Genomic DNA, 130122 nt, shown 5'->3' on the forward strand with positions numbered 1-130122 from the left:
GTAAATCCAATAATAGCTTTACAATAGATCTGTGACGGATGATCTTTGAACACCCCTAGACTTATTGGACTCAACTGCCACATTATTAAAGCTTATTAGTAACATAACTTTTTTGGCATTAAATGTCACAATACATTTATAGCCTCGTACAATAAACCTGTAGTAAACACATGAATTTACATAGAAGAACAAAACTTCACATTATAAAGAAACATTGTGAAACGAGATATCTTATTTAAAATTGTATTTTTGCTTAACAATGCTAGAATGTATGGTAAACAATACTATAGACTATACGGTAAATGATGTTTAAGTGCACGGCAAACAATACTATAGATTGTACGGTAAACAGAACAATGCTAGCGATTGCACGGAAAACAATGTTGGACAGTGTACGACGCTAGAGATTGTACGGTAAACAATACTAGACATTCTAGAGAATATACGATATGGCGTTGATTTTGTAACCCATCTGACTGTTATAATTAAATATCTAAAAGTTTAAGACACTCTTGGGAGTGGTGGTTGGGGATTGAGGTGGATCGTAGAGGGGACTATAAGGTTATCTTTATGCAGTTCAGGGCACTATTTTGACATATTGTCTCGATAACCAGATAATATTTTCACGAAAACTTTCTCGAACTTTCACGAAAGTTTATTCAAGCTTTCGCGAAAAGTATTGTTTTTTCTCGAAAGTTCGTAATACTTTCATAAAAACTTTATGATTATCGTATGCAGAAATATGCCACCACAGTTTGATGGTTTAAATTTGGATAATTTGATCATAATTTCGATACCCAGTGTGATCCCTTGTCTTTGTGTGTATTGATTGTGACACAAAAGGTTGAATGCAGTAATCAAATTGATGAAATAATTGTGCAAATTTTGTCATTTCAAGCATAAGTTGTATAATACTTTTGTTTGTGAATGGCATTGAGGCTAAAAACACAGTATATAATAAGGCACTTTTTGAACAGAAACTAAAAATTGATGAATAAGTTTTTCGTATTCAAATATGAACGAACAATAATATCTTTCGCTTTGATCTGGTATAATCTATATTTGGCTGCAATTATCAGATCAATCAAGGAGACCAATAAACTAGCTGAATTGTTAAAAACTTGCTGAAAAGTCATTTCATTGTGATGTCAATTTTCAAGGTGAGTACTGAAGAGTTTTCCCTTGTTTTATATACGGTCTGTGATACGGTACAAGGAACATTTTTTCTAAAATTTAGCTTATATTGCGAATCTGAATTTATTTTATTAGAGATAAAACATTTTCTTATGTCATACAATATCCAAGTATTGCCTTGAGATAAGTTCTTCCCGCAAAGTTCAATTATAAATGGGGTTCAATATTTATCAACGGTTTGATAGGTAGGACTACTTTCCCGGGTAACCACATAGAAATTAAAAAAGTTTCGGAAAATCTTAAACAACATGCTTCCAAATGATCAAATCAAGACTTAAGTAATATACTCGATCTTAAATGTTATACATTTGTACTCAACAGTTTTTACTCAGAATTTAACTATTAGTATGACCGACAATTTTTTAAGGAATAGTATATCCTAAACGATGATGTGCTCTTGAATAAATTCATAGTTTGATGTTCCGATGCGATGGAATTATATCACGAAGGACAAAGAATGATTTTTTAAAAAGCAAAAACACTGCTTGAGATAAAGTTTTCGATTCTTACACGATATCAAGCGTTGTCATCTACGTCCTTGGTTGATGTTAGTAAATTTTAACTGTGATATATTTATAATGTGATATGTATATAGATGTACCGGTTAGATAAGTGCTATATTAGTAATGCATTAAATTGTTTATTGCAATCTTACAAGATTAAATGCTGTACAAGTATGTTTTAACGAGAGGCTGGTATTAATCAGCTTATTACAGATCTGGGGCCGTATTCATAAAGCATCTTAAGTATAAGTTTTGACTTAAGTTGAAGATTTTACTTAAGTTTGTGGTGATTTCAGCTTAAGTCTAAGTAAAAAACTTAAGTCCTATTCATAATACAGCTTAAACTTAAGATACGTAAGAAATGACTTACGTCAGAAAACAAAATGGCGTCGTGAGTACGATTAAAGTGTTGTTTTTCAGATATGCACTTTAAACATAATTGTGCATGTTGTACCTGTCTGAAATTAATGTTGTTTTTTTAAAATGTTTTCGTCCACAATAAAAGCCAAGAATTACTTATTAAGTTGTTTTATGAATAACAAATATACTAAAGTAAAATAAATTCTTTATAGTAATTAATACTTAAGTAAATAATCAATTTCTTATACTTAAGATGCTTTATGAATACGGCCCCTGATCTGTTATAATACTTGATCTTTTAAAATCGTTTTTTACCAGATACACATTAGCACTTGGTGTTTTGGCTTTTTAGTTTTTATGCCCCCGAAGGGAGGCATATTAGTTTTCAACTGTCCGTTCGTCACAACGTTAACTTTTTGCATGAAGGCACTTTACTCGCGAACCACTGCACCCAGGACCTTCAAACTTCACGTGCTGATAGTACTTATTAAGTACACGACCCCTACTGACTTTGGGGTCACCAGGTCAAAGGTCAAGGCGCAGCGGGGGCATTTGTCACCATTAGTGACAGCTCTTGTTTTTATTGTAATTGTTTCGTTTTATGGCAGCTTTTAGGCCAGTGAAAACCCCAGATTACTGCCAGCTTCTCGGTTTTTACACATTGTATTTATTTATGTATCTTATTTATAGCTTAAGGTAGTTCTGTATGTTCGGATCAATTTTTGTTCTACAATGTAGAATTTTATTAAACCCTGATTTCTCAAAACCTCAGAATATATTTAGAAAATTCAGGAAATAAAAAATAGGGTCGTGTGCTTGATTTTTTGCTGGACTGATTTGAAAAATTAGGACCTCACGCAAGTTTTCAAAATGGAAGTCTATGGGAAAAACGCAATTTTCATAACATTTTCGCGAATAGAATTTTTTCTACAATGTAGATTTCAATGAAACGTCTCACAATCGTAAATAAACATATGGTCTATAATAGATATCTACCCATGATTAAAGTGATCCACACATTTCAAGCTGAATTATTTAACGTGTCACATGTTTTAATACTATATTGTAATTTGAGAAGGACAGTAATGTTGTCACTGCAATAAATTTACTCACGAATTGACGTTAATTCTTCAAATGATTTTCACTTCCGTACGTATCCAGGCTCCAGGCTTTATTCTACGTTTTCCGGATAAATGACGTTACGCCATCACTTCAGGTTTATAAAACGTGCAGAACTACCTTAAGGTATTGGACCCGTAATAGAGTATCTCCTTTTTGAAGAGTATTCAATTCCTACCATAATCCTACTTTGACTGCAATTTTTCGGGGGGGGGGGGGGGGGGGGGCGTAGGTTCAAACCCCACTGGGACCAAAATTTTTTTCTCCATGTTTTCCTTTTTTCTTAGTAAGTTTTTACTTCTTCCAAGACTAATTATGGATGGTTTGTACAAAAGTGTAAAATTTTCATTTTACAAGTGATTTTTTGCTGTTCAATGTAAATTTACCTCTGAATCAGGAGGGGTAGAGTTAGACATCTTTAAAAATACTGAGGTACGTGCGGTAAAAGTTCTCTATTTTGCCTTCATTCTTTAGAAAGTTGTTTAAAATTTGCAACACAGTATGAAACATGGTCAGCTTTAAGAATATACCAAGCAAATGCCATTTTTAAAACATTACTATTAGGGGTCCAATACCTTAATAGAATAGTTTATGTGATATGTACAGAAATTATATTACATGTAGCCTCCTATAATTCTTTTAACATTAATAGAATGGTCTCGCATTAGATTTTATGTAATTGTACACAGTAGTTATATGATGTATGCTAGAATGAGATAAAACTAATACCTGACGCAAACCATCGGATATTTGCCAGTTTTGTGTAGTTGTCTTTTCCAGTGCGCCGTTATGACGTAACAGTTATGACGTACTAACAGTAATTTTGTTGCATAATAACACACAGTTTCAGACTTTTCTGTCTCACAAGAAAATAATTCGGGTCGTGTTAGACTATTTGTTGGATTTCACAACTATACACACTATTTTCACACAATTGAGAACTGTAGGATGTGTCACAGCCAGCATGTAGCAACTTTTGTTGGTCAATAATAAAATAGAATAGAATAAAATGACTTTTGTCGTCTGCTAGCAATAATATTAAGATTCCCTGTTCACTCCCTTGAAGTGAAAGCAAACAAGATATTAGTGTATTACACTGACCTGTCTAGCAATACAGTTAATATGTAGTATAAACACGTGGAAGAGTCCTATATCCCTGTTGCTGAAATGGTAAAATCATTATAATTATTCTAAAAGAATATATCTATATTTAATATTACATTCAAACTTCGCTCGAACTCGGATAATTCGTACCTTACCATTCGACAGGACCCGGCAAAACATTTATATAATGTATATTTTTCGATGGCTTGAACTACAGATAACTGGAACAAATTTTGCTTGCCCCCCGTTGAGTTCGAGCGAACGAAGTTCGACTCTATATCTGAACATGTAAAAGTAATAATTGCAAACTCGTTTTTTAGGTTGAAACCGCGAAGCGGTTGAGACCTATAACTACCGTATTTCAGAGCTTGTATTTGATTGATACACCATTTATAGTATATGTGCTGTGCTAAATGTTGTTTGATATGTACTTTTTTTAATAAACAAGTTATCATAAAGTTGTTGCGTGTTGTCATGTACATTAAAATAGATTAATAAGAATGTTTTTAATGCATCCTTATTGATACCTGTTAATAGGAATTAACGTTAAATGGGCGGACCACAAATACTATTAAATATACCTTTGTATCTAGTGGATGGAGTTTTATATACAAGTGAAATATGTATTTCAAATAAAAAGTATGCATGATACTGTTAGCATAACACAAGAAGTAATAAACGTTAATTTCATTTTATATGGTAGTATCATGGTTTTTATTTGGCAAGTGGATTCTTGAAAACATCACTCAAGTTCGAAGAAGGTAGACGCCATAATAGGCATTAACAGTCCTGAAAAGAAAAGAAAGAAAAGTCGATTTGCAATGGATGTTGCCAAAATTAAGATAAAGCTCCATAGAACAAACAGTGTTGCTAGGAGACTTACTGTTTGTTAACAAAATCTCAGACAGAATGCATGAAAACTGTAAAATCTGAAAGCTTAAATGTTGCTCACACGCAATTAAGACCAAAAACAGCTGATTCAAGCTGTTTGATAGCGCCCTCTTTTATGTAGTATAAAGCTTTTTATTGTATAAAACTGGCTGCATAACGGTGTTTTACAAATAAGTATTTCCAAAACTTCTCTAACTCACTCACAAATTTAATGTTCAAAAATGACAATGCTTTCTAATTTTAAAACATGTTGACATACAATGTACGTCATGAGACAAACCATCGGTCCGTTATAATTTAAGGTACCATGAATTAATCATTAAACAATCCATAGAATAATTAAGCTGGATTGCCCTTTATATGGTCTTATTCTCCTGAAAACACTCAAGTAAACCCTGTGAAATTTTTGCTTTTGATGTTATGTTGTTGATATGATTGGTCCATGATAGGGTTTTTTTTATTGGTTACCCCTAGATATTTGACAGAATAAGTCGGTCTTAATTAGATGTCATGCGGAGTATAGGTAAAGATTACTGGATTTCTTTTGCGATTGATTCTGAGGACTTCACACTTGTGTGGACTGAATCATCCATGAACCAATCAGACACCAAGGTTTCAATGCTTAATCGATATTCCTGTAGAGCTTGGGTATCACTGTTTGATTTATTCGTAATATAGACTATCGTATCACCTGCGAACAGCCTCACTTTTCCCAACACTGTCAAGCAGATCATGTAGGAAAGAAAAAGGCAAGGTCCAAGAACCGAGCCTAAGGGGCACCAGAGCGGACGGGGAGTTTGTCTGAATTGTAACCTTCAACTACAACCTGCAGGGTGCGACACTAAAGGAAGGACTTGACCCAAAAAGTGACATGGGTTGACACCTAATCTTTGTAACTTATGGGCTAGTTTATTTTGATCTAACTTACCGAAAGCTTTGCTGAAATCCATGACTATGATATATGTTTTTTGACTTAGTTCTAAGTTGCCATGGACTTCTTGGGAGAAACTTATTAGCTGGGTTTCGCAGCTGTGCTTTGTTATGGACTGAGGATATTAAACTTATCAAAGAAGGACATAATGTTGGAGACCAGAATATGTTCCACTAGCTTTGAGGCGATACATGTGAGAAAAATGGGGCGTTAATTGCATGGTTTGACCTTTTTCATATGCAAGAGCAATGACTGCATACTCCCAGTCATTGGGGACAATGCCAGTATTAAGGGAGATTTAGAATATGTGAGTAAGGACAGGGGCTATTTCTAAGTGCAATCCTTTTCATAACCTAGGTTACAGTTCATCTGGGCCTGAGGCTTTGCTAGGATTTAGATTTTAAGGAGCTTTTCCACCCCGTCCTGGGATATGTTGACCTTGGGCATGACTGGTAGATTTACAGGAGTCAGAAACTGTTTTCAGGATTGGGCAAGGCTAAGGGGCTGATGCCGAGAGATAACTGACTCAAATTGCTAATTGAGTATATTGGCTTTAGCTTTGGGATCTACAAATGTTTGACCTTCACTAATCAGAGGAGCAACACCACAATTTTCTGCCCTTTTTTATTTAATTAATGAGTAAAATTTCTTGTTTTGGCCTGGTTTGGAGTCAGCAGTAAAGATTATGGTACATGTATCTAAATTCTGCTACTAGCTATTCCTAATGTCTTTCTGCATTTTTTCCTTTAATTGTTTATACTCTTTGACAAGGTTTCGGGAGTAGCAGTGGGAGTGGGAATTTGACCTTTTTATTTTGGAGAATAATCGGCCCTTTTTCCTAATTTGCCTAATGGTGGCAGGTGCACATAACCCATGGGGGATCACGACGGACTTTAGTGCATCTAGTTGGGATGTGGATAGAGCTAAGACGGTGTAATTCATCCTTAAATGAGAACCAAGCAGTATTGGGATCTGTATGGTTTGCTGCAAGAAAGTGCTTTGAAAACGTTTCAGAGTCTTTGTTGAGACCATTCCAGTTTTTTTTCTGGTAGCATTTCATTTCTCTGACCTTTTGTACAGGGCGGCCTCTGTTAACCTTTATCTCATGAAAGACGATGTCGTGATCTGGAGAACCTAATGGGGGTAGAGTTGTGGTGTTATGGACTTGAGAGGGCATGTTTGTGAGAAAGAGGTCTAAGGTGTTATTTTCTCTAATGGGGATGGTGACCATTTGCTGAAGATTGAGGATTACTATAATTTAAAGGAAGGAAATGTACAAGTTATGGTACCTACAGTTTTCAATGATGAATTCTGATGTCCAGTCAACACTAGGCATATTAAAATCCCCAAGGACCCGTATTGGGCAGTTTATGGGGATTTTCTGGATGGTTGACAAAGTTCATTTAAAGGGAATTCCTATAGTTTTTTATGCGCATCTTTCTGCGCAGCCGACACTTTCTATGGAAAACTGAACTGAAGTCAACATTTGTTGAAACATGCTACAGACAATCTTTTTATATATGAGGAATCTTGAATGAAATACATTTTTTGATAAGTTTTATCACTAATCAAATGTTGATACTGGTTTATGTTGTATTGACAAGTATCATGCCTGACAGATATCTTGCTATTTTTGTGGTTGAGTTTTCACATCGCATTTTAGTACAAAGACAGTGTTGTTCATATAATGTAAGATAATTGTCTTAGTACTGATAAGAAAATATCACCTTTCAGATTATTTATTATTCAATTATAGAAAGAAATAAGAATTTTTAAAACTTTTTTTTGCTTCTAGCACACATACATGTAATCAATTTGGCCAGGTTCGCGCCACTTTCCGTCCGAACAGGTGTTGTATTCTAGCGGTCTTAACATAAAATTTAGCCTGGTGACCCATACATTTTTAGCCATTTTTATGCTCACAATACAATTATCTATACGCAAGAAAAACAGGAAAAAAAGATATGAAAGAGTTTTTTCAAAATTAAAAAAAAATATTCTTCACTATGTGTATTTGTCATTGAAAAAAGTTCACAAAAGTAAATATGAAACAATATTTTTTTTCATTTGTACCCATTATTGTAAGGATAGAGTATTACAAATATGACTATAATATCAAATAAGTATATAATAAAATCTGTAAAAAGAAAAAAAACTTATTGTGCTATCTCGATGTATATTTTGGTTGGTAATATAAAAAAGCAGAAAATTATGAAAATGTTGAAAAATCGCTGGCAGTTTCAGCAACAGTGGGTGTGTTCAAAACAATTTTTCACAAAAACAAGCCTGGTGACCTATTGTTTTTATTTTTTCATTGTTTTCAGCACACAATTTCCAATCATATATGTGAATTTAAAAAAAAAATCTATGAAAGGAAAAAAACTATAGGAATTCTCTTTAAGGATGTTTTTCATCTTCCTTTGTTAATATATCTCTAAACCCTTTTAGGGACAGTTTGGCCCAGACAGAATTGCAGGTGAGCTGAGGCTGTTCTGAGCTAACAAGGGAACGCGAGATGGTTATATGCTAATGAAAAAGTTTTATCTTGGTCTGAATATCGGTAAAGGAAAACATTTAGTATCTTCTAGCCTTTAAACCGACCGGTGTAGATTTAGCGGCACTGTGCCTTATCATAATTCAGTCTGTGTCCTAAGACGCCCGCTTTTTGTATAGATAAGCGCTGACAGATTTAGATTAACATGTGTTAAAAAAAATGACATTTACTGAACTTCAAAACAACTACAACATTGCAATTTACATTTGTATAGTATAAACAGATTTACCAGAAAGGTCGCCGCAAAAACACACTGTCAGTCATGTCATCCAAGGACAAAATTGTGGTAAGTTACTGACCATGACCCTCCCTAGGACTCTTTAACTTCTAAAAAAGCGGAACCATCTTCATGATATCCTTTTGATTTATTTGCAACTGGTGAATTAATTTAACTAGTAGAAAAATGGTATGTAGATCTATATGTCGTAGGCCAAACGAATCTACCCAGATCCAGAATCAGTCTAGCCAAACTATAGTCTAAATAATGAGACCTCGGGTAGACCGATTTTACATTTTGATATTTAACGTTGTCTACCTAGAGGTCTCAACCAGAAACAATCAAAACTGTGGTCGATTGAAATTACGATTTATCAGTAGTCACGATTTTTCTTTATCCCTAACAGCTTACCTGTTGTTTTTAATCATAAATAGTAAATAAAAAACATAAGAACAGGTCATATTTATCAAGAATTTCTGTTGTAAAAAATTTAAACCTCTAACGTTTCAATCGTCTTTATGTAATGGCGGTCGGAGGCGTGACCAATGAAAACGCTTTGTGTAGTAATGTGTTTACCTGTATCGGCCATTTTCCAATATGTAGTACACGCGATTTAAACCTCTGAATTTTTTTAACTGCCATAGTTTGAAAGTTTTTTAAGGCATCTAGATAATATATACATCATTGGAAAGGAAAAATTACAGGCTTTCTATGTATGTATTTCTTTTTTTGATCCGTCGCTTTATTATAACACAATTCCTGCCCAACGGATTCTGTTGGGTGTTATTTACGCAAAGAAGGGGGACAGTGCTATCACATTCTTTTCCTTTTCTGGTTTGTACTCGGAGGCGGATATCGACAAGTCCAAAATTATTAACGATATTCAACTCTCAAGTACTAGTTTGGTCTAGGAATCGGGCAAGATGTATAATTTACGAACTACATATTTGTAGAAGATTTATGTAGTAATTTATATTTTATTTAATGAATAAAAATCCAATACCACGACAGTTCCTCTTTGTTCCTGATAGTATATTTCTCGATTCAAAAAATGTTATTTTATCAAAAAATCATAACGTTACTCTGCAACTGAGAAAAGAAAACCGGAACTAAGCTTTGCCATTTGTCTTTGAAATGTTATAACATCTTTCCTGGGCATTATCCTGTTATTTGGAACGCATTCCAAACAAATATTTAACATAATACATTATGGCAAAATGGACGATGTATACATTCCGAACCGGATAACAACTTTGGAACTACTTTTTTAGTTCATAACAGGGCTTCCGTTAAGCGGTGTCCCGGCGTAAAATACGCCAGAAATTATGGTCCGTACGCCAATACACAATCTTAGAGGCGTACAAAGGACTTCCGATATTTTCAAAGGACGACAAAATCAATACACCGTGAGGCGTAAAAAAAAAAGTTGTTTGTTTCCGGTGACCCGACCTACCCTATTTTTTTACCGCCGACCCTAAACTTTTTTAGCGGTAAAATTGGGCTGCATATTTTTGCAAATAAGTATATTATTATTTTTATAGCTCTTTACACGAATGGACTACTCCACCGGTCGGGTAAGTGGTTTTTTCGTGGTAACTTTACCAAATTGAGAAATTACATCAGGCAAAATTACCTGGATTGACTGGAATTTACCCGCGAATCATAAAAATATCAAAACGTCGTGCTGGTAATTTTCCATTCCACAAGCACGTGCGCCCTATCGTAATATCTAATTTACATCGCGGTTACTTTTGACACAAAAAACGCGCATAGTGCATTCATTTTTTAATATATTAGCTTCAAATTTTCAACACCGCTTGAGAACTAATACAGTTTGAGTTCTATAACAATTTTAATAAGATATCCACAGGAATGTAGGCAAAATTCTTTAAAAACGGTCAAATTTTCATATAATGTTTTGTAAAATTTCTAACAGCGCGATCTTGATTATTTACTTCTTTCTTAAAGTAAATAAACGGTACATACTATGGTAATAAAATTCAGACTTTTGACCAGAATGTACAAAAAACACAATTAAAAAATCTTAAATAATGAAAAAGCGGCAGCAATTTAAATACATGGAGTAAAACGATTTTTGATTTTTGGCAAACAGATTTCTGTTAGCACGACAGAATAGGTTACGTGACCTCGTGAACGTAAATAGAAATGTGGTTTTAAAATAAAGCAGTATGATGTTGTTGCTGATTTTAGTAAATTTTAAATTATTCATTGTACATGTATTTTTTGACACAACACTTTGTTAGATATTCTTTTCAAACAATAATGTAAAATTCCTTGAGGGCAAATAGGTCACAGAGGTAGGCTATCACGGTTTGACACATTTACATGTCAGTTTATTCGGGATATTGCACATTCGCTTTTAAAAAAAGATAAAGAAAAAACTATTTTATTGATTTCTTCTCAACAATTTAAGGAATCGAGAAAGTACGATTAGACAGTGATGTGTCACATGGCGCGAAAACATGACGTAATGCCATGACAATCTCGGGCAACTATACCGCTTTGATCTCCACTTCAGATGCCATAATAACCGACACACTTCTTTTAGTTCTTTGAGGGGGTGTTAATTGATGATGAAAACAAGGCTAATTACTTAGTTTATCATCAGAATAATTACCGATAATTGTTATTTTTTTTTTCACTTTCAACACGGGTCGACGTCGGGTGGATGATGATTATTGTGTCCATATTTTGGGACACTTTACAAAATAATTATTTTTCGGGATAACAGATTGCTAGTCTTCCATTTTTATACGCCCAAAGGGACGTATTATGTTATGACGCTGGTGTCCGTCCGTCCGTCCGTCCGTCTGTCCGTTAGCAATTTCGTGTCCGCTCTGTAACTCTTGAACCCCTTGAAGGATTTCAAGGAAACTTTACACAAATGTTCACCACACCGAGACGATGTGCAGACCGCATGTTTTGGATGTCTCACTTCAAGGTCAAGGTCACATTTAGGAGTCAAAGGTCATATCAGTTTGTTTCGTGTCCGCTCTGTAACTCTTGAACCCCTTGAAGGATTTCAAAGAAACTTGACACAAATGTTCACCACACCAAGACGACGTGCAGAGCGCATGTTCCGGATGACTTGCTTCAAGGTCAAGGTCACACTTAGGGGTCAAAAGTCATATCAGTTTGTTTCGTGTCCGCTCTGTAACTCTTGAACTGCTGGAAGGATTTCAAAGAAACTTGGCAGAAATGTTCACCACATTGTAACGATGTGCAGAGCGCATGTTCCGGATGACTCGCTTCAAGGTCAAGGTCACACTTAAGGGTCAAAGGTCATATATGACTTTGCTTTGTGTATATTGCTCTGCATTGCAGTGGTCTTGTTTTTATTTGGCAGATCTCTTTTTTGTACTTACAATAATTTCTTTTTTTTGAATAACTTCCCTTTAATGTTACTATAAATAGCTTATTTTGAAACTTTTTTATTATTGGCCGTAGGGAAAAACCGAGACCACTTTTCTGTGGTACAACATGGATGGTACCTCCAATTTTAAGGTGTACCTACCTATACCTGATAAGGATTTTTTTGTAGACTTTGATTTTTTTTTTTTTGTGGACTTAGATTTGTTTTTTTAAGTTTTCCTTTTGTTGTTCCAGTCCTTTGGGGCTACAACAGTCAAGTTCTTAAAATTTTGCTCCAATCCTATGATGTAAGCCTTCGGGTGTATATTGCCCCGCATGGCGGCGCTCTTGTTAATTATTTTAGAAATAAGCCCTGTTTCTTTGAGTCAATTAAAGTTATGACATTTGGAGGTCCACTAAAGTCTGAGCAGGTCTACTAGATTTCAGCAGTTGGTGGACCTGCTGAAAAAAGTTAAGGTCGAGGCCTGCAGAGGCTTGAAAAGTCAGGTTTTAGATGGGATTTATAGTAGTAGTAAGACGTTGAACAACCACTTGCAGCTTTAATAATTCACAATTTTGGCATACCAGTCAAAACTTCATTGTCTGGCATTGTCCAGTTAATCCAGAATTTTAGATTGGGGTAGGGGCTCATGGTATTAATCTCAATGCAAATCAAAGATGCAAATCATATTCCTGGCCAGTGTGCTTTTACTTGGTTTTAGTTTGAAATATAAATGTTGGTTGTTGAATAATATTCAATATTAAAATTATATTATTTAAAGAGAGAATCCACAGCAAGATTTCATTCAAGTTTCACGTTTAATTAAATATAAACCATGTTCTCCGCAAGTAATTGCCAACTTCTCCACATGAATTAGCGGCAGAGAATGAATGATATAGGACACAACGATCCTATGACCACTTGATCCGTAGATCGACTGCTCTACCTTGAGCTAATCGGATGGGCTTATAAATCTGGAAATGAAAAAACAACAACAACAAAACGCAAACATGTAAAGCAAATATTTATTTCATAATATTTAAATACACAATCAAACGGCATTTTATATTGCTAAAACATCATCAAAGTCTTGTACATCCGGGTGTAAATCAAACATAACAATTGGATGCATGTTTATAAGGTTTATAATCTCCCTGTTTGAAACTACGGTAGTGTTTCATGCATTTAAAAAAAAAAAAAAAAAAAAAAAAATGCCTACCTACCTACCCTATTTTTTTAGCCGTGTCACTGGAAACAAACAACTTTTTTTTTAGGCCTGACCTAACTTTACTAGAATGATGTGACTAGCTCCGCCCCATAACTAATCAAAGCGGTTTAACACTTGATGATTGACAGCCTCGTAAAAACTGCCGGCAGTGTTTGAAGTGTGTGACAGTGTGAAAGCATCGTGTCTGATAGAGAACGTCTGTAAATGTAAACCGTTATCCAGATCAGCTGACATGTTTAGAAGGCGTTAATTGCAGACAACAAAAGGCTTTGATTAAATTGGTGAAACAAGCTCCTAAGTAAGAAGAAGACAAAGTAACTTACCGTATTTTCCCGAATAAACGCCCCCGGGGGCGTTACATTTTCCAAAGAGGTAAATTTGAGGTAAAAAAAAATAAAAAATGAAAATTTTTACAAAACTTAAAAATATTGTTAAAACCAACATCAGGGTTCGAATTTAAGCTCGCATACTCGCGAAATGGGAGTGCAAATTTCAAACTGCGAGGTGAGATTTCAGACACCAGCATTTTTTTGCGAGTGAAAATTTTTGGCCGAATAATGTGCATTTCTAACGGTCGTCTCGATCTTACACTGTTCTTTCTTTAACAACTCGCGGTCATTGCAGCGCATTGTCATTTGCAGAACGAATTTCGGAGCACTCTTTCATCTTTCGTCGTAAACGGAAGTTTACACTCGATACATGTCCCGTGCGCATGTCTTTTCAACTGCTGACAAGTACCTGCGCCAATTTTGATGACGTTTACCGCATCCGGTGGGTTTTTTGGTAATCTATATTAAGTTACTATTTATATAGCGCAAATACGATTGGCTGGACTCGTCACGTGGATGTTTGTGTTCATGTTCTAATAAAGTGACAAGTCGCGGAAAATGCAAGTTGTTTTTTCATTTAGCAAGTTAAAAAAAATACCACTTGCGAAAAAATGCGAGTAGAAAATCTGGCTAAATTCGAACCCTGCAACATTACTGTAAAGTGTTTCTGTGTTGTTTAATTCCCTCAAAACGTAATTATTTGGCATCCAATTTAATGCAGTGTGTCTTAAAATTATGCATTTAAATACGGTACCTCATGTATTCCGTGACACGCTCGTGACATTACACATTACGTCATCATACCCAAATAGCTGTGTACTCCGATAATATTTTCCTTAGTACATGCGGGTAGCAATACACAATGTCAGTGGTTTGACACGCTGCTTATGTGTCTGCTTTTAAATTAAAAGTTATTAAAACTGCCGAAGAAAAGGTTAACACTTTGCCGCAAATTTGTTTAAAGTCGACAGGAAGCTTGTGCGCGGGTGGTGCAAAAACAAATCAAAAATGGATTTACCGTTTAATTTTCTATTTGATGATTGGATACGTACCGTACTTAGTATAAACGTTTTGGATTTACGGTACATGGACTGTTTAAAAGTGTGTTTAATTCTTAATACATTGGATACTTACTGTAAATTACTTATTATGTGGACTTATAAAAATAAGGTAGGTGATTTTATTTTCGTTCTTGTTGACTTTTTTCCCCTCCAAAACGGGTGGGGGGGCCTTAATTCGGGAAAATACGGTAATTGTGGAAAATATATAATTTCAGCACAAAAACCTCAGCAAGTAACTATATTCTTTTAGCAAATGACATTTCACATCCAGTTTAAATTAATACATTTTTTTCCAACCGGTAATAAATTTGCTACTTACTTTGGATTTTCATAAATGATAAATCCTTCTTTTAGGCCATACCAAATTGATTAATAGTTCTTCGGAAAATTTTCAAAAAAAATAGGAGCGGGCGAGCGAAATTTTTATTTTATTTTTTTTTTCTCAATTTTGATTTTTTCAGAGGTGGGTAGATTTTACATGGAGCGAGCGGGCGTTTTTTATTTTTTTTCCCAGCTTGAACCCTTGAGGAGGCGGTTATGATTATATATAAAGTTAACATTTCTTTAGAAATAACACAGAAATCAAACATTTACAGTGTGGGTAACACAGTATATAGCTTTTCTATGTTTTAAAGACTACATGAATGATTTTGCAAATAAATTCATGCCAAAACTCACTGAATCACTTTATTTTTTTATTTTGTAATTTTAATTACTAAGGAATGGGTGTCTTATTTTTAATTTTGATTTTTCTACATTAATCTGAAGACGTGCCTATTTAATGGCACAGGATGAGGAATATTTAAGACAAAACAGGCACATGATTGTGTGGAATAACATTTCTTCTGAAACACAGTTAGATGGCTTTGACACATGAACAAATTTGTGCCCCTAGTGGAACTCCAACCCATAGAGGTGAGGGGAAGTAATAAACCACTTGACCAGTGAGACCAAACGGAGTTGGGCATACAGATGCTTCGACATTGCTCGAATCCCTTTGGAATAATTTCTTAACAGATCATGATCAGGCTAGCTTAAGCTTTTGTGGTAGAGATTCATTTCAGGCAAAAATAATAACAGACGGACAAATAATGATCCCAGTATGGCCACCCTTAAAAGTCTTGTTTGTTGTGCTTTGACTGAACTAGAAATTTAGAGTTGGGGAAGTCTGTTTTTTTTTCAGTTTCTTTCGTTCAATCAATTTACAGCCAATTTTAAATATATCCTGGCGTCATGTGTACAAACAGGCAAAACTGGGGTTACAAATTATTTTCATATCAACACTACTTATTTGAAAAGCTAAACAATTTTTAAATTGACTAAATGCGTTTTGATAGGATATCTGACTGCTGTACTAAAGAAGTTACGTTCAAAAAGATTTGGGCCGAGACAATGTGATAGGTCGGTCAGGATCTGTGAACAAATATTTTTTTAAGATAGTAGTTGGCCTCAGCTTTGGGCTCTAGATCTAACATGCTGAATTAAACAACTGATAACAAATGGTTTGAAAACTTTATATCTGAACAATATTTCCAAATATTTTTAACTGCATCCCCGTGCACGTCTTACAAGTCGGGCTTCGTTCTTTTCACTGTATTGAACAAAAGTAGAATGTGCCTATTTCATTACCTACCGGCACATCGAAGGCCATGTGTGGCACAAGCACAGACACTCCAGATTTAAAACAAATGATGAACAACACCATAATTCCTGACTTTTTGAGTTTGGATCATAAGCTACATGTATTACGGACGCATGAAATCCGATCAATATCACTTTGACGCATTAAAACAGCGATAAAACCTGTTTTACCGTTATTATTCCGGACCGCGTAATCGAAAAAAAAAGATTTTTTTCGGAGATTTTTATGTACGAGCGGGCATATAACCAGAAAAGAGACATGATTTTTTCTCAACAAAATCTCACAAAAGTCATTGGTTATGTGTATTGCCACACATTTAGAAGGGTAACCAAAGCAATATATAGTAAGTAACCCCAGTAACCAAATGTATATAGTAGGTTACAAATGGACACACTTGTGCAGAGGTGCACATTTTGTGCCATATCTACGTGCGGGTGGGTAATTTTTTTTTTTTTTTTCTCGGGAATGAAATTATTGATGCGGTAGTTCCGACGAACGACATATCAATTTGGCATGGCCTTACAGTATTTTTAGAAGAAAAAAAACATTCAGTTTGTCTCCTGACCTATTAAAAACTGATATCTTCGACACATTTCGACCAGCACATGGCAGCTGACATCAAAAGGAGTGTCGGCAAAATTTTCCTTTATTGATTCTCTTTGATGTGGGATGAAAGTTAACTGGTTGGGTATTGCAAGGTGAATGACGTAATTTGACATAATTCTACTCCAAGTAAAATGAACTTCAGATTTTTTTAAGTGGATTTTCGTTTTGTAGCTGAACAACAGTAAGTCTGGTGATTTTAATAAAATGCTGACTGTTGCTATAAATTTAAAAAATAAAATATTTTTTGTTAAATAAGATGTTTTCTAATCAATCTAGTGGTCCTTTTCTCTAAATTCTATTACTTTATGCACTGTTCTGAACCAATTATTATGATGATGATAGTAATGATGATGATGGTGATGATGATGTTGATGGTATTGAAGGTCACTGTACAAAGTGATAATATGTAGGACTCCAAGAAAATTTAAGAGGGACTCCAAAATCTGTATGTTAGGCAGTCCTGACTCCATGAAATTGAATCCTAATGGAAGCCCTGTCATAATGATGATTAATTCATTTATGTAATAATACTTCGATTTATTCTGTATTTCTTTTTAAATGATGTCAAATCATTCAGTTACTCTAATTAATTCCACCTCTTGCCTTCAAACAATGGATATAAAAGAAAAACAAGGGCGTTCCAAATAACAGGAGTATATATACGGCGAGCGAGGTAAGATACTAAAATGCCCTGCAAGTGGAAGGTTTCCCTGGGAAAAGGGTTTTCTTTGGGGGTTACATTTCTTTAGAAAATGGAACTTGGCAATCTTTTGGGGGTTAAAAGTGTCTGAAAATTGAATTTTTCAAAGAAAAAAATAAATATATAGTATGCGTTCCAAATAACAGGAGTATATATACGCGACGAATTAGGTCAAATCTGTTTACAAAGTATTACTACGCACCTGTTTTACTGTCGGATACTGCTGTGCACATATGATCTTATCCTACCGTCTACTTACTCGTACCTGTTGTTTGAAACATTGTAAGCATACAAATTATAATTTCTTATTTCAAACAGTCGAAAAAGTGCCTCGAAATGCCGAGACATTGTTCTGGGTTTAGACCATTCATGTATGCAAATGAAGCTACAACAATTCTTTCAAAATGCCTTAAATTCTTAGTCCAAAAATAACGTGGAATTTGTAGAGGCCATAAACTTGCCGAACAAATAATATCCTGAATTTCCACCCACATTTCACAAACTTCTTGATTATTCCTTTTGCCCATTATACATGAGAATACTACACATCAAATGATTTAAACTTCTGATACACTCGAGCACAGACTGACCACTAGAGAAGCTAATAAACTATTAATGCCAGATAATTTTATGGCTATCTTAATGATCCTTATCACTTGGCACATCATTTAGTTAGGATGAAGCATGCTGGAATTCATGGAGGGATTTTGATGAAACTTGACACAGTTGTTCACCATCATGAGACGGAGTGTCTTGCGCAAGAACCAGGTCCCTAGGTCTAAAGTCAAGGTCACTCTTAGAGGTCAAAGGATACAAGAATGAAAACTTTGTCCGGAACATTCTTTCTTCATGCATAGAGGGATTTTGATATAACTTGGCACAAATGTTCACCACCATGAGGCAGAGTGTCCTGCGCAAGAACCAGGTCCCTAGGTCTAAGGTCAAGGTCACACTTAGAGGTCAAAGGATACAAGAATAAAAACCCTGTACGGAGCATTTCTTCTTCATGCATAGAGGGATTTTGATATAACTTGGCACAAATGTTCACCACCACGAGACGAAGTGTCGTGCGCAAGAACCAGGTCCCTAGGTCTAATATATAAGGTCAAGGTCTCACTTAGAGGCCAAAGGTCAGATACTAGAATGACTTTGTCCGAAGCATTTCTTCTTCATGCATGGAGGGATTTTGATGTAACTTGGCACAATTATACACCATCATGAGAGGAAGTGTCATGCACAGTTCCTTTCTTTAGAATTACTTCCCTTTGTTGTTACTATAAATAGCTTATACTGTAACTTCTTCATTACTAGTCATAGGGAAAAATCAAGACCACTTTTCTGTAGTACAACATGCATGCTACATCCAGTTCTGAGGTGTATTTTGACCAATCTCTACCTGGTAAAGATTTTTGTGTGGACTTACAATTTTTTTTCTTTTGATTTTTTTTTAGCTCACCTAGCTTTTCTGATCGCGCTGTGTCTGTCGTCCTTCCGTGCGTGCGTCTGTAAACTTTTGCTTGTGACCACTCTAGAGGTCACATTTTTCATGGGATCTTTATGAAAGTTGGTCAGAATGTTCACCTTGATGATATCTAGGTCAAGTTCGAAACTGGGTCACGTGCGGTCCAAAACTAGGTCAGTACATCTAAAAATAGAAAAATCTTGTGACCTCTCTAGAGGCCATATTTTTCAATGGATCTTCATGAAAGTTGGTCAGAATGTTCACCTTGATGATATCTAGGCCAACTTGAAAATGGGTCACGTGCAATTAAAAACTAGGTCAGTAGGTCTAAAAATAGAAAAACGTTGTGACCTCTCTAGAGGCCATATTTTTCATGGGAACTGTATGAAAATTGGTCTGAATGTTCATCTTGATGATGTCTAGGTCAAGTTCGAAACTGGGTCCTGTCCGGTCCAAAACTAGGTCAGTTGGTCAAATAATAGAAAAACCTTGTGACCTCTGTAGAGGCCGTATTTTTCATGGGATCTGCATGAAAATTGGTCAGAATGTTCATCTTGATGATATCTAGTTCAAGTTCGAAACTGGGTCAACTGCGGTCAAAAACTAGGTCTGTAGGTCAAATAATAGAAAATCCTTGTAACCTCTCTAGAGGTCATATTTTTCATTGGTTCTGCATGAAAATTGGTCAGAATGTTCATCTTGATGATATCTAGATCGAGTTCGAAACTGGGTCACGTCCGGTCCAAAACTAGGTCAGTAGGTCAAATAATAGAAAAACATTGTGACCTCTGTAGAGGCTATACTTTTTTCATGGGATCTGCATGAAAATTGGTCAGAATGTTCATCTTGATGATATCTAGGTCCAGTTTGAAACTGGGTCAACTGCGGTTCAAAACTAGGTCAGTAGGTCTAAAAATAGAAAATCCTTGTGACCTCCTTAGAGGCCATATTTTTCAATGGATCTTCATGAAAATTGCTCAGAATGTTCACCTTGATGATATTTAAGTCAAGTTTGAAACTGGGTCACGTGCGGTCTAAAACTAGGTCACTAGGTCAAATAATACAAAAACTTTGTGACCTCTCTAGAGGTCATATTTTTCATGGGATCTGCATGAAAATTGGTCAGAATGTTCATCTTGATGATATCTAGATAAACTTTGAAACTGGGTCATGTGCGGTCAAAAACTAGGTCAGTAGGTCAAATAATAGAAAAACCTTGTGACCTCTGTAGAGGCCATATTTTTCATGGGATCTGCATGAAAATTGGTCAGAATGTTCATCTTGATGATATCTAGGTCAAGTTTGAAACTGGGTCACATGCGGTCAAAAACTAGCCTAGGTCAGTAGGTCAAATAATAGAAAAACCTTGTGACCACTCTAGAAGCCATATTTTTCAATGGATCAGTATGAAAATTGGTCTGAATGTTCATCTTGATGATATCAAGGTCAAGTTTGAAACCGGGTCAACTGTGGTCAAAAACTAGGTCACTAGGTCTAAACATAGAAAAACCTTTTGACCTCTGTAGAGGCCTTATTTTTCAATGGATCTTCATGAAAATTGGTCAGAATGTTCACCTTGATGATATCTAGGTCAAGTTCGAAACTGGGTCACATGCGGTCAAAAACCTGGTCAGTAGGCCTAAAAATAGAAAAAATAGCAAAACTGGGTCACATGCCTTCAAAAACTAGGTCATTATGTCAAATAATAGAAAAACCTTGTGACCTCTGTAGTGGCCATATTTTTCAATGGATCTTCATGAAAATTGGTCAGAATTTTTATCTTGATGATATGTTGGTCAAGTTCAGAATTAGGTCACATGAGCTCAAAAACTAGGTCACTATGTCAAATAATGGAAAAAACGACGTCATACTCAGTTCATGTGGGGACAGGTGAGCGATTGAGGACCATCATGGTCCTTTTGTTTAAGATTAACTTCTCTTAGTTGTTACTATAAATAACTTATATTGTAACTTTTTGGCTCACCTGTCACAAAGTGACAAGGTGAGCTTTTGTGATCGTGCAGCGTCCGTCGTCCGTCCGTCAGTCCGTCCGTGCGTGCGTGCGTAAACTTTTGCTTGTGACCACTCTAGAGGTCACATTTTTTGTGGGATCTTTATGAAAGTTGGTCAGAATGTTCATCTTGATGATATCTAGGTCAAGTTAAAAACTGGGTCACGTGCCTTCAAAAACTAGGCCAGTAGGTCTAAAAATAGAAAAACCTTGTGACCTCTCTAGAGGCCATATATTTCGCAAGATCTTCATGAAAATTGGTCAGAGTGTTCATCTTGATGATATCTAGGTCAAGTTCGAAACTGGGTTACGTGCCGTCAAAAACAAGGTCAGTAGATCTAAAAATAGAAAAACCTTGTGACCTCTCTAGAGGCCATATATTTCATAAGATCTTCATGAAAATTGGTCAGAACGTTCACCTTGATGATATCTAGGTCAAGTTGGAAACTGGGTCACGTGCCTTCAAAAACTAGGTCAGTAGGTCAAATAATAGAAAAACATTGTGACCTCTCTAAAGGCCATATTTTTCAAGGGATCTGTATGAAAGTTGGTCTGAATGTTCATCTAGATGATATCTAGGACAGGTTCGAAACTGGGTTACGTGCAATCAAAAACTAGGTCAGTAGGTCTAAAAATAGAAAAACCTTGTGACCTCTCTAGAGGCCATATATTTCATGAGATCTTCATGAAAATTGGTCAGAATGTTTATCTTGATGATATCTAGGTCAAGTTCGAAAGTGGGTCACGTGCCTTCAAAAACTAGGTCAGTAGGTCAAATAATAGAAAAACCTTGTGACCTCTCTAGAGGCCATATTTTTTATGGGATCTATATGAAAGTTGGCCTGAATGTTCATCTTGATGATATCTAGGTCAAGTTCGGAAATGGGTCATGGCCTTGAAAAACTAGGTCAGTAGGTCAAATAATAGAAAAACTTTGTGACCTCTCTAAAGGCCATATTTTTCATGGGATCTGTATGAATGTTGGTCAGAATATTCATCTTGATAATATGTAGGTCAAGTTTGAAACTGGGTCAACTTCGGTCAAAAACTAGGTCAGTAGGTCTAAAATTATTAAAATCTTTTGACCTCTCTAGGGGCCATATTTTTCAATGGATCTTCATGAAAATTGATCTGAATGTTCACCTTGATGATATCTAGGTCAGTTTCGAAACTGGGTCACGTGCATTCAAAAACTAGGCCAGTAGGTATAAAAATAGAAAAACCTTGTGACCTCTCTAGAGGCCATATTTTTCATGAGATCTTCATGAAAATTAGTGAGAATGTTCACCTTGATGATATCTATATAAAGTTCAAAACAGGGTCACGTACCTTCGAAAACTAGGTCAATAGGTCAAATAATAGAAAAACCTTGTGACCTCTCTAGAGACCATATTTTTCAGTGGATCTTCATGAAAATTGGTCAGAATTTTTATCTTGATAATATCTAGGTCAAGTTCAAAACTGGGTCACATGAGCTCAAAAACTAGGTCACTATGTTAAATAATAGAAAAAACGACGTCATACTCAAAACTGGGTCATGTGGGAAGAGGTGAGCGATTCAGGACCATCATGGTCCTCTTGTTTATAATTGACCATAGGGAAAAACCAAGACCACTTTTCTGTGGTACAACATAGATGTTACTTCAAATTTTAGGTGTATTTTAAGGTCTCTCTACCTGGTAAGGAACTTTTTTTGTGGACTTAGGAAAACAAAAGACTTACAATGATTACTTAAAACAACCACAAAATTAAAATTCATTTGCAATACAGCAGCTAGAGTAAACAAAATTTGCTGTGACGGGCGTATATTGTGACATTCTGGCACTCTTGTGAGGTGTATTTTGACCAATCTCTACCTGGTAAAGATTTTTATGTGGACTTACATTTTTTTATGGATTTTTTTATTTTTTTTATTTTTATTTTTTTTTAAGATTAACTTCCCTTAGTTGATACTATAAATAACTTATATTGTAACTTTTTTATGATTGACCGTAGGAAAAAACAAGACACTTTTCTGTGGTACAACATAGGTGTTACTTTCCAATTTTAGGTGTATTTTAAGGTATCTCTACTTGGTAAGGAGTTTCTTTTTGTGGACTTAGAAAAACAAAAGACTTACAATGATTACCGGTACTAAACAACCACAAAATTAAAATTTCATTTGCAAATACAGGTGCTAGAGTAAAGAAATTTGCTGTGACGGGCGTATATTGTGACATTCTGGCACTCTTGTTCTATTAGTTAAATTAATCCATTAATTCAATAAGTTGCAAATAAATAAAAAGTTTGAGGAAAACCTGTTATTGGGAAAAATTTCGCCCATCTCATACACAGAGAAACTAGCTTTGCCTTTAAATCTCCCTGCAACATTTTTAGCATAATGTTCCCATTTTTAATTAAAAAATTTTGGTCGAAGTTTTTCCAAGAGTACAATACCGTGTTTTTAACCATTGCAGATACTAAGCTAAAACTTCACACTCTCAGGTAATTACGCAAAGTTACAACATCAAGTCCCAGAACTCTTACCTGAATTTTAACAAAATTACCCCCCTTCGTGGATTCAGAAAATTTAGGTAACATTGAAATTTTGCATAGGAATTCCTCCAACGTCTATTTAGATGTTGAGTTGAAACTTGATACAAATTACTGTCAGAGGTCAGTTAAACATGGTAGAAGGTGCATTTACCACAGCTCTGAATTGTATTTTAGCAAGGTTATACCCTTCTTGGATTAAACTGGAAAATACAACTTAAAGTTTTGCATGGAAATTACTGTCTCCAAAATTAATGCAGGTACTTGGTTGAAACTTCACACAGATGCTGTATGCAGTTTAACAAGCTCGAGGACCAAGTCTCACAACTCTTAAATGAATATTAGAGATGGCTCGGACAATATACTTATTCTTAGACAGAAATCCATTCAAAAAAAAATAATCCAAAAGGTACCTCTTTCAAACTGGGAAGTGGCCAGAAATTCAGTTACATTAAGATGGAAAATCCTGTCCAAGTACATTTCCTTTGGCTTCTTAATTCAGTTAAATCAATGTGAAAATACAGATTTACACCCAGTACAGGAAAACCTGTCATGTTTTAGCTGTCAGAGCTGTCTGTAATAACTTCCATTGAGAGGAAAGACTCTTAGCAAATTTTGGAGGTTTGATTTTGTAATAGACACTTCATATTTAAGATGAATGGGACAATGCTTCTGCAAACAGAACTTAATTTTGATAAATCTTTGTGCAATAGAATTGTGGTGGTTTATAAGCATGAAAGAGGTGCTCCGTTGCATGAGTGGATATTCTGAATGTACTCTTAAGACTGCTGTCGGCGTTTTACGCACTTCTTTGTACGTGACGTCGTGGCGCTGCGCCTCTACTGACGTCACATCCGTTAACGTCATTGTTTATATACCCTGAAATCCCGAAAATAAGCCGGTTTTGAAAATAAGCCGGTCTCGAAAATAAGCCACCATTTTACTACAGGCAAAAAGGGCTCATAAATAAGCCGCACCCAAAAATAAGCCGTCCATTTGTATCAGTAATAGTATCAATGTCTTTGTTAGGACACATATATGTGTATGATAGCAAAAGTTACCAGCGTGTACATAGCAGATTTATTTCCCCACGTTACAGCAATAAAACATACTTTGGAATAAAAACGATGCAAGTTGTGCTGATATTTAAAACCCTGGACAAATTAAATTTTAAAAGCAAAAAAAAAAAAAATCCTGTCTCAAACACTTCTTTTCACATTATTTCTACTAATTAACATGACCTGTCTTTATAACACAGTGCAGTGTTTATCACCTATTTTGAAAGTTTTTCATTCCTGTTGGCCGATTAAATCATAGGATCCATTTGTTTGTTAGGCCAGACAAAACTTTTTAATGGATAATTGTCTGTTAGAATCGGATTTTTTTCATTAAGAAATTGTAATAAATTGTAACAAAACTGCTATGTCAGAAGTATAAGTATTTATCGACGTCTATGTTTTTACTAAAAAGCAAAATATACGACACCCATATCTTCAGTATTTCGTTACTTGAAAATACGCCGGTTTTAAACCGTTACTGAATATATGTACTCAAAAGTTCGCCGAACTCTAAAGTAAGCCGGTCTCGATAATAAGCCACCAAATCCTTACGAAAATTTAAAATAAGCCGCGGCTTATTTTCGGGATTTCAGGGTACAACGTTACTTATGAACGGAACGTAAATCGAAATTGAACCTGGGAAACGCTTATTTATTCTTTACACTATATGATCCCGACATTGGTGCCGTGACCAGGATAGATTTGTGGTGGTTTATAAGCATGAAAGAGGTGCTCCGTTGCATGAGTGGATATTCTGAATGTACTCTTAAGACTGCTGTGAAGTTCTGGACAATAGTTAAGAAAGTACAGTGTACAATGTAAGTGGGTTACCTAGTGAAGTTTTAAATGCAAGTATTTTTAGCTCATCTGATTTTTTGAAAAAAAATGATGAGTTATTGTCATCACTTGAGCGGTTGTCGGCGTCGGCGTCGGCGTCGGTGTCTGCGTCGGCGTTGCCTGGTTAAGTTTTATGTTTAGGTCAGCTTTTCTCCTAAACTATCAAAGCTATTGCTTTGAAACTTGGAATACTTGTTCACCATCATAAGCTGACCCTGTATAGCAAGAAACATAACTCCATCTTGCTTTTTGCAAGATTTATGGCCCCTTTTGTACTTAGAAAATATCAGATTTCTTGGTTAAGTTTTATGTTTAGGTCAACTTTTCTCCTAAACTATCAAAGCTATTGCTTTGAAACTTGGAATACTTGTTCACCATCATAAGCAGACCCTGTACATCAAGAAACATAACTCCATCTTGCTTTTTGCAAGATTTATTGCCCCTTTTGGACTTAGAAAATCAGTTTTCTTGGTTAAGTTTTATGTTTAGGTCAGCTTTTATCCTAAACTATCAAAGCTATTGCTTTAAAACTTGCAACACTTGTTCACCATCATAAGTTGACCCTTTATAGCAAGAAACATAACTCCATCCTGCTGTTTGCAAGATTTATGGCCCCTTTTGGACTTAGAAAATATCAGATTTCTTGGTTAAGTTTTATGTTTAGGTCAACTTTTTCTCTTAAACTATCAAAGCTATTGCTTTGAAACTTGCAACACTTGTTCACCATCATAAGCTGACCCTGTACAGCAAGCAACATAACTCCATCCTGCTTTTTGCAATAATTATTGCCCCTTTTGGACTTAGAAAATCATTTTCTTGGTTGAGTATTATGTTTAAGTCAACTTTTCTCATAAACTATCAAAGCTATTGCTTTAAAACTTGCAACAGTTTTTCACCATCATAAGTGGACACTGTACATCAAGAAACATAACTCTATCCTGCTTTTTGCAAGAATGATGGCCCTTTTTAGACTTAGAAAATCATGGGTAGGACAATATTTCTATTACACAAAAAAAATCAGATGAGCGTCAGCACCCGCAAGGCGGTGCTCTTGTTTATGATTATTACAGATAGATGACCAATATGAAGGCTATAGATTAGAACTGTTTTGCATTCCAAAACATTATGAAGAGGACCTGGAGAACATACTTATACCATCTGGCCTCATTACAGACAGGTAAATTTAATGTGTAGTAGATATAAAGCTTTCTTCGGTAGGTATCTGATCTATATATTAGGGGTCATAGTAGGCTAACTTGTATCATGTGCTTTTGACCTTTGACCTCTTAACCTTTAGCCTGCTGGTGGCAAGTGTTTTTGCCTTTGCGACCAGTGCAGACCAAGATCAGCCTGCACTGATCATGGTCTGCATTGTTCGCTATTCAGTCAGTAAATTTGCATGGAACACCCCTTTTAATAATAAATGGTACTGCTCTAATTTAGTGATGGACCCGTCCATTTTAGAAATATAGAAGATTAAACAAGTAATTTACAGCTCGGACACATGTATTTCAAAACAGAGGTGGAAGAAGAGACATTTTAAGTATAAAATAGATAGCGTATTGGGTGAAATCTTATATTTATCAGTCAGGGGTGTAACTGTTTTAAGTTACGTAACCTATTTCAGTTACTTTTTCAAGCATTTTATAACCTGTATTAGTTATAAAATATAGATAACTCAGGTAAGTTATTAAAAAAAAGCCTTTTTTCTGTTCTCACAAAGTGACCTTTAAAGGGTAATTAGTAGCAAATTGTGGTTAATCAAATTCTCTTTTAGTCTGATCATGACCTGATGAGCATAATGGGATGTTAAGAGTTTTATAGCTTTAAAACCATTTGCGTAAGACTTTATCAGCTTTGCGTAAAAAATTTTACTGCATAGCAGGAAAGATAAAAGGCCAAGGATTCAGGAAATGATTGCATTAGTCACATTCAAAATGAGGAATTGACACAGGAGGGCTTTGTAATATTTTATGATAACTGAAACAAGTTATGAAAGTAAACGCAATAACTCAAATGGGTTATAAACTGTGATAACTTGAAACAGTTACACCCCTGACTGTTTATTGTGGAGTTGAGGGATCTTTCTATACGGACTTGTCTTACGTGTAACTATATGTTAAAGTTACCGATACAAGCTCCAGTGAAAAAAACTGATGGCTGAGGGTCAGTTTATTAACAAGATTAATTTTATGTAAAAAAAATATTTACAGTACCGTTACTTCTCATATTTTAGCACTGTTAAAGCACGGTTAGGTTTTGAAGACTTCAGACTTAAAGAAAGCAACGTGACATCAAGTCACATTGCCCTACTATATTTGGCGCCATGCTTGCCCCATAAACTAGTGCTTCCCTGTATCATCTAGACTACTTACTTACATTGAAGACTTATTAGAAGTGAAAGAATATATAGCAGAACCATGTTTTAATATTTCTCAATATGAATCGATTATGAATCGATTATGCGCTACATGTATAATTCACTCGGGCTTATGAAATTATTCTGCCGGTGTAGGGTTTTTTCTGGCTAATTTGGGAACATAGCCTATACCCCTAAAATTGGGAATTTTGACGCGTAAATGTTCCAAATTGGGAAATATTTCGTCCCATAGGATATAGTAAGGATGTGTTTAAGCACTTTCTCATACACTTGTTTCACATTGTAGAACCTTTTTTACATACTTCCATTACAAAATTGTCCATACCGTAATTTGGTCATTTTTTGTGCAGTTTTGATGAAATTTTTTTCAGAATGTAGATTGGGAATTTTTGCCTTCATTTTGGGAAAAATACATACTTTTTGGCATTGGGAATATAGCCGAATAACGGCTATAAAAACGGCCAAAAAAAAACCCCTGCAGTGTATAACCTCTTGGTATTCTTTTGATTTATAAAAACCTGGGCCAGCAATATATGATTTCTTAATTTCTAGATGTTGTATATCGGTAAGTCTCGGGGGTATATTTTCACTTCCCTTTGAAACAGGATAGAGAGACTAGCCAGGGACATTATCCACGAGTTCAGTAACGAAGGATTGGTTGCCCTGTGTGTGTTGAAGGGAGGCTATAAGTTCTTCACAGATCTGTTAGACAGGATCAAAATGCTCAACAGAAATACTGAGACCTCAACACCACTTGCTGTAGACTTCATTAGGTTAAAAAGCTATAAGGTAGGTATTGTATCAAGTAATGAGTTTCTGATTCCAGAATTATTATATAGATTGGAGTCATATTTGAACAAAAGCTCCATCATTTTCTTTCATGAGGCGTACCTTCAGTTGAATATGAAACTTAAGGAATTTTTAAACAGTGGTGTACTATAATATTAAATATAAAAAAAAACAAAACATTGAAGTTCAGTCTGTTTTCACCTTTTAACTATATCTCTGTTTTCCCCCAATCATAATGAAACACATCGTGAAACCATGCAGATTGATCTGATATCCCTATTATAGTGCTTTTAAGTTCTGAAATATGTATCTACAAATAAGCTATCAATTTTAATTGATATTATAACTTTGGTTTAGAATTGCATTTTTCATTTAATACACTTCAAAAGTTCCTTGTCAGAAAACTTAATTTTTCTTTTGCAAATTTTTATGCCAACTGCTCTTGCCTTTTTTTCTCTCAGATGAACTGTTGACAACCATAGATAATGGAATGATTTGTGAATTTTGTTCTCTGTTTAATAGGATGACAAACAGTCTGGTGAAATTGAAGTGATAGGAGGTGACAATCTAGAAAATTTAAAAGGAAAGGTAAATTAAATGTAAAAACTAATTTGAGCCATGCCATGAGAAAACCAACATAGTGGCTTTGCGACCAGCATGGATTCAGACCAGCCTGCGTATCCGCACAGTCTGATCAGGATCCATGCTGTTCGCTAACAGTTTCTCTAATTCAATAGACTTTGAAAATGAACAGCATGGATTCTGACCAGGTTGCACGGATGCCCAGGCTGGTCTGAATCCATGATAGTCACAAAGCCACTATGTTCGTTTTCTCATGGCGCGGCTCATTTAGAAATCCAACATCAAATTTTAGATGGTAAATAAATAGACAAATCGTGGTTCTGTGGCAAGTCTAACTTCAGAAACTAACTTTGGAAAGATTTTTTTATGTACATAAGTTGTCTGAGGAAAATTATATTCATGAATTCATATAAAAATGGCTCCTTTTAAAGAAAAACATGCACAAATATTTATTCAATTGCTTCATTTCATTTCAGTATTAGTGATTGTTATGAAGGAAAAATGATGTTTCAATTATATGATCATTTTCTAGCATCAAGTGGTGGAGAAAGAGTCCATATTTCCCACATGGCATCATTTCTGCCATGAACAACACCTGGGTAGAACCACCAACTTTTCATCTTGTGAATGAATTCTAAATGTCTTGCCAGGTGCCAAATCAACAGCAGTAAGGGAGAAATGGTAGGAGTGCAGTGACCTTAACCATTTGGCTAGCCTAGGAAGAACCCATGAATTAATATTTGTAAATAGTTACCATTCTTGGCAGTTGCACTGGATGAACTTACCATAATATGTGACAGGAGTAGCTGATTAATGATAGTGGTACTGGCAACATGGTGTTTGTACTGGCAACATGATGGTTGTACTGGCAACATGATGCTTGTACTGGCAACATCATGCTTATACTGGCAACATGATGCTTGTACTAGTAATGTGATGCTTGTATTGGTAACATGATTGTTGTACTGGTAATGTGATGCTTGTAATGCCAACATGATGCTTGTACTGGCAACATGATGCTTGTACTGGTAATGTGATTCTTGTACTGGCAACATGATGCTTGTACTAGTAATGCGATGCTTGTATTGGCAACATGATGGTTGTACTGGTAATGTGATGCTTGTACTGGCAACATGATGCTTGTACTGGCAACATGATGCTTGTACTGGTAATGTGATTCTTGTACTGGCAACATGATGCTTGTACTAGTAATGCGATGGTTGTATTGGCAACATGATGGTTGTACTGCTAATGTGATGCTTGTACTGGCAACATGATGCTTGTACTAGTAATGCGTTGCTTGTATTGGCAACATGATGGTTGTACTGGTAATGTGATGCTTGTACTGGCAACATGATGGTTGTACTGGTAATGTGATTCTTGTACTGGCAACATGATGCTTGTACTAGTAATGCGATGCTTGTATTGGCAACATGATGCTTGTACTAGTAATGCAATGCTTGTATTGGCAACATGACACTTGTACTGGCAACATGATGATGTTAGTACTCACAGGATTGTTGTACTTGCAACTTTTTTTGGTGTTGATTGTTCCTGCATGATCTTGCACATAATAGTTTAAACCGTCTAAGAAATATGTTTAGAGATTAAAGCAAAACAGCATTGATATGCACAGAGATAGAAGGTTGAGAAATATGTTAAGAGGTAAATCAAAACAGCAGTAGAAAAATGTTCATAGATAAAGCTAAAACAGCCTTAATTTGCACAGCGTTAAAAGGTACATGCATCTTTTTCTTTATTTCACAGAATGTGCTAGTAGTTGAAGATATTATAGACACTGGCCGCACCATGATGAAATTGTTAGATATTCTGAAAAGTGTTAAGCCAAAGTGTGTCAGAGTTGCCAGGTATATATTTTTGTTACTTTTAAAGAGTAGCATAATATTACAGTTAACTTAGAGAGAAAGACCCAAGGTCCCTACCAGGATCAAACCGCAGACCTCTTGGTCGATAGGCAGGCTCTAAACCATGTTGCTTAAGTGTGAATTCTCTAGTGACTTGGTTAGAGCGTCTGTCTACATATAAATAGGCCTGAGGTTTTATTAGTCCCCTACTGGTTGAAAACCAGTTTCGGGGACTATAGGAATGCGCTTTTCCGTCATTCCGTCCGTCCGCAATTTCGTGGCTGGTCCATAACTCTTTCATCCATGAAGGGATTTTAATATTACTTGGCACAAATGTTCCCCATGATGAGACGAAACCTGGACCCCTAGCTCAAAGGTCAAGGTCACAATTGGAGGTCAAAGGTCAACAGGGCTTTCTTCCTGTCCGGTCCATAACTCTCCCATCCATGAAGGGATTTTAATATCACTTGGCACAGTTGTACCTCGTAATAAGATGATGTGTCATGCACAACTTTCAGACCCCTAGCTCAAAGGTCAAGGTCACACTTAGCAGTCAAATGTTAACATGGCATGAACAGGGTCTGTTTCGTGTCCGGTCCATAACTCTGTCATTCATTAAGGGATTTCAATATCACTTGGCACAGATGTTCCCCATGATGAGATGACATGTCATGCACAAATTCCGGACCCCTTGATCAAAGGTCAAGGTCACAATTGGGGGGTCAAAGGTCAATAGGGCTTTTTTCCTGTCAGGTCCATAACTCTGCCATCCATGAAGGGATTTTGATATTACTTGGCACAAATGTTCCCAATGATGAAACAACTTGTCATGCGCAAAACCCGGACCCCTAGCTCAAAGGTCAAGGTCACAATTGGGGGCCAAAGGTCAATAGGGTTTTTTTCCTGTCCGGTCCAGAACTGTCATCCATCAAGGGATTACAATATTACTTGGCATAAATGTTCCCCATGATGAGACGACGTGTCGTGCGCTACACCCAGAACCCTAGCTTAAAGGTGAAGGTCACACTGAGATCAAAGGTCAATATGATTTTTTTCCTGTCCGGTCTATAACTTTGTCATGCAAAACAGGATTTAAATATCAAGTTGGCACAAACATTCCCCTGGATGAGACAACATGTTGTGTGCAAAGCCCGGGCCCTAGGTCTAAGGTCAAGGTCATACTTAGAGGTCAAAGGTCAAATTCAAGAATGACTTTGACTGGAGCATTTCTTCTTTATGGATGGAGGGATTTTAATGTAACTTGGCACAAATGTTCACCACCATGAGTCGAATTGTCATGCGCAAGAACCAGGTCCCTAGGTCTAAGGTCAAGGTCATACTTAGAGGTCAAAGGTCAAATTCAAGAATGACTTTGTCTGGAGCATTTCTTCTTCATGCATGGAGGGAGTTTGATGTAACTTGGCACAAACGTTTACCACCATGAGGCACCCTTTTTTTAGAATAACGGCCCTTTGTTGTAACTATAAATAGATTATATTGTAACTTTTTTTATTACTGGCCGTAGGGAAAAATCGAGACCACTTTTCTGTGGTACAACATGCATGTTACATCCAATTTTTAGGTGTATTTTATCTATTTCTACCTGGTAAAGAGTTTCTTGTGGACTTACATTATAAAGAATTTTTTTTAGGATTAATTTCACTTTGTTGTTACTATAAATAACTTTTATGATAACTTTTTTTATAATTGGCCAAAAAAAAATTCCAAATGAAAACAACTGTACGTTTTTATATATGCAAATTTTAATCCAAGTGCTTTGTTATATTATATTGTATATATAGTACAATATTGTTTATACATCATTGACAGATATCAGTTCATTATGTTGTACTGCAGTAGAGAAAATTAGGTGCCTTCCAGTAGGGGACTTAGTATTGAATGCCAATACTTCATTCACTTGTTTATCCGTGGCAGAGACCACAGGGTTTTCTCTTGCAGATTATTAATCCTCCACCACGACAGTTGGGGGGGGATGTTATAAGAATGGTCTCCATCCGTCCGTCTGTCTGTCCGTAACACTTTGTGTCTTGTCTGTATCTCCTAAACCCCTTGAAGGATTTTCATGAATCAAGACGATGTGCAGAACTCGTGTGTCAGCCATATCAGCTACGGGTGGTGGGGTTTATAGGAATGGACTCCGTCCTTCCTTCCATAACACTTTGTGTCCGCGCTGTGTCACCTAAACACCTTGAAGGATTTTAGTGAAACTTGGGTCAAATGATCACCTCATCAAGATGAGGTGCAGAACTCATGTGTCAACCATGTCGGCTCAAGGTTAAGGTCACAACTCAAGGTCAAATCTGAATCTCCTAAACCCCTTGAAAGATTTTCATGAAACTTGGGTCAAATGATCACCTTATCAAGACAGTGTGCAGAATTTATGAGTCAACCATGTCGGCTCAAGGTCAAAGTTTTGAGCTCTGTATCTCCTAAACCCCCTAAAGGATTTTTATGAAACTGGTCAAATGATCACCTCATCAAGACGATGTGCGGAACTCATGAGTCAGCCATGTTGGCTCAAGGTCAAGGATCAAAGGTTTGAGCCTTCCCTTTTGTGTTGACTCTGTATCTCTTAAACACCTTCCAGTATATACAGATGTGTATTAATGTGAAATGAGCCGTGCCATGGGAAAACCAACATAGTGGCTTTGCGACCAGCATGGATCCAGACCACCCTGCGCATCCACGCAGTCTGGTCAGGATCCATATTGTTCGCTTTCAAAGCCTATTGCAATTAAAGAAACTGTTAGCAAACAGCAGGGATCCTGACCAGACTGCGCGGATGCGCAGGGTGGTCTGGATCCATGCTGGTCGCAAAGCCACTATGTTGGTTTTCCCATGGCATGGCTCAAATCAATAATATTTTTGGGGGACTGTTTTTCATGGATTTTGTTATTGGGACAGCCCACAAAATTAAATTCCATCAAATACCGTAAGTAAAACTCCCATTTATTTTTATGCTAAAAAGTTAAAATCCATGGATTTATATCCCTACAAAATGGCTGTTTTTGTCCAAACCTCATAGTTTCATTCCCATGAAATGAAATATTTCACATTATATGTCCATAGGTAAAGGCACTCTATTCATCCATTTTAAGAGAAAAAATGCAAATTGATTTAGTGATCGTTAATGATGTTAGAGTTTGTAGCCACTTAGGCTGGTCAGAGAAATCATGTCATGTATATTTTATAAAATTAGACATGGGTTCAATTATTAGCCAATGTTTATCTTATTTTTCAATGAGGTAGCGGCTGCTAGTTATTTCTATTCATGTTCATATTTCCTTTTCTTATCTATCAAAGTATCAGCACTCCACTGTTATTTTTCAGTTTACTTGTAAAGAGAACTGAGAGAAGTGTTGGTTACAAACCAGATTGTAAGTAAATACAGATACACATATTTAAATGTATAAATATTCGCAAAATGTTTCTAAGTCAGAGAAAAGTCAGGAGAGTTGCTTAAGAACTAGAGTTCACGGCTATTTTAGAAACTTTATTATAAAAGGCATTTACAGTTATTTTTTTCTGACCTTATGTGCAGTTCATAGGAGATAACTCCTGAAGTATTTAAATTATATGCAGTAAATTGTTGTGTCCCTGTTCTGCTTAAAACAAAATTGGAGCTAAGATGGCATTTTGTTGATGAAAAAAAAGGAAATGTCAAAAAAATCCTATTCAACCACTTTGCCAGTTACATGGTAATAGTGGAAGCAAACATGAGAATTTCAGAGGATGTAATGTTCCAGTTTTGATCTGCTACTATGTGAATCCAAAACCAGTATCAAAAAGGTCTGGAGTTGGCATTTTGAAGTTTGTTAAAGGGTTCACATTTTTTATGTAAGGTTAGACATAAAATGTGGATTATTTTCATAGAAAATTGTTAAAAAATAGCATCCCAGGTTTAAAATCTCAAAGCGCTGCATCGATAAAAAAATTTAAAAATATTACCTGTAATGTTAACTTATGAATTTTATCTCTGGTACAAGTTTGTTCAAAATTTCTGAGACTATTGAGTGTTCAACAATGAGAAGGTAATGTAAATCATTTCAAATTACGAATAAGCGCTTAGGATTAAACCGGTTTTCAACATGTAAAAAAAGCAACATTATACTTTTATGACTTGATAACCTATAGACCCTACATGTTTTCAGATGCAGGATTTGAGATTCCAGATTTGTTCGTTGTTGGGTACGCCTTGGATTATAATGAATATTTCAGGGATTTGAATGTAAGTTGACCTAGAAGTACTCATATATCTGTTTAGTTAAACTGTGTATGACATGTTTCCTACAATGGATAAAAGCATGTTATGCTGTGATGTAAAGTTAGACTGACAGAATCATATTATAAATCGCATCTGTTACTATGATTTTATGATCTAGTAATTGCTAAATCTTGGAAGAGAAGGGTTTGAAATTATACCTTGTACCATTAACCTTGTTGCTAATTGAAAGATTAGATGAGGCATAGTTTTATTAGTACTGGTTGAAAACCAGTTTTGTGGACTATGGGAATGCGCTTTTCCGTCCGTCCATCATTCCGTCCATCTGCAATTTGGTGTCTGGTCCATAACTCTGTCATCCATGAAGGGATTTTAATATTACTTAGCACAAATGTTCCCCATGATAAGACGACCTGTCTTGCACAAAACCTGGATCCCTAGCTTAAAGGTCAAGGTCACAATTGGAGGTCAAATGTCAACAGGGCTTTTTCTCATGATAAGATGACCTGTCTTGCGCAAACCTGGATTCCTAGCTTAAAGGTCAAGGTCACAATTGGAGGTCAAATGTCAACAGGGCTTTTTAGCTCGACTATTCGAAGAATAAGTAAAGCTATCCTACTCACCACGGCGTCGGCGTCACACCTTGGTTAAGTTTTTCGTACCAGTCCACATTTTGACAAAGTCTTTTGGGATAAAGCTTTGAAACTTTCAACACTTGTTTACCATCACCATGCCAGTTATAGGCAAGAGCACATAACTCCCTCAAGGATTTTGGCTGAATTATGGCCTCTTTTGACTTAGAAATCTTGGTTAAGTTTTTCGTACCAGTTCGTATTTTGACAGTCTTCTAAGATAAAGTTTTGAAACTTTCAACACTTGTTTACCATCACCATGGCCAATTATAGGCAAGAGCACATAACTCCATCAAGGATTTTGGCTGAATTATGGCCCCTTTCGACTTAGAAATCTTGGTTAATTTTTTGTACCAGTCCACATTTTGACAAAGTCTTTTGAGATAAAGCTTTGAAAATTTCAACACTTGTTTATCATCACCATGTCCAGTTATAGGCAAGAGCACATAACTCCATCAAAGATTTTGGCTGAATTATGGCCCTCTTTGACTTAGAAATCTGGGTTGAAATTTCGTACCAGTTCATATTTTGACAAAGTCTTTTGAGATAAAGCTTTGAAACTTTCAACACCTGTTTACCATCTGACAACATGGCCAGTTATTGGCATGAGTACATAACTCCATCAAAGATTTTGGCTGAATTATGGCCCCTTTTGACTTAGAAATCTTGGTTAAGTTTTCCATACCAGTTCATATTTTTTGTAAAGTGTTTGACATATGGCTTTGAAACTTTTATCACTTGTTTAGTATAATAGTCTCTATCTTTAGGAAAGAGTACATAACTCTGTCATCAATTTTGGCTGAATTATGGCCCTTTTTGGACTTTGAAATTGGTTTTGTTTTCATACATGTCCACGTTTTTTCAAAATTATTTGACATATGGCTTTTAAACTTTGAACACTTGTTTAACTTTATGATTTCCATCTGTAGGCAAGAGTACATAACTATTTTGACTGAATTATGGCCCTTTTTGGACTTTAAAATTGGTTCATACATTGCCATTTAGTGCAAGACTTATCGAAATCAAAGAAATTCAGGAACATTGTTAGTCTAATCTGTTTGTTATACCCCCACCAAACATGTTTGGAGGGGGGTATATAGGAGTCAGTTTTGTCGCATCACGTCGCGTCCCGTCCCGTCCCGAAATCTATTATCTCAGTTATTACTAAATGGATTTGATTCAAACTTAAAATAGAGGTTCCACCTTATCACCCACATCATGTGACACAAGGTGCATAACTCTGACACCAAGTTTTCATGAATTATGTCCCCTTTTACTTAGAATTTAAGGTTAATTTTGTTGTATTTTCACTATATCTCAGTTATTACTAAATGGATTTGATTCAAACTTAAAATAGTTGTTCCACCTCATCACCCACATTATGTGGCATAAGGTGCTTAACTCTGAAATCAATTTTTTATGAATTATGTCCCCTTTTTACTTTAAATTTAAGGTTGATTTTGATGTATTTTCACTATATCTCAGTTATTACAAAATGGATTTGATTCAAACTTAAAATAGATGTTCCACCTCATCACCCACATCATGTGACACAAGGTGCATAACTCTGACACCAATTTTTCTTGAATTATGTCCCCTTTTACTTAGAATTCAAGGTTAATTTTGATGTATTTTCACTATATCTCATTCTGATTGGCTTAGAGTCAAAGGGAAGTAACCTTTTTTTTAACTTTTGTACTGAGTTTCTTCCCCTTAAATTCCAGGAATTAGTGTATTTTTAGAAATCCTATTTTTAGATTTTCAATATTTTTGGTATTTTTCTAACTTTTTAGCTCACGTGACAAGGTGAGCTTTTGTGATCGCGCAGTGTCCGTCTTCAGTGCCTGCGTGCGTCCGTAAACTTTTGCTTGTGACCACTCTAGAGGTCACATTTTTCAAGGGATCTTTATGAAAGTCAGAGTGTTCATCTTGATGATATCTAGGTCCAGTTCGAAACTGGGTCACGTGCCTTCAAAAACTAGGTCAATAGGTCTAAAAATAGAAAAACCTTGTGACCTCTCTAGAGGCCATAAATTTCAAAAGATCTTCATGAAAATTGGTCAGAATGCTCACCTTGATGATATCTAGGTCAAATTCGAAAATGGGTCACGTGCCGTCATAAACTAGGTCAGTAGGTCAAATAATAGAAAAACCTTGTGACCTCTCTAAAGGCCACATTTTTCATGGGATCTGTATGAAAGTTGGTCTGAATGTTCATCTTGATGATATCTAGGTCAAGTTCGAAACTGGGTCACGTGTGGTCAAAAACTAGGTCAGAAGGTCTAAAAATAGAAAAACCTTGTGACTTCTCTAGAGGCCATATATTTCATGAGATCTTCATGAAAATTGGTCAGAATGTTCACCTTGATGATATCTAGGTCAAGTTCGAAAGTGGGTCACGTACGGTCAAAAACTAGGTCAGTAGGTCAGATAATAGAAGAACCTTTTGACCTCTCTGGAGGCCATATTTTTCATGGGATCTGTATGAAAGTTGGTCTGAATGTTCATCTGGATGATATCTAGGTCAATTTCGAAAGTGGGTCACGTGCCGTTATCTCAAAAACTAGGTCACTATGTCAAATAATAGAAAAAACGACGTCATACTCAAAACTGGGTCATGTGGGAAGAGGTGAGCGATTCAGGACCATCATGGTCCTCTTGTTTTATTATCAGTCCTATGTAAAAAGTAAATACATTTTTCTGTGGTAACATGGGTCGGTAAGACACCTTTTTGTATTCACTTTTAGTGTATCACTAATATTAGAAATTTTTTATATTTACCTCATCTCTCATCCAGGGCACATAATTATACTAGTTCTACTTATATGTGGAAGCCCAGGATGAAGTACTCCAAAGACGAGTAAACTTCTTTTTAAGTATTAAGCTTTTTTGACATTTTTATATTATTCTAAGTATTTTTAGCTCACCTGTCACAAAGTGGTGACAGGTGAGCTTTTGTGATCGCGCGGTGTTCTTCGTCCGTCCGTCCGTGCGTGCGTCCGTCCGTAAACTTTTGCTTGTGACCACTCTAGAGGTCACATTTTTCCAGGGATCTTTATGAAAGTTGGTCAGAATGTTCATCTTGATGATATCTAGATCAAGTTCGAAACTGGGTCACGTGCCTTCAAAAACTAGGTCAGTAGGTCTAAAAATAGAAAAACCTTGTGACCTCTCTAGAGGCCATATATTTCACAAGATCTTCATGAAAATTGGTCAGAATGTTCACCTTGATGATATCTAGGTCAAGTTCGAAACTGGGTCATGTGCCATCAAAACTAGGTCAGTAGGTCTAAAAATAGAAAAACCTTGTGACCTCTCTGGAGGCCATACTTGTGAATGGATCTCCATAAAAATTGGTCAGAATGTTCACCTTGATGATATCTAGGTCAATTTTGAAACTGGGTCACGTGCCTTAAAAAACTAGGTCATTAAGTCAAATAATAAAAAAAACCTTGTGACCTCTCTAGAGGCCATACTTTTCATGGGATCTGTATGAAAGTTTGTCTGAATGTTCATCTTGATGATATCTAGGTCAAGTTTGAAACTGGGTCAACTGCGGTCAAAAACTAGGTCAGTAGGTCTAAAATTATTAAAATCTTTTGACCTCTCTAGAGGCCATATTTTTCAATGGATCTTCATGAAAATTGATCTGAATGTTCAACTTGATGATATCTAGGTCAGTTTCGAAACTGGGTCACGTGCGGTCAAAAACTAGGCCAGTAGGTATAAAAATAGAAAAACCTTGTGACCTCTCTAGAGGCCATATTTTACATGAGATCTTCATGAAAATTAGTGAGAGTGTTCACCTTGATGATATCTAGGTAAAGTTCAAAACAGGGTCACGTACCTTCGAAAACTAGGTCAATTGGTCAAATAATAGAAAAATCCTTGTGACCTCTCTAGAGACTATATTTTTCGATGGATCTTCATGAAAATTGGTCAGAATTTTTATCTTGATAATATCTAGGTCAAATTCAAAGCTGGGTCACATGAGCTCAAAAACTAGGTCACTATGTCAAATAATAAAAAAAACGACGTCTTACCCAAAACTGGGTCATGTGGGAAGAGGTGAGCGATTCAGGACCATCATGGTCCTCTTGTTAAGATTACTTATGGTTGCCATTCTTCTGTGACAAGACCGTATGGTGGGGGTGTGAGTCACTCCTGTGACAGTTCTAGTTTCTTTTGTCTGAATATCTGAATATTTTGACCCCATTCTTTAATCACTTCTTCGAATAGTTGAGCGCGCTGTCATGAGACAGCTCTTGTTTCCTGTCTGGTCCGTACCTCATAATAAGTTGATGTGTCTTGCACAACTTTCAGACCCATAGCTCAAAGGTAAAGGTCACACTTGGCAGTCAAATGTTAACATGGCATGAACAGGGTCTGTTTCATGTCTGGTCCATAACTCTGTCATCCATGAAGGGATTTTACTATTACTTGGCACAAATGTTTCTTATGATGAGACGCCATGTCATGCGCGAAACTCGGACCCCTAGCTCAAAGGCCAAGGTCACAGTTGGAGGTCAAAGGTGAATAGGGTTTTTTTTCCTGTCCGGTCCAGAACCATGTCATTCATCAAGGGATTTTAATATTACATAAGATAAATGTTCCCCATGATGAGACGACTTGTCATGCGCAAAACCCAGAACCCTAGCTTAAAGGTGAAGGTCATACTTGGAGATCAAAGGTCTGTGGGACATTTTTCTGTACGGTGTATAACTTTGTCATGCGGAACAGGATTTGAATATTACTTGTCACAAATGTTCACCACTATGAGACGGAGTGTCATTCATTTAACTTGGCACAAATGTTCACCACCATGAGGCACCCTTGTTTTTAGAATTATGTCCCTTTGTTGTTACTATAATTATACCATTTTTATTACAGGCCATAGGGAAAAATCGAGACCAGTTTTCTGTTGTACAACATGCATGTTACATCCAATTTTTAATTGTATTTTTACCTATCTCTACCTGGTGGACTTACATAGATTTTTTTTTAAATATAAATAACTTATACGATACCTTTTTGATAATTATAACAACTATAGGTTTTTATATATACAAGTTCAAGTGTTTCGTTATAACATATTGTATATAGTACAATATTGTTTATACATTATTGACAGATATTAGTTCATTATGTTATACTGCAGTAGAGAAAATTAGGTGCCTTTCAGTAGGGGACTTTGTATTGCATGGCAATACTTCTTTCACTTGTTATTTATTGATACAGTTTGCTGCCATAAGTAAGGTTAATATTTGAAAGCATATATTTGTACAATATCTTTTTGTTTCAGCACATCTGTGTGATAAACGAGCATGGAAAGAAAAAATATGCGTCTAGTTAACACAGACTTCATCTATAAATAGAACAGACTGGATTATCAAAGCAACAGACATTTTTTTAAAAACGGCATGTATACATGTCTTGATATTAGTACTGTTCATAGAACTCACTCCGAATTTATTATGTATATATTGATAAAAATGTTAATTGAAATATTTTTTAGAGTATATGCTCTTTATATCTTTATGAGCAATGCTCACATGAGTTTTTTGATGATAGTTAATGTGACTTTTTGACACTTTTTAAGCTCGATTTTTAAAGAATATGTATAGCTATTGCACTCTCTAGTCAGCATCCATATCTGCGTCACCTTACCAATTGGTTAAGTATTTATATATCAGTAACCACTAAAGTCTTGTGTTCACGCGCGTGTGTTCACTGTGATGATACGTACTCATGGTACAAGCCCCATTATTCTGTTTTGAGTTTTTAAAAGTTATGTCCCTTTTTATGATTTTGCAACTTTTGTGGGTGTCATCTGTTAACTCATTTAACATCATACAAGGAGAAAATCTGCTTTTTCAAAATTGTTTCCTATTGTTGTGTCTGTGTTTTCATTATTTCAACTTCTGTTAGAGAAGGCTTTTGAATAGTCAAGCATTTCTGTTCTGTGACAGCTCTTGATTTAGAAAAGGTAGATGACTGGAGATTGTTCTGAAAATGCATATCAAGGACTGAAGGACCAAGGCAAAAATGTTATAAATTTTAATACAATTAAACTATTGTTTTTACAAATTAATGTTTGATTTCCATATTGTGGAAAAAACAACATTGTTTATAATTATGAAAAAATTAAGTCATTCTTAACATTAAAATTATGGTCAAAGTTTGGCATGTAAGCAGGTTACCCAAAATTTAGTTGGCCAAATGCTTTCAAACTGATCACAAGTCTTTGACATCATAAGTTGATCTCATAGGGCAGGTTTCATAACTCAGGCTTACGTTTTGCCAAAATCATGCCCCTTTTTAACACAGAATTTTTCTGAACGTTTTGCATGTACCAGTAAGCGTGTTTCTGAAAAAAGTACTTGACCAACTATTTTCAGACTCCACACACATCCTTTAAATCATAGGACAACATCACATGGCAGGTTTAATAAATCTGGCTTACAAATTGGCAAAGTGATATCCTTTTTTAACTTTGATTATTTTTTTAAAGTTCTGAATGTAAGCGTTTTTTTAGGAACGTCTTTGACATCATGAAGTGACTATTCTGGTACAGGTTTCATATCTCAGACTTACACCTTACAAAATTATACCTCTTTTTCAACTTTGAAAATTTTGGTAAAGCTGTTGTTTGTAAACTAGTATTTTGTGGAAGTGCTTCAAACAGTCGACTCCACTGTCATAAGACAGCTCTAGTTTATTTTTTATGCCCCCAAATGTGGGCATATTAAAATTGCACTGTCCGTCCGTCCGTGCCTGTGTCCGTGGGTTTGTGTAAATTCTTGTCCAGGCTGTAACTGTGCCATCCATAAAGGGATTTTACAATAACTTGGCATAAATGTTCACCATAATGAGACGACATGTCATGCATTAAACCCAGACCCCTTGCTTCAATGTCAAGGTCACAGAGGTCAAAGGTTGACATGGTCTGTTTCTTGTCTGGTCTATAGCTCTGTCATTGATGAAGGGATTTTAAAATTACTTGGCATAAATGTTCCCTACATTGAGATGACGTGTCATGTGCAAGGCCCAGACCCCTAGCTCCAAGGTCACACTTACAAGTCAAAGGTGTTTCATGTCTGGTCCATAACACTGCCATGTCAAAGGTGTTTCATGTCTGGTCCATAACACTGCCATGTCAAAGGTGTTTCATGTCTGGTCCATAACACTGCCATGTCAAAGGTGTTTCATGTCTGGTCCATAACACTGCCATGTCAAAAGTGTTTCATGTCTGGTCCATAACACTGCCATGTCAAAGGTGTTTCATGTCTGGTCCATAACACTGCCATTTATCAAGGGATTTGAAACTAATTTGACACAAATGTTAACCATATTGAGAAGGTTTGTCACACTTATGACGTCACGTCATAGTTAAGGTCACGAAGTGATGTGCGATTTTTTGCGCAGAAACTGTAACAGTCTTGGGTATGCTTCAGGGGCATTTGTCACCAATAGTGACAGCTCTTGTATTTAATTGTTACTTTATTTTCAAACTTAAACTTTATAATGCTCAAATTAAACTGGAAAAGTAGTTTGTACTTTGCAGGGTATATTTTGTATACAAGAGGTTCTGTATGACTGAATGAAAAAAAATGGGCATTGGTCATATTCTTCTTTCATCATGTATTTTTAACTTTATATCTGAAATATATTGTTTTTTTAAGTCTATGTACTCTTTTGTTCCGAGGCAGTCTGTTTGATACTTTCTGCCAAGCAGTACTTTTAAACAGAAGATGCTACTAGTTAAGATATTATTGGTATATGAAAAAAACGTTGGACTGGTATTTTGATGCAGAATTTCTAGTCAGTATTGAAACTAAAATTACAGTTTGTGTGTCTGGTTTTAAACCTGATTTAAGTTAACCCATAGCCTGCTGGTGGCAAGTGACCTTGCCTTTGCGACCAGTGCAGACCAAGATCAGCCTGCACATCCGTGCAGTCTGATCATGGTCTGCACTGTTCGCTATTCAGTCAGTAAATTTTTAGCGAACACGCCTTTTAACAGTTAATGGTTCTGTCCAAATTGAAACATGGACAAGTTCATTATAGAAATTTAGCAGGGTAAGGGTTAATGGTACAGGTAAAGTGACATTGTGCTGGTCACTTTTATATTCTCTGTTGATGCATTAACTGCTATTACAATTTAGAAGCTGAAAACAAAAGAAGTCCAGCTGCTTCTTTTCTTAAATGTACTTGCTGCTCTTACCCTATCACTCCTTGATATGCTTTCTTTAATTTATCAAAACTGTGCTAGATATTACTTGGACAGTGCTATAGTTCTGTGCAATAAATTCACAACTTGAAATTTCTTAAAAACATTTTGATGCCCTCCACCCCCACTGCCAAAGACCCGGGAGGCACATAGTGTTTGAACAGTCCATCAGTTTGTCTGTCCTATTTTCTAGTGTACTGAACTGCTACATGCGTTTCCATCCATTTGAAATGATACTTTGTATCCATCATCAACATGAAGTGGACATGTGCATATTTTCAGGATTTTCATGTCTGATTATTTTTCTAGAAAATAATGGTCCCACTGTAGACTTTATTTATTTTTCAGGGGGCATGTGTCATACAATGTTGACATCATTTTTATTCATCTGTATTTTTCTGTCTCATAATCAGATTGGAAACAGGGCTTTATTCATTATGTAGAGCTGTTCTTTATGCACAGCTTCTTTTGTAGAAACCCAATTAGAGAAAAAAGAACTGTAATTTAAAAAAAAGTCTGTAATATTTTTCTGAAGGGATGATAACGTCTGGAACCTTTTTTGCAGCTACATAATTGTGTTAAGCATAAGTGGTGTTTATTTCCTTTTCTGCTTGTTCATTTGTAATTTTTGATCCCTCTCTAAGGAAGATTATATTGTACTCTTTTGCTCATGTTGATCAGTTTGTTTTAGAACAGTTTGTTCATACTAAATAACTGTTGTGATTGGATGACTCCTAAAGGTCAAGGTCACTGAAAACAACTTCAGATCTGTAATTTGAGAATGCATGGGCCTGTTCTGAAGTTATTTAACTCTTGCCCTGCTACATTTCTATAATGAACTTGACTATCTTCCAATTTGGACAGTACCATTAACTGTTAAAAGGTGTGCTTACCAAAAAGGTACTGACTGAATAGCGAACAGTGCAGATAATGGATGTGCAGGCTGATCATGATCTGCAGAGGTCGCAAAGGCAGAATAAGTCGTGTCCAGCATGGTAAGGGTTGATGGAGGTCAAACTTCACAAGATGATGGCCTGTGTTTAATATATCAGCAGGTGAAAGGTCAAGGTCATAATTACTGTGAAGCTAAAAATAGTTACAAATCAATGACTGAAGATGTTTTTAAAGTACAGTCTGAATGGAATGATTGCATGTAATAAACAGATTAAAAGTCAAGGTCACATTGACTGAGACTGTAAAAGTTTTCATATTAACTGGAAAATGCTTGGATTGTACACAAGTATCAAACTCAATGATATCTGATCGTGGTCAGTAGATGGACCTTATTCTTTTGGGTGTCATTTGCGCAAGTCTAGATGGTTGGGATGGGAACTTCAGACCCAATACCCAGTAGGTCATCATAAGGGAATATATGTTTTACAAAGGGCTCAGGTTTTATGAATATTGGAAATCCTTTCTGTCTGTGGTCCATGTTTATTTTCAAACAAAACCAAAGAAGTATATGTATTAGATATTTTATTCATTTAGCCAGTAGAAGGTTAATAATTCATTATAATTATAGCCCATCTGTAATTTACTGTAATTTCTTGAAAGACATTCTCTATTGTTTAACATTTGAATAATTGATTATTTTAACTACATGTATATAGTTTTCTTCTGTATCCCAGTTGAACTATCATCATCAAGATTTGGTGCTTTTTGAAGTTTTTTTCTGGTACAACTTTGAAACTTAATGATGAAAAAGGAGATACAGTACCTGAAAATGCAACTTTATACTGAATTTCAATATAATATGAGCTAATTTGATTGTGGTTGTGACTTTTACAAGAGTTCAGTTGCTACATATCCATAATATTTAAAAGTGCTATTGCTGAGATTTTGTTTATCTTATTTTGAAGTTACTTCCTCTGGATATTTTTGTGCAAGTTTGTATTGTACATACCTCAAGAAGTATTTGACCTCAAGGCATGAAACTGTATAGGAATATAATTCAGCATGTGAAGTTTTTAACCTGAGAAAAGTTGCCACTTTGTTGAGCAAATGAAATTCCCTGACTTTTCCCTGACTAAACCATACTTTTCACTGACCAGTACCATCATATTTTTTCGGCCTCCTCCTCCCCTACTGTCGTCCAATCCACACTTTTATATTTATTCTGTTTCAGGCAAGGGTTGCAAAGCCTTTCAGTTCACAAAATTCCAAAGTTAACATAAAAACGAAATTGATTCAAACACATTTGAATTATGTTTATACAAAATTACACCAAAATGTGTTTGGAAATACTTACAACTGCCATAGCCATTGAACATATTAAACATTGACTCAGAATTTCATTTTCCCCCCGACTTTTCTAAAATTTAATTTTTCACTGACCATTATCAAGGTTTCCCTGACAATTACTGACCTTGAAAAAAAAAATCATTTTCCCCTGACTTTTCAGGGTAAGTGGCAACCCTGCTGAGGTTTTGTATTGGTCACCTGACAAGATATTTCAAAAAGTATTTGACCTTTGATTGACACTTGATAGGAATACAGCTCAGCATGTTAAATTGTTCAGCTAGAACATTATGTACGCCCCACCTAATCATAGTCTGAATAATGTTTCTTTTCATTTTCTTGTGTTTCTTGATAAAGCTCTGGTGTATCTGTATCCCTCACACAGGATTGTCAACCGATAATATAGGACTATAAAGTAACATAGAGGGAGCACAAGTGTCATAAAGACTCACATCTAGTCCCTGTGTACTAATATATCTTAGAAATTTTAGTGAGTTTTAGCATACCAAGGTGAGCTATTGTGACCGGTCATTGTCCGGCATCCCTCGTGTATCATCCATCAACATTTACCTTATTAACACTCTAGAGGCCACAGTTGTGACCAAATATTTATGAAACTTGGTCAGAATGTTTGTCTTGATGATCTCTAGGTAAAGTTTGAAACTGGGTTATGTGGGGGTCAAAAACTAGGTCACTTGACCAGATCAAAGGAAAATCTTGTTAACACTCTAGAGACCACAATTTAAGTTTGAAACTCATGAGAATCAGTCAGAATGTTTGGCTTGATGATCTCTAGCTGGGTTATGCGGGGTCAAAAACTAGGTCACCCAGTCAAATCAAAAGAAAAGCTTGTGCACACTCTAGAGGCCACAACTGTGACCCTATCTTTATGAAACTTGGTCAGAATATTTGTCTTGATGATCTCTATAGAGTTCAAGTTTGAACCTGGGTCATGTGGGGTCAAAAGCTTGGTCAGTAGGCCAGATCAACTCTGGTGAGCAATATAGAGCCATCATGGCCCTCTTGTTAGTGATGTAACATTAGAAGCTTTTAAAAGTTCTCAGGCAATTTGGGTCCAGTTATTGCTAATGGTATGTTACGCATAAGATAGGTATCAAAACATGTATTGTTGTATGTTACTTTTTTGTAATACATGTGTGAACTTTTATGAGAGAAGTACTTTACTGCAGATTGTTCTCAGAAAGTACCTTAAAGCAGGCTGTCAACATAATTCTGATTTCTCCTGCACTTTTAAGTTCACTTGTTGTCAGTCCATAAACAATTGCTTTAAAGAAGTAATCAACTGAAATCACCTAGCTATTTTTGATAAATTTTCACTTAACGATCTTTTAGATAGTTCTCTACCAAAATATAATAGCCTAACTGAACCAAGTGGTATAAATAGTTACCATGGCTACAGAAAAAAGCTCTAAAAATGTTCTTTTCTGATTTTCAAAATAACATTACAGAAATTTTAGTAAACTTATCTGTTCTTTTTTAAAACAGGCTGTTTTCTGTGTCAAAATTCTTTTGTATTTTTCAAAATACCACCCTACATGTGAGAAAAATATCTAAAAGTATATTTCTGCTTGTATTTTGAGGGAGTGGCAGTTGGCAGTTTTTTACCGTAAATAAGGTGTTCTAAACTTCCGTAAATCTAGAAATACCAGGAAAATGTGCCAAAAATATTAAACTGGTTTACAAAACATTCCACATGTGTATGCATATATTCTTATAATGTACTATATATTAGTGTGTGTTGTATATTTTGTGTTTTTCATTTTTGTAGAAGTGATCACCATTTTTATTGGGCATTTAAAGCAAGCAATGAAAGCCAGATTGTTGAACCATGTACACTTTGTCTCGACATGCACAAGGAATAATCTGTCTTCATGAATAATTTTGTAACTTTCACTTTATACAAGGAATAATTTGTGTTCTTGAATAATTTTGTAACTTACACTTTAAACAAGGAATAATTTGTGTTCATGAATAACTTTGTAACTTACACTTTATACAAGGAATAATTTGTCTTCATGAATAATTTTGTAACTTACACTTTATACAAGGAATAATCTGTCTTCATGAATAATTTTGTTATTTACACTTTATACAAGGAAAAATTTGTCATACATGAATAATTTTGTAACTTACAGGTAGTCATACATACTGTGAAATCATTGATATTCGAGGGGGACTAAATTTTTATGGATTTCTTGGTTTCATAAATACATGAAACTTAACCCCAATGAAAACATATAAATTTCTATTTCACACGTACGTCTTCAAACACTTCAATTTGCGAATTTATTGTCCCAGCTTAATATATGGTCATTTTGGCCAAAATCACGAAATTTCTTTCCCTCTAAATTAAATGATTTCATAATGACTAGATCTGGTAGAAAAAACGTTATATATCTAAGGCGACAAATGCCATGCAATACATTTATATCATATTACACAGGCTTCTGTGACATACAGGATCATTTTTGTAGTATCAATATTATAGTCAGAAAATGCTTTTATATTTGGTGAGACATTGTTAGCCCGGGCATCAGGCCAGACTTGGGCACCATGGCCCAACTTGAGTAATTCATGTGATCCCAGGCCATCTTCCTTCAAGTTACATTTTATTTTGTTTTGATTGCTCAAAATACTGGATATCTCGAGCATTTGGGACTTCGAGTCATTGATGTTTTATGATATGATGAGATATGCTGTTTCAGTTCAGGTTACAGAAAATAAAATACAAATGTAAAGTGCAATGTTTGACACCTGATTAGGAGCTGAACAGCCTGGGTATGAAAGAAAACATTCAGTTTAGGGCAGTTTTGGGTTTAAAGGATAGTTTTTTTAAGTACCGGTAGAGGGAAATTAGTCCAGACCATGTTTGGAGAGGGGGCTGGTTTTCAGAGATTCTATTAAGTCTGAAACTTAAGAAACAAGAGGACCATGATGGTCCTGAATCGCTCACCTATCCCCACATGACCCAGTGTTGAACTGAGTATGACGTCATTATTTCTATTATTTGACATAGTGACCTAGTTTTTGAGCACATGTGACCTAGATATCATCAAGATAAAAAATTCTGACCAATTTTCATGAAGATCCATTGAAAAATATGGCCTCTAGAGAGGTCACAAGGTTTTTCTATTATTTGACCTAATGGCCTAGTTTTTGAAGGCACGTGACCCACTTTTAAACTTGACCTAGATATCATCAAGGTGAACATTCTCACCAATTTTCATGAAGATCTCGTGAAAAATATGGCCTCTAGAGAGGTCACAAGGTTTTTCTATTTTTCGACCTACTGACCTAGTTTTTGACCGCACGTGACCCAGTTTCGCACTTGACCTAGATATCATCAAGGTGAACATTCTGACCAATTTTCATGAAGATCCATTGAGAAATATGGCCTCTAGAGAGGTCACAAGGTTTTTCTATTTTTAGATCTACTGACCTAGTTTTTGACCCCACATGACCCAGTTTCGAACTTGACCTAGATATCATCAAGGTGAACATTCTGACCAATATTCATGAAGACCTCATGAAAAATATGGCCTCTAGAGAGGTCACAAGGTTTTTCTATTTTTAGATCTACTGACCTAGTTTTTAACCCCACGTGACCCAGTTTCGAACTTGACCTAGATATCATCAAGGTGAACATTCTGACCAATTTTCATGAAGATCCATTGAGAAATATGGCCTCTAGAGAGGTCACAAGGTTTTTCTATTTTTAGACCTAATGACCTAGTTTTTGACCCTACGTGACCCAGTTTCGAACTTGACCTAGATATCATCAAGGTTAACATTCTGACCAATACTCATGAAGATCTCATGAAAAATATGGCCTCTAGAGAGGTCACAAGGTTTTTCTATTTTTAGACCTACTGACCTAGTTTTTGAACCCACGTGACCCAGTTTCGAACTTGACCTAGATATCATCAAGGTGAACATTCTGACCAATTTTCATGAAGATCTTATGAAATATATGGCCTCTAGAGAGGTCACAAGGTTTTTCTATTTTTAGACCTACTGACCTAGTTTTTGACGGCACGTGACCCGGTTTCGAACTTGACCTAGATATCATCAAGATGAACATTCTGACCAACTTTCATAAAGATCCCATGAAAAATGTGACCTCTAGAGTGGTCACAAGCAAAAGTTTACGGACGCACGGACGCACGGACGGACGACGGACGACGGACACCGCGCGATCACAAAAGCTCACCTTGTCACTTTGTGACAGGTGAGCTAAAAATAAGTTGGCATCAAATTGGCAATTATTCATCTTGCCAAAACTTTGTTTATAACAAATTTGTATACTGGTAGATAAAATTTTGCCGAGAGGTCTGTAAAAGCAGACTGTAATATCATTTACATATTATGTACTAATTTAGCAATGATGAAACTTAATGAAAATTTAGCCTTCAAATGTTTCAGACTTTTTAAACTTTGATGATTGCAGTCCCTGTTTTAGAGATGTTCAACTGCAATTAAAAGAAAGAGAAACTTTTCTTTCAAAAACTTTGAGATTATAGAGGGGTGGCATTTTGTATAGTGATACTAAGGGTTACTACTCCATTGTCGTACTTGAAATAAAGTATTTCATTCAATTATATATTGTGTTATCTTTCAGTGTATAATCAATTGAAAAATGACGTTTTTGTCCACTTTAACAAAAATGCAGCAGATAAGCATTTAATAATCTTAAATGTGTAAAATGGTATATTTGGATTAAATATGCTCCGTTATCCAAGGGAATCCCTCGCTCTATCTGCTAGATGATCCCAGGTGCCCTGAGCATTATATGAGCTGCAGCATGAGAAAACCAACATAGTGGCTTTGCGACCAGCATGGATCCAGTCCAGTCTGCACATCCGTGCAGTCTGGTCAGGGTCCATGCTGTTTGCTTTCAAAGTCAATTGCATTTAGAGAAACTGTTAGCAAATACGCAGACTGGTCTGGAGCCATGCTGGTCGCAAAGCCACTATATTGGTTTTCTCATGGCGTGGCTCATATTAATATGGACAGGAAAGTGGTACCTATCTGTAATGGTTTCCCTAATGAAAGAAAATGCCTCCACTTAGACAGCTGTTTAAGTTGCCAACTTAAAATTACTTATCATATACTCTGTGGCTTGGAAACCCCATCTGCAATGTAGAATTCATCCATGTAAGGAAGCCATCCAGGAGGCTAACTGAAGCTAGGTAGTTGTACCCAGATGCCCACTTGTGCCCAAAATAGTGCAGGAAGGGCACCTTTGCCATATGATCTTAAGTATGTCAATCAAACTTAAAAACTCAACAGAGCAAAACGTTGGTACTTTACATTCGTGTGTGAACCCAGGGTAGATTGATGCAATTAAGTCGAATACTTCAACACGTTTCCTTATACCTAAAAACTTTAAACATATGTCTGTTACAGAAATTCACAGACAGAGAGTAATCAGTGTGTCTTTACCAACACTAACTTAATGCGTAAATGGATGTATAAACAGCTCAGAGAAACAACAAAGAAAAGAAGATTGTATTACATTTAATTTGCCCTGCATACATATTATAACATAATTATGTTACTTCTAATGATTTCTAACCTCATGCCACCTTAAATTGATACATTTATTGATAACTCAATTATCACAAATAAATCACTGAAAAATACATATACATAACAACATCAATTTAAAATCAAAATTTTATAAAAATCAAATTTATTGCAAAAATTACAGTTTAATAATCATCCAAATTACCCCTTATCAATGAATTACCCAATAATAACCAACATGCTGTGTTAAGAAAGTAAAATTATAAATGGCACTGTTTGGGGAATTGGGAAATAAGCAAATGGTTTTTAACTGTTTATCACTTTGATGAGAAATAAAATTACTACACATGAATTAACACTGAGATTGTATAATTATACATATATATTTTCTGTATGCATTGTTACATTAAAAAAAAAATTAATGCAAGAATAGTATAATTTTCAATTTGGAATAAAGAAAAGTATGACAAGTGTAAAATTCTCATGAATATGTATAAGTCACTTATTGACATTCTAATGAAATTAAGTTTTGAAGTAATGGAACACAGCAACATGACAGCAATAACTTAATTCATTTGACTGCCAATAAGTGATATATAACCTATTTATAGTTTAACAAGTGAAACAGTATTTAACCATTAGTAAACCCCTTATTTGATAACTAACTGATCTACGTAATGGATTATTTTTTCAGGTCTTTTGTAAGCCTGGCACAATATAAAAATAAGTGAGTTAAAACTTAAAAACTGTTTGCAAATGTGACATGTAGACCATTTGAACTATAACTCAAGTATAGTAACTGTTGTAGTTGTTTCAAATGAAATAAATATTTCTTAACATTCGTTCTAATTCATCCTTTACATTCGCCTTTCAAACAATTTTCCCATTTTTCCTTCCTGTGCAATTTTCAAACAACAAGTGTATGAAATACTGGTTGTGTTGGGACGTGTTGACTGTTCTGCGACTAGCTTATTCACACCTATCTGGAGTTGCCCACTGGTCGAGAGCTGAGCCAACTTTATCTTTCAAAGCCTCTGTAGCGTCTGTTAGCTCCTTCACAAGCTCCTGAAAGTACATGATGACAATGAAGGGGTTAAAAAGGGTCCATCAAAACACCCTAAAACATCCCAAAACACAAAAAACCCTCCCCTCCCCCTCAAAAAACAAACCACCCCAAAAACTGCAAACCATAAAAAAACACAAACCACCAAAAACAATGTTAACCACAGTAAAACACAGAAAATCACACAAAAATACCGCAAAATATCCCAAACCTTAAAAGACGATAAAAGCAAATATTTTTTCACTACTTCATTAACATTTGCTAATACAATTTAACTCAATTTACAGTGTAACTAATCACTGATGTGGTTTTGAGAATGCTTTGAATATGACACAACTGATCTCTTCACAAATAAACTTCCATTCATTCCACTATGCATTTAAATACATGTATTAAATTAAATACAAGGATATAAAAATTGTTTTCATAAAGACATTTTGCATTAATCAGTAAGCCAATTCAAAGAGTAAATATGACTACATTTATTTTTGTAATAATTACTAAATGAAATGACAGTAATATGTTAGATAAAATCACAGAATAAACATATGGACAATTTCTTTTATGGTGTCATGGGATATTTTTAAATGCAGTTGTTTGAATTGTATCATTTTTGAAAAATTTGATCATTTTTGAAAAAATCTGATCATTTTGATGTACTTTTCTACTATACAGTTGAAACAAGTTTTTATTTTAAATGGCCTAGTTCTGAACTGATTGTCGATTTCATTAAGACAAACATTCTGACCAAGTTTTAAGGTTGCCGTTGGCACAAAACTGTGACTTTGAGAGAAAGGTAAAGTAAAACTTTCTATGATGCAAAACAAAGCACAACAGAGCAATTACAACAGCTTAGGTAAGGTGCTCATGTAAACTGAAACATAATCAATACACTTGCATTATATATTTTCACATTAACAACATCAAAAATATACTTACATCAGATATCTTAACAACATTGTAGTTTTCTACAACCTGTTCTGGTGTTCTACAACCTACAATGACCACTGGTTTATTTTGTTGTTGCATGACCCAGGATAAAGCAGCTTTAGCCATTGGTACATTAGCCTTGGTACAGAGACCTTTCATTGATTGAAGAGCCTGCAAATACATAACGATTTAAACATGTTTACTTACATCAATAACAGAGAAAGTCCTTAGAACTTCAAGCTATTCACATAATAAATTATATGAGCTGCGCCATGAGAAAACCAACACAGTGGCTTTGCGACCAGCATGGATCCAGACCAGCCTGCACATCCACGCAGTCTGGTTTGGATCCATGTTGTTCGCTAATAGTTTCTCCAATTGCAATAGGCTTTGAAAGCGAACAGCATGGATCCTGACCAGACTGCGCAGATGCGCAGGCTGGTCTGGATCCATGCTGGTCGCAAACCCACTATGTTGATTTTCTCATGGCACGGCTCAATTATGATCTGGTGTCCAAAATATGTTCTAGAAAGAGAGCCACAAAAGCCCAATATCCTTCACCTAAATATTTGTACAAACAAGTTATTTCTGATTTCAACATATGTACACTAATGTAAAAGTAAAGCAATTTTCAAGAAACCAAGGGCCATAATTCTGTTGTTATTTCAATAATCTTGTGTCAGCTTCACTGCTCAAGAAATGTATTCTCTAATGAATTAACAATGTAAATTGCACGCATGATCTTTTTGACAACTCTAATGCAGCTGAAATTACCTTGCCAATAATCAACCTAGTCTCTCCTCTAATGAGTATACACAGTTAATGTACATTTTGTGGTGTCACTTCTCAGGAAATGCACCCTTTGATATGTCCAGATAGTGAAATATACCAGTTTTCTAAGACATGGACTCTGGTGTTATTTGAGCATTTTTTCCCATTGTTAGGTGTCTGTGACCTTCTAGCAATATTAATTCTGTGCGAGTTTCATGAAGTCTGCCCAAGACTGGGGTCTCTAATGTATCAACAATGTGAAATATGGTTCAAAGGCCGTAACTCTAGTGTTATCTTGTCAATTATTGTAGATCTTATAAACATGCGCATTCAAGGACTTGTTCGAGATCTTGTAGCTATATTACATTCTTTGAAAGTTTCATGAAGATGGTTGCTAATGTATCATTAATTTTAAATTTGGCAGTTTTGACAACAGCCAAGGGGCATCACTCTGGTGTTACTGAAGAAACCTTGTTCATTATCAAATTAGTCAGACAAATCTTTTGGCCATTACCATAACAAGTTTCATGAAGGTAGCTCTAGAACTGCGGCCTCTGACATGGTAACAACATGGAATATGATAATTCTGACTAATTCAAGGGCCATACTTCTCGGGTGATTAGGAAGGTCTTTCCCACTGTTCAACATGAACAAGATATTGTGGCTATTAATAGTCTACATACATGTACATCAAGTGAATACAAAATGTGGCTGCAAATGTGAATAACATGAAACAAGGCAATTTTGACTAACTCAATAGCCATAGCTCTCGTGTTTTCTGGAGCAGTCATACCTATGACTCAAGTTTTCAGAGTTTTTTTGGGCCATAATATATTCTTCGTCAGTTACACAAAGAATGGTTTATAACATGTTAACAATTATTCACCTCAAACAATTCCTTCTCACATCCTGGAGTTCCATGTCGACCCAGACTACAACTGAAGAGAGAAATGACACAAAAAATTGATTAAAATAGACTAATGGTCATCATCTAACCTATTACACAGTTTTATAACTATAGTATGTTCAAGTAAGAAAGTTCTTCTTTTCCAATCATTTCAACAAACAAGATAAAAGTTAATTTTTAAACTTCAAGATTATTAACCCTCTTCATGCTGGACATGATTGATTCTGCCTTTGCGACCAGTGTTGATCACAATCTGCACAGTTTGCTTTCAAACAGTAAATTTTTGGTATGCACCCCTTTTAACAGTTAATGGTACTGTCTAAACTGAAAGAACCAACCTCTCATAAATTAGAAAATTACGTTATATTACTACGTAAATGATGATTAAAAAGTTGTATTATATCCCATAAGAGAACAAGAATGTTACATTACCTCCCATTTGAGAACAACGTTAAATTACCTCATATATGAGAGAAATAATATTACATTACCTCCCATATGAGAGCAACAATGTTAAATTACCTCATATATGAGAGCAACAATGTTACGTTACCTCCCATATGAGAGCAACAATGTTACATTACCCCATATATGAGAACAACAATGTTGCTTGATCTCTGGTGAGAACAACACTGCAATGTTACCTCTCATATGAGAACTACAATGTTACATAACCTCAAATATATGAACAACAATATTACATTATCTCTGGTGAGAACACTGCTACATTACCTCTCGGGTGAAAACAGTTTGCCTCTCCTCCTGCCCATAGGTACATCATCCACTGTCATATAGTTACCACTAAGAAGACCCTGCTGCAGTGGACTGTATGCTAAAATGGCTATGTCTTTCTCCTTACAAATTGGCAAGATGCCAGGTTCAGCAGATCGCCACAATAAATTGTAGCATATCTGAAATATCAATCAGCATTTTGTTGAAGATTTCAAATCTCCGTCACACCTTATCTTTAGATATATTTGCACAAACTCAAAAAGCAGCTGGGTATATTGCCATCTGGAGCACTGTAAAAAAAAAAAAGGGGCCATAACTCTGCCAACATACAAAATACAATTATGGGGCTTACTTTATGTGATGCAAATTTTTACAGTGGGAATAAATTCCAAGTTCCAACTGAATATGTATTAAAATTTGGAATTTTGCGTCTTTTGCACAAAAAGTTTGCTGACACTGGTGGTGAGTATGACAGCTCCCCTTTTTATTTGAAAAGCTAAGCTAAAAACAAAGAACAAATTAATTTAATATCTTTATTAAAATGATTGTAACATAAGGTAAGTATTTATAAACAACACATTCTAACATTTATAGAGAGATATTTATGTGCATGTACATGCATAAAACATTGTGCACACATTTCAATACAGCATTGCTTTATTGTTTCAGTACATTAATTGAAACAAATTAAATGATTCATAGAGGGTCACCCAAGGATTATGTTCCAAATTCAGCCCTACCAGTGGTGGCCATTGTTTAAACAAATATCAATAATTTGAAAAATCTTGGTACATGTATAGGGCCACCCAAGGAACATTTGTACCAAATTGACCACCGCTTTATAGTGATACAATTTCATTTTTAATTTAAGTTTTATTAAATTCCCACCATTGGTTTCTGAGATATGGTTCCAGACGGACTTCAAATAAATTTGTTAAATTTCATTTAAGGGGCCATAACTCAAAGAGCAAGTGGTTCAATCTGGATAAAACAACTGCATGCTATATTGCTCTATAGTTTTACATATTTATTTTAGATTACATGAAGTTCCATCCAGTTGTTATAATGCATTAGGACTCCAAATGAACATCGTAAAATTTCAAACAATGCAGAGGCTGTAACTTTGAAGATACTAATCTAAAATTATGCCCCTTTTTCGACTTTCATATTCATTCATTTGACAAGGCTGTTGAATAGTCTAGCATTGATGTCTACTTGACAGCTCTTTTTTAGTTGCTTTTCATCCAAAATACATTAAACATGGTCAGATTGTTTGTGAATTATAGACAGCTAACTTTGCAAGCTGCATTACACTGGAAATCACCAAGGTACATTTTACATCTTATCTATTATCCCTGATGAAGGCAAAGTGATACAGTTTCAGCGTTTGGTGTAATTCCACCCCTTGGTTTTTAAGAAGATTTTTTAAAAAATACTGACGGACACACGATGGACGACAGACATGGAGCGGTCACAAAAGCTCACAGTAAGCCATTGGCTCAGGTGAGCTAAATACTCAACCGAATTGGGACGTTGATGCGGACGCATCGCTGAGTCCAATAGCTTTACCTGTTCTTTAAATTATAGTCTAGCTCAAGTCATTTGGGCAATATAATCTGAATATTTCCTCGCTTGGTTCTTGAAAAAACTTCATGAATAGGCAGTCCAATATTACACACATTCTTGCACCCATATAAATGTGTATGGTTTTCATAGACATCCAGTTTATTAGCCTCTTGCATGAGTGTTTTGAAACCTGAACGACAACCAGCCTCTATAAAGGCAGGATTAATTGGCAAACCAAACGCTTGGTTATTTATTGCAAGCCATAGTCCTAAAATTGTAGAAATTTCAAGTTTCATGTCAAAAAAGAACTCTTCACTTTCAAAAAGAAGGTCAGAATCGTAGTCATACAGGAAGATTTTAACATTTGTTTTTGAAACTGTTATCAGTGGTGTAGGGCCTCTCATAGAGCAACTTGTTACAATCGCTTGAGGAAACGGTTGTTTCTCAAGGTCATCTATTTTCATTTCAAAGTCTTCAAGGTCTTCAATTTCTTCTGTTGTTACTTCTACTGCTGCACTTTGCAGAAGGATGTCAACACTGCCATGCCAAACTTCTCTGTGACCTGAAAATAATAGAGTAGAAATACATTACCACAAAACAAGAGCAGTTAGTAAGAGAGCATGCTTGACTATTTCACAAAATACAAATATTTAGTAAGGACTTGAGGCAATGATAGTAAACAAGATAAAGTGACACAAGGCCTTATAAAGTTAATGCAAATTTATGGACCCTGATAAATACTATTGACGAATTGTGGTATGTGTTCCAAGTTTCAATGCACTAGTGTTGATTGTAAATGAGATATTGCGTAATATATACATGCATGATTCAGACCAAGTTTCATGGAGATTGGATCAAATATGTGGCCCCTCGAGTGCAAACAACCGTTTTCTTTGATTTCGCCTAGTGAACAAGTTTTTCACCCTATGTTATCAAGATTAGATCTCATGTGGGATTTCATGAAGACAAACATTCTGACCAAGTTTCGTGAAGATAAGATGAAAATTGTGGCTGCTAAAGTGTTAACAGTCCAACCGCTCAAATAGCTCAATGTGAGCATTCAACATGCTGTAATGAATAAAATCTAATAATAAAATAATAAATCACAATTTTCGAACTCACCCATACTTGTGTCGCCATAAACCAATTGTTCACCACATCCACAATGGCATTGCTCTGCACCACAGTTTTCATAACCACACTCACTGACCTTCATATTCTTACTTGTGGCAAGTTTCTTAATAATGTGTGTTCCAAATATTCCAGTCCAATAAACTTCTTTTAAACTTGTTTTTCTGTACTTCTGTATGATTTTATTTGTTTCTAAAAAAAGAAAGTTATATGGTAGGAGTTATAAAGAAAAGCTATTTTCACACTGAATAATGCACTAGACCTTGGGACTGCTGCACCAGTGTTGGTTCACTAGCCACTGCCATTTGTTTAAGATATTTGATTAGGCAGTGACTAATGGTCTTGGTAGCTGGCTCTTATATATACATATCGAATATGAAGACGTTAAGTCAAGGTTTATTTGGGTTTTACGGCGCACCAACACAGTATAGGTTACGTGTATATGGCGTCAAACAGGACTACAAATTTTGGTTTCACATCTCATTTACATCAAAATGAAAACATGAGGTATGGAATCAAAATTTGTATACCTGCTGGAATCAGAGTTACAGCAAAACCAAGACTTAGTGTTAAAACCCTATTAGTCGCCTCTTACGATCATGCAAGCGTAAGGCAGTGGTTCCAATTCTTTTCATACACAGATCGTCCCAGAACCACATGGGGCTATAAGTCAAGGTAGCCGGCTTTAATAAACTATAATAACATGAATAAAGAATCATTTTATTAGTTAAATAAATTACATTTTTTGTGATTTACCAATGTATTATTTACTTTTTGTGATTTACCTGTTTATTTTGCCGTATTATGCACTCATATCATATTGGCCGACATTTTGTTATGTTATAAACGAATGAGTCAACGTGTTGTTTTCGAAACATATAGACATGACATTGCATCTTTAAAAAGGGACCTAAATGATTTTACTATTGTGAGCGTGGTCAATGCAGACGTGATTTATTATAGGTTTCAAACTTTCTTGTTTTTGTGTTAACACAAGGTCGGACGGACTGAAAGAAACAGACATTATCTTATCCTAAACAACTGGCCCTAAAAAATTTACTGTATATTTTAATTTTTTTTTATGCTTACAAGCATGATCAATGCAGACATATTTTATCAAAGTTTGGCAGCATAAAGTTTTCTTGATTTGTTTTATCTGACACAAATGACACATGTGAAAGTGCTAACATGAGTTTTTATACCTTCTAAAAAAGTACTTGATACATAAATTATCTGAGATACTGTTATTCATTCTTAAAACAACACAAAACAGTTTAAAAAAAAACAACATTATTGTCACAAAAGGGCAAAAGAAAGAGCATCAAAGTACATTTAATGATGCGGTTCTACTGAACATACCCGCTTTTGATCCTTATGTGAACTTTCTAAAGCGATAATTTTAAGTGGTCATCACTTCTGCATCCAGGAATTTTTTTACCATTTCAAACCTGGGGCCCATTTATTTGGGAAAAATGGTGCGTAAAACCTGAAAATTGGGAAATTCAAACAATAAGTTTTACCATCATACAACCTTTATTTCAGAATTGTTATTGTTGTATGTCACATCAAGTCTTTTTTTGTGTCTTTTGAAATTGTTGGAAACCTGAAAATTGACATTACCACAAAATTGGTATTTTTAGGCAGATTTTTGGGAAATTTATACCTCAGAATTGGGAAAATGAGCAAATTTTTGCAATTGGGATGGGGCCCGAATTCTGCCCAAAAAATCAGCCTTAAAAAATCCCTAGAACCTCTGTATGCGTTTTTTTTAATTAATTAATTACTACACAATTTCTCCGCCAATGTCATTATTGGTCAATAATCTTGATTGGTTCTAACTGTTTGTTTGAACACAGCTCTTTATTATAAGGCAGCGTATACTAAATGTGAAAGCTAATTATATCGAAAGACCTAAATCTAAAGGACTGCCGACAATTGACTTCATCTACAAATGTATCAAAAATGTTTTTCAATATATATAAAACAAGAGCTGTCGGAGGACAGCAACGCTCGACTATTCAACAGCCTTGTCGCTTGAATGAATACGGAAGTCGAAAAAGGGGCATAATTTAGTAAAAAAGTAAAATAGGGTTATGGAACCTGCATAGTGCTGATCATGCAGCTCATGACAGTGGACAAGTGTATGAAGTTTCAATCCATTCCCATTAGTGGGTACTGAGATACCAGCTTACATATAAGAATTTAACCCAAAACTCCTAAGCTGAAAAAGGGGCATAATTTTGTAAAATGCGAAGTTGAGTTATTGACCCTTTGCACTGCATGTCATATCATGACAGTGAACTAGTGTGTGAAGTTTCAATCCATTCCCATTAGTGAGTACTGAGATACCAGCTTACATACAAAACCTTAACCAAAAAATTCTAAGTTGAAAAAGGGGCATAATTTTGTAAAAAAGCAAATAGAGTTATGGAACCTGTGCAGTGTAAGTCAGTTTATCCTAGTAAATAAGTGTGTGAAGTTTCAATCCATTCCCTCAAGTGGTTGCTGAGATACCAACTTACATACAAAACCTTAACCAAAAATTTCTAAGTAAAAAAAGGGGGCATAATTTTGTAAAAAAGCAAAACAGTTATGGAACCTGTGCAATGTAAGTCAGTTTATCACAGTGAATAAGTGTGTGAAGTTTCAATCCATTCCCACAAGTGGTTGCTGAGATACCAGCTTACATACAAAAACTTAACCAAATCGGGACGCGGACACCGACGCATAGGCGAGTCCAATAGCTCTACTATTCTATGAATAGCCGAGCTAAAAATTCATTAAAAACTTCAAGAATTTATAAGGAAGTGGCTATTCTTACGGTCCCGTTAAGGAATAGCCTCGCAGGCTATTCTTACGGTTCTCCAGTAAGAATAGTGAAAAGCCCGCAGGTGTCTATTTCTACGGCAGTTTTGTATTACAATACATTGTACTTAAGTCAATCAACTGATATATTTTCAACCGTTTTTCGGAAATTACAGTCATGTAATCACATAAATTTGGTCATTGTGTTACAAATAAAATGCCAGATCTGAATTGATGCAAATATGATGAAACATTTGCATGTATATACACAAAACATAGATCAATAATTTTCTAACTGGTTTAGTTGAAAACACTTGGTCAATATTTTTAGTGTTTCTATATTAATAAAGTATGTATTTACATCAGATCTACACCTGTACAACCAACAATCGTTTTCCGATTTATTTAGAAGACAAATTTCAGTTAAACATGTGTTAAATAAGTATTTTACTCTTACAATAAATTCGTTGTATTAAAGTGTTTGTTTATGTAACAAATGGAAGTAATGAAATGCAGGGTTTTCCTTGACGCACATTTTTGTGCGTTTTAGCACACTGATTTTCAAAATGACTCTCAAAATAATTCTGAACACGTCATCGTTGACGCAACTCAACTACCGGCCGAAATTACGACGACACAAATTTTTGTACCCAAAATTGTAAGTAAGTACCGATTCACGCTTAGGTACGAAGCAGTAAAGGTAGACTGCGTTCTAGGTTTAATTAACAGCTCGATATCGACATCTCTTTAAACGTTAAACCATTCAACAAAATGGTGCATCAACAAAAGATTACGTTTTTCTTGTCATCTGCACGTAGGAAAACCCTGTTGAAAGGTCCTTGACCGAAAATGTAAACATTCATATATCATATGTCATCACTTTGAAATGAAATGCTGGCCATGTATCAAAGATTCAGAACAATCCTTTCGTATCGGGCTGCGAACAATTTTGCAACACTACACTAAACATGTTAAGTTAGGCAAAAATTCTTCACGAAACTTGTTGAAAGATCCCTCCGTCACGCAGATGCACTCAAAAGGTTGAAAAAAGTGTAAAAAATTAATTTGTTGATGTACTAGCTGCACATAATACTTGCAGAGAGGAGCGCTGCAGTATATAATAGATAGATACTAGTATTTCTTTTTGTTCTTTAGTAATCTTTACAGTATACATTGCAAGCTAATTTATGATAAACACACTGTTTTCTTTTGGATTTTTTATATAGATTTCAAAACCATTTTATTCATTTTTTTAACTTAAATAAATGACCCCTTGAAATTGAAAATGACCCCCAAAGTCAAACATGAAGGGGTCATAATGACCCCCTATTAAAATTTCCGAGGGAAAACCCTGGAAATGTAATAAAATACGTTATACTAGGGGAAATCACTTCCCTTTTTTGCCTTCTCTGGATTTCCTTGAAATTATATCAGTGAAATGAATTCAGTACGATGTGTAACACAAAACTGCCGTAGGAATAACCACCTGCGGGCTTTTCATAATTCGTACGGAGAGCTGTAGGAATAGACACCTGCGGGCTTTTCACTATTCTTACTGGAGAGCCGTAAGAATAGCCATGGACTTCCAATTTATAAACAATAACAATCTGATCATAACATAACAAAATGTCGACTGATATGTTACGAGAGAGAGAGAGATTCATGCAAAGTAATGTCAAAATGTACGTACCTTCATAATCGTCCATAAACAGAGCCAAGGTCTGCAAAGCCAGCAGAACAATATATTTCTGGTTTTCGTTTAGGCTATTGGGTAGAACACCCGTGTCCAAAAATTTCTCCAAAATCCCAATGTCAAACAAATGTTTGTATAGCACACATTTAGTGTAATCAATTTCCGTTTCACACCACGCATCAGAAAAACTATTTCGATAGCCACCACTGCATGCCAGGATTCGGACAAAACATACGAGAGATTGTTTGTTTTCGAAGTTTTTGATTCCATTATATAATACGGCATCGTGATTTTTCAACTGCCGGTGAATTGAACTGATGTCCAATTTAGACCTTTTGTTTGCCATGGCAAGATCTAGTTGTTACACAATTACTCGTTGAATCGAAAGCCGAATGTCCGAAATTGTGTCTATCTGGTAGTCGGTGACATCGGTAGACCTTCACGGTATGATTTCTCATTAAGATAGTAGTCCACTAAATTATCGTGACACACCTGGTATTGGTCACACAACACTAAATAGTATTCCCTATACTTATGGTTATAACACACTAAATAGCCACCACTATATATTCTATATAAAATGACAAGTTTTCACAATGCTGCAATACACACCTAGACCCATTTTAAATTTCTTTAACTTACATTTTCTTGTACAGCAACATTTATACTGTAAAAATATCCAAAGAAAAGTAGGGATCATGTTTGATGCAAGAAAAATATTTCTGGTCAAACGGACACACCATAATTTTTACACTGAAATGACAATCACAATTTAGGGTAGGGGTGTATGAATAAATTTCACATGTTAAATCAGTTTGGAGTCTTTTTTTCAACATGCAAATGCTACCAGTATGTCAAGTATAGGCATGCAATATGATTTCAACCAATATATAGCAATGATTTCAAGGAAAAATCCTTCTTACAGCCAAAAAAACTGAGAACTATTTGAATCCGCCATTATGCGACTACCATTTTTTCATAGGTGCTCAGGCTATTTAGTGTCTGTATGCCTTATCTATATAAAACTGACATTTTTTGAAGAGCTTCAAAACATAGCTAGACCCATTTCAGATAACAAATCCATACCTCATTTTAGTTATGATAAAACTGATATAAAACGAAGAGAAAAGTAGGGGTCATGCATCTTCTAAGAGAGATTTCTCTTGTCACATTTTTTAAAATCACACTGCTGTGACCTGAAAGTACTACTAAAATTGAGTTCACTTCACCTTCATCAAATACAACTCCTCTCCCATTTTTTTTCTACCAAAATGTCAAAAATACATCCAAACAGAAACCAGCTCTGTGGCCATACCAAGTGAAAATTTAGTGTTCAAAAACCTGTCCACCATTACGCGACTAGACCAGATGGCTCCCTTGCTGGTTCCTTACTATAGTTAGGACTATTGTTCATGAGACTCTTTGTGGTACTTATTGGGGTACTTTACTAGAGGAGTTGAGGCACCACCCCTTTATATATAGGAATAATTTCTCAAACTATTAATTTAAAATATTTCCAGAGGTTAACTTTTCTGATACATCCTTATTATTACATGAAGTCTATACAGAAAGCTGCTCATCACATGAACATAATAAAGAAAGCAGGATATCAAATGTGTACTTTATACTCCAACATCTAAATATACATGTAGGTAATTCAGTCTGGTATGTAGAATAATACACACAAATTAGCAAGTGTTGCTGTGATAAGGTCTTGAAAATGATAAGCTATCTGAAATAATTTATCACTGTATTTCTGTAGTTTAGTTCTCTACATCTTGATTTAAAACTTGATTTTTTAAATAATATAAAAATATAACTGCAAAAATAATGATGATATTCTATTCAGTAAATTTCAGTTTAAACATTCAAAATTTCTTTTCTGGCAAAGCTCTACAATATATTCTAGGTGTTAATTCCATTGATACAAGAAGCCTTCTGCTTATCAGGTTTGTTGATAAAATTAGCCACGTTTACATTCTCTATTTCTCCGGGTTCATGACCTCATTAGGTCCTCTCAGCAAATTCAAATTTTTGGCTGTTAGTTAAAATTATTTTTAGAAAACTTTACAATTTTTTGTTTTAAAAAATAGTTACACCAATTGATAAAGAATGTTTCAGTGTGTAATTATGCAATTATTTATAACTTTTTATTCAGTAGTTTATTTAAAATTTTGGAAAAGGGTTCTCTGATGTGAAGCATGCATAATTTATATAAAAACCTGCCCCAGCACCATCTTCTGGCTTTTATATGTTTCTAACGGAGGCTCAAGAGGGAAAATATTTTTAAATATATTAAATTTAAGATATTTAAAAATTATTCAGTTAACTGTTTTTAATCATGCGACAAATCAGTTAGACAATACAATCATTTGCTACCCACATTACGTTCCCTCTCGATGGCTCGTTTGCTACCCAAATTATGTTCCCTGAGATTCTTCTGCGCATGATACCAGACAGTAACACACTTGTATGTATTATCTAACTTATACACGAGTTTTGCAACTGGCCTTATTGTGCAACATTACGAAATAGTTTCAGTTTTTCTGACAAATACTGTACTCCATGAACTAGTGGATGCTTTTAATATAAAGATATTTCATCTTCATTGTACTATACAAAGTTACCCACAAAGCCCTTATTAACCACTGACTTAGACTGACAATGCCTCATATATATAAGGCCTCCATGGCAAAGTGTTAAGGTTACCGACTAGGAACCACTTCCTCCTTGCAAGGTTAGTGGTTCAATCTAGGCCCTTAAACTTGTACCTGTAATAATGCTGGCCCCTAGAGTTTTCCTTCATCATAACAGATGGAAAGTCACTAATTTACCTTAATCATGTTTCGGTGACTTAAAACCCAGTAAAACAAACAATGAGCCGCACCATAAGAAAACCAACATAGTGCATTTGCGACCAGCATGAATCCAGACCAGCCTGCGCATCTGCGCAGTCTGGTCAGGATCCATGTTGTTCGCTAATAGTTTCTCTAATTGCAATAGGCTTTGAAAGCGTACAGCATGGATCCTGACCAGTCTGCGCAGATTTCTCATGGTGCGGCTCATTAATACTATCTACATTACTGATAATGATCCGTTATATTTTATGACAGATTGGGAATGTTTTACAAGCTCATTTTGAAAACATGTGTTAGTTGATTAGTTCATTAAACTCAACAATTTCTACAGGGCTGCTATAATAAATGAAGGTACATGCGGAGTTGGACTTTTTACCAGGCAAGTGAGAATATTTTATCAATCTGTATTCAATTTACGGTAAAACATTTCAAAATGATCATGTAATAAGGTTGTTAATAAACACGTTTTGTCACAATGGCCCTGTAACAGAATTTCAATCTGTTGTATTAGACGATGGACTTGCGCCACACCTTGGATCTATAGACCTTGGATCTATTACAAATTTACAATTACGAAAGCAGTGATTTTTTTTCCCTTTTGGGAAAAGGTCTGGTACCGGATAAATTGGGAAAAATAGCGGGGGTTTTACTCAGATTGAGAATTTTTATAGTTAATTAATAACATCATTTAGAATGCTTCTTCCTTTAATTCCATGTAAATAGCATCAAACAAACTTAAATCATGGTATATGTCAATGTAACTAAGTTTTCCTTCTGCAATTATCAAAATGCAAACTTGATTTGGTCATTTGGGGAATTTTTGGATGATAATTGGGAAAAAAGATTGCAATTTTCAATTGGGAAAAGGTCCTTTTAGGGGACCTTTATAAAGAAGGAAAAAAATTGCTGCGAAAGTATATACAGTCTAACTTCATTTGCTCGAACTCGGATGACTCAAATACCACCATTCACTCGAATTCATCATCAGGTCACAGAAAAATTCCTGTGTAATGTAAATTGTTTGATAACTGGAACTACCGATAATACGAGTTGAGTTAACGAAGTTGACTGTATTTATTTTCATTATAATAATGCATGAGCTAGAATGCCCGTGTTCAGTGGGGAAATTTCCCAACTGGAAAATTATCTATTCATTTTTCTCTACTTCCCAAATGGGAAACTTAATACCTTTTTACATGCAACATTTTTGTAAATATATATATCACAGTTTCCAGGAAGTTACATTTCCAATTTGGGAAGCTTTGAATTTTAGGGGAAAAAATTATGACTTTAAAATGCTAGAAATTTAAAAAAGCTGACATACTGGCTTTGGTGTGTGACACCAACAGGAAGCACTTACTACATTTAGTATCAAACTTCCCATTCGGAAAGTTGTGAAAAGCCCACAGATTTGCTTTTGAAATAGGAAGTGTCCCTTACATGTTGTATAGGGCTTATTTACATTGTAATCATGAAATAATATATTATAGTATTAATTTGAACCTGATTAGAAACTGGAAGAAAAGAGGGATCTTTATCCAGCAATGTCTTCAAGTTTTTAGGTCCAAAGTTACAAACACCAAAGCTCTTTATCCTTCCCAGTGATACTTGTCTTTTCAGTTCTGTGAGAGCCTCATCTGTGTTCTCAATAAAGCTTGGGAAATGTGCCTGAAAATATCATCTCAAATAAAATATAATTATACCTGAATCTGCTCATGATGAGATAACTGAAGAGCATGACATATGTTTTTTTTTCTATTTTCCCATTTAGGTTTTCTGAAGTTTGAACAGGACAAGAGTGCAAAAACATAACAACATACACTTGTCACAGAGAATTTGTTTGTTTGTTTTGGGTTTAATGCCGTTTTTCAACAGTATTTCAGTTATGTAACGACGGGCTATTAAACTAACCGGTGTTCCTGGATCCAGTACCAGTACAAACCTGTTCTCCACAAGTAACTGCCAACTTCCACACATGAAAAAGATGTGAAGGATGAATGCCTTTTATCAAATCATCACGGTGAACATACGCCCCGCCTGGGGATCGAACTTGCAACCCTGAGATCTGTAGATCTGCGCTCTCCCTATTGAGCTAAGCGGGCGGGCTCACAGAGAATTAATTTTAACTTCTAAAATATTTTACTTATTGAGCAGACCAGTTGTCACTTTTCTCAATTTTGATTATTTCAAGGGCCATAACTCCAGAGCAACAAATGCTATCCCTTGGCCATAATAATACACCTATGTACGTAACATTCTAAGTTTGGTGAGCACTGGATAAGAACTGTTGACATTATTTATTGGAAACTGTAAGTTTTCACAATTTTAAGAAATTCAAAGGCCAGGACTCTGGAGTAATAGCCAGTGTCCAGCTGGCTATTGTCCTTGTCTAAGATATTACTGACTTGTTCTATACAATGCTACTATTTTCACTTAATTTATTCAGCAACTCAATACAACTAATCGGCATTCCAAAACCTATCCTTGAAACCACTGCATTCTTTCCCTGTTATAATTTGTAAATACCTGCAGCAGATCTATGTAATTTGTCTGCAATTTGCGTAGACCTTTAGTGATAGATTCATCAATCTGCACGGCACTATATGCTGGGGTAAATGGCCCCTCCCTGAAACCAAACTTGCTGGCAATGACAGCGTCTTGTCGTCGTCCCTGTAGACATTTTCCCAACACTTCTTCTGACCCTGCATACCCCTGAAATCATAGCATAAATCAAATGCTTCAACAAATAGTAGCAGATTGCATTTGATTTGATGTTGTAATAGTGTCTAAAACCACAAATTGTAAGTAAATTTTTGAAGTACCTCGGTTTGACCCTTTATCTATCTTGGTATTTTAACTTATTATAATAAGGACAATTGCAATGGAAAACAAATTAAAACATTCATTTAATATTATTACAGATGAAACTCTGTAAAAAAGGTGATTTAGCGTTTTACTTCAGGATAACCGAAAATATGGCTTTTAAGTGATATTTTTAGCACATGTCTTTGGGACAGGACTTGAAAGTGTCTTTCGAGATAGCTGCAATCTGTGACAAGGGAGTTTGAGATATCGAGTTTTGAAAATAGAGAGTTTATAGATATTATGTATTTAAGGAAACAATGAAAGACTATGGTAGTCCTTTAAATTTTCTTAATTTTGGTCAAATATCAAATTCATTGGCAAATGCCACACTGTTTTCTTCATAATTCTTTATCAAATATCTTCATATCAGCAACACTTAAGATACATGTATGTCACTTCTCAAGTTCTGTCTTATTTCATAAGATGAGCCGCACCATGAGAAAACGAACATAGTGCGTTTGCGACCAGCATGGATCCAGACCAGCCTGCGCATCCGCACAGTCTGGTCAGGATCCATGCTGTTTGCTAACGGTTTCTCTGATTGCAATAGGCTTTGAAAGCGAACAGCATGGATCCTCATGACACTGCACGGATGCGCAGGCTGGTCTGGATCCATGCTGGTCGTAAACGCGCTATGTTGGTTTTCTCATGGTGCGGCTCAGATGATGATTTTTCAATTTTTGAATTTTAGCCTGTGTCTACAGATAACAGGTCTCATATCAGTATGCTGATTTTGCAGAATAATGTGGTCTCAGCCAATATACCTTATTTCTATACCATCGAACTTCATGAAAAATGCTTATTAAACTGGCCAAAATGTTTATTTTTAATGGTTAAAAGTAACATTACTGTTAAGACTTTTTGGATAAAATTAGTTTTAGCAGAAAACTAGGGTGTTTTGTCATTTTGCATACAATCTGTGAGGACTGCAAATTTTTTTTTACAAAGTTCTACGAAAATCAAACACAGCACGGACAGTTTGCAACACTTATCTCTGGACCCAGTATGAGCTTACTCTAGTCAAACAGGTTAACATAATTATGAGAATAACAATCCATTTAGTTGAAAACGGGGCATAACATTCTGAAAAAGCAAAGCAATAGTTATGGAGCCTGTGCACTGCACATCTGATCCTCTCAGTGAACAAGAGAGTAACAATTTAATCAAATCCCATGAGTGGATACTGAGATACCAGATTTCAAACAAAAACATAACCAAAAATTGTTAAGTGGAAAAAGGGGCATAGCTCAGTGAAACGCAAAATAGTTATGGAATCTGTGCATAGTACTGTAAAACCATTTAATTTCATGGGAATATGAACACATGAATTTCAAATTCTGAAAATGAAATGAATGAGACTTTGACTTGCTCATTGGGATTTAATTTAATTGCCTGATTCAACATGGAACCCCACAAAAATTAGCCCCCAATGTATATTTATAATTTCACAGTAACGTCAAAAGGGCATAGTTTACTTTCTCTATCTATTCTTCACATAGTCAAGCTAATAAAAAAAAACCTTCTTTCACAAACTGGAGACAATTTAATTCTTTTAAAAAATCTGTGGGTGGGATGCTGTAAGTTATGAGCGTCTTTGGTAGGTTTAAAGACCCACCACAGAATCAATCTAAGGTTTTGTGTTGTTAAATGTCATAAAATGTTGCAGTACTTGGAGCATTTAGTTAAGTTTAGATCACAGTAGTGTTAGACAGTCATTTATCTATGTTTTCGAAACTATCATATACTGACATTGACTGAAAAAGTTTGAAGATGGAGTTGTGCACATGCATTAATTCAGGAAGGGCCTTAAGTGTCCACTGTCGTCCTGTAGTATAGCTGTATTATGCCTTTTAGCAGAAAGCTTTCTCAAAATCTATGCTGTATGGTAGTCTTCTGTATGATGCGAGGAAACATTAGGTCACTAGGTTGTGGTGGGTCTTTAAATCCAACTCCTTAACCTTTGCAATAAAGATTAGTTGATGAGAAATTTCCATTGTGAAAATTTCACATAGAACAAGCAGGTCAAAAACTACAATCTTCCTGATTAATCCTCTAGGTCAAGATAAATCCTACTGTCGAAGATAATGCAAGGGGTATTATCTATGAGTGTCATATCACACTGGCCTACATTTCCTCTCATTTAAAATCTCATGCTATAGATCACTTATCATTTGCATGAATTTTATTTTGCAATTTAAATCTACACAGCCCCAGACATAAATCTTTTCTATTTTAAGAACACAATTTCATGTATGCTGGCAAACAAGACTCACATGTTAGAGATCACATACGTTTCACATATAATTTAAGGCACATACATGTATCATATAGGAAATTTTGGTGCACACTATTTTGCCTATTTATGTCAATGATATACTCAATGTTTAAATCCTGATATACCACAGTAAAGATGCATAGGAATTATAACCCTGAGGATGACAGCCTGAGTTGTCAGATATTCAACATCAGACTGACAATAAACTATGGCATTATTCAGAAAAAAAACCAATAAAATTAGGCTTAGCAAGAACATTAAAATAAATCCTCCTTGCACTATTAGTCAGATGGCAAAAATCCTCCAGACTAAAAAGCTTACAACAAAAAAACTTGTTAAGAATTCAAGTTTCATAGCGTGTGATAGTCTTATATAGCTATAACTCTGGTTTACATACCATTTACAATTTAACCCTTAGCCTGCTAAATTTCTATAATGGACTGGCCCATCATTCAATCTGGGCAATACCATTTATTATTCGAAGGGGTGTTCACTGAAAATTTATTGACTGAATAGCGAACAGTGCAGGCCATGATTAGCCTGCACCGATGTGCAGGCTAATCTTGGTCTGCACTGGTCGCAAAGGCAGAATAACTCACCGCCAGCAGGCTAAAGGTTAATATGGATGTACTATCCACTGATATAGGGAAATTAAAACCATCACCAAAATAATCAAATCTACAGTACAGTTATCAGCTTTCTGTTATCAGCGAGTGCTCTTGAATTTACACTGGTCCATCTGCTTAACTCACTCTAACAGTTGACATATGAATACTCAAATACCCCTTAAACAGAAATTAAAATGCTGGAGTGTCTGTTAAACCAAGCATATCCACCTGATCTGTGATTTTAATATTCTTCAATTTTAACAATAATTCTAGCTATCTAGTGATAAAATCATATCAAATTCTGCTTATGAATCATTTAACCTTTCGCCTGCTAGCGGCAAGTGCTTCTGCCTTTGCGACCAGTGCAGATCCGTGCAGGCTGATCATGGTCTGCACTGTTCGCTATTCAGTCAGTAAATTTTCAGTGAACACACCTTCAAATAATAAATGGTATTGCCCAAATTGAATGATGGACTAGTCCATTTTAGAAATTTAGCAGGCTAAGGGTTAAAAGTCAGTGCAATTTCTAGTAAAGAATCTAAAACTATATGAAAAAGATTTATCATCATTGATCTTGATCTACCAACTGACTGCTAGCCAATTTCAATCAATACATAAAAATAGATGTATTGTGTTCAGATTTTAATAAATCATTAACAGATGTTAAATCGAACCCTGCTGTATATATGTATGTATAACAACTTATTGATAACCTGTAACCTTTTAAGGTATCCGAAACCACAAATAAGCAAGTTTAGTGCTTATTAAAATATAATTATATTAAATATTGATGCCTGGTAAGCTCATATAATTTTGGTATCATTTGACAGTGTATTGCCTACTGAAAAAGAAGATATAAGTTACATTATAAATTAGTTTTAGAATTCTTTTGTTTTACTTTATAGTCTTCAGTGATACTGCAACAGAAATCCAGTTATTACGGTGTAAGATTTATCATTTCTCAGTCAGAAAACATGACTGTAGTGATTTGTGCATATTATTTATGGTCATTTTATTTACTAATTCTTGATCAGCAGACACAACACTTTCAAATGATACCAAAAAACATGGGGTCACCAGGTATCAAAATGTTACCTTTTTGCAAATTGGATACCTTAAAATATCATTAAATGAGCTGCATCATGAGAAAACCAACATAGTGGCTTTGCGCAGTCTGGTCAGGATCCATGCTGTTCGCTAACAGTTTCTCTAATTGCAATAGTGAAATATAAAATTGAAAGTGAACAGCATGGATCCTGACCAGACTGCATGGATCCGCAGGCTGGTCTGGATCCATGCTGGTCGCAAACGCACTATGTTGGTTTTCTCATGGCGCGGCTCAAATACTGTTTTACAGGTCTAGATAAAAGACTATTATCACAATTAACAGGATTGTTACAACTCACCTCTGCTGTATCAAAAAAGTTGATTCCTAGTTCCAAACATTTATCTACACATGCTTTTGAGGTCTGAAAATAATTAAAATGAATTAAATTTTTAATGCTTAACGTAATTATTCAAGTTACTATCCCATGAAATTTCTTGGTAAGCAAACATTTAAAACCTTCACCAAACACATATACTTTTAGTGCTCTTAATAAAAATAGTTTGTTCTCATTTGCATAAAACTTTTGCTAGAAGCATTGATCACAATGAATAATTCAAACCCAAACAAAGGTCCTGGCATGAAATACTTAATAGGCTTGTTTAAAGCAGTCTTTATAAGATAAGGCTCAGAAAAACAATTCTGAAAAAAGTGGTATATTCTTAACTACTTTATGAACTAGAGTCTAGAGATAGCACTGATAAACATGAGTAATAACCCCTCATTAATACTTAATGAACAAGAGCTATCACTAAAAATGAGTAATACCCCCAAGATGCCACTGTCACAGGCAGAGTATAATGTTGTGATATTGACCTTTGACCTTCAAGTTTGACCTTGTCAGTTGGACCTAGGGGCCCAGTTTGTGCACTCTGCATGTCATCTTGATGAGGTAATCAACTGATACAATACAGATTAGACACGTAGGTGAGCTATCTGACCTTTACGTCCCAGTGTGACGTTAGATTTAGGGGTCTGGGTTGTGTGCTTGGCATGATGCATCCACCAGGTATTTACTTGTTTTGTGTGGTTTTCTTTTCCAGCACTTAGTCTGATGACCTTTGACCCATTAATGTCATAACTGCTATGTACAGAAAATGATTTGGTTGCATAATAACACACAGTCTATTAAAGTCTTCAACAATAAGAAAATAATTTGACATTTGTGTTGTGTTAGAATTTTTGTTTTTCTAACTTTATTTTACATGGAACTACTTTGTTACTATCACTTTTAATTAGGCTGGCCTCCCTATTACCCTTCCAATATAGTATACTGCAGTGTAACAGAACTACCCATACCACATCATACCATTGGTAGTACTATAAATAATTTCCTATCCATGGAAAGAATCACCAAAATCATCTTGTAAAATTAACGATTTAGCATTTTAATTTTCGTCCAACATTAATGTTAACCAAAATCACAGATCATCTAAAACATCCAGAAATATACAAGGCAGAAATATTGTAAAGATTTTCAAGTTTTTTTCAAGATTTATTTAATACTGTCATGGTTCATAAGAACATGTGATATAAAATACGAAGTAATATAAAATGTGAACATGTAACAACGAGAACACAGAAAATAATACAAAGTTACAGGAGAATGAGTAACAATTACATTTTCTCCAACATTCCAAGATTCCGGACCAAGGCAATTAGCAAAGGTCCAAAATCCCTGGGAGAATGACTAGCCTCTTAACAGCCACAATTTGACCAATGATAAACAATTTTATGCATAATAAACAAATTTCAAACTAAAGAAGAAAACTAATACTATTTACAGGTTGTATTGGGATCTTTTCCCCAATTATATTCCTTTGAGTTTGTATCTTTAGTTTTTTTAATTTTCGAAAATTGACGACTAAATGAGAATAATTTCACTACAGATTTCTTTACCTCATATGTCTGTGCTTCCCAAGAAGCATTTGCTTTGTTGTCATTCATCTGCCAACATCCTAAACATATACGAGACACTTTAATGTCAGTTCGAGGGAGTGTGATGTAGTCCATCTTTGCAGCTGTTTTGAAACTTTGGCGTCAATTACATATATATAGTGATTTTCATAACTTCTACACTGAAGAGCACACACCGGGGAATTACTTCCGCTTGGAAACAACAAGATCAAACCAGAACGCTGAAACAAGCTCTAAACCTGTTAAAACGATAGGCTGACTTACAAAGATAAGGTGCTTGAATGCAAATTTTAGGATTGTCATATCCAGTTCGAATTCAGACATTGTTACTATCTCCAGTTCTTAATAACTGTCTTATTTGTTAGTCTTACTTTCATTTTCGTCTTGGAAGTGGCTGGGGGTCATCTAGAACCGGACTCAAAAGGTCCGGTAATCAACATACTTGTACTGTTAGTTACTATGTAATGTTATAGTTCTGTAGTTGTCATAAAAATTCTGTTATAAAGTGGGGTCTTCTAATAATTATTTTTTATGAGTTCTTACTTGGATTGGAGGATTAACGGTCAACTTGTCCCCCAGTCAACTCGTCCCCGATTTGGTCATTTCGACCCCCTAGGCGATTTCAAATTGGTCATTTCGTCCCCCCCCCCTTTTTCGGCACCCTTTTTAAAACGTAATTTTGAAAAAAAAAGTACAGTTGGTTGGTCAGTTCCGGATCATAGGTGTTCCGGATCACAGCACTGTTTACACTTACATGACGAAGATAAACATTTAGTTCTTAGCATGAAATTTTGTTTCAATAAGAGAAATAACATACCAAAATACAGATGGCTGGAATGTGAAAAAAAATCATATTTTTTCAATCCACGCTAAGAAGTATAAAATACACAGAATGGCAACTGGCTGTAATCTCGTGTGAGCTCGTGTCAGAGCGTGATTCGGCGTTATCTTACTAAAAACTAACATCGGCGAACATGGAGTAACAATTTGTACCTTTAAAACTACATTTAAAATACATGTTAGCTTCTAAAACAAAATTCGTTTAATTTGAAATGGTCTTAAGACTCAAAGTACACGTTTTTTTTTTGCCATCGAAAGAAGCGTGGTCATACGTTGATAATTATTTTACCGATGATTTCGCATACAAAATGGCGCGTGGAGAAAGCGCCACTCCCGTAAACGAGATCTCGTTTTTTTGTCACGAGAGGTTGGCGAGAATTGCTCTATGAATATGATGCCTTTTAAGTTGCCAATCTATTTATTTTTATAGCTCTTTGATCCACGTGATCTGGAACTCACGCAACAGGGATGCAACGATATCGAGAAACCATTTTTAAACAAGAAAATATTTTTATCTTTCAAGACTTTCAAAATGTAATGATTGGGTTGGCTGATAGAAAACAATAATCATTTCACAGGTGTCACAGTGCATTTAAGTTTTGCTCCAAAATGATCAAAGACTGACCAAAATGATCTGAAACTGACTGGGGTGGTAACATCACTGTTGCTGCTGCAGAATAATTATTTACTTTGAATTTTCAAACCAAATGTGGTAATTTAAAAAGCAAAAGGATTTTCCTTTCTCCCTGTGCAAAAATTTGTTTTAAAAGATATATTTTCGAAGTTCTATAACAAATATAGCCCTTAGTGATCCGGAACTGACCATCGACTGTATGATAAATTAAGTTTGTTTTTTTTTTTAAATAAGTATATTTTATGCTAAAAATATACATAAGTTTTGGTTTGTTTTAAAAACTTTTTGCTTTAAAAAGGATAGGTTTAACAAGGAGGATTTTCAGTTTTCTTTTTTATTGTTGTAATTTTCTGTTTGTTTTTGTAAGTCTGCATGTTGGACAACATGATTGCTGTTTGAATGTCCGAATTTCATACTGCTTATTTTCAAACTCTTGAATATGATTAAACTTTTTATTAAACGTTTTTTATAACAAATAATTTCCTCACTCCAATCAACTATTAACACATTTAATTCTACTAGGGGGAAATTTTGACACATTTCATTCGGTCAGTCAACAACTTCTCATGCAATTAAGTACAATTAACACCTTCCAATCAGCCCAATCAACGCCTTTTAATGTGATAAATAATCTTTTCAGGGCTTTTTTCCACTATAAATCTACCTCCTGTAAAAGGAGGTAATCCCAATGCAAAAAAGTATGTTTTTTTCCCAAAGTTGAATTTAAAATTCCCAAATGATTATACCTTTTAGGGTTTTTGCTGTTTTAAGATAGTTTTGCTGATTTGTATGTATATTTAGGTAAATTATAATACTGTTGAACAATTACTGAAATGCAATCCAACAATATTTCACACAAAAACACATTTATGTAGATTTTGGTAATTTGCAAATTGTCCCAATTAAGACAATTTCCGAGAGCATTTTCCCAATTCCACTGGTGTCGGTGGCATTCCCAAATTGATGAAAAAAAGGCCTGCTTTTATTCTTTAGCCCCTTTTGTATGCAGTTATATGCTCATTCTAGTTTTTTTAGTCAAGTCAAGAAACCATTGTCTATATATATATATAGCTGAAGAATAAGATATATATACTATATATATGAAAGCACATGCAACTTCCCCTAGCAAGAGCTGTCACAACATTTCGTGAACAAATGTAAATATTCCAATTTTGTAAGTTTTACATACATTTTGCACTTGTTGCAGTGGATGTTGCACATAAAGCAAACATCTGTGTACTTGTCAACAAATGATTAAAAAAATGCCGAAATAAGCATTATTGCGACTGTCCGGGTTTCTAGGTCGTCTGTAATTCTTGGTCGCCAACCAGCATGCATAAATGTCTATATAATTGCTATATAGACATATCTTTGGTACTTTAAAATAATGACCTGAAATTAAAAAAAGTTTTTTTATAATCACCATCTGCATGTGAGGTTACAATCCCCCATAACTCTACGTGTATTTTTGACAGCATTATGCCCCTTTCTTATTAAAAGTTTTTTGGCAATCTTCGCTTTCTGGATATATCTTTATATCCGGTGCAAGACACTTGGTCGAATATGACACTTCGCCAAAGATGAAACGTGAATAAATATGTATTTTTATACACATTTAGGAAAATAGTTCTGCACTACAAATAAGTTGAATAAATATGGTCATGAATAAAAATGAATAAATAATGCATCTCAAATCTTTTGTTGTGCAGGAGGGTTTATATGATACTTTCTACATTTTGTCAAAATTCCAGGCCTTAAAATACATCAAAGAACAAAAATTTATCATTGGATAAATTGCAAAATCAGTACTTTCAGCTGAAAAATCCTTTCCATAGGTCTCTCCAGTGGTCCCTTACAATTGCTGTCGTGCAAATAGTTCTAAGGGACATTTCTTTATATCAAGTTTATTACTTCCTCGTAAACAGGATGGATGCAGCAAGGGTTTTCCAGGGCACTACAAAGAAACATGATATTCCAATGGACCACCTAGACTTTGGATACATCAAGGAGTGTACCAATGTGAAGCATTTGGAAAAAATTCTCAGAGTCCTCAGGTAGGTTGCTGTCCTCATGTTTGTGAAACACTTAAGCGTGTCAGCTGAATTCATTTGGATGTTTAAACTTTGCCATTTGTATCTAAATTCCATGTTTTTAAATTAAATGTTGCGTTAAAGACTAGTTTCAAGTGCTTGTTCAGTATTGAGTGTCAGTCTTAACTGGAATTTGACCTTGAAATTCTAGTAAAACTTGCTATCAAAATTTCAATCTCTAGCCCGTTGAGACCATAAAATGTATTGTAAACATGGGACCAGAATATCTCTCGAAGTGTCAAAGAACTTGTTCCGTATCCTCAGGCTCTTACGGCCTTGAGAATTGCTTCCTTTGTCTGAATTATATCCTTATTCACCCAGTCTCTTATCTGTGTTCTTAGCTCAGGTATGACCTGTGAAATCATTAATATTTGTGGGATACCGGTATTTATTTTCCTAGATTTAAAGTTAGGGTCAACCCACGAAATTAGTTTACAACAAACATGTGAACTTTCCATTCATTTATATGCCCAACACTGGAACCAACAAATTCATATCACCAGGAAGTAGCCATTTGGGGTAAAACCATAAAATTTTGTGCTAAATTACAAAATTAAACAAAGTGTGAGATGTAACCTATTAGTAAGGAATGAAAACTGCTATTCGTTGTGAAACTCGATATTAATGTGGTAGCAACTTTGACAAGTTTATGATGATATTTATATATACCGGGTATATCGGATATCAAGAACTCAAAACTGAAAAAAGTTGAAGCAATAACCTAGATGAGATTCAACTGAAAATGCAAATAAAACAAACATTTGATACAACAGTGGTTTTTCTCAGCATTTTGGGAAGATGGCTCACACTCTTGACTTTGGGAATTTTAGCAGCATTCTGGTGAAAATTTTAACATTTCTCCAGTTATCCACCTGATATTAATAAGCAAAGCATATTATTATGGAAGAGACACCTGTTTCTTTACAATTACTTATATGTTTGATATACTGTAAAATCGTTTCATTTCATGGGCATGAAATGTCACGGTTTTTGGTCAAAACGGCAATTTCATGGGGATATGAATTCGCGGATTTCAACTTTTGAACATAAAATGGATGGGAATTTTACTTGTTCATTAGGATTAAATTTCGTGGATTGATTCAACCACGAAAATTAGTCTCTCACGAATATTACTGATTTCACAGTATGATATTTGTGACCAATTTTGCTGTATATTTTACATAGAAAGATTAGTTTTTGACCACATTATTTCGTTATTTACTTGTAATTCAGAATTTTTATGTGAATTTTGAGAAAAAAAAGATAGGTTGTTTCAATTGGGAACATTACCCAGTAACAGCTATGAAATTAGCTGGAGGAAAAACAAGAACCCTGAATGAGTTCTATATTTTTCCTTCATTGTCATTAATTTTGTACTTTTTTTTTTTACTCTCAGTGTTATGTTGCATGTCTCTGAGACTTATGAGAATAAGTTGTCAAAACTTCAAAATAATTGTGATAAATGTGCGGAGGACATGTTTGAGCCGTGCCATGAGAAAACCAACCTAGTGGGTTTGCGACCAGCATGGATCCAGACCAGCCTGTGCATCCACGCAGTCTGGTCAAGATCCATGCTGTTCACTAACAGTTTCTCTAATTGCAATAGACTTTGAAAGTGAACAGCATGGATCCTGACCAGACTGCACGGTTGGGCAGGCTGGTCTGGATCCATGCTGGTTGCAAACCCACTATGTTGGTTTTCTCATGGCGTGGCTCATTTAGTACTGGTATATTTATGTATTGTTGAAATCTCTCGGTTGATATATTGGTTAAATATTTTTCTGTCAATGACAGCTCTATTGCATACCCTGTTTCTACTTCATGTGCAAAGCGTATATTTACTCCCTACTTCAATGTTCATAAAGTGTATCTACTACTTTCATACTTCTTGTACAGTCAGAGCATATCTGCTTCTTTTTATGTACATAAAGCATTTTATCCACTCCCTCCCTACATCATGTACATAGAGTACCATAGATATATACCCCTTCCCTATTTCATGTACATAGAGTAGATATAATTGTACTCCCTCCTTATTTCATGTACAAAGAGTAAATATATTCTCCTTCCCTATTTCATGTACATAGAGTAGATATAATTGTACTCCCTCCCTATTTCATGTACATAGAGTAAATATATACTCCTTCCCTATTTCATGTACCTAGAGTAGATATAATTGTACTCCCTCCCTATTTCATGTACATAGAATAAATATATACTCCTTCCCTATTTCATGTACATAGAGTAGATATAATTGTACTCCCTCCCTATTTCATGTACATAGAGTAGATATATACTCCCTCCCTATTTCATGTGCCTAGAGTAGATATATACTCCCTCCCTACATCATGTACATAGAGTTAATAAAAAATTATATACTTTTTTCCCTACTTCCTGTACATAGAGTAGATATATACTCCCTCCCTATTTCATGTACATAGGGCAGATAATTATATACTTTTTCCCTACTTCATGTACATAGAGTAGATAATATATACTTTTTCCCTACTTCATATACATAGAGTAGATATATACTTTTTCCCTACTTCATTTACATAGAGCTTATCTAATCCCTCCCTCATTGATGTACAAATAGTATATCTGCTGCCTTCCTACTTCATGTCCATAGAGCATGTCTAAAAAATGTAACTTTTATAGCAATGTTTTCATATTTAATAATTTTATTTACAGGTCAAAAGAAGAAGGTTTCTATCCTGACTTGGAAAATTGTTGTGAGAGCAGATTGCAGGACTTGAACCCTAGCAGGTTAGTAGTAGAAGATAGAAATAAAATGCTGACTTCCCCAGGCAGTATTGCGCGTCTGTCTGTGCAAGGTTTTTCTAGTCCGCTGGATAGCTGGTAATGAGAAACTGAGTGTATTTGATAATAAAATCACTGAACTTTTAACATAATGACTTTTGAAAGGCAATACTGTCAAACCATTTGATTTTTTTGATAATTGTGAAGCCAAAATGGCGATTTTTTTACAGACTTAGGATATTGAGATTATTCTTGTTTGTGCTTAATCTTTTCATCAAAGACAATGGATTGTTGTGACATTTGAATGTTTTGACTTACCTTAAAAAGTTGAACCTTAAAGGCCTAGATTTTGGCAGTGGGCCAAGGGATTTCTGTCTTCACCAGCACAGTTGGGGGTTAATGACCATCACAGTATGGCTCCAATAAACAAGGGTCATTGTTTATTGGAGAGTCAGTCTACCTTACAAGTGTATCAATTAGTGAGAAGGGGAAACAATGTAATTTATTTTAAATTAATGAATAAATGAAAATTTTTAAAGTTATATTAGTTTTTTTGGCGTTTCTATGTAAAGAAAAATATTTGACACAATAATAAAATAATCAGAAACTTATTTTCACAATAATGAAATAATGCGAAACTTACTTAAAGAAATATGCAAGTTTTTATTTTTTTCAAATTCTGTCTGGAGAATTGTGATATTTTAAAAAAATGTGACTTTCACTCATCTAAAGCTTGCAGAATACTGTAAATAACATTTGTCTAGAATTGAAAACAGAATGTGCATTTCAAATTTACAAAGCAAAGCATGAAAAAAGTCACTTTTGGCAACACACTGAAAAGGCAAATTGAGTATAGATGGAATACAATGATTTTATATTCAAATAATGTTGATTACATGAATACAAGAAAATCAATTTCCAATTCGAAAAATATTGTTTGTCAGTATAAAGAACTCATGAAGTTTTCACTATACTTGTGTTTTACTATCAATATTATTACTGTACCTTTTATCATCCTATATGTAATATAATAATAATAATAATAATAATAATAATGATTATGATTATTTTTATTATTATTATTATAACATTAAAGTAATAGTTATTATCATCTATATAATATCTAAATAATAATTATTATTATTATCATTCCACATTCACTGAAGAAAAAATAATTTCTTTAAAGTAAACTCCACTGCACACATCTTCATGGTCTAGTTGGGGTCCCTGCTGTGCTAATTGCCCTCTAATCAGTTACTGTTACATAATCGCTGATAAGCAGCAGAAAAGATGGGAGTTGTATATTGGATTTGGGGGGGGGACACTTATATAGTAGTGAATCTAGGCCTTTAAGTGCTCTCTTCTCGTTATCATTAACAGATAGAGTCTTAAACTAAACATGGGGGCTTCCGTGGTCGAGTGGTTAAGATCACTCGCCAATTAGAGTTCGAGCCTTACTTGGGGCATTGAATTCTTCACGTAAGAAAGCCATCCAGCTGGCTAACGGAAGGTTGTGGTTCAACCCGGGTGGCCACTTTTGATGTAATAATGCACGGAGGGGCACCTGGGGCCTTCCTTCACCATCAAAGCTGGAAAGTCGCCACATGACCTGTACTTGTGCCTGTGTGATGTTAAAAACCCAACAAAAAAAGCATAAGCTAAACATAGCTAGAATGTCATTTAGCAGTCTACCTAGTTATGTATTGGGGCAGAACATAAGAACATGAGAGATGGAGTAAATATTCATTTAAATATAATTTGTCCTCCATGTTTGATATTTAGGGTGGAGTTTCACTTTGGGGGATGGGTGAGATGATGTTGTGACAATGTCAGTAACTTTTAAAACCAAGAACTTAAGATGGTTTTAATCAGATTGATAGGCCCAAAAGTCTCATTTAGCAATCAGATAAAGCAGACATAGGTTGACTGAAACTTAAACCAGTCTGTTAAACTTTCAAAATGCCAAAGACATCGTTCTGTGACTAGGATCCAGAACCATTGACTGTTGCCCACAAGCAACAATGAGTTCTATGTCCAGTGATATGTAAAATATTCTTATCTATAAGAATTATGAACTTTATATTGCAGTCGTCTGCTAAGGAAACATGATCCACTGTATTCTAAGGGAGATCTGGATAGAACAGAGAGAGAAGAGTTGGACCATGACTTAAAGGTAAAAAATATTACTGAACATATAGGGACTTCAGTAAAAGTAAATGTAATCCCTTAAAAAAGACACAGAATCAGATACTTGTGTACAAAGTATCCCAGATATTTTTTGAGAGCATTCTTTAAATGATGCATTGTTTCTGATAATAGGAAACATTTTTAGACTCTTTTTCTCCACTTTTTAGCTCGACTATTCAAAGAATAGTAGAGCTATTGGACTCACCCATGCGTCAGCATCCGCATCGGCATCCCGTTTTGGTTAAGATTTTGTATGTAAGCTGGTATCTCAGTAACCACTTGTGGAAATGGATTGAAACTTCACACACTTATTCACTGTGATAAACTGACTTACATTGCACAGGTTCCTTAACTCTGTTTTGCTTTTTTACAAAATTATGCCGCTTTTTTGACTTAGAAATTCTTGGTTAAGGTTTTGTATGTAAGCTGGTATCTCAGTATCCACTAATGGGAATGGATTGAAACTTCACACACTTGTTCACTGTCATGATTTGACATGCACTGTGTAGGTACCATAACTCTACTTTGCATTTTTTCAAAATTATGACCTTTTTTCAACTTAGCAGTTTTTGGTTAAGTTTTTGTATGTAAGATGGTATTTCAGTATCCACTTATTGGAAAGGATTGAAACTTCACGCACTTGTTCACTTTATGAGCTGACAGGCACTGTGAGGGTTCCATAACCCTTTTCCCAATATTTACAAAATTATGCCCTTTTTTCGACTTTCGTATTCATTCAGTTGACAAAGCTGTTGAATAGTCGAGCGTTGCTGTCCTCCGACAGCTCCTGTTTAGCTCTCTGGTTGTAAAATGAAATGGAAAACTGAAAAAAGTGACCGGAAAATTATGGAACATTTTCAACTTAATTCTGTATAAACCACACTAATGTTGTTGTTGATTGGTACATTTTGTATATAAGTGGTGTAATTAGCAATCATAGAACAGTGTAAAGAAACTTACAAATATTTTTCTAAACATCTGAAAACTGACAAACAGGCGAAACAAAAGAGCGTATTAGGTACTGTAATAAATAAAACAGAGTATGAAACAGGCAGGGCTCCGGAAATTTTGATAACTCAATCGGTCCGAAACGAAAATCCTGACATCGGCGCTACCCCACCCACCGCATTCCCAATATTACATATTTTGTAAAACGTGATAGGGTAAAGAAATAAGCATGTCATGCATTAAAACTGTGTTACCAGTCACCGCGCGTTACCATACAATGAAGACAGTTATTCAGTGTTATGTGTGATCGTTACTTTGTTTGAATTTCGATGTTTTTCTGAGATAATATGAGGCATTGACACCGTGTGCGTAACTAGTCTAAAAGCCAACGCACGTGACTTCAATACCGTATACACGGCAGATACTTTGTGATGTTTCCTCATTCTTTGACGGAATTCTGTAAAATACAATGCGTCAAAGTGAGTTACACGACACATGTTCTCTGCTAAACAGCCTCAGTATTTAAAGAATACTCTGCCGCGGACCAAACGTGTACGTTATTTGAACGCTGAGATCGAATTTCCCGCATGTATAGTACCAAAACGTCACGCGGGTTGGCCACGGATATTTCATTTCACTTACGTTGTACTTCAATAAGCAACTACATTTTATAAAGTTATATGTTCTCTTCTGATGTAAACAAAATTTCATTTTGAAACGTTTTTTAAAAGACCGATTTGATAAACAGTGCCACTCCGGTTTTCTTTATCATTCGTGGTTGCCCGTCCATTTTTTTCTTTTTTGTACGGTAGGGTTGCAAAGACGATTTTCTGCATTTGTTTCAACTGGAGCCCGAACAAATGAATCATGTATTTTTTTCAAATCAAGTAATTATAAAAATTATTTTTATCGGTTTTCCATGTGATGTCTCATTAAATCAAAGACCTATAATGTACAATTATAACTCTTTGATTAAATGCAGCGACCATTTGTTTGTTACCGTGATCAAACATAGCCTTTTGAAATAAACCATCCGTCGGATTCTAAATAAAAGAACTGGATCCCCGTCGAAATGATTTGGATCCAGCCAGAAACGTTAGGAAACCAGTCAAAAATGTTTAATACACCGCAGTCGGCTGTCTGCAAACATTAAAGGATGTGCCGCGCGAGCACTGATTGCGTCACGCGCTAATTACAGACCGATTATCAAAGTGACAATCAGACCGATTGACATGTTTATTGATTAACCGAAGGTGCCACCAACAATTTCCTACGTGGCAGGTGATCGTGTATTGAGATATAAGACCGAAATTTATACTTTTCTCCATTTTTACGGGACCGATTTTTTTCGTTTTTTCACTTCACGAATCGGTCTGAAAAGTCAAAAATCGGTCCAAAACCGACAAACCGGCAAATTTCCGAAGCCCTGGAAACAGGTGTTAGTAAAACATAATTTGTAAGGTATTTGTTAGAAGAGGTGCGAATAGCATAAAATTAACTCCACAATCGATTTAGAAATGAACAATAGGATCAAAGATTTATACGCTTGCAGTGACCTGAAAACAGAAATAAAACTGTTGGAACAAAACAAAGAATATGCAACTCTATTTAGATTTTACAGAAAATACAAAACAATGTGATAATTACTATTACATATCATAACATCGCGACTGATTACGAGTATACGGACGAGGTATACATTCTAAATAATTAGTTAGTATATGCGTAGACAATTTAAGCATTTATATTTATAAATTATGAGATGAATAATTCTTTCAAAAAGTATTGAATGAACACCAGGTTTCCTCGCGGCCGACCACCACGGACCATCGCGTCCGTCCATCGCAATGCGCGGCATTCGCTGCCTCCGGCAATGACCATTCCTGAACACCCGAAATATCCGATATGACACCCGTCGTGGCGGACAGTAAAAACGAACACGCGAATTGGAATCGCGGCGACGGGTGTTCAAATGAAGGTTCCGCGCTAGCTGTACTGTATATAAGTGGTGTAATTGTTGTATTTAGAAGTTAGGCAGAAATATAGAATTTGTAACCAGCATTGTTTTTCTGTTCTTTATTTCAGAACTGGTCTTCTGACATGAAGAATATTGAAAGCAACATAGGTGGACAGTTTGATATAATGGACAGTGAGGACCAAGAGTTACCTCCCATTAGGTCTGGAAACATTACTCTTACCGCAGATGGAGTAAGCAGTTTTTATCATAAATATTTGTTTGCTTCATTTTCTTTAATAAAACCAGAAGTAGTTTTGAAATCCATTAAGGGGCTTGTTATACCATTTTCCTCCTTATGTCTTTAGGTCTTCTTATTTGTTTAAAGGAAAGGAAATAGAAGATAAGAAGAATAAAGAAGGTTTGGGGCTCTGTAGCTAAGTGGTTAAGATCACTGACTTCAAATCAATTGCACCTCACTGTTAACCCTTACCCTGCTAAATTTCTATAAAGAACTTGTCTGTCGTTCAATTTGGACAGTACCATTTACTGTTAAAAGGGGTGCATACCAGAAAGATACTTTCTGAATGGCAAGCAGTGTAGATCATGATCAGACTGCACGGATGTGCAGACTGATCATGATCTACACTGGTCGCAAAGGCAGAATCAATCATGTCCAGCATGATAAGGGTTAAGCAGGAAAGTTGCTGTATGACTGTAATGATGTCAGTCTGATGCTGACCACCCCTAGTCCTCCAAAATATGGTTTCCTTTGGTCTTTTTTTGTAGCAGCAGACATAAAATTATTATAAGTATGTGGTGACTGAATTTATCTTTTTGTTGACAGGCCAAGTCCAGCAAGTCACAAAAAACAAATCCTAACAAGAAAGCATTGCCAAGAGAATACAGAGACTGGGACAAGTAAGTTCAACAATATAATTATACTGTTAGACTTGTAAGCAGTTTAAGAAACGTTTTGTTATCTGACACAATAAACAAATTTTCATAGACCTTTTTTCAGAGTTTTTACTTCACACTTTAAATATAGCCAGGTCATATAATAACAATTTATAATGAAACAAATTGCATATTGCATTTGCTCATTCATTACTTAATTATTTATTACAAAAGATAACTGGGGCCCCTGTGGTCAAGTGGTTAAGGTTGCTGACGTTGAATGACTTGCCCCTCATCGGTGTTTGTTCAAGTCTTGGATAATGGAATATATTTGCTCAGCTCTTGACAAATAGAAATGCTGGAAACGTGTAGGAAGTGATATCAAGCTTAGTACTGATACACATTTCAAGGTGTAGGAAGTGATATCAAGCTTAGTACTGATACACTTTTCAGGGTGTAGGAAGTGATATCAAGCTTAGTACTGATACACTTTTCAGGGTGTAGGAAGTGATATCAAGCTTAGTACTGATGCACATTTCAGGGTGTAGGAAGTGATATCAAGCTTAGTACTGATACACATTTCAAGGTGTAGGAAGTGATATCAAGCTTAGTACTGATACACTTTTCAAGGTGTAGGAAGTGATATCAAGCTTAGTACTGATACACATTTCAGGGTGTAGGAAGTGATATCAAGCTTAGTACTGATACACATTTCAGGGTGTAGGAAGTGATATCAAGCTTAGTACTGATGCACATTTCAAGGTGTAGGAAGTGATATCAAGCTTAGTACTGATGCACATTTCAAGGTGTAGGAAGTGGTGATATCAAGCTTAGTACTGATACACTTTTCAAGGTGTAGGAAGTGATATCAAGCTTAGTACTGATACACTTTTCAAGGTGTAGGAAGTGATATCAAGCTTAGTACTGATACACTTTTCAAGGTGTAGGAAGTGGTGATATCAAGCTTAGTACTGATACACTTTTCAAGGTGTAGGAAGTGATATCAAGCTTAGTACTGATACAGATTTCAAGGTGTATGAAGTGATATCAAGCTTAGTACTGATACACATTTCAGGGTGTAGGAAGTGATATCAAGCTTAGTACTGATGCACTTTTCAAGGTGTAGGAAGTGATATCAAGCTTAGTACTGATACACTTTTCAAGGTGTAGGAAGTGATATCAAGCTTAGTACTGATACACATTTCAGGGTGTAGGAAGTGATATCAAGCTTAGTACTGATGCACATTTCAAGGTGTATGAAGTGATATCAAGCTTAGTACTGATGCACATTTCAAGGTGTATGAAGTGATATCAAGCTTAGTACTGATACACATTTCAGGGTGTAGGAAGTGATATCAAGCTTAGTACTGATACACTTTTCAAGGTGTAGGAAGTGATATCAAGCTTAGTACTGATACACTTTTCAAGGTGTACTGATACACTTTTCAGGGTGTAGGAAGTGATATCAAGCTTAGTACTGATGCACATTTCAAGGTGTAGGAAGTGATATCAAGCTTAGTACTGATGCACATTTCAAGGTGTAGGAAGTGATATCAAGCTTAGTACTGATGCACATTTCAAGGTGTAGGAAGTGATATCAAGCTTAGTACTGATGCACATTTCAAGGTGTAGGAAGTGATATCAAGCTTAGTACTGATACACTTTTCAAGGTGTAGGAAGTGATATCAAGCTTAGTACTGATGCACATTTCAAGGTGTAGGAAGTGGTGATATCAAGCTTAGTACTGATACACTTTTCAAGGTGTAGGAAGTGATATCAAGCTTAGTACTGATGCACATTTCAAGGTGTTGGAAGTGGTGATATCAAGCTTAGTACTGATACACTTTTCAAGGTGTAGGAAGTGATATCAAGCTTAGTACTGATACACATTTCAGGGTGTAGGAAGTGATATCAAGCTTAGTACTGATGCACATTTCAAGGTGTAGGAAGTGATATCAAGCTTAGTACTGATACACATTTCAGGGTGTAGGAAGTGATATCAAGCTTAGTACTGATGCACATTTCAAGGTGTAGGAAGTGATATCAAGCTTAGTACTGATACACTTTTCAAGGTGTAGGATACACATTTCAGGGTGTAGGAAGTACTGATATCAAGCTTAGTACTGATACACATTTCAGGGTGTAGGAAGTGATATCAAGCTTAGTACTGATGCACATTTCAAGGTGTATGAAGTGATATCAAGCTTAGTACTGATACACTTTTCACATTTCAGGGGTGTAGGAAGTGATATCAAGCTTAGTACTGATGCACATTTCAAGGTGTAGGAAGTGATATCAAGCTTAGTACTGATACACATTTCAGGGTGTAGGAAGTGATATCAAGCTTAGTACTGATGCACATTTCAAGGTGTAGGAAGTGATATCAAGCTTAGTACTGATACACTTTTCAAGGTGTAGGATACACATTTCAGGGTGTAGGAAGTACTGATATCAAGCTTAGTACTGATACACATTTCAGGGTGTAGGAAGTGATATCAAGCTTAGTACTGATGCACATTTCAAGGTGTATGAAGTGATATCAAGCTTAGTACTGATACACTTTTCACATTTCAGGGGTGTAGGAAGTGATATCAAGCTTAGTACTGATGCACATTTCAAGGTGTAGGAAGTGATATCAAGCTTAGTACTGATACACTTTTCAAGGTGTAGGATACACATTTCAGGGTGTAGGAAGTACTGATATCAAGCTTAGTACTGATACACATTTCAGGGTGTAGGAAGTGATATCAAGCTTAGTACTGATACACTTTTCACATTTCAGGGGTGTAGGAAGTGATATCAAGCTTAGTACTGATGCACATTTCAAGGTGTAGGAAGTGATATCAAGCTTAGTACTGATACACTTTTCAAGGTGTAGGATACACATTTCAGGGTGTAGGAAGTACTGATATCAAGCTTAGTACTGATACACATTTCAGGGTGTAGGAAGTGATATCAAGCTTAGTACTGATGCACATTTCAAGGTGTATGAAGTGATATCAAGCTTAGTACTGATACACATTTCAGGGTGTAGGAAGTGATATCAAGCTTAGTACTGATACACATTTCAGGGTGTAGGAAGTGATATCAAGCTTAGTACTGATACACTTTTCAAGGTGTAGGAAGTGATATCAAGCTTAGTACTGATACACTTTTCAAGGTGTACTGATACACTTTTCAGGGTGTAGGAAGTGATATCAAGCTTAGTACTGATGCACATTTCAAGGTGTAGGAAGTGATATCAAGCTTAGTACTGATGCACATTTCAAAGTGTAGGAAGTGATATCAAGCTTAGTACTGATGCACATTTCAAGGTGTAGGAAGTGATATCAAGCTTAGTACTGATGCACATTTCAAGGTGTAGGAAGTGATATCAAGCTTAGTACTGATACACTTTTCAAGGTGTAGGAAGTGATATCAAGCTTAGTACTGATGCACATTTCAAGGTGTAGGAAGTGGTGATATCAAGCTTAGTACTGATACACTTTTCAAGGTGTAGGAAGTGATATCAAGCTTAGTACTGATGCACATTTCAAGGTGTAGGAAGTGGTGATATCAAGCTTAGTACTGATACACTTTTCAAGGTGTAGGAAGTGATATCAAGCTTAGTACTGATACACATTTCAGGGTGTAGGAAGTGATATCAAGCTTAGTACTGATGCACATTTCAAGGTGTAGAAAGTGGTGATATCAAGCTTAGTACTGATACACTTTTCAGGGTGTAGGAAGTGATATCAAGCTTAGTACTGATACACATTTCAAGGTGTAGGAAGTGATATCAAGCTTAGTACTGATGCACATTTCAAGGTGTAGGAAGTGATATCAAGCTTAGTACTGATACACTTTTCAAGGTGTAGGAAGTGATATCAAGCTTAGTACTGATGCACATTTCAAGGTGTAGGAAGTGGTGATATCAAGCTTAGTACTGATGCACATTTCAAGGTGTAGGAAGTGATATCAAGCTTAGTACTGATACACTTTTCAGGGTGTAGGAAGTGATATCAAGCTTAGTACTGATGCACATTTCAAGGTGTAGGAAGTGATATCAAGCTTAGTACTGATGCACATTTCAAGGTGTAGGAAGTGATATCAAGCTTAGTACTGATGCACATTTCAAGGTGTAGGAAGTGATATCAAGCTTAGTACTGATGCACATTTCAAGGTGTAGGAAGTGATATCAAGCTTAGTACTGATACACTTTTCAAGGTGTAGGAAGTGATATCAAGCTTAGTACTGATGCACATTTCAAGGTGTAGGAAGTGGTGATATCAAGCTTAGTACTGATACACTTTTCAAGGTGTAGGAAGTGATATCAAGCTTAGTACTGATGCACATTTCAAGGTGTAGGAAGTGGTGATATCAAGCTTAGTACTGATACACTTTTCAGGGTGTAGGAAGTGATATCAAGCTTAGTACTGATACACATTTCAGGGTGTAGGAAGTGATATCAAGCTTAGTACTGATGCACATTTCAAGGTGTAGGAAGTGGTGATATCAAGCTTAGTACTGATACACTTTTCAGGGTGTAGGAAGTGATATCAAGCTTAGTACTGATACACATTTCAGGGTGTAGGAAGTGATATCAAGCTTAGTACTGATGCACATTTCAAGGTGTAGGAAGTGATATCAAGCTTAGTACTGATACACTTTTCAGGGTGTAGGAAGTGATATCAAGCTTAGTACTGATGCACATTTCAAGGTGTAGGAAGTGGTGATATCAAGCTTAGTACTGATGCACATTTCAAGGTGTAGGAAGTGATATCAAGCTTAGTACTGATACACTTTTCAGGGTGTAGGAAGTGATATCAAGCTTAGTACTGATGCACATTTCAAGGTGTAGGAAGTGATATCAAGCTTAGTACTGATGCACATTTCAAGGTGTAGGAAGTGATATCAAGCTTAGTACTGATGCACATTTCAGGGTGTTGGAAGTGATATCAAGCTTAGTACTGATGCACATTTCAGGGTGTAGGAAGTGATATCAAGCTTAGTACTGATGCACATTTCAGGGTGTAGGAAGTGATATCAAGCTTAGTACTGATGCACATTTCAAGGTGTAGGAAGTGATATCAAGCTTAGTACTGATGCACATTTCAAGGTGTAGGAAGTGATATCAAGCTTAGTACTGATGCACATTTCAAGGTGTAGGAAGTGATATCAAGCTTAGTACTGATGCACATTTCAGGGTGTAGAAAAATGAGATAATTCTTCAAAACAAAATCTTTACTGAGCAACAACTATATAAAACAATGCATATTTGTAGAATTGATGTCGAAAAAGAATTGGAGAAAGTTGATGAACCAGATCATAAAGTGAAGGAGAGAACTTTTATTGCCAACAGAGAAGTGACAAATATTCCAAACAAAATTGATGCTAAAGGTACAGTAATAATGTAGCAGTGTTTTGATAATTTGGAAATCTTAATCTTTCTCTGTTGAAAAACTTAATGGGCATGGCCCCACCCTGGATACTTAAAACTGTAAATTCACTTGCCACAATTACACACTGGCCAATCATTTGAAAAGGATTAAATATAGACAGTAATTCAACTTGCATGTATAGCCCCATGTTGCAATAGAACAGGCTAACTTATAGTTTGTGCTGGGCCTCCTCTGCCATTCGTCAATGTAGCCAAATGCTACAAATTCAGAGAACTGGCTACAGATTTTTGAAAGTGGCAACAAGAGTTTTATTAAAATGTGGCCAAATTTCAGCAGTTCAGATTCAGTTTGGCACTTGCTCTCACTTTATAAGGCCCAGGGGAGACCCTGGTTTGTGGAGTTACTGTGAGTTTTATCATCAAATATTTCATAGTAATGCTAGATGAAAACTGTCAGCTGTTGGGTTAAAGGTATGAAATAGAAAAAATGATACAAATAGCTTTGAATACAATTTTGTAGATATTAGCATTTAAAAGAGCAGTAGGAAAAGTTACAACTTGTTGTATTTTGTCATGTACTTCTATTTTAACATTACATATTTATTTTGATTGATATTTTATTGATCAGGTTACATTTTAGCTATATGGAAGAGGTTGCTGAAAACTGGAAATTATTGTCAGAAAATTTAACTTCAGAAAATTATCAGCATGTAGTAGTTAATATGAAAGTTCCTTGCATTTAATGTAGGTATTGCATACAAAGTATATATCTCTTTTACAGGCTTGTCAGACAGCGAGAAACTGCTGAAAGCAAATCGTGAGAAAGATAAAGGCAATGAGGTATGTTAGAGCAGAGACTTCCTGATGTGTAATCACCCTGGAACTTGTAAAATCCTTATGCATAATAACTTTTATAAATTAATCAAGTTCTACAGGTAAATATGAGAAAAAATATTCGTCCACATTATCTAGATATAAATGCAGTTTAATTTTCCAGTATTTTATGATGGACTTGAGTTAGTTGGTTTATCAACTATAATTTCCAAGTAAAACAGACTTAACATATCTGTTACACTTTGTATGAAACAGTCAAAATTGTGAGGGGTTGTCCATGGCTGAGTGGTTAATGTTGCTGAATTCCAATCACTTGCCTCTCACCTGGGTCAGTGTGTAGGGAAGTCAACTGCCTTACAGAAGATCTGTGGTTCTACCCAGGTGCCTGTCTCTGCCTGAAATGATGCGTTTCAGGGGACACTTGAGGTCTTCCTTCTCCAAAAACCACCTAAGGTCTCCAATTTATGTCAGTGTGACTTAACCCTAAATTTCTAAAATGGACTGGTCCATCATTCAATTTGGGCAGCATCACTTTAATGTCATTTATATGTGTGTTTGCTAAAAATTTACTGACTGAATAGTTAACAGTGCAGACTGATCTTTGTCTGCACTGGTCGCAAAGGCAGAATCACTTGCCGCCAGCAGGCTAAGGATTAAAAAAACGACAAAATAAAAAGCCAAAAATCAAAATGGTTACTGCCAAGTTAGAAATGTGATTAACTGTCTCATTTTTTTTTAAAAAGAACAACTCCACAGATTTTTAACTCAGTTAAACAGAATAATTATCTCATACATTTGATTATCATTTCAGGCATTTAGATCTAATGACTTTAAGGAAGCCATTACTTATTACTCCAGGAGTATATCCTTACAGCCAACAGCAGCTTCTTACAATAACAGAGCCCTCGCATGTAAGTATACCATGCCTTCCTATAAAGGCTTTCAACATCAGATAGTATAGCTGTAGCCTGTACATGTATGTATGCCATGTCCCCTACAAAAGCTTTCTACATTGGTTAGCAGAGTTCCAGTTTGCCCCTCACTGCTGTAGGTGCCAAACCTCACTTGGGATGTAGTATTCTTGCATGTAAGGAATCCATTTAGCATACATTGTAGCTGGCTTATGGAAAATTGGTGATTGTAGGTTCTACCAATGTGCCAGCCCATGCCTTTTGTTTTGTGCTGAGAAGCACCTGTGGTCTTTTTACACTATCAAAAGCTAGAAAATCGCCATATTACCTGTGATGTTTCGGTGTGACCTTAAGCTCAATAATTAAACCTATTGACCAGTTATCCTCTGAATGCTGAGTGCCAAGCCATAGAAACTGTTGGAACCATTTCTACAAATCTTTTGGGATATCTTATCTCATTCTTTGTCATATGAGGCATATGCTGTACCACTGAGTGTCCGCTTTGGTTTCTTGTATGTTGAAAATGCACAAGCTTAAAATAGCAACAGAGAACTGAAAAAGGTAAACTGGGAGGGTTTCTGTCTGTCCATTTCTTTTCAAGCCCGGTCTTTAGATTTCCTTGACGTTTGTGTTCTTAATTGAGACAGTTTATTAAAGAATTCAATTCAAAATTCTTTAATAGAGATAAAAACATTATTGTCTTTACTGTACTATGTTTTATTTCTAGATTTAAAGACCTCTGATTGGCAGAAAGCTATAAATGATACAGATACTGTGCTGAAACTGGAACCAGGCAATGTTAAAGGTATGTTATAGATAAATGTACATGCACCAGCATATAACATAGCAAGATTTTGTTTGCAGGAGTGATTGTCAAATTGCCTTAAATATAATGTGTACATTGTATGAAAATTATCTAAATGAAAAGCAAAGTCTATAGAATATTTCAAGATATTATTCAAGTGTGCATTCGTAGCTTGACTGTTCAAAGAATATGTTCAGCTTTATTTTGGCATCTGTCTATCAGCATCAACATTTTCTTTCCGAGGACATCTCTCTGAAAGAGTTTGGTTAAGGCTGACAAAGCTTTCAAAAAGTCTGTAAAACATGTGTAATAGGTCTCTAAAAAGCATATGAAATGTCGGTAAAGCATTATTATTCTGATTTGTCAAAAACACATGCCTGCCAGGGGGCTTTGTCGCTTTTCCCTACAGTTTAAAAAGAAATCTTTGTCAAAAACTGCTGGTTCCATTTTGAAATATGACTTAATATTACCCAGTATAGAAGTAGAAACCTGTCTAGCCAATGGTTGTTTATTTAAACCAGGTGCCAGCCTGTGCATGAAATAATATCTTGTTGCGAATATTCTATATATCTATATTCTATAATATGCTGTGTAACTGAAAAGTAAATTGTAATTGTTAGCTACATCCCTTAATTGCAATGTAGAAAATTTATTAAATTAGATCTCATAATTACAAATACTACATTGATTAATCAGGAAACATAATAACATTGCAATTAATTATAAATACACCATTAACTATTCCAGGTCTGCAATCTATGGCCTTTCTCTGTCTTTAAAAACTTTTAAGTTTTGTATGACCTAAGCTGACTGAATAGTGAATGAAGTTTAATAGGGCCCTCTGTGGCCAAGCGGATAAGGTTGCTGACTTTGAATAATTTGCTCTTCGTAGATATTGTTTTGAAACCTTTCATGGGGAGTAGAATTCTTCATGTGATGGAACTATCCAACTGGCTTGTGGAAGGTTTGTGGCTCTACCCAGGAGTCCGCCCGTAATGTAATAATACCTTTGATCATTTGTGTTCTTCCTCCACCGTCAAAAGCTGGAAAAATTGCCATATAACCTAAATTGTGTCGATGTGACTGTAGTCCCAAAAAAATAAAGGATATTTCATGAAAATTTCTACTTTCAGCTTTGTTAAGGAGAGGAACAGCATATAAAGGATTGAAAAAACTACAGAAAGCCAAAGCTGACATTAACGATGTCTTGAAGATAGAACCAAACAACAAAAAAGCTCAGGTACTTTGATAATACAGTCAGACCTTGCTATTAAGACCGTGGGAATTGCCAAACTTTGTTCTATGAAGGCAGGTTTAAATGCACTGCATATGCTTAAATTGGAATTTAAACTTAATTGGAGGGTCTTTTGGGGCAGATGGTCTCTGTTGAAAGGTGGTTGTTAGCCCAAGTTTGACTGTATATAAGATATTTGAACTAGCAATGTAGATCTAATAAATTATATAGATGCAATTTATATAAAATTAAGCTGTAAATATATAATTCAGATAAAATATTTGTCTGAAATCTGATGTGCCCAATTTAAGTTTTAAGTTAATTATCTTTCTGTGGATTTTCTTTTGTCTGAGGACCAGTTGCTTTTTACAGACTTTATTCTTATGAACTTACGTAGAGAACATGTAGAACAAAACTCGCCTTGCATGGAATGTATGTACAGTGTGTTAGAATTAAGTGTTCATAAAAACTGTTCTGTTGCACACATCTGTATGTAGATTAACGTGGCATGAACAATATTGTTTTACTCTGTTGCATTTTGCACAGGAACTGTTGGAACAAATAGAAAAGGATACCCAGGAGAAGAAAAAGACTGGTAGAAGAATGGTCATTGAGGATGTTGACGGAGACGAGCAAACTGAAAATCTTGCCAACACAGATAGTACGCCTTCACAGGGTGACAACTCAGGTTTAAAATCTACAAAAACAGATAGTATTGACAAAAATGGTGAAAAATCTGTCAGTGAAAGTGGTGATAAAAAAGATGAAAATCCTGTAAGGAGAATGCAGATAGAAGAAGTTGACAGTGATAGTGATAAAGATGATGAAAATGAAGGTGAAGTGTTAGTGAATGGACATGTTTCAGAAGAAGAAAGAAATAAAACAGAAATTAGTAATGGACCTGTAAAAGATGAACAAATTGTGAGTGATGTTGGAAAAGAATCAGAAAGCAAGATCAAGGTAGAAACAGAATTGGAAAAAGTAGAATTGGTATCGGAAGATAACAATTCTAAAGAAAGTGTTAAAGACAGTCAGTCTGATAAACTAAGTGAAACAACCAAAAATGACACTGAAGATGATAGGAGTTCTCCAGTAGCTGCTGAAGAAGTAAAATCAGACACGGAAAGTGCAGAAGAAGAGGAAAGTTCTGAGGTAGAAAGTTCTGAGACAGAGGCTGTTGTACCAGAACAAGAAATAAAGAGACCAGTATTTTATATGAAAGAATTGCCACCAAAAACAGCAGTGATTAAGGAGGAAGCAACTACACTGTTTAAAAGTGGACAATATGGTGAAGCTTGCCTCAAATATAACAAAGTGATCAGCCTACTGGAAAATGGTAAGTCTCTTATATTTATTCCACTGTCACTGGAGTAGACAAAACTAGACAATATTGTATGTGACTGCTATGATATGAGTTTCTTTATAAACTAGGATTTTCAAAGTTGAAAACCTTGTTATTAGATTGGTGATGTCGTTAGGTTGGTGGGCAGGTGGCTGAATGGATGTCATCATGTTTTTCATTTCCATTCAATAACTTGAGTTTGGGTTGAGATATTGAAATGAAACTTGGGCTATAGGTAGCTTGTAGTAAGACCAAGATTTAGATTGGATTAAGGTCAAGGTCACTGTTAGTAAAAATAGAAAAAAAGCAGTTACCGCCCAATAACTTCGGTTTAGATTGATGTACTGGAATCCAACTTTGAATATAGGTAGCTTTTAGAAACACCAAGGTTTGGATTATCTATGGGGTCAGTAGGGTCAAGTTCAAGGCAAGCATAATCTAATTAATCTGCATACTTTGACAATACCACCATGGCACAATGGTCTATGGCATTGATCTGTTGTACCGTTTTGAATGTAGAGTTTTGAGGGGCAATGCATAAGTACCTATCAATAGATTTTTCTTACTGGGATAATCAGAAGTGTGTTTTCAGGTTTTTAGCTCACCTGTCACGGAGTGACAAGGTGAGCTTTTGTTATCGCACTTCGTCCGGCATCCGGCCGTAAACTTTTACTTTGAATAATTTTTGTAGAGCTTCACCCAAGGAACATTCCTGTGAAGTTTGGATGAAATTGGCCTAGCGGTTTATGAGAAAATGTCGTTTAAAGTAACTAGCATTGCCTAGTGGACCTCTACAAAATTTGTTCAAATCATAACCCCCGGGGTCAAAATTGACCCCGCCCCAGGGGTCACTTGATTTTACATAGGAAAATCTTCAAAAATTTTCTAAAAATAAACCAGAAGGCCTAGATCTTAGATATTTGTCGTGTAGTATTGCCTAGTGGACCTCTACAAAATTTGTTCAAATCTTGACCCCCAGGGTCAAATTGACCCAGCCCCAGGGGTTACTTGATTGTACATAGGGAAATCTTCATAAATTTGCTAAAAATAAACCAGAAGTCCTAGATCTTAGATATTTAATATGTAACATTGCCTAGTAGACTTCTACAAATTTTATTCAAATCATGACCCCCGGGGTAAAATTGACCCCGCCCCAGCGGTAACTTAATTGTACATCGGAAAATCTTCTAAAAATAAACCAGAAGTCCTAGAGCTTAGATATTTGACATGTAGCATTGCCTAGAGGATCTCTACAAAATTTGTTCAAATCATGACCCCAAGGCTTCAAATTGGCCCTGCCCCACTGGTTACTTGATTGTACATAGGAAAATCTTCAAAAAAATGTCTAGAAATAAACTAGAAGGCCTAGAGCTTAGATATTTGGTGTGTAGCATTGCCTAGTGGATCTCTACCAAGTTTGTTCAAATCATGACCCCGGGGTCAAGCTTAAATACAAATCTTCATAGCAACCATTTTACCAGATGAGCGATATAGGGCCATGATGGCCCTCTTGTTAACATGTTATGATTGACATACTGTCACCAAACTTGATGTATAGCAAGCTTACATTAAGAACTGGCTGAGGGTTGTATTTGAGGATGCTGTTTCTTAAAATATAAAAAATGATTCCCACTCAATAACTCAAATAAGAAACAAGATACTACAATGGAACTTTTTTTGTTGGTAGTTTAATAGAACAGAAAGGTTGGAACATTGCTTTTGTAGCGACTGAGGTCAAGGTCTCTCTTTGGTCAAAGTTACTGAACACAGTTACTAAAAATAGAATAAATCATGTCTCTTGTTTTATTTCAGATGAGAGTCAGACTGTAAACTTGTCATTGATGTTCAGTAATCGTGCTGCTTGCCACCTGAAGACCGGAGATTTACCAGGAGCGGTGAAAGACTGTAACGCTTCCCTACACCTTATACCACATTGTGTTAAACCACTACTTCGGAGAGCATTGGCTTATGAACACTTAGAGAGGTTTGTTATTTCAGTTCATTCATAAACAAATCATCAAACCCTTAAGATCATAGAATTAAGTTAATGCTGGTCTATATTAAGGAATATAATGTTCTTGAATATGCTATTGGTTAACGGAAATCCATTTAATTACGGTAACCCTGCATTCATGTAGCTTGTATAGTGACAAAATTTTACATAATATTTAATCTGTTACATATTTGATTTATTTTCCAGGTTCAGACCAGCCTATATAGATTATAGACATGTCTTGTTGCTGGATTCTAGAATGGATCAAGCTCATCTAGGAACAAAAAGGTAAACAGTGTAATATGATAGTTGGCATTTTTACTTCATCATTGATTAACATTAATAATGTAGAGGTTCTGTTGAATGGTGATAACTTCCATCTGCCAGTAATGCCTTAAGCCTTTCTTGTTGTTTTTCACCAGACAGGTTGCATTTTCCCCGGGAAGTGGGTAGGGAGATGGAGTTGGGGAGGGTGTATTAGGACCAGATTGTCTTTCTGTTAGTACTTTAACTGCAAATTGAAATTATCTCTAGAGAGTTTAATACTCTGGTCTGCCCCTTAGAAGAAGATAGCTTGTTCCTTACTTAATTTGAGCATGCATTAGTAATTTACCAACACCCTATTCTCAATAGTAATTTAAATATAAAGTTGTACTTCTGTTACAAATATGTTTTTGTCACTAGATATACATAATCTAAGTCTACAGTCAAGTATCTTCATTAAAGATGTCACTGTAGCAAGTTCACAACAAGCAAGTTATTCTAGCTGGTTCCTTGATAATGGAAGAATGTTTTGTTACACAGTATATCAAACCTTTAACCTTTAGCCTGCTGGAGGCAAGTGATTCTGCTTTTGCGACGAGTGCAGACCAAGATCAGCAGGCTGATCATGGTCAGCACTGTTCACTGCTCAGTCAGTAAATTTTCCGTGAACACCCCTTTGAATAATAGATGGTACTGCCCAAATTGAATGATGGACCAGTCCATTTTAGATATTTAGTAGGCTGATGGTTTAAGTTATATCAGTGTTGAGAAATCCTTGAATAATGGTTATGTATCATTCGATTTTGAAAGAAACAAATTTTTGTAGTCTTATCTTGTAGTCTTGTATCTTGATTTAGGAATTCATAATGAATTTTGCCAAGTTGTTTTATGATATTGCATTCTAAAATGTATTGATACCAGATGTCAGCACATGTTGTCACAGAAGGATGGTCCAAGATGGCGGGAGAAAGTTCATCTGCCGAAGGTCTCTCCATTCGAAATCCCAGATATTATTGGTCTGGATGGAAAATCTACAGCACCACCAGTGTTCAGTAACCCACCAGCTGGCAGCCAATCACAGTCCACCTGTACAAGCACCAGCCAATCAAAAGAGAGTACTAATCAGAGTGTATCTAGTCCGTCCAAGAAAGCAGAAATACCAACACCTGTAGCCGTAGAGACTAAACAAGAGAAGAAAAGTGTACCACAGTTAAAATTAACACCCAAGGAACAGTTTGAGACATTTAAATCAGAAGGAAATGAATATGTTAAACAGGTAGTGAATTTATCTAGTCTAAAAAGTTTATAAGTTAATTACTGTTAAAACATTCAGTGTTGTGAACATGAAATTTTGTGATTTTAGCCAGAACGTTTTGTTTTTTTCTTGAGGAATAAGAGTTTGTGGATTTCAGTGATTGTGAAATGAATGGGAATAATATTTGTTTATTGGGATTTAATTTTGTCGATTGATGCAGACACATAATCCACAAAAATTTGTGACCAATGAATAACTTTTCTTTTGTTTTTATAAAGTCCCAGTAATTTTGTGGATTGATGCAGACACATAATCCACAAAATTTTGTCACCAATGAATAACTTTTCTTTTGTCTTTATAAAGTCCCAGTCATGCTAAATGACAACTTAAACGGGTTACAACTGGCTATGACTGGAAACAAGGACTCATAAAAAAAGTCTGATTAATTCCAAAAGTTGTAAGGTTTCTGATCCTGTTGCACAACAGATCCATCAAGGTCTTGAGATCAGTCATGCTGTTAAATAGCAGATTAGTGGAGGACAGATCTCTTTTTTTTTTTTTGGACTGCTAGGCGGACATCTCAGGTAAAAACCCATACTATCATGATATAATTGTAATATTTATTTTCTTTCAGAGTAAATTCAAAGAGGCAATAGAGTGTTACAATAAATGTGAGACTGTGTTACCAGGCCAGGTTGCTATCTACACAAACAGAGCTCTATGCTACATCAGAACTAATCAGGTATGTTTTTGTATTGTTAATACTCAGCTTTATATTTGTTATAACAGTAGGTTTGTATATTGGAAGTAAACAACACCCATTGGTATTATTTATTTCTTAGTGAACTTATATTATTTGGGGACATTGAACATTTCATTTTGTTGTCTAGTTTAAGTTTCACATTTATTTAACCAACTTACTGAATGTTCTGTTGTATTTATTATTGACAGCCAAAGAAAGCTGAGGAGGATTGTTCAGAGGCACTGAAGTTAGAGAAGGATAATGTGAAGGCATTGTTCCGACGGGCTCAGGCTAGAAAGGTAGGTACAAACATTCTGTTAGTTTCCTAATAGGTGTTGAAGGATATGTTTATTTTTTTTTAACGGTAAAAAACGATAATATCCTAAAAGAAAGAATAACTCTGCAGTGTAGTCTCTTTATTTTCAAAGGTCAGACTGTATCTGAAGAATGATATTTGACTAATGTTTTATTTCATAGAAAGGAAAAAAGGAACACTGAAATTAAGTCTTTTACTGATGTATTGATATAACAAATAGTTTTCACCTTAAAAATGCATGTATTCCAATTACAGATGTTGAAAACATACAGAGACGGTATTGAGGACCTCAAACATTTACTACAAGTTGATCCTAGAAATTCAGCAGCAAAGAAAGAAATGGAACTACTGAAAAATTACTGGAGAGAGGTATCTGTTAGATTTTAATACTCGTAACAAGGACATTTTGCATGGGCTATTTGCATACAATGAAATTATTTTAATAGTTTGGTTTGAGCCAAAATGGCTGCTTTGTGAAAAAAGGAATTGATGGTTTGAATTGAATGAGAATGTTACATGTTTTAATGGATTTTGTTTCTTTGGTTGGCGAAACCGAGAAATCAACAAAAATTAGTATCCCAAGATTTTTAATGATTTCTCAGTATTAGTATATGGTTTGTATACAGTTTTTAAATTGTTAAAGGTCCATTACTAAGGGAAATTGAGTTGGCATTTTTGTACCCCCCGACAACAAAGTTGTAAGGGGGGGTATACTGGTTTCAGGTTGTCTGTCTGTCTGTCCGTCTGTCCGTAGACGCAATCTTGTGCGCACCATCTCTCCTTATCCCCTTGACAGAATTTAATGAAACTTCACACAAGTGATCAGTACCAACAGTAGTTGTGCATGGGGCGTGTTAGGTTCTTTTAGAAAAAAAATTTCCAGAGTTATGGGACTTTGTTTTTTTGTTACTATACTATATACATAGACACAATCTTGTGCGCACCATCTCTCCTCATCCCCTTGACACAATTTAATGAAACTTCACACAAGTGATCAGTACCAACAGTAGTTGTGCATGGGGCATGTTAGGTTCTTTTAGAAAAAATTTTTGCAGAGTTATGGGACTTTGTTTTTTTGTTACTATACTATATACATAGACACAATCTTGTGCGCACCATCTCTCCTCATCCCCTTGACACAATTTAATGAAACTTCTCACAAGTGATCAGTAACAACAGTAGTTGTGCATGGGGCATGTTAGGTTCTTTCAGCGACAAAAATTGCAGAGTTATGGGACTTTGTTTCTTGTTAACATACTATGTACATACAGTCTGCATATGCAATCTTGTGCGTGCCTAATCTACCAAACCCTTACACACCATTTAATGAAACTTCACACAAGTGATCAGTACCAACCCTAGTTGTGCATGGTGCATGTTACATTCTTTTAGATAAATATTCTGCATAGTTATGGGACTTTGTTTTTTGTTACTATACTGTATACATACAGTCTATATACATACAGTCCACATAATTATGCAATCTTGTGTGCGTCAAATTGCAGTGTACTGTGTCAGTGCATGCGGGGGGTACATTCATCACCTTTAGTGATAGCTCTAGTTTTTCATAGCCAGTGCATAGACTTCTGCAAGACACTAAATAATGAAGATTGGCAGGTCAAAATTTACAGAAGGTCTTTGAAACTCAAAGAAATGTATGTGTATTATGTTGAAATTTCAATGAATCAACAGAATGACCCCCCAGGTCTTTTTAACTTTCTTCATACTTCATAGAAAAATAATTGTACATATACTGCGATTTATTTCGAATTTCTACATACCAACTTTCATTTTCCAATAAAATGAAATAGTTTCTGTGCTTTTTAAAAGAAATTAAAATGTTCACTTTCCTTAGTATTGGACCTTTAATTTTGGAGATGAAATGTAACATGAAGGGAATTTATGATTTATGAGGTAGTTTTACAAATTATAAAAGTAATGAATATTTTTCAACAGCTCGTCAAATTTTCTGTTGTCAAAAATTAAAAAAATGCATAATTTGAAAATAAGTCTAGCAGATATATAACTAAAACTTACTTTGCTATAGAAATGAACTACATAAGTTAGAATTTCTTTAGTTATTATAGAGAAGTATTCTATTTTGTTAATTGAACTACATGCATTAGGTTATATGCTGTAGGGAAGACATACTTTGAAATCGTTATTTATTGTAGAGGACTTATATTCTTGGATTTCATGGTTCAGTATATCTATGTAGTAAGATGTTAACAAACAAACATATTTATCACTCATTTTCAGTTCCAATGTTGAAATCAACACATTCATATCTCCATAAAAAACATGTAGCTGTTTTGTCCAAAAACCACAAAATTTCATGTCAATGAATTTAAATGATTTCACAGTTTATATCAGCTTCATATGAAATTAAGGGAAGAAATTTCTCTGTAGTAAATGCACTATATCTTGTTAAGCCTTTAACTTGATTTTTAAGTTTTAAAGTAATATACAACTATACACCCTGTTTGTCTGTACACAGGAACTGGAAAGTATGAAGAAAAATATAGCTGACTTACAGAGTAAGAAAGATGACTTGGCCTCAAAGGTATCCAGTGCACAGTCTGGAAAACAGACCGGGACACATTCTGGAACACAGAATGGTACACAGTCTGCAAAAAAGACTGGGACACAGTCTGGTAAACAGAAGAGGCGTATGGTGATACAGGAAGTTGAAAGTGAGGAAGAAGAGAATATAGATAAAGGTAAATCAGTAAAAGTGAGTACACTGTCCAACTTGTGCAAGGTCAGAACACCTACATCAGACTGGTCACTACACAGTCCAGAACAGAGCACAATCTGTCAGAGAGGGTTGGTACTTATACAGAAAATACTGGATAAAAAGTACCAAAAATGATGATTGCTGTTCAGCTGAAAAATGTTCCAGAAAATTTTGTTTAGGGGAAATCTTGAAAAGTCATATAGCTGGTTGCAGTATAAGTTGTTATCTCTATATAACTTAGACATATACAGTTACACATGCATGTATATATAGTAATCTTCTTGTCTGTGGTAGTTCATTTAAAATGTGATAGTTGTTTCAAAATGTTGGCTTTCAAATTGCAGGTGCATCAAAAGCAAGTTCAGAAAGCAAGGCAGGTGGAAAAGATGCAAAACCCAAAGTAGAAGTAATTAACACAGAAACAAACAAGAAACAATCAAAATCAAAACCAGTCAAAGAGCACAAAGACAGTAAACCAGTCAATTCACAGACTGGTTCTAGCAAAAAAGGTTCAAAACCCAGTCAGAAGAAATCAGCAATAAAGGAAACCAGTCAGGGTTTACCAAGTGTGCCACAGACAGCACCAAAGCTGGATAAAGCAACACCATATGAGTTTATATCAGCCTGGAATGCTCTAAAGAATTCGGAAACTGTGAAGCTGTATTATGATCTGCTCAAACAAATCAAACCTGGTGATATAAAAACTGGTAAATGAGAACAGTTATTTCATACAGTAAAAATTCCAATATTAATTCAAGCATTTTGATTGATTTAGTGGAGAAGTTCACTTATTGATGAACCCCTTGTTTATCATTTTGTATTACTGTATGTATTTCAGCATTGGGTCAGGGCTGAAACTGATAGCAAAAATATTTCAAAAACAGCAATTACTTTTCTTAGTTGTAAATAAAACATGTAAGTATTGGTACTCATTTTCTTATTTAGATGATTTCCTTTTCAATGACCATTGTTTTGATTTAAGGACGTATGCTAGAATTTGGTGCGAAAATTTTCCCAATAACAGAATTTCTTCAAACTTTGGATATTGAAGGACAATCATCTAAGAAACAAAAAAATGCAATAAAAATCATAGGTCACCGGTATCGAAAAAGAGTTATCTGCCCTTGAAAATGGCATTTCCCCAAAAAATGACGTTTTCAAGGGCAGACAACTGTTTTTCGAATCTGGTGACCTATGATTTTTATTGCATTTTTTTGTTTCTTAGATGATTGTTCTTCAATATCCAAAGTTTGAAGAAATTCTAAATGGGAAAATTTTCGCCCATCTCATATACAGGGAATTCTAGCGTATGCCTTCAAGATTTGATAGGAGTTGTTTTTGGAATTTTTGATGCAGAGACTGAAAACATTAATCAGTGAAAATGTGAAAACAATAATTATGAAAGTTTAACTTTGTTACTTAGAATTATAAGGATTTGTTGTTTTGTTTTTTGTTGTTTTTTTTGCTTTGCCTTAAAGGCATCCATTCACTGTAGCTTTATTGTGTGCTTTTTTTTGGCTTAGCAGATATATGCATGAACACCTGGAAAAAATATTCCTACTAATTTTAAAACTTTTACAATGCAATTTGTATTTAAAGTTAACAATGTTTTGATTTTATTTTCAGTGATATCAAATAAGCTTGATGGTGCCATGCTTAATGTAATAACACGATGTGTGTCTGAACATTACCTACCTAATGGTAAGTTTATCTATATAACGTTTGTATGATGAGTCAGTTTACCTAAGATAGTAGTAAATTGTATATCTATAAAAACCTTTAGGGATGTAACAGTATAATGTGAAGACTGTGTAAGTGGATTTTAGTTAATACCAATTCATTTTAGCTCAGTTGTGATGAAAGCTTTAAACTTATTTGAACTACTGTGGAGTCGGCTTCCTGGTAAAACTGGTTCTGTTGTCATATGAGAAACATGGTCATGACCCCGGTGGGGCTCAAACCCACAATCCCCTAGGTAGAACAGCAGATTCTTAAGCTCTAGACTACTGCTGCCCTCAAAGTCGATGTGAAAAAGATCTGGATTCGGCCGAATCAGCAGAAATGTCATTTACTGAGGAGCCTATTTCATGCTTGCCTTTCACCTTGATCACAAAAATTATTATTATTACAAAGACAGAATTCTCAACTAAAGCAACTGAGCTGTTTCAATCAATTCCTATTGTCCCTGCATAATCTTTGTACTTCTATGGTTATGAAGCAAAATTTGTTAGTCATCTTTCCATCCAATACTAATGTGTGAATGAAGAACATGACTTTTACAGAAGTTGGTCTATGCTTGGGTTGGTGAAAAGGTTGTACAAAACCCTTGACTAGAATATTGTTCCCATCCCACTGCAACCTCAGCTGGTGATTTACTGTTTTACTGTAAACTTAAAAAAAGTGTGTAAAATAGCCTGTAAAAAGCTTGTAAGTGAACTTTTCATTAAGAGATAGCAGTTTATGTATTCAGTATTTAAACTCTTGTTGTATTATGACAGGTGAAGGTGAAACAAGCTACGAGTTGCTAAGAAACCTTTCAACTGTGCCAAGATTTAAGACAGTTTCCATGTTCATGTCACAGAAAGAGAAAACAGGTTTGTTTCAAAGTACTGTAAAATCATTTAATTTCATGGAAATTACTTTTTACGGTTTTGTGCAAAGTTGCTATTTTGGTGGGGCATATGATTTTGGTGGATTTCAACTTTTGAAGATTAAATTAATGGGAATTTTACATGGTCATTGGTATTGAATTTAGTAGATTTTTGAAACCATGAAATCCACAAAAAATTAGTCCACCACAAATATTAAGGATTTCACAGTAGTTTAACAGATAAATTAAATTTAAGTTATGTCATATCCTTAAACCCCTCCAAAGCGAAACAAAATTTAAAAAAACACCTAAAACCACACTGGTGTTGAATCAACTGGTATGTACTTGGTCGACTGATATTTTCTTTTAGTTGTGTAATTTGCTGATAAACTAATTTATATTTAATGGACTTTTCCTGAATTTACAGTAGCTAAAGGTATTTTCTTGATATGTATTTTTGAGTCGGCTAAAGGCTGAAAGCCTTTTGACGAGTCCTTGCTATCCAACGATTCTCTAAATGGACCGAATAACATGTGAAGGGATGTAGTTCCATTAGATTTCTCAAATTTCAAACAGTTCACTGCATGATTGAAGTTAAGTTGTGTCAATTCCCTTTGCTATGACCAATATACGATGTAATCTGTCATATTTATGACTTGTAATTGTGCAATTCTCGAATGTAACTCATTAAGCATAAATGTGCATTTTAAGAATTGCGCAGGCTTACAAAACTTGGGTAACATCCAGTGAAAGACAAAAAATAGTTCCACTGCAGGGCTCCAGATAAGATGCGTATTAAATTAAATTACGTATAGAAATAATGCAAATACGCATGTCTAATAATTTCTAAGCGTATAAAAACGTATATAAAATTACAGAAACGCACACAATGCTTTTTTAAAAACAAAATCTGAATCGTCTGAATGCGTTAGGTAACATAGCCGATCAGCCTTAATTCTCCCACATTGAACGTAAACACGCATCATATGATTTCTACAAACTTTGCGTGGGTTGAATTTTGCAGTCAGTAAACGGATAAATTATCGGAAGAAGAAGCTCTTACTGGTTTGTTTAATTACTACTGATATTAAAAATGATTTTAATTCTTATTTTTCGAGAAATAAACAAATCGGCGAAACATTATCTAAATTGAATTTTCTTGTAGTTTTTGAAATCGAAAGTAGATCGTCTATGTTTGGCGAAACGAAACAACTTTTTTATGAAAAGATTTAAATAAGAGGTAATTTAACCGTAAACTTCAATGTCAGATACTGCCAATTGCTGCTAAATGTCTTCGTATCATCACAATTTGTAAAATATATTGTTGAAACTGGAGAAAAGTGTAATCGTATCCGGATATAATATTTTGGGTAAATATCGAGCTGTGTTATGAAATTTTAAGAAAAAAACTAAAAGCAAACTGAAACTGGTAGACTATACTGTCAGTACATCAATCATTAGCCGACTCAGGCCATTCAGGCCTTTGATTAATATGCTAATAGCTAATTGATATGTATGTTTAATATGCTAATAGCTAAAAGCATTGTCACAGTGTTATATTTTGTTTACCTGTGTATTTTACAGATGTTCAGACAGTGATGAACAAGTTAGAATCACTTCCGTCCAAGATTTACAGCCCAGAGGACATTAAACAACTGAGGAAGGAATACAGTGTATAACAGTTAAATACAATGTCGGACAGTTGCATACAGCATCTTAACAGTTGAATACAATGTCGGAAAGTTGAATACAATGTTTGACAGTTATAATGTCGGAAAGTTGAATACAATTTTTGACAGTTGAATAATATGTCTGACTGTTGTTAGATATATAAGAAGAGAAGTTGATAACATATGCACTGTACATGCACTTAGCTGAAATAAATACTGTAAACAAAAGTAATTTAAGGTTAGGACAGAAATACTGATGATAGAGGATAATTTGCAAGTTTAACACAAAGTACTAATCATTTAGTATAATGTATCAGCTGACAGGTTGGTATGAACATATTTATTGTTGGATATGGTTATGAGCAAAATACGTAAAAAGAAAATATATACATTTAGTATACTGATATATCAATTTTAGAACTGCCTAGATAGCCTAGTGGTAGAGTGCCTGCTTCAAGTGTAGGAGGTCATGGGTTTGATCCGCGGCCGTGTCATACCAAAGACGTGAAAAATGCTATTACAGTTGGACCTGCCCTTGCGACCACTTGAGTTAAGCCACTTCCTGACCTAAGCGACCACTTTAAATTCCTCCTTTGCGATTTCAACAATAATGTACTCGAGACAAGTGACATGCCGTAAAACGTGACCAGCGACCATTTATTTTACTTCCCATTCATTACATTTACCTGTTATCAAGCGACCAACTTGAAAATGAAATAGACAAAAAATGACATCAACTTCTCAATTCAAACCGATAACAAAAGGTGTGATCATCCTTTGTTACGACCTGTTAAACTTCATAGATCAAATGGCCAGTAATTATCGGCAATTAGCGTGACACCTCGTGCCAGTTTTGTTGTTCACAATTTGATATCAGTTAAAGGTAATAGTTTTATTAGTATTATATTATTTACAATTTTTTATATTTCTTTCCTCAAAATACATAACTTCATATAAAATTAATTTTGGTTAAGGAAAAATAAACTACTATTACCTAATAGTGGTCTTGCGTTTTATACAGATCATACGAATGGCAATCGTAGTTTTTAGCCTAAAAAATTAGCACGTAGAGTAGATTCCCTTTACCAGAGTGGCGAAAATCATAAACAAACTTGTCTTGAAGCTGGAAAATCAGCTTGTTTCTTCATGACAGCTTCTTTACCGAAATACATGCTCAGAACTCTATCCTGAGTTAAGAGACCACAATCTCAACTTCCCCTGTGCAGTCACTTAGGACAGGTTTGACTGTAGTAGCTTCCTTGCTTGGCGCTCAGCATTATAAGGCTAGGACTGGTCAGCCCGGTGTCAGTATAATGTGACTGGGTGGGGTATCATGTCACATGTCTATGACATGATATTCCAGTGAGGCAGCACTGTAAAGGTAGGCATTGTGCTCACTGCTACTAGTAGACGCCATCGTTTATATGACTGAAAAATTGTTGAAAAAAACATTTAACCCAAACATACACACAATTTTAGAATGATAGCCATGATTAACATATACCATATATTACGTAAATATTATTAACATGTTTATGTTGACTCGCTGAGCTGACACGTTATCTTAAATGATTAATATAATGTGTAATTGTTTAGGTAAGATATTTGATATGGACTTGTATTAATTATTTCTCTGATTGTTACAGTCCATTTCAGTATGGTGTTTTCAGATTTCTGTTACCAACTGTTTCTAATTCAGAGTGATCCAAGTAAGTTTTAATCATTTTGGGATTAACCTCTTGATCTTAGATTTTCTAACTAATCAGTGGTTTGTGGCTTGTTTAAAAGCGCAGCTTTTCATAGGTCAATGAATTGAGGCATAATGAAGTTATGTACACATACTGATTCTCCAGTTAAGATCAGGTCCAGTTATTATAAAACCATTTCAAGATTGTACTTAGAAACAACCTCTCAGATACTGCCAAATTGAAATTGGTCAACATCTTATAATCTATGGACCAGATCTTGCATAATATAAGCATAATATTTTATATTTTTTACCTGATATTTTATTCAGTGATGTGCAGATATATTTATAGATCTGAAACCAAGTGATGGTCCTATTGAAATTTCATAGTTTAACAAACTAATTTCATAAATATATTTACTCTTGATGTTGAATGTTCCAGCCAACACTGTGGCACATATTACACACTCAAAACAACATATAACATAAAATTAATGTCAAGTGATGATGTATACTTACACAACAGAAGTTGTTTTTGTGAGATTGCACCAATTTCTTCATTGACTCAGCTAATTAGCCTTTAGCCTGCTAAATTTCTAAAATGGACTGGTCCATCATTCAGTTTGGTCAGTACCATTTATAATTAGAAGGGATGGACACTGAAAATTTACTGGCTGAATAGCAAATAGTGCAGACCATGATCAGCCTGCACTGGTTGCAAAGGCAGAATCACTTGGCGCCAGCAGGCTAAAGGATAGCATATTATATGTACAAGTGTCATATCAGTCGAACAGACCAAGAAAAATGCACATGGTATATGATTCAGCATGCATATTAGCAGTTTTTCATCATTGTTAGATTTATAAACTTGTGAACATATAAAACCGTACAAAGTTTTCAGTTAAAAAAATGTTTTTACGGATGCACAGTATATCAGTATCTGGCCATGGCTGACATATTAGATAAGATAGCTTTCTGACAGACATGCAATTCCTTTGGGTTTATAACCCCAGATCCAGTATTTTATGTGAACTGAATGTTCTTGTTTTCCAGAAATAGTATTGAATATTCTTATTTTCAAAAAATAGTATCGAATATTCTTGTTTTCCAGAAATAGTATTGAATATTCTTGTTTTCCAAAATAGTATTGAATATTCTTGTTTTCCAGAAATAGTATTGAATATTCTTGTTTTCCAAAATAGTATTGAATATTCTTGTTTTCCAGAAATAGTATTGAATATTCTTGTTTTCCAAAAGAGTATTGAATATTCTTGTTTTCCAGAAATAGTATTGAATATTCTTGTTTTCTTGAATTGCATTTGTTTCTTTAAAAATCACAAATCTATTACTACTAAATTGGGACCTTACTTTTTGGACTGCAAATTAAAATGGTTCCAAGATCCAGAATATACATCATTTTCAATAAGAACTTTTTGTTGGGTATTTTTTGTTGTCAAACATTATTTGCAGAGGATTTTGCTTAATTATGAAACAACTATTTGTACTGTTCTTTAGTTTGATTTGTTTTACAGTTTTGATGCATAATTCAACTTGTACAGTCTATAATACTTGTAAGTTGTTTTTTATTTAACCTTTAGCCTCCTAAATTTCTAAAATGGACTGGTCCATAATTCAATTTGGGCAGTACCATTTATTATTCAAAGGGGTGTTCAATGAAAATTTTCTGACTGAATAGCGAACAGTGCAGACCATGATCAGCTTGCACAGACGTGCAGGCTGATCTTGGTCTGCACTGGTCGCAAAGGAAGAATAACTTGCTGCCAGCAGGCTAAGGGTTAAATTTATATGTTGGTATATTTCCTACATACTTCCTGTTAGCAGGTTTGTTATGGAGGCATGTAACAAAGTGCAGTGATTCAGTTTGCAATTTTGTATTTCACTGTAATATCAATGATTAACTCCCTTGTCTGTGATTCAAGATTCCTTATGGTATATCAGAGTGATGTTCTATTTATGCAACATATTCTATTTATAGAATATGAAGAAATTCTCTTAGAAAGTTTGTTAGCTTTATTACTTATTGGCAACCACAATGTTTGTTCTACACACATTAACCTTTATCATGCTGAACACGATTGATTCTGCCTTTGCGACCAGTGTACATCATGATCGTATGTGCAGTCTGATCAGGATCTGCACTGTTCACCACTCAGTCAGTATCATTTTGGTAAGCACCCCTTTAGACAGTTAATGGTACTGTCTAAACTGAAAGATGGACAAGTTCATTATAAAAGTTTAGCATGGTAAGGGTTAAGTTTTTTTATTTGTCTCTGTGTTTGAACAAATTCAGTAGGAGTCTTTCTGCCCATATTAATGTCTTTATGTTTTGAAAAATATTTCTTGAGTGAAAGAGATGTATATTTATTATGCCCCCCTTAAAAGAAGGAGGGGTATATTGTTTTGCAGATGTTGGCCGGTAGGTCTGTCCGTCGGTCGGTATGTAGACCAATCTGTTTCTGGATGATAACTCAAGAACGCTTTGGCCTAGGATTCATGAAAGTTGATAGGGAGGTTGGTCATCACCAGCAGATGACCCCTATTGATTTTGAGATCAGTAGTTCAAAGGTCAAGGTCACAGTGACCCGGAACAGTTAAACAGTTTCCGGATGATAACTCAAGAACGCTTGGGCCTAGGATCGTGAAAGTTGATAGGGAGGTTGGTCATGACCCGCAAATGATCCCTAATAATTTTGAGGTCAGTAGGTCAAAGGTCAAGGTCACAGTGACCCAAAACAGTTAGACGGTTTCCGGATGATAACTCAAGAATGCTTGGGCCTTGGATCGTGAAAGTTGATAGGGAAGTTGGTCATGACCAGCAGATGACCCCTATTGATTTTGAGGTCAGTAGGTCAAAGGTCAAGGTCACAGTGACCAGGAACAGTTAAATGGTTTCTGAACGATAACTCAAGAACGCTTAGGCCTAGGACCAGGAAAATTGATAGGTAGGTTTGTCATGACCAGCAGATGACCCCTATTGATTTTGAGGTCAGTAGGTCAAAGGTCAAGGTCACAGTGACCTGGAACAGTTAAATGGTTTCAAGAATGCTTGGGCCTAGGATCATGAAAGTTGACATGAGGTTGGTCATGACCAGCAGATGACCCCTATTTTGATTTTTAGGTCAATAGGTCAAAGATCAAGGTCACATTGACCCAGAACAGTAGAAATTTTATGTACAATGACCATATAATTTCTGTAACTTGTGCAATTACTGAATGCATCAAGGGGCGCATTTCGTGTTCTATGAGCTCTTGTTTGAAATATTTCTTTTCATTATATTGCTCTCCTGTGAATACCCTTTACTGACATGATAAGTTTGATAACACTAAATTGGCATCATTGAATGTGACTTGTTAAGGTATGACAGGAAACAGCAGTTGTAGCATTTTCACCTTAAAGGGAGGTAATTACAAAATTTTATTTTAAGACAGTGAAACCTTTTTCTTGATATCTGATAGAAATCTGTCTGCATGTAATTGGCTGTTTCCTTGCTGAAGTAAATCTCTGAAAGAAATACTCAAAAAGTGAGAGAAAAAATCGTTAAAGTTTGCTTAAAAGCAGTTGACGTTTAAAAAGAAAAGACAATTCACAATGTCATGATTTCATTATTTGTGGCGGACTTTTTTCATCAGAACCTTTGCTTCATGATATAAAACTATCAAAAGGCACATTTTCTTTAACAACTGGTTTATCTGTAATAATTGCTTCTTTGTATTTATCTTACTGAATAGATGTAGAAGTTGCGAACATACAGAGGTTGTTGTGAACTTAGAGAAGGTAGAAGCTGTTTTGGGAAGTACCCTTATATGAGCCGCGCCATGAGAAAACCAACATAGCATCCGCGCAGTCTGGTCAGGATCCGTGCTGTCCGCTAACAGTTTCTCCAATTCCAATAGGCTTTAAAAGCGAACAGCATAGATCCTGACCAGACTGCGCGGATGCGCAGGCTGGTCTGGATCCATGCTGGTCGCAAACCCACTATGTTGGTTTTCTCATGGTGCGGCTCCATTATTTAATAGGTAAAGTTGAAAAGAAGAATTGTTGTGATCTTTTTGTTACTGATTGTTTTATGTACATGCAATTTTTGTTTACTTTGACATAAGTTTATATTCAATGTCAGATTTTTGTTATGTCAGTAAATTACTTGACCAAAATAAAAATAAAGTTTGCAAAAGAAAACAAGGTTTTTATCTGTTTTTAAGTACAAATGGCATTCATTTTCAAAGGGAGACACCTTTTTCCAAATATTTTAAGTATCTGTCAAGAAAAAGTTGTCTCCCTTTGAAAATGAATGCCATTTGTAAAGAAATAAAGGTATGAATGTATTAAATGCATCCGCTACTATTTTCTATATAAAATTAACAACTTATAACATATTTTTATCAAGATTTCTAGTCTTTCACTTCCTGCGAGACTACCCTTGTCTTGAAGGTCTGTCTTTAGGCAATCAAAATATACCCAAAAAATATGGGGTTGACCATAATGCAGTGAAACCATGGTCACGTGACTGAGACACGTGATGAAAACGTTAATATTGCGTAGGTAGACATCAGGAAATACCTACTTTCACTTTCATTTTACAAGGCAGCTTCCAATCAACTTTTGAAGCATATAACGTAGCTTAAAATCATCTGCGGACATTCCTTTTTACAATCAAGCATAAATAAAGCTTATATCTGGCATGAAAATGGCCTTTACTAGGCGGGAAAATTGCACTATATATTGATATGGACTACATTCGAGTGGACCACGGAGGCATATCCGGCTAATTGCCCCCTTCATGCCTAAAGATGAACAATTGCTGAAAACTGTGTTCCACCTTATGTGAAATTTCACCGCTCGCACGCTATTGCAAATACATCAAAACGAACATGTGTAACAGGTCTTTGAAATTGGTGAGTTTTTAAAGGCGTTTGACTGTCCGGAAGAGGGGCCCCTTTAGGCAGTCCTTTTCCGGAATTTAATGTTTATATCAGTATACTGACACTTGTTTCATAAAGTTATATACATGTTTTACATGCTGTTCAATTTTCATGTTAAACAATTCTTTCTTTCTATGATCTGCTGTTGCTTGATTTTTGTTTCTCAAAGCTTAATTCTAAACCTTAAGTTGATTTGTGAACTGCGATCATTCAGAAAATGATTTCTGCATTTTACTTTGGTTAGTAAGAGAACCACACGACATACAGCATGAATCTTTTCCATGGAAACTATTCCTTTAAGATGTTGTATTGTGTAAATGTTTTGTTTGTCTGTGTATGTATTTTACAGATGTTAGAACTTGAAGGAGTAGGCAAAATTGGTTTGAGTTAATTGGTAGTTCAACCCCTCGAACAATATACATTTTATAGGAATTTTGCCTGGACATAACAATGACTTCAAAAGAAGGGTGTTGTTTTAATAATCTGAGTTCAAGCGAAAGAAATTCACCTATAATTTCATATCTATTGAAAAGGGCTGGACAGTCAGTGGGGAAAATTATATCTGTTCAACACACAATCATTTTGCCATATGGAAAGAATGTGATGATACAAAAACCAAACAAAATAGCTTTTAACTAATTTACTTTTTTTGCGTGATTAAGTATATTTGCCATGATTGTATACCAGACAGTAAAAATGTCTCAAGGAAAATTGCTGTACAATGCATATAAATATCAAATAAGATATACATGTTTACTAGTCTAATAAATCAAACATTTAAAAAATATTCAGATATTTATTGCAATTCTCTCAATATGATTAGCACTAACAAAAATATCACAAAAGTATAAGCAACAAGAATGACGTCAACACTGTATGATATTATGCCACCTGAAAATGCTGGAAAGGGTTCAAAAAAGAGGTTAACTCCAAACAAGAGGGTCATGATGACCCTGGATTGCTCACCTGAGTAATATGAGCTACATGTTTCACATGTCAAACTGATGATAAAATATTAAGGTCAGTAGGTCACATTCATGGTCAATGAAATTCAGTTTTACGATTTGTGTGCAAAACTGTGTATGTCATCAAAATTTCAAGGCTGTATCTTAAACAAGAGGACCATGATGGTCCTGAATCGCTCACCTATCCCCACATGACCCAGTGCTGAACTGAGTATGACGTGGTTATTTCTATTATTTGACATAGTGACCTAGTTTTTGAGCGCAAGTGACCTAGATATCATCAAGATAAAAAATTCTGACCAATTTTCATGAAGATCCATTGAAAAATATGGCCTCTAGAGAGGTTACAAGGTTTTTCTATTATTTGACCTAATGACCTAGGTTTTGGAGGCACGTGACCCACTTTTAAATTTGACCTAGATATCATCAAGGTGAACATTCTCACCAATTTTCATGAAGATCTCGTGAAAAATATGGCCTCTAGAGAGGTCACAAGGTTTTTCTATTTTTAGACCTACTGACCTAGTTTTTGACCACACATGACCCAGTTACGAACCTGACCTAGATATCATCAAGTTGAACATTCTCACCAGTTTTCATGAAGATCCATTGAGAAATATGGCCTCTAGAGAGGTCACAAGGTTTTTCTATTTTCAGACCTACTGACCTAGTTTTTGACCCCACGTGACCCAGTTTCGAACCTGACCTAGATATCATCAAGGTGAACATTCTGACCAATATTCATGAAGATCTCATGAAAAATATGGCCTCTAGAGAGGTCACAAGGTTTTTCTATTTTTAGATCTACTGACCTATTTCTTAACCCAATGTGACCCAGTTTCGAACTTGATCTAGATATCATCAAGGAAAACATTCTGACCAATTTTCCTGAAGATCCATTGAAAAATATGGCCTCTAGAGAGGTCACAAGGTTTTTCTATTTTTTACACCTACTGACCTAGTTTTTGACCGCACATGACCCAGTTTCGAACTTGACCTAGATATCATCAAGCTGAACATTCTGACCAATTTTCATGAAGATCCATTGAGAAATATGGCCTCTAGAGAGGTCACAAAGTTTTTCTATTTTTAGACCTACTGACCTAGTTTTTGACCGCACGTGACACAGTTTCGAACTTGACCTAGATATCATCAAGCTGAACATTCTGACCAATTTTCATGAAGATCCATTGAGAAATATGGCCTCTAGAGAGGTCACAAGGTTTTTCTATTTTTAGACCTAATGACCTAGTTTTTGACGGCACGTGACCCTGTTTCGAACTTGACCTAGATATCATCAAGGTGAACATTCTGACCAATTTTCATGAAGATCCATTGAGAAATATGGCCTCTAGAGAGGTCACAAGGTTTTTCTATTTTTAGACCTACTGACCTAGTTTTTGACCCCACGTGACCCAGTTTCGAACTTGACCTAGATATCATCAAGGTGAACATTCTGACCAATTTTCATGAAGATCTTGTGAAATATATGGCCTCTAGAGAGGTCACAAGGTTTTTCTATTTTTAGACCTACTGACCTAGTTTTTGATGGCACGTGACCCAGTTTCGAACTTGACCTAGATATCATCAAGGTGAACATTCTGACCAACTTTCATAAAGATCCCATGAAAAATGTGACCTCTAGAGTGGTCACAAGCAAAAGTTTACGGACGGACGGACGCACGCACGCACGGACGGACGACGGACGCCGCGCGATCACAAAAGCTCACCTTGTCACTTTGTGACAGGTGAGCTAAAAACAAGAAAGTAGGTCAGAAGGTCATGGTCATAGTCAAGTGACATCATATTACTTGGGGTCATCAGGTAATTATAATTAAACAGTCTTGGAAATAGGATCAGATGATTTTTGAAGTATTTTTCCTATATAACTCACATAATAACTAAGTGACCCCAGGGCCAGGTCTCTTTTAACCCCAGGGGCATAATTTGAACAATTTTGGTCAATATCAAAAGCCTAGGTCGTATGGTTTCAGACAAGAAGATTTTTAAAGCTTTTTCCTATACAAGTCTATATAAAACTTGGGACCCCAAGGGCAGGGCCTCTTTTCACCCAAGGGGTACAATTTGAACAATTTTGGTTGAGGACCGTAAGACAATGCTACAAATCAAAGGTCTAAGTGTTGTGGTTTCAGACAAGAAGATTTTTACACTTTTTTTCCTATATAAGTCTATGTAAAACTTGGGACCCCCATGGCGGGGCCATATTTGACCCTAGGGGGATAATTTGAACAATCTTGGTAGAGGACCACTAGATGATGCTACATACAAAATATTAAAGCCCTAGGCCATGTGGTTTTGTACAAGAAGATTTACAAAGTTTTCCCTATATAAGTCTATATAAACCATGTGACCCCAGAGCGGGGCCTTAATTAGTTTATACAGAATTTATTTTAGGTCGATTGTGAAGGAAGTTCTACAATTTATATTAATCACTCTCGACACCTCATTCCTGATGGAATCCATCGCCACGAGGGTATGAGAGAAGAGGCCAGTTTCCCTTTTAATGCTGAGCGCCAAGCAAGGGAAGTACAGTCGACATCGTACTTGCGACCACCTCTATTAAGCGATTTTTGTATTAAACGACCGGTCAGAAGGACCCTCCCATACATATTTAACCCTTTGTCATGTATTTGCAGAATATATTTTAAATATTTGTTTTCTCAAAACTATATTCCAAGTGATTGCAAAGTATTTGCATCAGACTTTTGCAAACAGTCTGCAAAACATATCACACTGAAGCAAAGGGTTTGCAAATAAACACTTAGATAAATTACAGACTGCAAAGGTTTTGCAAACAAATACTTTGTTAAATTAGCAGACAGCAAAGCATCTGCAAATAAACACTTAGCTCATTTAGTTAGCAAAGGTATTGCAAATAAACACTTTGTACACAAATGAAAGAGCAAAGCATTTGCAAATAGTTAACATAGATGAATTTGCTTTCCTGGTAGACTCTAGGTACAGGAAGTAATTAACCATTCTGTTTTCTGATTGGTCTATATTCAAATGGCAGGATTTTTGAAAATATTGTGAGGAAATGTTTACACATCAGTTAGTAGAAATATTTTGGTGATGCAAACTTGTGTTAACTTAAACAGATTATTATATTCTAATTATTTTTTTCTGGATATAAATTTTGTTGAATAAGGATAATTCAATACCATGTTGTTAAGCAATGAGACTTCCAAGAAACAGAGAATATTGCAGCATGTAGAAAGGTAATGTTAATCAATGATAGTTATATAAAACACTTTTTACTGATTGAAGCAAATTATTGTTGAAACTTACATTATTTCAGTTATTGTTACTGAATGATCACTGCAATGGTTGACTTTTAATAGTTATTTAAACTGCAAATGGTTTTGTGAATTTACATCTGTTTTTCAGATATTAAACAAAGTCCTTTTTTTTGAACCTCAGAAATTCATTTTTTGCTATTTGTTACATATTTGCTAATACTTTGCATATTATTTGCAGGCAATTTGCAAATACTTTGCTATCACTTTGCGATTACTTTGCTATCACTTTGCGATTTATTTGCTGAAGTTTCAGCTGCGAATTGTAAATTGTTTGCGAAGTATTTGCATTCTGTGTGCGTAGTGTATATTTGCAAAAGCTTTGCAGAATAGTTGCACATTTCGTTCCATTTCTACTCGTCTGCGGAATATATTCAGCAATCATGTGCTGCAACTGTTCTGCAAAGGTTATGGCAAATATTTGGCAAAGATAAAAAGTATATTCTGCAAAGGCCCTGTTTTTGCATGCTCCCAAACGTTTTCAGTACATAAATTCATTCCATTAAACGACTTTTTTATCAAACGACCAGCGACCACATTAATGTAGTCCCGACAGGTAAAATATTCGAAAAAAGTATCTATTAAGCGACCAGGTACCAAAATTCTACCAGGCATTTCTTTGTCTGTGTTATTAGTAAGTACGTTTTGCACGTGACTGAATGCAATTAACCTTTGTATCAGTCAAACTTACAAACAATCTAGCCATAATTTTTACGGTTTGTGTACTTGGAAAAGTGTTCACGATGTAAAAACAGATTTTTGAAATATACATGTATGTTCATAATTAATACTGTTACATTAACAGTTAAAAATAACTTTTCTTTTCATCTTACTGAAATTCATTAAGAGACCATTCCATTAAGAGACCACTTCTTAGCAGTCCCTTGGGTGGTCTCTTAATACAATGTCGACTGTACTGGTATCATTTTTTAATCCCCCGCCGTGGCGGAAGGATTATAGGAATGGTCTGCATCCATCCGTCCTTCCGTAACAAAATCGTGTCCGGTCCATATCTCCTAAACCCCTTGAAGGATTTTCATGATTTTATAAAACTTGGGTCAAATGATCACCTTATCAAGACGATGTGCAGAACCCATGAATCAGCCATGCCGGCTCAAGGTCAAGGTCACAACTTAAGGTCAAAGGTTTGAGCCTTCCATTTTGTGTCCGCTTTATATCTCCTAAACGCCTTGAAGGAATTTTATCAAACTTTGGTCAAATGATCACCTCATCAAGACGATGTGCAGAACCCATGAGTCGGTCATGCCGGCTCAAGGTCAAGGTCACAACTTAGGGGTCAAAGGTTTAAGCCTTCCATTTTGTGTCCGCTCTATATCTCCTAAAGTCATTGAAGGATTTTCATCAAACATGGGTCAAACGATCACCTCATCAAGGCGATGTGCAGAACTTATGAGTCAGCCAAGTCGGCTCAAAGTCAAGGACACAACTGAAGGTCAAAGGTTTGAGCCTTCCATTTCGTGTCCGCTCTATATCTCCTAAACCCCTTGAAGGAATTTTATAAAACTTGGGTAAAATGATTACCTCATCAAAACGATGTGCAGAAATTATGAGTCAACAATGCCAGCTCAAGGTCAAGGTAACAACTAAGGGTCGAAGGTTTGAGCCTTCCATTTTGTGTCCACTCTGTATCTCCTAAACCCCTTGAAGGATTTTCATCAAACTTGGGTCAAATGATCACCTCATCAAGAACTCATGAGTCAGCCATGTCAACTCAAGGTCAAGGTCACAACTGAAGGTCAAAGGTTTCAGCTCTGTATCTCCTTAACCCCTTGAAGGATTTTCATGAAACTTGGGTCAAATGATCACCTCATCAAGACGTTGTGCAGAATTCAAGAGTCAGCCATGTCAGTTCAAGGTCAATGTCACAGCTAAAATCAAAGGTTTACCCTTTCACTATCCATAGCAGTGGCGGGGGATTTAGCTGTCTTTCAGACTGCCTTGTCACGTTTTGGTATGATGCTGCTGGGGATCGAACCCACGACCTACCGCACTCGAAGCGGACGCTCTACCACTAGGCTACTGAGGGCCATATTTGACCCTAGGGGGATAATTTGAACAATTTTGGTAGAGGACCACTAGATATCAAAGCCCTGGGCCCTGTGGTTTTGGACAAGAAGATTTTTAAAGTTTTCCTTTCGGTTGCAATGGCAACCAGAGTTCTGCATGGAATTCAATTCTTTGAGCAATTTTGAAATGGGGGCCACCCAAGGATCATTCCTGTGAAGTTTGGTGTAATTCTGCCTAGTGGTTTTCAAGAAGAAGATTTTTTTAGAAATTGTTGACGCACAATGCACGACGGACATCAAGCTGTCACACCAACAAAGTTGTATGTCACTAAAAAAGGACTAAAAATTTTGATTTCACACCTCATTTACATCAAAATAAAAATATAAGCTGTGAATCAAAACTTTCACATCCTCTGAAATCACAGATAAACAGCAAAACTAAATAGTCGGACCCCATTTAATAAGTCGCCTCTCTTTATCATGGAAGGGTAAGGCAGCAGTTCCAATTTTTTTCCTCCACAAGTTTTTCCAGAAACACGCTGGACATGGATGTTGAAAAACAACTTTGACCTGAATCACTTGGAAATTGTTTGGATTGAATACTAAAACGTACAGATGTGATATTATAAAGCGAAAAAAAGGTGCACTGATTTACAGATCAAAATATGCCTGAAGCAATCTGCCTGTCAAATATGGGGATAAAGGTCAAAGCAATCATAAAGTTACTGAGCAGTAGCTGAACTGCTAGAAGACAGAAGGACGACCAGCATACCAAGTTTTAGGATCATAGGTGAAAGTCTTTCAACTGAAATGAATGGAAACTGTGGAAATTTATAACAAAAAAAAGGTGATGGACGGACAAAACAAACACTTCATGCCTCCTGGGTTTTTGACACGGAGAATAACAAGAGCTGTCCATAAGACAGCCAAGCTCGACTATTCGAAATATTGTCACAGAAGCTGGAAATTATTACCCAAAATGTTAAATATCAAAAGAGTTTTAAGTTCAAAAGGGGACATATCAGAGTTATGGGACTTGATGCTATCAACTAGTTTTATAACCCCGAAGAAACATGTTAAGTTTCAATTCAATATCTGCATTAGTTTTGGGGATAGTAACTTGCATGTAAAACTTTAACCAGAATTTTCTAAGTCCAAAAGGGGGCATAATTTGCTCAAAATACATGTTAAGAGTTATGGAACTTGACCCAGTGAGGTAGGTAATTGATCTAGAAAAAGAATAAATAAGTTCCAAATCTATATGCCTTTTAGTAATAGCTGTATGTACTTGCACGCAAAACTTTAACCAGAATTTTCTAAGTCCAAAAGGGGGCATAATTTGGCCAAAATACATGCCAGAGTTATGGGACTTGACCCAGTGAGGTAGGTAATTGATCTAGAAAAAGAAAAATAAGTTTCAAATCTATATGCCTTTTAGTAATAGCTGTATGTACTTGCACGCAAAACTTTAACCAGAATTTTCTAAGTCCAAAAGGGGGCATAATTTGGCCAAAATACATGCCAGAGTTATGGGACTTGACCCAGTGAGGTAGGTAATTGATCTAGAAAAAGAAAAAATAAGTTTCAAATCTATATGCCTTTTAGTAATAGCTGTATGTACTTGCACGCAAAACTTTAACCAGAATTTTCTAAGTCCAAAAGGGGGCATAATTTGGCCAAAATGAAGGTCAGAGTTATGGGACTTGGTGCTATCAACTAGTTTTATAACCCCGAAGACACATGTGAAGTTTCAATTCAATATCTGCATTAGTTTTGGAGATAGTAACTTGCATGTAAAACTTTAACCAGAATTTTCTAAGTCCAAAAGGGGGCATAATTTGCTCAAAATACATGTTAGAGTTATGGAACTTGACCCAGTGAGGTTGGTAATTGACCTAGAAAAAGAATAAATAAGTTTCAAAGCTATATGCCTTTAAATGATAGCTGTATGTACTTGCATGCAAAAACTTAACCAAGGTGTGACGCCGACGCCGACGCCGACGCCAGGGTGAGTAGAATAGCTAGACTATTCTTCGAATAGTCGAGCTAAAAATCAAACACAACTCGGACTAAAACTTCTAGTATCACATTAACATAAACTACCCAGAGTTGATACTTGTTGGCTCTGAACTTTAATCTTATTGCTATCTATCAACGTGTAAAAAAGCCAACATTGGGGCAGCTTTACCACACACTATTCATGTTCAGTATTAGTCAAAATGCATCATTTGACCCTTGCTTTTAATTAAAATGATGCTAGGAGCACACCTCCGGACAAATTGGGCAAATCCATTCCCATACACAAAATTCTAAATCTGCTTTCAAGTAAAACAGCTATTTAAGAATGTTCATATTTTCTCGTAAACCTGTATTTCTATAGCAAGTTATTACCACTATTTTTTTTTGAAACATGACCCAACCAACCCCAAATTTGATTATTGACCTTTGGTTTCCATTCAAGCTACCTATAAACTTAAACTTTGATGGCATTTCCTCATTCCTAACTAATGTCAATAAACCAAGGGCTGGACTGGTAATACACATTTTTATAATACCTAAAGTATATTCCTTTGTTGATGAGGTATGATAATCACAAAGATTATAAAACTGAGGTTCTTTTACAATCGAGTGATTTTTGGAAATTATTCATCTTTGTAGATTATTTCCCATGAGTGTAAGTGACAGACATCCTGAGCTCGATTCTTGTAGAATATATTTAAGTTTGCTTTTTTTTTTTTTATACCCCCACGAAATGTGACGTTTTATGGGATCCCCTGCAGAAGAAAGCAGTATCCACAAAAAATGAGAAGTTCTTATCTAAAGTTCACGAAACTTGATCAAAATATTGGTGAGTATATTAATATCTCAGTCAAGTTCAATAACCAGCTGGATTGTCAATGTTACCCTGGAGTTATTGCCCATAAATGACTTAAAACTGTGAATGGTGACAATATCTGCTCTGCAACAGGGGAAGTTTTCATCCAATGTTCACGAAACTTTGTCAGAATGCTTAATGGCAAAATATCTTTGACAAATTAGATAACCACCCTGATAGGTCCAGTCACTCAGTCAGTTCTCAATATGCAGTGTTCACTAAACGCATAACTATGTTTAACCTACTTTGCCAATATTTTGTGGACAACTGTCCGAAACAGTCTTTGCATACTACCAAATCTTTGCATACTAACTTCCTTTTTCCATACAGACAATTTTCAAACATTAAAAGCATGTGGAGGACAAACAGTTCTACATTGCAATCCCTGAAATAAAATGCATAGGAAGAACCTTGGTATTGGACTGGCTATCTCCAGATTAATATCTACTCATGATTTTTTGAATTTTTCCATATTAATGGAAGTAAACAAATTGTACGTTCTGAAAGGTAAGAGGGAAGTATACGTTGTTTCAAAATCATAGATTTACCAATACTTACAAATGAATAGAACAGTCTTAACATTAAATAAATTAATTCACTAAAAATAACTTCAACCCTTACCCTGCTAAATTTCCATCTTTCAATTCGGCCAGTGCCATTAACTGTTAAAAGGGGTGCTTACCAAAAATATACTGACTGAATGACGAACAGTACAGATCTTAATCAGACTGCACTGGTTGCAAAGGCAGAATCAATCATGTCCAGCATGATAAGGGTTAAAGGTACACTAATATCACATTAGATAATATCATAAATCTGCAGAAAAACAAAAACAATATTTGAGCTGCACCATGAGAAAACCAACATAGTGCATTTGCGACCAGCATGAATCCAGGCCAGCCCGCACATCTACCCAGTCTGGTCAGGATCTATACTGTTTGCTTTCAAAGCCTATTGCAATTAGAGAAACCGTTAGTGAACAGCACTGATCCTGACTAGACTGTGCGAATGGTTTTCGCATGGCGCGGCTCATTTCTTTAAAACTCTTAACTAAAAATTAAATACTTAACTAATTTCTAATATACATTTCTAAATGACTCATTAACATTTTTCCATGAACAAAACCTTAAAAGATTATCTACAGTAAGAGTTAAATGCAGCACCGACAGTTTATCTTTAACTGATATGGCAAACACATAAATATAAAGCTCAAATACTTGTATTCAAATATATACAGAGATATAAAATATATGTGTTCTATCACCAAACAATATACGAGTACAACAAAATCCTTAATTTTCTTAAAGGACTAAACTGGGTGAATTTTGCAAATGCATCAATCCATAAAATTGAATTAATGCCCATATACTTCATCTTTTAAAAGATGAAATCCACAATCAATATCCCCATAAAATAACTGTTGTAGCCAAAACCATGACATTTTATGCTCAAGACGTTCAATGATTTCACAACAAGCCATTAACAGTGTTTATTAACTTAAAGCTGAAAATATTTAATTGCATAAACAGGTTTACTAGCAAAATTTGTAACAAGAATTTTGATGCACAATTGGCAAGCTCAACAAATCCCTTTAAAGAACGGTCTCCAGGGGCCTTTCTAGTAATCACTGTTTCATGAAGACATAGATTTTTATGATTCTTTTTCTAAGATTTTTTAAAGTATATGGAAGCAAAATCTGAATTCAATTTGGACTATTACCCTTGATCTTTGAGACAAAGACCTGGGTCTGGCACCAAACAAGCCATCTCATGCAGAAAAACATTTTTTGACACTCACTAATATTGCTCCATGCATGTCAAAGTTAGTCCTGACTAGATCAGATATACGGAAACACACATACAGGTAAATACACAAAACAGCCATTTTGACAAACATTTCCAGCTCACGATAAGCCCCCAACAAGCCTTGTATTTTTTTCATTGTTTGCATACATGTATAAAACAGATAACAGATAAATGAGAATAACTCGTCTCGTCCTAAACAAATACTGATACAGTAACATAATATCAGAACCTTTGTGAGTCATCAGGTTAAACAGTACACTCTTACTGACTGAAAAGCAATTCAGTAAGACTTAGTGTTTTATTGCATGACATAAGAAATAAACTTTCACAGATTTCTTTTCAACAGCAATCATGCTAATATAGACTGGTCATAAAGTACAAACTATGGATCACTGACTTTTAAATAAAGAATCTTGTAATAATTCTATCCCTTGGTTTTTGCGTGTTAAAAAAAAATGATCTTCAAATTTTTGCTACCGAAACACAAACCCTATAATTTTCATTCATATAAATATATCCTTACTTAGGCTGAATTAAAGAGAAACTCAGCTCACAGGGCCCGCCCTGGCCAATAACTGGCTGTAGCCAAATAAAGAACAAGAGGGCCATGATGGCCCTATATCGCTCACCTGTTATCATTGCACTTGAGGACAAGAAGGTCCTCAGAAAAAATATCTAAGTCCAAAGGACAGGAACAACAAAGGGAAGAAATTTAACCAAAAATAAATGAAATTTCAGATCAGTATCTTCATTAGTTACGGAGATATACCCATTTTAATTTGAAATAAAGGGAAGTAATTTGACAAAATCAGTCCATAGTTATCTACCCTGATTGGCTCAGTCCAACTAACGACAATAATGAAATTTCAAATAAGTCCTATAAGTACTTACTGATATAAATCCGTTTTGATTACAATCAAGGGAGGTAATCAGATATAAAATAACTCTGGAACCTACCATTGGATCAGATTTGTCATGGAATCCAAGATTTATTGTTGTTAAAGATATTTTGGAAGTTTGTATCAAATAAAACCATAAATGAAGTATCTATATGGCTGCAAAAGCCAAAATAGCCAATTTTGGACCTTTAAGGGGCCATAACTCTGGAACCCATGATGGAATCTGGCCAGTTCAAGAAAGGAACCAAGATCTTGTGGTAATACAAGTTGTGTGCAAGTTTGGTTAAAATCAAATCATAAATGAAGCTGCTATTGTGCAGACAAGGTCAAAATAGCTAATTTTGGCCCTTTCAGGGGCCATAACTCTAGAACCCATTAAGGGATCTGGCCGGTTTAAAAAAGGAACCGAGATCTTATGGTGACACAAGTTTTGTGCAAGTCTGATTAAATTCAAACCATAAATGAAGTTGCTATTGTGCAGACAATGTCAAAATAGCTTATTCTGGCCCTTTCAGGGGCCATAACTCTGGAACCCATAATGCAATTTCGCCAGTTGAAGAAAGGAACCAAGATCTTATGGTGATACAAGTTGTGTGCAAGTTTGGTTAAAATAAAATCATAAATGAAGCTGCTATTGTGCAGACAAGGTCAAAATAGCTAATTCTGGCCCTTTCAGGGGCCATAACTCTGGAACCCATACTGGAATTTTGGTCGAAAATTTTTATTATGAATTTTTTGCATTATACAATTATATAAAGAGGGTGGGGTACCCTCTTTTTCTACTTAAAATCTTTTAAATACCCATCATCCAGCTTTATATGGTCAAAAACATAGATTATATTGTATACGTGATAAAAAGAATATATCTCATTGATTTTTTGTCAAATATTTCTATTATATATTTTTTTGCATTATATAAAGTGGGTGGGGTACATAAAATACCCAGGATTTGCGTATTCTTTAGCCAAACCTGAACTAGATTGCATTATAGTGTATCTAAATAAATTACTTTCCAAATGAATAGTTTGCAAGTAAAGGTTTTTTCGACTTCCATTAGTGTTGCTCTTATCTGATAACGGGTTGTTTATTCTAATTATCGGTTGTAAATACATAGGTTTTCCTACCCCCTTTTTTTGTTTAAAATCTTTTAAATACCCCTCATCCAGCTTTAAATGGTCAAAAATATAGATTATATTGTATACGTGATAAAAAGAACATATCTTCTTGGTTGTTGGTCGAATATTTTTATTATACATTTTTTGCATTATATAAAGTGGGTGGGGTACATAAAATACCCCGGATTTGCGTATTTCTTAGCCAAACCTAAACTAGAGTATCTAGATGATTTTCTATTCTAACAGACTGTTTCGCAGCGGTATTAATAAATGACTTTGAGAAATAAGACCATTTTAAAGGTTACTTCTTCATAAAGTAAATTTTAGGTTAAATATTTTTATTTTATTCTCTGGTATTTTAGGTGCCAAATCTTATAATAAAATGTACATAAAATGAGTACATTTTGCGTATTTTTCAACCATAAGCCTTATGCATAAAAGCAATGTTGAAATATATATATTTAAACCGATTTTAGAAACATGATGCCATGTTTTGTTAGCAAAAAAGCGTTTTGAATCTGAAAAAACTGCAAATATACAGAGTTATCTCCCCTTAATATTCTCAAATTTCGCAAGAGCTTTTGTTTTGCAGGCCCGATTTTTCTGATCCGCGAGACTTTGCACTTTCATAATATATATAGAAACTGACTATAGCATGACCGGA

The 130122-nt window shown here is 35.4% G+C and overlaps 5 protein-coding genes across 5 annotated transcripts in view; 3 read left to right on the forward strand and 2 right to left on the reverse strand.

The window, feature by feature from the left end:
• The window catches only part of LOC128546620 (transient receptor potential cation channel subfamily V member 3-like), a 6329-nt gene extending 4674 nt beyond the window's left edge, over positions 1–1655 (forward strand). Inside the window, exon 2 of the mRNA XM_053517580.1 lies at positions 1–1655. This exon is cut by the window's left edge and continues 2282 nt beyond it. The gene's annotated coding sequence lies outside the window, so the exon portion shown is untranslated.
• Positions 1656–8760: 7105 nt separating this feature from the next.
• LOC123531366 (hypoxanthine-guanine phosphoribosyltransferase-like) lies at positions 8761–49443 on the forward strand. The gene is made up of 8 exons (XM_045312230.2): positions 8761–8942; positions 26783–26889; positions 28698–28881; positions 29404–29469; positions 31231–31331; positions 34680–34726; positions 35501–35577; positions 41506–49443. Exons 1-8 carry the CDS (start codon positions 8919–8921, stop codon positions 41554–41556), a joined length of 657 nt encoding a protein of 218 aa, XP_045168165.2. The 5' UTR covers positions 8761–8918; the 3' UTR covers positions 41557–49443.
• A 2770-nt stretch (positions 49444–52213) lies between these two features.
• On the reverse strand, positions 52214–75584 carry LOC123531228 (1-deoxyxylulose-5-phosphate synthase YajO-like). The gene is made up of 8 exons (XM_045312024.2): positions 75427–75584; positions 73829–73891; positions 69201–69386; positions 68178–68342; positions 56622–56800; positions 55869–55920; positions 54221–54382; positions 52214–53283 (listed from the first exon to the last, which is right to left on the reverse strand). The coding sequence occupies exons 1-8, from the start codon at positions 75538–75540 to the stop codon at positions 53188–53190; spliced, it is 1017 nt and encodes a 338-aa protein (XP_045167959.2). The 5' UTR covers positions 75541–75584; the 3' UTR covers positions 52214–53187.
• Positions 57141–64233, reverse strand: LOC123531227 (uncharacterized). The gene is made up of 3 exons (XM_045312023.2): positions 63814–64233; positions 59310–59510; positions 57141–58749 (listed from the first exon to the last, which is right to left on the reverse strand). Exons 1-3 carry the CDS (start codon positions 64160–64162, stop codon positions 58220–58222), a joined length of 1080 nt encoding a protein of 359 aa, XP_045167958.2. The 5' UTR covers positions 64163–64233; the 3' UTR covers positions 57141–58219.
• Positions 75585–75590: 6 nt separating the features above from the next.
• LOC123531057 (sperm-associated antigen 1-like) lies at positions 75591–115113 on the forward strand. The gene is made up of 23 exons (XM_053518155.1): positions 75591–75717; positions 78844–78972; positions 81700–81774; positions 83857–83941; positions 86989–87111; positions 87705–87778; positions 93018–93133; positions 93916–93974; positions 94780–94879; positions 95607–95684; positions 96818–96924; positions 97465–98254; positions 100073–100244; positions 100461–100541; positions 101439–101793; positions 102407–102514; positions 102724–102813; positions 103086–103199; positions 105328–105550; positions 105912–106274; positions 107194–107268; positions 108066–108161; positions 109742–115113. Exons 2-23 carry the CDS (start codon positions 78845–78847, stop codon positions 109834–109836), a joined length of 3507 nt encoding a protein of 1168 aa, XP_053374130.1. The 5' UTR covers positions 75591–75717; position 78844; the 3' UTR covers positions 109837–115113.
• The last annotated feature ends 15009 nt before the right edge of the window (positions 115114–130122 follow it).

Source organism: Mercenaria mercenaria, chromosome 11 (genome assembly GCF_021730395.1).
Source record: "Mercenaria mercenaria strain notata chromosome 11, MADL_Memer_1, whole genome shotgun sequence".
Lineage (NCBI taxonomy): Eukaryota > Metazoa > Mollusca > Bivalvia > Venerida > Veneridae > Mercenaria > Mercenaria mercenaria.

Coding starts and splice junctions, on each gene's coding strand:
- LOC123531366 (XM_045312230.2), top strand. CDS start 8,919: ATGTCATCCAAGGACAAAATTGTG. Junction 26,890..28,697: donor TCTGGCCTCATTACAGACAG/GTAAATTTAATG, acceptor CCTTTGAAACAG/GATAGAGAGACTAGCCAGGG. Junction 29,470..31,230: donor TAGAAAATTTAAAAGGAAAG/GTAAATTAAATG, acceptor TTTATTTCACAG/AATGTGCTAGTAGTTGAAGA.
- LOC123531227 (XM_045312023.2), bottom strand. CDS start 64,162: ATGGCAAACAAAAGGTCTAAATTGGACATCAGTTCAATTCACCGGCAG. Junction 59,511..63,813: donor GTTTATGGACGATTATGAAG/GTACGTACATTT, acceptor TTCTTTTTTTAG/AAACAAATAAAATCATACAG. Junction 58,750..59,309: donor TTATGGCGACACAAGTATGG/GTGAGTTCGAAA, acceptor TATTATTTTCAG/GTCACAGAGAAGTTTGGCAT.
- LOC123531057 (XM_053518155.1), top strand. CDS start 78,845: ATGGATGCAGCAAGGGTTTTCCAGGGCACTACAAAGAAACATGATATT. Junction 78,973..81,699: donor AAAATTCTCAGAGTCCTCAG/GTAGGTTGCTGT, acceptor TTTTATTTACAG/GTCAAAAGAAGAAGGTTTCT. Junction 83,942..86,988: donor AGTTGGACCATGACTTAAAG/GTAAAAAATATT, acceptor TCTTTATTTCAG/AACTGGTCTTCTGACATGAA.
- LOC123531228 (XM_045312024.2), bottom strand. CDS start 75,540: ATGGACTACATCACACTCCCTCGAACTGACATTAAAGTGTCTCGTATA. Junction 73,892..75,426: donor GGGAAGCACAGACATATGAG/GTAAAGAAATCT, acceptor AATTATTTTCAG/ACCTCAAAAGCATGTGTAGA. Junction 55,921..56,621: donor AAACTGTTTTCACCCGAGAG/GTAATGTAGCAG, acceptor TTCTCTCTTCAG/TTGTAGTCTGGGTCGACATG.